This window comes from Carcharhinus amblyrhynchos, chromosome 23 (genome assembly GCF_965287045.1).
Source record: "Carcharhinus amblyrhynchos chromosome 23, sCarAmb.v2.hapA, whole genome shotgun sequence".
NCBI lineage: Eukaryota > Metazoa > Chordata > Chondrichthyes > Carcharhiniformes > Carcharhinidae > Carcharhinus > Carcharhinus amblyrhynchos.
In genome coordinates, this window is record NC_137346.1 from 44,625,561 (window position 1) to 44,757,292 (window position 131,732).

The 131,732-nt window shown below is 42.4% G+C and overlaps 2 protein-coding genes across 2 annotated transcripts in view; one reads left to right on the forward strand and one right to left on the reverse strand.

The window, feature by feature from the left end:
• LOC145357224 (aurora kinase C-like) overlaps positions 1 to 21,534 on the forward strand; it is a 24,937-nt gene extending 3,403 nt beyond the window's left edge. Inside the window, exons 3-8 of the mRNA XM_080210378.1 lie at positions 9,525 to 9,582; positions 10,516 to 10,704; positions 11,248 to 11,386; positions 18,404 to 18,552; positions 20,036 to 20,210; positions 20,451 to 21,534. Coding sequence (XP_080066504.1) covers positions 9,525 to 9,582; positions 10,516 to 10,704; positions 11,248 to 11,386; positions 18,404 to 18,552; positions 20,036 to 20,210; positions 20,451 to 20,642 — 902 coding nt within the window. The 3' untranslated portion in view covers positions 20,643 to 21,534. The remainder of the gene's footprint in view (positions 1 to 9,524; positions 9,583 to 10,515; positions 10,705 to 11,247; positions 11,387 to 18,403; positions 18,553 to 20,035; positions 20,211 to 20,450) is intronic.
• A 2,403-nt stretch (positions 21,535 to 23,937) lies between these two features.
• rabep1 (rabaptin, RAB GTPase binding effector protein 1) lies at positions 23,938 to 110,715 on the reverse strand. The gene is made up of 20 exons (XM_080211100.1): positions 110,618 to 110,715; positions 107,058 to 107,083; positions 95,804 to 95,965; positions 90,113 to 90,316; positions 86,677 to 86,837; positions 86,261 to 86,380; positions 83,961 to 84,096; positions 77,179 to 77,357; positions 74,128 to 74,268; positions 68,598 to 69,056; positions 66,369 to 66,473; positions 64,515 to 64,631; positions 52,718 to 52,816; positions 52,406 to 52,546; positions 49,751 to 49,940; positions 35,447 to 35,515; positions 32,048 to 32,103; positions 30,567 to 30,665; positions 29,165 to 29,281; positions 23,938 to 26,419 (listed from the first exon to the last, which is right to left on the reverse strand). Exons 1-20 carry the CDS (start codon positions 110,713 to 110,715, stop codon positions 26,318 to 26,320), a joined length of 2,781 nt encoding a protein of 926 aa, XP_080067226.1. The 3' UTR covers positions 23,938 to 26,317.
• Positions 110,716 to 131,732: the final 21,017 nt, after the last annotated feature.

Below are 131,732 nucleotides of genomic sequence, written 5' to 3' on the forward strand. Positions count from 1 at the left end.
TGGACTTCAGGTGGCATTTTCTGACCTTGGGGAGAGCGCATCCGGAAGATCCCACTCAATATCTCTTTGATAAAACCCCATGGTGCCATATATACAAACCATTGAAGGTTGATGTGCGTATGATCTGCATATTTTGGAGTTGTACACCTACACAGAAGTCTAGGCCATTACTATATATCGGGAAAAGCAGAGGTCCCAACACCAGCCTGTGCGGGGAATCCATTATAAATCTTCCTCCATTGATTCAAAACCAGTCTTTGTCATCAAACCAATTTACTATTATCTTTTTTATACCCTGAGCTCTAACTTTGCTCCCAAGTCTGTCGTGTGACATTTGATCAAATGCCTTTAGGAAGTCCATGTATTACACATCCACTCAGGTTGAGGAGGGTCAGTCATCTCAGCTCCAGGACACCTCTGCAGGAGTCCCTCAGTGTAGTGTCCTAGGCTCAAGAATCTTCAGCTGCTTCATCAATGACCTTCCCTCCATCATAAGGTCAGATGTGGGGATGTTCGCCCATGATTGTGCAATGTTCAGCACCATTCGCGAATTCTCAGATACTGAAGCAGTGCATGTTCAAATGCAACAAGATCTGAACAATATCCAGACAAGTGGCAAGTAACATTCGCGTCACACAAATGCCAGGCAATGATCATCACCACTAACCACTGCCCCTTGACATTCAATGGTGTTACCATCACTGAACCCCCTACTGTCAACATCCTTGGGGTCATCATTGACCAGTAACTCAACTGGACTTACCACATAACAACATAAGAAGTAGGAGCAGGAGTAGGCCATCTAGCCCCTCGAGCCTGCCACGCCATTCAATAAGATCGTGGCTGATGTGATAATGGTTCAGTTCCACTTACCCGCTGGCTCCCCATAACCCTTAATTCCCTTTATTGATCAGAAATCTATCTAACTGTGACTTAAATACATTTATCAAGGTAGCCTCCACTGCTTCAATGGGCAGAGAATTCCAAAGATTCACTACCCTCTGAGAGAAGAAGTTCCTCCTCAACTCTGTTCTAAACTGACTCCCCCTTATTTTGAGGCTGTGCCCTCAAGTTCTTGCTTCCCTTCTAAGTGGAAATAATCTCTCTGCCTCTACCCTGTCTAGCCCCTTCATTATCTTATATAATGAAGGGGCTATATTGCGTGGAGGGTGGCAAATTGCGTGGAGGGTGTGGAAAGTCTGCAGGGAGATCTGGATAGGCTGTGCGAGTGGGCAAGGACCTGGCAAATGGAGTATAAAGTTAGCAAGTGTGAGGTTATCCACTTTGGCAGAAATAATAGTAGGAGGGATTATTATTTAAAAGGCGAAAAGCTGCAGCATGCTACAGTGCAGAGGGACCTGGGGGTCCTTGTGCACGAGTCGCAAAAACCCAGCCTGCAGGTGCAGCAGGTTATCAAGAAGGCAAATGGAATGTTGGCCTTTATTACAAGAGGGATAGAATATAAAAGTAGGGAGGTCTTGCTGCAACTGTACAGGGTACTGGTGAGGCCGCAGCTGGAGTACTGTGTGCAGTTTTGGTCACCGCACTTGCAGAAGGATATTTTGGCCTTGGAGGGAGTGCAGAGGTGGTTCACTAGACTGATACTGGAGATGAGGGGGTTGGACTATGAAGAGAGACTAAATAGACTGGGTCTGTACTCGTTGGAGTTTAGAAGGAAGAGGGGGGATCTTATTGAGACGTATAAGATAATAAAGGGGATGGATAGGGTAGAGGTAGAGAGATTCTTCCCACTTAGAAAGGATAGCAGAACTAGAGGGCACAGCCTCAAGATAAGGTGGGCGGGTGCAGTTTAGATCGGAGTTGAGGAGGAACTTCTTCACTCAAAGGATGGTGGAATCTCTGGAATTCTCTGCCCGTTGAAGTGGTGGAGGCTACCTCTGAATATATTTAAGTCACAGGTAGATAGGTTTCTGATAGACAGGGGAATTGAGGGTTATGGGGAGAAAGCGGGAAAGTGGAACTGATCTACTTCAGATCACCCATGATCTTATTGAATGGCGGAGCAGGCTCGTAGAGCTAGATGGCCTACTCCTGCTCCTATTTCTTATGCTCTTATATGTCTCTAAGATCTCCCCTCAGCCTTCTAAACTCCAATGAGTACAGGCCCAATCTATTCAATCTCTCCTCATAAGCTAACCCGCTCATCTCTGGTATCAACCTGGTGAACTTTCTCTGCACTCCCTCCAAGGTCAATATATCCTTTCGCAAATAAGGGGACCAAAATTGCACACGGTACTCCAATCACGGCCTCACCAGTACCCTGTACAGTTGCAGCAAGACCTCCGTGCTTTTATACTCTATCCCCTTCGCGATAAAGGCCAACATTCCATTTGTCTTCTTGATCACCTGCTGCACCTGCAAACTGAGTTTTTGCGATTCATGCACAAGGACCCTCAGATCCCTCTGCACAATAGCATGTTGTAATTTTTCACCATTTAAATAATCCATTTTACTATTAATCCTTCCGAAGTGGATAACCTCACGTGCCAACATTATCCTCCATCTGCCAGATCCTCGCCCACTCACTTAGTCTATCCAAATCTCTCTGCAGACTTTCCGCGTCCTCCACGCAATTCGCTTTCCCACTCATCTTTGTGTCATCAGCAAACTTTGTTACCCTTCACTCGGTCCCCTCCTCCAGATCATCTGTGTATATGGTAAACAGTTGAGGCTCCAGCACTGATCCCTGCGGCACGCCACTAGTCACCAACTGCCAACCAGAAAAGCGCCCATTTATTCCAACTCTCTGCTTCCTGTTAGATAGCCAATCCTCAATCCACGCTAACACTTCACCCCCAACTCCGTGTACCCTAACCTTCTGCAGCAGCTTTTGTGAGGCGCCTTATCGAACGCCTTCTGGAAATCTAAAAACACCACGCCCACCGGTTCCCCTCTGTGAACCGCACTCTTTACATCTTCATAAAAATCCAGTAAATTCATCAAACACGACTTTCCCTTCATGAATCCATGCTGTGTCTGCTTGATCGAACCATTCTTTTCCAGGTGTCCTGCTATTTCTTCTTTAATGATGGATTCCAACATTTTCCCAACTACGGACGTTAAGCTAACTGGCCTGTAGTTTCCTGCCTTTTGTCTGCCTCCTTTTTTAAACAGTGGCATCACATTAGCTGTTTTCCAATCAGCTGGCACCTTCCCAGAGTCCAGCAAATTTTGATAAATTACAACTAATGCACCTGCTATTACTTCTGCCATTTCTTTTAGTACCCTGCGATGCATTCCATCCAGGCCCAGGGACTTGTCTACCATTAGTCCCATTAGCCTACCAAGCACTACCTCTTTAGTAATAGTAATCGTTTCAAAGATCTCATCCCCTACAGTCCCATGACCGTCAATTTTTGGTAAGCTATTTGTGTCCTCTACTGTGAAGACTGACACAAAAAACTTGTTTAAGGCCTTGGCCATTTTCTCATTTCCCATTATTAAATCCCCCTTCGCATCTTCTAAGGGTCCAACGTTTATTTTAGCCACTCTTTTCCTTTTCATATATTTGTAAAAACTTTTACTATGAGTTTTTATATTTTGTGCTAGTTTAGTTTCATAATCTATTTTTCCTTTCTTTATCACTTTCTTAGTAGTTCTTCATTTTTTTTAAAAGCTTTCCCAATCTTCATATTTCTTATGTTCTAATTCCCCACTAGTTTCGGTCACTCTGTACGCTTCGGTTTTTAATTTAATACTCTCCTTTATTTCCTTAGTTATCCACAGCTGGTTATCCCTTTTCTTACATTTCTTCTTTATCACTGGAATATATTTTTGCTGAGTACTGAGAAAAATCTCCTTAAAAATCCTCCACTGTTCCTCAGCTGTCCTACCAACTAGTCTGCGCTCCTAGTCTACATTAGCCAATTCCGCCCTCATCCTATCATACTCCCCTCTGCTCAAGCAGAGGACACTGGTTTGGGACCCTACTTTCTCACCCTCCATCTGTATTAGAAATTCAACCATGTTGTGATCACTCATTCCAAGAGGATCCCTCACAAGAAGATCTGTAATTTTACCTGTCTTGTTACACAGGACCAGATCCAAGATAATTTGCTCCCTCGTAGGTTCAGTAACATACTGTTCGACAAAACTATCGCAACAGCATTCTAAGAACTCTTCCTCAAGTCCACTGCATCCGACTTGAGTCAACCAATCAATATGCAGGTTAAAATCCCCCATGATTATTGCCGTTCCGTTTTTGCATGCATCCATAATTTGCTTGTTTATAGCCCGCCCCACCTCAAAGTTATTATTTGGGGGCCTATAGACCACACCCACCAGTGACTTTCTCCCCTTATCTCCGTCCACATCAATTCCCCATTTTGCTCCTTAGGTCCTATATCGTCTCTCACTACCGCCCTGATGTTATTCTTAATTAACAGGGCTACCCTGCCTGCTTTTCCTTCCCGTCTATCCTTCCGAAATGTCTGATACCCCTGGATATTCAGTTCCCAGTCCCGGTCACCCTGCAACCACATTTCTGTAATGGCCACTAGATCATACCCATTTGTACTGATTTGTGCCATCAACTCATTCACTTTGTTTCGAATGCTATGTGCATTCAGGGAAACTTATGCTAGCCTTTATCTGGAACTGATTTGTTAGTGCATTCTTTTGATTGCACGCTCTGTCCCTACCTGTCTCAAACTGGTTATCCTTCCCAGACCATCTCCCTGCACTGCGTTGACCACCTCCCTTCTCTTGCTTGTCACCTTTTTTACTCTGCCTGAGGTTAGATTCCTGCCACCTTCTACACTCTCTGTCCTATTACATGGTCTGGAAATGTTACTAACCTCTCCTGAGCCCTCGACGCTTTTAACTAGTTGAATGTCCTCGTCATTAATCTGCACTCATACCCTCTTCTTTACCTTTGATTTTGTAATTCCCCATACCCCTGAACCCTCCCCACTATTTAGTTTAAAACCCTATCTACAGACCTAGTTATACGATTCGCCAGGACCCACATAAACACAGTGGTTATAAGAGCAGGTCAGAGGCTAGGAATACTGTGGTGAGTAACTCACTTCCTGACTCCCCAGAGCCTATCCATTATTTACAAGGCACAAGTCAGGAGTGTGATGGAATACTCCTCGCTTGCCTGGATGGGTGCAACTCCAACAACACTCAAGAAATTTGATACCACCCAGGACAAAGCAGCCCGCTTAATTGGCACCACACATCCAAACATTCAATCCCTCCACCACCGAAGCTCAGTAATAGCAGTGTCTACTATCTACAAGATGCACTGCAGCAATTCACCAAAGGTCCTTAGCACCTTCCAAACCCATGACCACTTCCATCTAGAAGGACAAGGGCGGCAGATAAATGGGAACACCACACCTGCAAGTGCCCCTTCAAGCCACTCCACCACCTTGACTTGGAGATATATTGCCATTCGTTCAGTTGCTAGATCAAAATCCTGGAATTCACTCCCTAACAGTATTGTAAGTCAACCCACAGAATATGGACTGCAGCGATTCAAGAAGGCAGCTCACCACCATGTCAAGGGCATCTAGGGATGGACAATAAATGTGAGTCAGCCAACGACGCCCATGTCACACGAATGAATTTTAAAAAAAAATCCATCCTTTGTATTATCAACAAGTTCAAGCAAATTAGTTGTGCATGATTTTCCCTTAACAAATCTGTGCTGGCTTTGTTTAATTAACCTGCGTTTGTCCAAGTTATTTGATTTATTATTGTCACATATTTTGGGATACAGTGAAAAGCATTGTTTCTTACATGCTAAAAAGGCAGTTCATACTATTCATGAAATACATAAGGGAAAAGGAAAGGATGTAGAATAGAATGAAGTTACAGATATGATGAAGAGAAAGATCCGCTTAATATATGGTGCAGCCATTCAGAAGTCTGATGGCAGCAGGGAAGCTATTCTTGAGTCAGTTGGCATGTATTCTCAGACTTTTGTATCTTTTTCCCAACAGAAAAGGGTGGAAGAGCGTATGTCTAGAGTGCATGAGGTTCTTGATTCTGCTGACTGCTTAACCAAGGCGGTGGGAAGTGTAGGCTGATTTGCGGGATAAACTGGGCTGTGTTCTGTGGTTTCTTGCAGTCTTAGTCCTTAATCCTCAATTCTAATTTTTAAAAGCTTACTCATCACTGATTTTAAACTGACTGGCCAGTTTACGTTTTGCATTTTTTTTGTGTAATATTTGCAGTTCTCCAGTCTTATGGCACCACTCCATCTCTTTCCAAAACTTGTTATAATAGAGTGCCACATTTGCTGATATTTCTCAGCTCATCATTCAGGACGCCTGACATGCTCTTGTCAAATGCTCCCTTGATATCAAGGGCAGTTACTCTCACCTCACCTTTGGATTTGAACTGTTTTGTCCATATTTGAATCAAAGCTGTAATGAGGGCAGAATCTGAGTGACCCTGGCAGAATGCAAACTGAACATCAGTAAGCAGGTTATTGCTGAGTAAGTGCTGCTTGATATCACTGTCGATGACCTTTCTATCACTTTACTGGTGATCGATAGTAGACAGATGAGGCAGTAATTGGCCAGGTTGGATCTGTGCTGTAGTGGCAATTCTCTACATTGCCACGAAGATGAGTGGAAAAGCAAATTGTGTGGAGGGTGTGGAAAATCTGCAGAGGGATCTGGATAGGCTGAGCGAGTGGGCAAGGACCTGGCAAATTGAGTACAATGTTAGCAAGTGTGAGGTTATCCACTTCGGCAAAAATAATAGTAGGAGGGATTACTATTTAAAGGGCGAAAAGCTGCAGCATGCTACAGTGCAGAGGGACCTGGGGGTCCTTGTGCACGAATCGCAAAAACTCAGTCTGCAGGTGCAGCAGGTTATCAAGAAGGCGAATGGAATGCTGGCCTTTACAGCGAGGGGGATAGAATATAAAAGCAGGGAGGTCTTGCTGCAACTGTACAGGGCACTGGTGAGGCCGCAGCTGGAGTACTGTGTGCCGTTTTGGTCGCCGCACTTGCGCAAGGACATTTTGGCCTTGGAGGGAGTGCTGGGGAGGTTCACTAGGCTGATACCGGAGACGAGGGGGTTGGACTATGAAGAGAGACTAAATAGACTGGGTTTGTACTCATTGGAGTCTAGAAGGATGAGGGGGGATCTCATAGAGACGCATAAGATAATGAAAGGGATGGATAGGGTAGAGGTAGAGAGATTCTTCCCGCTCAGAAAGGATAGCAGGACTAGAGGGCACAGCCTCAAGATAAAGGGGGCGGGGGGGCGCAGTTTAGATCAGAGTTGAGGAGGAACTTGTTCACTCAAGGGGTGGTGAATCTCTGGAATTCTCTGCCCGTTGAAGTGGTGGAGGCTACCTCGCTAAATATATTTAAGTCACGGGTTGATAGGTTTTTGACAGACAAGGGAATTAAGGGTTATGGGGAGAAAGCGGGAAAGTTGAACTTCAGATCAGCCATGATCTTATTGAATGGCGGGACAGGTTTGAAGGGCTAGATGGCCTACTCCTGCTCCTATTTCTTATGTTCTTATGTCAATTTTGTAACTGTAGTGGAAGAGCTTGGCTAGGGGCATGGCAAGTCCTGGAGCACAGGTTTTTAGTACTATTGCCAGAATATTGTCAGGGCCCATTGCCTTTACAGTATCCAGTGTCTTCAGCCATTTGTTGATATCACGAGGAGTGATTCGATTTGGCTGAAAACTGGCATCTGTAAGACTAGGAACCTCCAGAGGAGGCCAAAATGGATCACCTGCTCAGCACTTTTAGCTGAAGATTGTTGTGAATGCTTCATCCTTATCTTTTGTACTGATGAATTGGGCTCCTCCATCATTGAGGATGGGGATATTTGTGAAACCTCTTCTTCCAGTGAGTTGTTTAATTGTCCAGCACCATTTATAACTTGATGCGGCAGGATCTTAGATCTGACCTGTTGCTTATGGGACCGTATAGCTCTGTCTGTTTGTTATTTATGCTGTTTAACGTACAAGTAGTCATATGTTGTAGTGTCACCAGGTTGACACCTCATTTTTTTGGTATTCCTGGGTCCGTTCCTGGTATGCCCTTCTGCATTTTTGTATTAACCTAGAGTTGATTCCCTGGCATGTCAATAATGGTGACGTGGGGGATATGCTAGGCCATTAACTTACAGACTGTGGTTGAGTATAATTCTGCTGCCTGGTCATGAGTTGCTAGCTCTGTTCGAAGTCTGTCCCATTTAGCATGGTGGTAGTGCCACACAACACGAACAAGGGTATCTTTGAGTGACAGTGGAACTTTGTACCCACAAGAACTATAAAGTGGTCACTCCTACTGACACTGTCATGCATAGATGAATCTGCGATAGGTACATGAAATTAGGTTTTTTCTTTCCCTCTTGAAGGATTCCTCACCACGTGCCACAGTTCCAGTCTAGAGCTATGGCCTTCAGGCCTCGGCCAGCTCGGTCAGTGGTCGTGCTGAGCCTCTCTTAGTGATGGACATTGAAATTTCCCTCCCAGCGTACATTCTGCACCTTCCTCCAAGTGGTGTTCAAAATGTGAAAGTATGGATTCGTCAGCTGAGGGGATGCAGTACATGATGATCAGCAGGAAGTTTTCTTGGCCGTGTTTGACCTAGTTCCATGAGATTGTTCCAACTGCGCAGTAATGCAACAAATCAGTCTCACTTTATCATGCAAATGTTCTCTCTCTAGGCAACCAGACAATGGAGTCACCTTGACACCAACTGATGCTATGAGCTGTATTTTGTGGATGTAGATTGGCACAAGCTGGCTAAGAGTTGTTGCCAGCTTGTCATTTTTACTGCATTTGAGACAACACATGAATCCTTGGCAAGAATTCATGTTGTTACTCTGATACCAGAGAAAAGGAACAATAGTTTTGTGGAGAGACTGGAAACTGGGTTTATTCTTGGAGGGAACAGGTCAAAGGAAGATTTAATTAATATGTTCAAAGTGAAGGTTGGTTTTGATAGATTCAGTAGCATAAAACTATTTCCAGAACAGATGGTAAACAATGTTGTGATCTGGATAGCACTGCTTTTGATAGATTCAGTAATACTTTCAAAAGGAAATGAGATATTTGAAGAGAAAAAAAACTTCCAGGGTTGTGGGAGATGAACAGGAACATGGGACTAATTGGATAACTCTTCCCAAGAGCAGGTAAAGGCATGACTGGCTTCCAGTGCTGCATCATTCCATGATAGTAAGACCCCTTTGGGCTTGGCAGGTAATACCAGCCATGCAATGTACAATGGAGTCTCATTCTGCTCAATTCCATACCATGTTGCATGGCACTTCCAGGTGGGCTGTGAACATTAGACATTTTGTTTACCCTGTTGCCAGTCATGTCAGACCCCTTATTTCCTGTTCTGTATTAGGGGATCTGCTCTGTCCACACCGTCAGGGATATTTTTACGGTTGGAGCCTTAACTTTTGAAAACTGAAATTATTGTGCCATTGGTTGTCCACATATAGATTGTCAATGTCCTTTTACACCAGAGTCCAATAGAAAATAAGATTGTGTGGTTTCAATCTTTCCTGTAGCTTTGGGATCTGGAGTTGAAAGAGCAGTGACAGAACCAGAAAGACAGCAGCTGGTTAAGTAAGTATCTTTTATTTCTTCACTGTGTAAATTCTGTTGTTTATTTGTGTGAGCTGTAATTAATCGCTTCCCGTTCGCTAGTTGCCTTTGCCTACCGAATAAGAGTCACTTCAGATCAAAAAGTAAAGAATTGGCTGTTACTCGTTTTGGGATACCCTAATCACACAAGCTGCAATCTGTTGCAGATAGCATGTACTTCCTATAATACATCATACGATGTAGTGTATTTCATACATTAACCAAAACTTTAGGAGTTGTACTATATTTATCCAGCAGAGGGTGTTTTGAATAGCAAATAGCTATTGAATAGCAGCCCAGTCCCAGTCCAGTCTTTCTCGGCCAAAACTGCAGAGACCAGTTAACACAAAATGTTGCTTAAGTTGGTCCTTCTACTTTGACTTGTCTGTACAAAGCTTTTAAAAATGGAACTGTGTAAAGTTCGTGTTTCTGGCCAGCTCCAAGATTGGGCATTGTGTGGCAGGTGGATCTAAATGAATGGGGCGCTGGTTAGTTTATCTTCCTCCTGAGCCAGTTACTAGCCATATGACCAGTTTGAAACCAGCTTACAATGTTGCGGGTGGTCAAAGCCCTTGTTCTGTGGCTTCAGTCAGAATGTGGTGACAGTTGAAAGATGCAGACATCCCTATAGATCAAGATTCATAGCATAAGAAATGCCACCATTATCTGTCTGTACAAATGCATGTTATGCACCAATAAATCTTGGTAGTTATCAAGTCAAAATATCTCATCTGTCTGCGCACGGGAAAAATCCTCAATACAGAAAAAATCCTCAATACAGAAAAATGTGCTGTGTCCCTAGTTTGAATCTTTGATTTGGTTTTTCTGTCCCTTCAACTCTTGCTCCTTAACTTTCTGAAACAGTTTTGAATATTACATTTGCACTCACTAAATGAATGTTGTTTTTGAAATCAGAAACTGGTCCATTGATAACTTTGACATTGGTCGCCCTCTTGGAAAAGGCAAATTTGGAAATGTGTACCTGGCTCGTGAACGGGATACAAAGTTTATCCTGGCACTAAAAGTGCTCTTCAAGTCCCACCTTGAGAGAGAGAATGTTGAGCATCAACTCCGAAGAGAGATTGAAATTCAGTCTCATCTCAAGTAAGTCAGTGTTTATTTTTAATTTGTCCCCGCACACCTCTAGGCCATTGGGGAAATTATTTTCACATCTTATTGTTCAAGTGCTGTAGCCTTTGAGGGATTCATTCTTGACTTCAAACTTGTGTCTTTTATCTCTGTATACTGGTTTCTGTTCCTGGCCATGCAAGAATTTGCAACTTACTTAACTGTCTATAATCTCATTTATCTGCAGTGGCATGAGTGGAAAAATCATAAGGCTGGGATAATGATTTGTTTCTTTTCTATAAAAGTGAGTGTTTCATTTCCAAGATGTAAACCCTCTCTCCCCTAAAGTCAGTTTGCAAAAATGCTTTCACTCAAATCCACTTGTGAACTTCACAAGTTAGGTTCACAAGTTAGACTTAGAAGTTAGAACTTCACAAGTTAGATTGTTTCACAATCTCAATGGAATTTGATCCACAGTTCTTGCTGAAAAATGATTTGAGGACAAATGATTCCACAACCGATGGTTTCTGGTTGGTCATTGCTAACAACATTCATGATGCGCTGCTGTTTAAATTTCAGGCATCCAAATATCTTGAGGCTTTACAACTACTTCTTTGATCGGACAAGAATTTATCTCATGTTAGAATATGCCCCTCGAGGAGAGCTGTACAAAGAGTTGCAGAAACGTGGATGCTTCACTGAGCAGCAGAGTGCCACTGTGAGTAAAGATCAATAAATGATGTACATTCATTGCCAACTGTAAAGTGATGCATAACTGTAATGGTTATTGTTAGTTCTATCCTGTCACCTTGTGCTTTGCACCTCTAACTTCCACTAATGACATCTTATTCAGTTCCTGGGAGGGAATAAGGTGACTGTCTTCTAACATTTCCTAGTGAAGTATCTAACTGCAGCAACAGGTTTGGGGTTGTAAACTTGGCATGCGAAGAACTGCTAATGGAAATTGCAAGTTGCTTGCCCGGGCCCAGTCTCGTACTGCAGCCATCGGCCAGAGATCAATATCTCATGTGTGCATGGGTGTTCCAAAGATGTGTGAGAGTGGCAATGCTGTATTTAGGGATTGAATATGGAACTAGGCCTGTTGAACTGCTGAATTGACTGAGATTTAGTTCATAAATTCATAAAATGGAAGAGCAGAAGTAGGCCATTCGACCCTCGAGTCCGCACTGCCATTCGATCATGGCTGATATGCTTCTCATCCCCACTTTCCTGCCTTCTCTCATAACCTTTCAACCCATTACCAATTAAAAATCTGTCTAACTTCTCAAATTTAATCACTGTACCAGCATTCACCGCGCTTTGGGGTAGCGAATTCCAGATTCACAACCCTTTGGGAGTAGTTTCTCTTCAACTCTTTTTCAAATTTGCTACCCTTTATGAGAACAAGGAGCAGGAGTAGGCTATCTGGCCCATTGAGTCTGCTCCGCTATTCAATAAGATCATGGTTGATCTTTTCATGGACTCAGCTCCACTTACCTGCCCGTTCACCGTAACGTCTAATTCCTTTACGTTCAAAAATTTATCTATCCTTGCCTTAAAATCATTCAATGAGCTAACCTCAACTGCTTCACCGGATAAGGAATTCCACAGATTCACAACCCTTTGGATGAAGATGTTCCTCCTCAACTCAGTCCTAAATCTGCTTCCCCTTATTTTGAGGTTATGCCCCCTAGTTCTAGTTTCACCTGCCACTTCTCTGCTTCTATCTTATCTATCCCCTTCATAATCTTATGTTTCTATACGATCACCCCTCATTGTTCTGAATTTCAATGAGTATAGTCCCAGTCTACTCAGTCTCTCCTCATAAGCCAACCCTCTCAACTCTGGAATCAACTTAATGAATCTCCTCTGCACCCCCTCCAGTGCCAGTGTATCCTTTCTCAAGTAAGGAGACCAAAACTACACAGTGCTCCAGGTGTGGCTTCACCAGCACCTTATATACCTGCAATATAACTTTGCTGTTTTTAAACTTCATTCCTCTAGCAATAAAGGACAAAATTGCATTTGCCTTCTTAATTACCTGCTGCACCTGCAAACCAATTTCTTGTGGCTTTTGCACAAAGATATCCAGGTACCTCTGCACAGCAGCATGCTGCAATTTTTTACCATTTAAATAATAGTCCATTTTTCTGTCATTCCTACCAAAATGGATGACCTCACATTTACCAACATTGTACTCCATGTGCCAGACCCTCGCCCATTCACTTAGACTATCAATATCCTTTGCAGACTTTCAGCATCCTCTACACGCTTTACTGTGCCGTTCATCTTAGTGTCATCTGAATTTTGACTACACTTGGTCCCCAAGTCTAAATCATCTATGTAAACAATTGCAGTCCCAAAACTGATCCCTGAGGCACACTACTAGTCACTTTTTGCTAACCAGAAAAACGCCCATTTACCCCCGCTCTTTGCTTTCTGTTAGTTAACCAATTCTCTATCCATGCTAATACATTACCCGTAACACCGTGCACCTTTATCTTATGTAGCAGTCTTTGGTGCGGCATCTTGTCAAATGCTTTCTGGAAATCCAGATACTCCACATCCACAGTTTCCCCATTGTCCAGTACACATGTAATGTTCTCAAAGAATTCTATCAAATTAGTCAAATGTGACCTTCCCTTCATGAACCCATTCGTCTAAGACTATGACCTCTCATCCTAGAATGCCCCACCAGTGGAAGCATCTGCTCCACGTCTACTTTATCCACACCTTTTATCATCTTGTATACCTCAATTTGATCTCCCCTCATTTCTTCTAAATTCCAGAGACTATAGGCCTAAACTGTTCAATCTCTTTTCTTATGACAAATCCCCCATCTCTGGAATCAATCTGGTGAACCTCCTCTGAACTGCCTCGAATGCCACTACACCTTTCCTCGGATACACAGACCAAAACGATGCACAATACTCCAGGTGCCACCTCACCAGCGCCTTGTATGGTTGCAACAATACTTCCTTATCATTATATTCTATTCCTTTAGCGATAAATGTCAACATTCCATTTGCTTTATTATCTGCTATACTTGTGTGATAGTTCTCTCTGACTTGTGAACAAGGACACCCAGATTCCTCTGCACCGGAGCATCCCAAAGTCTCTCCCCATTTAGATCAGTCATCTACCCATCTTTGTGACCAAAATGCATGGCTTCAAATTTACCCATGTTAAACTCCATCTTCCACATTTTGGAGCACCCTCTTATCTATATTCATTTGTAAGGTTCTTATTTCCTCATTGAAACTTACTGTCCCGCCTATTTGTATCATCTGCAAATTTGACTATAGAGCCAAATCAAGTCATTAATATAGATTATAAATAGCTGGGGCCCAAGGACCGAACCCTGTAGCACCCAACTAGTTAGTTACTTGCCATCAAAAAAAAAGTCCGTTTATCCCGACTGGATTGGTAGCATAAGCTATCAAATAAACCTGTTGGACTTTAACCTGGTGTTGTGAGACTTCTTACTGTGCTTACCCCAGTCCAGCCAATCTATATGGATTTCAGTAAGGCAATTGACAAAGTCCCGCATGGTAGGTTGGTAGAAAAGATGAAGGCTCATGGGATACAAGGCCAGGTATCTAGATGGGTTGAGAACTGGCTTGCAAAGAGGAGACAGAGAGTAGTAGCGGAGGGGTCCTTTTCTAGCTGGAGGTCTGTCACTAGTGGTGTGCCGCAGGGCTCAGTACTAGGACCTCTTCTCTTTGTAGTGTGTATAAATGACTTGGAAGAGGGAGTAAGTGGTGTGATCAGCAAATTTGCTGATGAACATAAGAACATAAGAAATAGGAGCAGGAGTAGGCCATCTAGCCCTTCGAGCCTGCCCCGCCATTCAATAAGATCATGGCTGATCTGTTGTGGCTCAGTTCCACTTTCCCGCCCTCTCCCCATAACCCTTAATCCCCTCTCTTATCAAGAACCCATCAACCCGCTTCTTAAAAATATTTAGCGAGGCAGCCTCCACCACTTCAACGGGCAGAGAATTCCAGAGATTCACCACCCTTTGAGTGAAGAAGTTCCTCCTCAACTCCGTTCTAAACCGCCTCCCCTTTATCTTGAGGCTGTGCCCCCTAGTCCTACTGTCTTTTTTGAGCGGGAAGAGTCTCTCCACCTCTATCCTATCCATCCCATTCATCATCTTATACGTCTCAATGAGATCTCCCCTCATTCTTCTAAACTCTAACGAGTACAAGCCTAGTTTATTCAGCCTCTCCTCATAGCTCAATCCCCTCAACTCCGGTATCAGCCTAGTAAACCTCCTCTGCACTCCCTCCAGGGCCAAAATATCCTTGCGCAGGTGCGGCGCCCAAAACTGCACACAGTACTCCAGCTGCGGCCTCACCAATGCCCTATACAGCTGCAGCAAGACCTCCCTACTTTTATATTCAATCCCCCTCGCTATGAAGGCCAGCATCCCATTCGCCTTCCTGACCACCTGCTGCACCTGCAAGCTGGGTTTTTGCGACTCATGCACAAGGACCCCGAGGTCCCTCTGCACCGTCGCCTGCTGCAGTTTGGATTGGCAGGCAGTGAGGAGCAGTGTCTGGCAATACAACGTGATATTGATAGGCTGGTATATTGGGCAGATATATGGCAAATGGAGTTTAATCCAGATAAATGTGAGGTGGTGCATTTTGGCCAGAAAAAGGTAGCGGGGAGTTATATGATAAAGGGTAAGCCCATAAGGAGTATAGAATCGCAGCGAGACCTAGGGGTGCAAGTGCACAAGTCTTTGAAGGTGGCAGTACAAGTGGAGAAGGTTGTGAAAAAAGCCTATGGTATGTTAGCCTTTATAGGAAGGGGTATAGAATATAAGAGCTGGAGTCTAATGTTGCAGTTGTATAGAACGTTGGTTAGGCCGCATTTAAGAGTACTGCGTCCAGTTCTGGTCGCCTTACTACCGGAAGGACGTGGAGACTCTGGAGAGAGTGCAGAGGAGATTTACCAGGATGTTGCCTGGTATGGAAGGACTGGGTTATGAGGAAAGATTGAACAAATTGGGGCTGTTTTCCCTTGAAAGACGGCGACTGAGCGGGGATCTAATAGAGGTATATAAGATTATGAAGGGTATAGATAGGAAATAGCTTACCACAGTTTACTCTATGTTAGAGACACACAGTACGAGGGGCCATGGGCTTAAGGTGAGGGGGGAGAGGTATAACACAGATATTAGAGGGAGGTTTTTCACACAGAGGGTAGTGGGGGTATAAGAACATAAGAAATAGGAGCAGGAGTAGGCCATCTGGCCCTTCGAGCCTGCCCCGCCATTCAATAAGATCATGGCTGATCTGTCGTGGCTCAGTTCCACTTTCCCGCCCTCTCCCCATAACCCTTAATCCCCTCTCTTATCAAAAACCCATCAACCCGCTTCTTAAAAATATTTAGCGAGGCAGCCTCCACCACTTCAACGGGCAGAGAATTCCAGAGATTCACCACCCTTTGAGTGAAGAAGTTCCTCCTCAACTCCGTTCTGAACTGCCCCCCCTTTATCTTGAGGCTGTGCCCCCTAGTCCTACTGTCTTTTTTGAGCGGGAAGAGTCTTTCCACCTCTATCCTATCCATCCCATTCATCATCTTATACGTCTCAATGAGATCTCCCCTCATTCTTCTAAACTCTAACGAGTACAAGCCTAGTTTATTCAGTATGGAATGCTCTGCCAAGTAAGGTGGTGGAGGCAAGCAGGCTGGAGTTGTTTAAGAGTAACTTAGACAAGCACGAGTGGGTTGGAGATGGGTGGATATAGGAGATTGTTTTAAATAAGGTTCATTAGCATTGGGGCATCCCTGGTAAGATAAATGGATATGGTATGATAATGTTTTTTCTCCTTTCATTCACAGGTTTTAAGTCGGTCCGCCTTGTTGCCCATCAAGGGGCATACACGCGATGGGTCGTACAAGGGCTGCTCTTGATTGTTCGAGATTGGCCTAGTGCTTCGTGTCGTTAGTGTACGCTTAAACCGGACCAGATGCTGGGCAAGACGACAGCTCAGTGACTATCACTGATTGCTGTGCAGACACATGGATTTGGGCTGGTGTCTGTGGGAGTTTGCGCATTCTCCCCGTGCTTGCGTGGGTTTTCTCCGGGTGCTCCGGTTTCCTCCCACACTCCAAAGATGTGCTATTAGGCTGATTGGAAGTAATAAATTGTCCCTAAATTAGTTTCCCTCAATGTGGATTGCCATAAAACAATACATAACGGTCATGGGTGGAGGGGGGGACTGGTAGTGTTGAGGTGGCAGCACAGGCTCGTTGGGCTGAAGGGCCTGTTTCCTGGGCTGTTTTTGTTCGTTGTTGTTGTTAACCCTGGCATCTCCACATCAAGGTGGCAGAAGACAATCACCAATCCAAGCTAATAAATTATCCCTAACCCCATGTGATCTAACCTTGTGAATTAACTGTTGGTGCAGCACCTTATCATACACCTCCAGGGTATAGTTTTTTTTATGCCTATTTAGAAATCTAAATAGTATGGAGAAAGGTTAACTTATAAATCTGCTTTGAAATGAATGGAGTGCTAATTGTGACTAAAATATAATGAAGTTTATCTGGCTTGTTAGATCAGTGAAGTTTAACTGTAAGATGACTTCTGATTGCCAGACCAGATTCCTCAGACTGCCATGCATTATCCATGGGTACGGGGGGGCGGCAAGGTGGTACAGTGGTTAGCACTGCTATCTCACAGCTCCAGGGGCCTGGGGTCAATTCCCAGCTTGGGTCAATGTCTGTGTGGAGTTTGCACGTTCTCCCCATGTTTGCGTGGGTTTTCTCTGGGTGCTCCAGTTTCCCCCCACAGTCCAAAAATATGTGGGTTAGGTGTATTGGCCATGCTAAGTTGACCCTTAGTGTCCCAGGATGTGTAGGTTAGAGGGATTTGGGTGGTACAGTAGCTCAGTGATTAACACTGCTGCTTCACAGCTCCAGGGGCCTGGGTTCGGTTCCCGACTCAGGTCCGTGTCTGTATGGAATCTGCACATTCTCCTTGTGTCTGAATGGGTTTCCTCTGGGTGCTCTGGTTTCCTCCCACCCACAGTCCAAAGATGTGTGCGTTAGGTTGATTGGCTATGCGTAGGTTAGAGGGATTAGCGGGTGAACATGTAGGGTTATGGGAGTAGGGCCTGGGTGGAATTGTGGTCGATGCAGACTCGATGGGTTAAATGGCCTCTTTCTGCACTGTAGGGTTTCGGTGATCCTATTAGCGGTGTTATGGGGATGGAACCTGGGATGCAGACTCGATGGGCCGAATGGCCACCTTCTGTACTGTAGGGTTTCTGTGATTGATTTCTATGACTGTATCTGCCTCAGGCTTCTCGTACACTACTTCTGACTGAAATCCATTAGTTTTTCTTTAATGCTGCACAGGAGATTCACTAGGTTTCCTCCCACAGTCCAAAGATGTGCAGGTTAGGTGGATTAGCCATGTTAACTTGCCCTTGGTGTCCCGCGGTGCATAGGTTAGAGGGATTAGCGGGACAAATAGGTGGGATTACGGGATAGAGCATGGGTGGAATTGTTATTGGTGCAGACACAAATGACCTCCTTCTGCACTGTAGGGTTTCTATGACACTCTATCCCACCTTGTATAAATGACTTTCCAAAAGATGGCTGTATTTGACACTGGTTCTGATGGTGTTCCTAACATGACCACTTAAAATGTATTTAATTTGGATTAAGAGTAGAAACTGATACTGAAGATGTTTTTGTGATTTGAATATTGCAGTACATGTTAGAGCTGGCAGACGCACTGCATTATTGTCATTTAAAGAAGGTGATTCACAGAGACATCAAACCAGAGAACTTGCTGCTGGGCCTGCGCGGGGAGCTGAAAATAGCTGACTTTGGATGGTCTGTTCATGCTCCGTCATCAAGGTTTGTAACAATCATCAATTGCAATGACCTATCTGCACAAGTACCAGAAAACCTGTCACTTTGGTGCCTGATCTAGAAGATTGTTTCCACTAAAGTGCACAGTGATCAGGAATATATTGTGGAAGGAGCAAACACCTTGCCCAAGCCATTTACTTTTGTGATGGTCACAATTTGACAATCGTAAAGGAACGACACAATGCAACATAGGCCAGGCACAGCAAATCAAAATGAGAGAGAACGCTGAATGAGATTCAAGCAAATGGGGTTGGAATTTATAATTTTTTTTGGAAAAATACCAATTGAAGAGTGTACAAAATTCAGATCTAATCCTACAATTGGGAATTAGCCAGTCTTTCGTATGTTGCTCATTGGAATTTGAAAGTAGCTTACAATGGACAATAGATCAGTGAGCCTAATTCAGTGCCAGACAGGGGGATCAACATGTTGTACTTTCTGCTCGATTAACGTTGGTCAGACTGGGATCATCACCTCTGGTTCACAGTAAAATCTCCATTGTGATGTGGATACAAATCTTTGGTGCCCTATTTCTGAGCGGAGTTCCTATCCTACGCCTGACTTGTCACCTAACATCACTGACATCCACTTCAAATATCTCCTCTAACTCCACCTTTCCCTAATCCTAATTCAAACTTTCATTCAGTGACTCAAGTATATGACTGCCTGCCTGCTCCACAAATTATTATTTACCAAATCACAGCAGCCCAGATTCTCCAGTACACCAATCTGCATTGCTACTTTTCCTGTAACACAAGTAACACTGGAAATATTCACCAGGTCTGGCAGCAAGTGCAGGGAAAAACAGAATTAACTTTTCAGGTCTTTGGCCTTTGATCCAAACTGGGAAACCTGAACATTAATTCTGTTCTTTTCTCTCTGCTGATGCTGCCACATCTTTTAACTATTTTGCTTTCCTGTTGTTTTTCTGCCTGTCAAGCTCTGCTAGTGTCCTGTATCCAAATGTTTCTTTAAACAATGTTCCTGGATCTGATGTGTGCGGTCTGAGGACACACATCTATCTGTTCTCTGCCCTACTGGCATTTGAACTGTTATATATTCACCATCTGGAACTCCCTCAACCTTTATGCCACATCATTTCCCTTCCCTGCTTTCCAAAGCCTCTTTTCTGCCTTTGATTTCACTCTTGCTTGTTTTCTGGAGTAAGCCAGGTGTGGATGGAGATTTCGAAACATACATACTTTGATCTGCTATTGTGAATACATCTGAGGCTTTCTTTGCTCAGCGTGAGGTATAACCTGAGAGTGATATGGCAGGTGTAAGAAAACCAGTTTTTTGCTTATAGTTCCCACCTGTGGTTTAGAACATGTACATTGCTGTACTTCAGTGAATCAGACATTGAGTTTTACTAGTAGCAATATTGGGGTGGGTGATTGGTGAGCTTCTTCCAGGCATTTTAAGTTTTATCTGTTTTATATAAGTTTTTTATATATCAAATCCTTTGCAGAAGAAAGACTTTGTGTGGCACTTTAGATTACCTGCCTCCAGAGATGGTGGAAGGGCGCTTACATGATGAAAAAGTAGACTTGTGGTGCCTGGGAATTCTGTGCTACGAGTTCTTGGTAGGACACCCTCCATTCGAATCATCGTCTCACCAGGAGACATATAGGAAGATCTGTAAGGTGAGCAGCTATATATAGGTGGAGTTGTGATTTAAAGTTTTTAATTTAACCCTGGCCTGTGTCCAGTAATACATTTGGTACTCACTCTTGAAAACACTGGTCTAAATTGTGGTGAAATCTGCTTGTCATCAGTAAGCCTAATTTAGAATTGTCTTTGAATCAACTTTTTACAAACTTGATATTATTGCATCTTTGACTATTTCTCAAACAGAATCAAAATCCAGATTATCAATTTTTCAGGTTGACATCCATTTTCCAGCTAGCATGTCTGAGGGTGCCAAGACTTTAATCCGCCAATTGCTGCGACATAATCCAGCACTGAGACTTCCTCTCAAGGGTGTGATGGAACATCCATGGGTGAAATCCAATGCCCGGAGGCTCCTTCCACCAGAATGTGCAGGCAGCAGTGAGAATGAAGGCCCACCTCGCTAAACTCTGGCGATTTGACGCATTGTATCCAAGCCCTGTAATTTGTAGTCACTATCTGTAAATACTTTGTATTTTATACTCCATTTTCTTATTCTTCCATCCCTGATCCTCCCTGCTGTGCTCTGTGTTACCGTAGTGTTGGAAGTCTCCCAGAATTTAGTACTGATAGTCAGATTTTTATAGAAAAGATTTAGTCATTTGGTAATCTAGGTCTTGAATAGTGCTGAAGCTTTTTATCTTGCACTCATCAGGACAGATGCAAGAATGCCAAATTTCAAAGAGCAATAATTCGTACGGCATGAGACTGCTGGTTGATTGGCATGTTGACTGTGGCTGACATGTTGCCACAGAGGCTAATCAGAGGCAATTTGCCAACAGTCATTTTCTCTACAGTATAAATTGCAATTGTTTAAAATTTGGCATTCTTGTGTTTGTCCTAAAGTGGAAGGTGGAAACCTTGAGCAACATTTCTATATTGTTGAAAAGACATTATTTGGTCATTTCAAATTCAGTGGATTTTAACATTTGTTTTGGCCATTGATTGTAATGAGTACTTTAATATTAATCATGTTCTCCCTATCAGTGTTTCAATCTTGATCTTTGAATAATTCTTATACCATTTACACTGTCAGTTTCTGAAGCCTCTAGTGGAGATAGAACATGTATTTAAACCCTCAGGACTGCCACTGCTGCTTCAAAGGAACTGACAGCTCAACTGTTTGCAAAATAATTTTTTTGCCACCAGTTATATAAATTTCACACGCTTATAAGAAAACATTGTGAAATTGAGTCAATGGTGCATGTGGCACTTCCTCCTGAAAAACAGACATGACCATTAAAATATGGTGTATTTTCTGCTGGTTTTATTTACAAATAAAAATACCCTGAAACTTAATGTCCTGAAATGACTGGCCTTCATAAATTAATCTTTCACAGAAAATACTTGTACATGAGCTGGGCTGCTTGGGTAATGTCTATACTGATATGTCACATCAGTTTACTGAATTTGTATTCTGCTACAGAGGGCATAAGTAACATCCCAGAAATAGCTATAAATCAGGAAGAAGGGAGGGAAGAACTCGGGAAAATTACAATCACTGGGGCAGTGGTATTGAGTAAATTGTTGGGTCTGTGGGCTGACAGCCCACAGGTGCAGATGGACTTCATCCTAGGGACATAATTGATGCATTGGTTTTAATTTTCAAAACTTATGTAGATTTGGGGAAGGTTCCATTAGAAGATAGCAAAATGTAACTTTATTCAAAAATGGAGACAGGAAGCAGAAAACTTACATTTAACTAACATCTGTCATGAGGTGGTGTGTTTGCTAGTGGGGGGAAACCTACGGATGGGGATGTGCTGCCCATAGGACCAGAGAATCCCACTGGTGTGAACAGTTGTGAATTCTAGCCATTCTAGCAGGACATTGGCTTGAATTTTTCCAAATCAGATAGCATGAATATGGTTTTCTGCAAGGTAAATCATCTTTAACCAATTTATTGGGAGTTCTTTGAAGGTGTCACATTCACTGGTTCATCTTTATCCAAAGTAGATTTCCAGAGGCTTTGATAAGTTGCCACATCAAAGGTTATTGTGGAAAATAAAAGCTCATGGTGTAGGCTGTAGGGGATAACATTAGCTTGGATTGAAGATTGGCTAGCTATCAGGAAAGAGTTGACACAAATAGTCTTTTTCTGCTGACAGAATGTGACTAGTGAGCCATAAGGATCAGTCCTGGGGCTTCAACTTTTTACAATTTATATAAATGACTTGGATGAAGGAACTGAAAATATGGTTGCTAAATTTGCTGACAAAGGTAAGAACGTAAAGCATATACAAAGGGACATGGGAACAAGGCAAAAACCTGGCAAATGGGGTATGATGTGGGAAAACATGAAATTATAACATTTTAAAAAATATCTAAATGGTGAGAGACTTCAAAGCTCAGATGCAGGGGGATCTGGGTTTCCCAGTGCATGAATCACAAAAGGTGAGTGTACAGGTACAAGTAATTTGGAACGTTAATGTTGTTTGTGAGGGGAATTGACTACAAAAATAGGAAGGTTATTGTATAGGGCATTGGTGAGATGAAATCTGGAGGATTATGTACAATATTGATTACCTTATTTAAGTAAATGCATTAGCAGTTCAGACAAGGTTTACTAGCCTAAAGCAGGAATGGATAGGAAGATGGGAGAGGTTCAGTTTGTTTCCACTAGAGGAGTTCTTGCTGAGGTATGATGCCAGAATGGAATGCAGTACTGGTCCCTTTGCATTTTAGCCCTTCTCAGGTAAAGACGGTTAATGTTTTAATTTTTGTGCACTAGGAATGTGAGGATATGGGGTTGGAAACAACTCCAAATTAATTAGGACCATGCGTTTGCAAACAACTTGGTGTGACTAGTGATGGTGGCCAGACAGAATTAGGTAGTTTGAGCTCTGAGTCATCCAGACTCATTAACTCTGTTCTCTCTCCAGATGCTGCAAGACCTGCTGAGATTTTCCAGCACAACCACAGCATAAAGACGACAAACAAAGCATAAATTCCACCTGTCCATCTGGATTAGTATTGCATATTCTAACATAACTGAATAAAGTTAAAGTTTTTAAGTGTCCAGATCACCAACTGGCCATCCCATGCCAACACTTTGGTTAAGAAAGCCTACCAATGCCTTTACTTTCACAGGAGACTAAGGAAATTTGGCATGTCAGCTACAACTCTCACCAACTTTTACAGATGCACTACAGAAAGCATTCTGGTTGTGTCACAGATTGCTGTGGCTCCTGCTTTGACCAAAACCTCAAGAAACTACGAAAGATTATGAATGTAGTCCAGTCTATCATGCAAACCCAGCCTCCCATCCACTGACTGTCTACACTGCCCACAACTTTGGCAAAGCAGCTAGCATAATTAAGGAACTCATGACCCCACATTCTTAGGTCAGGAAGAAGATGTAAAGTTTGAGGTCAGCTGACTCGAGAACAGCTTCTTCCTTGCTGCCATCAGACCTTTGAATAGACCTACTACACATTGAGTTGATCATTCTCAACACCCTAGCTATGACTGTAACACTAAATTCTGCTCTCAGTGGTGTTTTGTCTTTATAGTGTGCAAGAAACAATACTTTTCACTGTTATAGTAAAACATGTGACTAATAAATCAAATCAAATAAAGAGAAGAGAGTAGTAAACCCTAGCAAGCCCCACAAGAGTATAACAAGAGTAGAATATGGCACTTCACAAATTCAGGAAGAGCTGCAGACCAGGTGACTGATGGCCCCATATCAACTGCTTTTGTCAAGATCTCAGACAGAGGGATTTCAAGTCTGGATAAAGTGATTTATTATTCTATACGTTACTTGACAAACACAGCTGTTTACTCCAGCAGCTTTTATTTTAAACATTTTCTTCATAAGGACACCTTCAGTATCGTTAAATTGGTTACATTTTAAATCTATAAACAGCAGAATTGTACATCCACACTTGCACAGGACACTGATGGCTTGTGTCAAACATGACTCTTCTCTCAAACTGCCCAAGGAACTTACTGGGAGATGTAGGCAGTTAAAATGTGGTTCCACCACTGGACTAAATAAATACAGACATGCTATGATGAAGGGAAACTGCACATGTAAGTTCCTAACAATGGACTAGGGAACACATGAAACATTACCCCTTACCTCTGCTTTCTTGTACTGTATTTGTAGTTGCCATGATTTAGATGTTGCTAAATCAGCTATAGCTGGTGAAAGCTTTAAAGTCAATTCATGTAAGAGGAAGTAATATATATATATAAATATATACACATATTAAAAAACTGCAGAGAGCATCTTCTGAATTCACTAGCCAGTCATGTCACACATACATCATGTTTAAATCAGAGAGCTGTAATGGAAAGGACTGAAGTGCCATGCTTTTTAATACTGTACCATGTTTCTAGTTGAAGCAAGTGCTGAGGAAGTTATGGTAAGTTTAATTTTAAAAGGCTTAAAGGAAAAACTTTCATATCCAAGTGTTAAAATGTTGCATAATTATTTCCTTAAATAAACAGCCATTTTCTACAAATATTTTTGGGAGGATAAAATGCCTTGTTCAAAACACACCTGAAATTGCAAAATGTCTTTCACTCTGTCAACTGTTCCTTTCACCTCTCCACAGAGCTTCACATCATGATTCAATGAGATGATGTGAAAACTCATTACTCTGCATTTACTGCAGCTCAGGCACACTGCTGTGAAAATGCCATTGCTAAACCTTACCAATACATAGTTTAAGATGCCGTTCTGTGCTGTGGATCTTTTTAACAGTTTACAATTGCAGAACGCCTCAGCCCCTGACACAGCAAATTCAGCAAAATGCTTAAAGAATTGCTCCCTATTAGTGGTGTGAAGCCATCTGCTCTCGCATTACTGCAGTAGCTATCCTCACTGTGCTGCTGTTCAAATTGTATGTCTGGAACATGGATTTCATGGTCCAGACATACAGAATACATACGATCATACAGAATCGCTGGCCAAACTTTAATTGCCTGAACTTTTCCTTCTAAATGTGGCCTGGCCAGAAGTGTTAGAAACTTAAATGAGTGTCCTCGTGTATATAAAGAACAAAAAAGAAATTAGGTATAAAGTCTGCAGAGCAGTCTGAGCGTTCTGATTTGATTACTTCAAGACTCCAGTTTCACTCTTCAAAGTCAGGAAGGAAGGGCTAAATCAAGTGAGAGAGGTCACAACATCATCTCATCCTAAAACAGCTTAATACCTTTAGACACCGACTACATCCTCAACATAACCAATTGAACAGCAATAATTTCACGCTGGGTAAGGGTTCAACCGGTAATATTTAGCTCCAATATTCATCTGAGTGCACTTATTTGAAAATGTATTAAATCTTGAGGATTATAATTAAATTTAAAACTGGTTAACCAAATGTCCTCCTTCTTACATCATTAAAAAAGGTTTAATTGCTCTGCCTCACATCTACAACATGTCAGCAATTTTTAATCAATGGAAGTTAAGGAAGAGGACTTTTTTTAAATTTCCCTTTCATTGAACTTGCTGTTCAGTGAGATACAGGACATGTAATTCAAAACTGGCAGGGATAGCAAGTACAATAAATACACACTCTAGTGAAGCTTCGCCTGCTGTTGGGAGGACTTGGCAGGACTCTGGGAAGACAAGCTGATTCCTTTGGGGGGAAAAATAAACCGGTTAAAGCAAAATGTTCACACTTTTCTGAACACTAAATATTTAAACTTCACGAGTAAAAGCGTGAACTAAAGGTTTTGACCGCCTGATGCTGTTTCAATGAATGTACATGAAACAGATGAGAAAGGACTAAATCAACGCAGAGCACCCGATTGGATCTGTCTACTCCAGCAAGAGTGGGAATTCTTGTATCAATGATTTTTCAAAGTTTGCACTCGGTGATCTCTTCTCATCATATGTTAAATTTAAAATTTCAGTAGTGTTCCCCTGTTGCAATTTCATGAATTGGGAAGCTCTAACTGCAGTCAGGCGTCCTGTACAAAGTCAATCTAGAAACATTTACACCTCAATTACTGCATTCTATTAATCCATAGGCTCTGATCCTTCAGAGTTAAATAAGAATTAACATGTTTCTACAAAGAAGAGTGTCTGGTTGAGTAAAAACCATGTAGCTTCAATCTCCAGGGGTCAATGTCATGTTTCTGGGAGTTGGTTAATATCTGTAAGGTTTGTGTCATTTAGGATCACACGGACATTTTCCAATGATTCTGCCTGACGAATTCTCTCCAACTGCACCTATTGGGAGAAAGTGAAAAGAAAATGATGATTGGTAATGTCCACCCTGTCCTCAGTAAAAACTCTCTGCCAGACCTCTCAGTAACAATGAACACAAACACCACCGAACAGTCATTTCATTTCTACCAATTACACCTCCGAGCAATTGCTCAATAATTTAACAGCAGCCACGCATGTGTTTGTGGCTTCGAAGCTCCAGGTTTATAAGATGACCATTTGTACAAATGGAGGTGACATGAAGAGAGGAGCTGAAACTGGAAGCAGGTCCCTGCAATCAGTGATCAATAAGAAGGGTTCAGACTGATATTCATCCCCATTTCTGAAGGCACAGACCCATCCTGGACAGACCCAGCATAGACAATGGAGTTGTCCTGGTTTGTGCGTTTGCAGAAAGTGTGTTACTGAGGTATTTAAAAGTTGTGGAAAGTCAGAGAGAGATAAGACATCAAGTAGCACTGTACTGCTGATGTGGGTTTTGAAGAAGAGAGAGGTAAAGAATTCCATTCCTTGGAAACAAGAGAAAGAGTAGAAAACTACTGGAAATTTAGATTTCAACACTGAAGACTCAGAAGAAACAAAATATTAAGGCAGAAGGAACAAGAAACAAAAACTGAGGAGCAAAGGCTCTCATTCGGTTGTGAAAAAAAGTCAAGAAGAAAGGCTTTGGGGTAGAGAAGAAGATCATTGATTCAAAATCAGTCAAACATTATCTTGGCTTTCAGTATGAAAACCCCTCGAGGTTGTTTCACTGGGGACATTGAATAAAGCACTCCACTTTTAGGAGTTAAGTATTTACAGTTTAAAATTCCTAATGCAATTGCCCTGGGCAGTGGTAGTCTTAGTAAACTACAGTACTCAATGCTAGAGGTTTTACCTCCCGTACAGTTTAAGCTCTGTGGGGGACATTTCTAGTAAAAAGTCTGACAACACCAGGTTTCAGTCCAAATGACTTATTTGATAGTGTGCTCACTAGCTTTCGGGGTTTGTCCCTTCATCAGGTGAATGGAGAGTTCTGGCCTCAGACAGAGCATATAAAGCACAGACAGTTTACAGATTACTGATTAGAATGTGAATCTTTACACCTAACCTGCTGTTCAAGTCTTAAAGTGGCCGACAACGTGAGTGGAAGGAGCACTGATCACAGGTTAAAGACATGTGTATTGTCTCCAGACAGTCTTTGCGTCGTCAATGGAGACGGGAGAGGTTCCGGAAGATTGGAGAATTGCGGATATAGTCCCTATTTTCAAGAAAGGGAACAGAGATAGACCGGGAAATTACCGACCGGTGAGTCTGACCTCAGTGGTTGGTAAGCTGATGGAAAGGCTTCTGAGGGACAAGATTTACGACCATTTGGAGAGGTTTGACATGATCAGAAATAGTCAGCATGGATTTGTCAAGGGCAGGTCGTGCCTTACGAGCCTTGTTGAGTTCTTCATGTGACTGAACGCATTGACGAAGGAAGTGCCGTGGACGTGGTGTACACGGACTTCAGCAAGGCGTTTGATAAGGTCCCCCATGCAAGACTTCTTGAGAAGGTGAGAGGGCATGGGATCCAAGGGCCTTTGGCCTTGTGGATCAAGAACTGGCTTGCCTGCAGAAGGCAGAGAGTGGTTGTGGATGGGTCTTTTTCTGAATGGAGGTCAGTCACCAGTGGAGTGCCCCAGGGATCTGTTCTAGGACCCTTGCTGTTTGTCATTTTCATAAATGACCTGGATGAGGAAGTGGAAGGATGGGTAAGTAAGTTCGCTGATGACACGAAGGTCGGTGGTGTTGTGGATGGTCTGGAAGGATGGCAAAAGTTGCAGCAGGACACAAATAGGATGCAGGACTGGGCGGAGAAGTGGCAGATGGACTTCAACGCGGATAAATGCGTAGTCGTCCATTTTGGCAGAACCAACGGGATGAACGAGTACACTATCAAGGGCAGGAGTCTTGGTAGTGTTGAGGAGCAGAAGGATCTTGGGGTCCGGGTCCACAGGACTCTTAAATCGGCCTCGCAGGTGGAAGAGGTGGTCAAGAAGGCGTATGGTGTACTGGCCTTCATTAATCGAGGGATTGAGTTTAGGAGTCGGGAGGTAATGCTGCAACTTTATAAGACCCTTGTCAGGCCTCATTTGGAGTACTGTGCACAGTTCTGGTCGCCTCACTACAGGAAGGATGTGGAAGCTATTGAAAGGGTACAGAGGAGATTTACAAGGATGTTGCCTGGATTGGGAGGCATGCCTTATGAAGTTAGGTTGAGGGAACTGGGTATCTTTTCCCTGGAGAGACGTAGGTTGAGAGGCGACCTGATAGAGGTTTATAAGATGTTGAGAGGAATAGATAGGGTGGATTCTCAGAGGCTATTTCCCCGGGTTGAAATGGTCGCTACGAGAGGACACAGGTTTAAGGTGCGGGGAGGAAAGTACAGAAGTGATGTTAGGGGTAAGTTTTTCACTCAGAGGGTGGTGAGTGAATGGAATCGGCTGCCGTCAGTGGTGGTGGAGGCGAACTCGCTGGGGTCTTTTAAAAGACTTCTGGATGAGTATATGGGATTTAATGGGATTGGGGGTTATAGATAGGTGTTGATGTGATCGGCGCAACTCGTGGGCCGAAGGGCCTGTTTGTGCTGTAGTGTTCTATGTTCTATTACAGTAAGTGAGGTTTTGCAAACCCAGGCAAGTCACGGGGGTTACAGATAATGTGACATGAACCCAAGGACATTTCTACCCCACTCTGGAATTGGTAGAGAAAACAATTCCTTACCTGCAAAGTCTGGGAGAGTTTAACAAAGTCTCTCTGAACTTGCTCACTAACATCGAGTTCGGTCTGTAACCTCTGACCTTTATTCTTTTCCTCATACAGCAGCTGTTCCAAGCTGGTCTGAAAATGAGTGAGAAAACCATTGTTTGATTTCAACTCCAAATATTATTGTCCTGTACACCCCAGAATTGCTCTCATGGTTAGCTTTATCCAAGATATTTAATCCTGCTACCTGGGTAAAGTCATTGTGTATTCACAGAGTCCTCTTGTTGTTAAAATTACACTTCCCATCTCTGACTACAGAACAACAGTTCAAAACCAAGACATCACTGTCCTGTCTTTCACACTCACTGTGACACTGCCCTGTACCATCTTTGGTAATTACAGCTCACCACCATATTCTCCATGGCAACTGGGAACTGGCAACAAATGCTGGCTTTAACCAGCAACACCCACATCACCTGAAACAAATTCTGGAACTATCTGTATTTTCAGTTTGCTGCAGTGTGTTTGAACATAAAGGAATAGTGATTAAACCTGGCGAGTAAACCTGGACTTGCAACTATTTCCAATCATGAGTTGGATTTAACAACCCTGCTAAGTAAGGAATGACAGTCTATTCCAGAGCACATTACCGAACCGAGCAGCAGACTGACAGGAATCAACTCAGCACCATTCTTCAGACAGCCAGAGGCCGATCCAATTCCATAAGCAATAGAATGTCCCAGTGTAGTACACGGGAGAATTAAATAAAGGAAGACTAATGAATCTAGTTGGCCAGGCAAAGCTTCAAGACAGATTACCTCGTTCTACCTGCTAACTGCAGAGAGGGGCTGATTTCAGCAGGTCGGCTGACAGTATCATTGCCACCTCGATGTTGCGCTCAGCATGAAGACTGGAATTCATTTGGACACGGCACAGTGGAGAGCTCCCCTACCCATCTTCAAATAGTGGTGTAGGATCTTTCTGTTCAATTAATAGGAAAGGCAGAGACTTCTCATCCAGAAGATATCACTGACTCAGTATCGCACTAGAATGCCAGCCTGGAGTACATGCCAAGGGACATGGCCTGAACCACAGAAATGAAATACTAGCAATGTTGATGCTTATCCTTTCCTAATCTTAACCAGCCTGGAGAGTTGAAGGGGTTCCACGCAGGTTTTAATTAGCCCCATGTCTGCAGGATTATATACTTCAATTGACCCGATCCAGTCACATGGAATAAAAACAATGCAGACACAACGGTTTTGCCTCATATTTATGTTAGAAATGCACAGCGGATAATCTTAAATCCACCTTGAACAGGTTTCTGTATATAGCATATTAATAATGGCAATCCTGAAAGTAGTACACATTCAGGAAGGGATACAGGCCAATCCAAACTTTCACACTCTTTACGTCTCACCTTTGCATCACCCTCTCTCTTCAGTTGTTCTTGCAAGCTGTTATTCACTTCTTCAAGATTCTCGAGATGCTGTATCTTCTCTTGCACTGTGGCTTCCAGCTAAATACAAAGTTTAAAAAAAAACAAGCTCGGAATGTGTGTCAAAATTTCCTCCTCCAGAAAGAACTAGTGAACAAGTAGTATAAATAGGGGAATTGAAAATAAAGGTACCAACAGTAAGCACTAGCTATGGTTTACAATCTTTAAGGAAGTTTTCCCCATTCACACGTCTGCTCTCCGAGGTGAGGGTACAACACGCTCTGAAGAATGTGATGTCCCTGTGTCACTCTTTCAACTATGGGTTTCTGAATAGTTACAGGTCACATTGAAGACAATATCCACTGGGGCAAATGCTGCTTAACTGTGGTTTGTGGCTGGTGGCGCTGACAAAGCGAGCTAATCCCTGGGCCAAACAACCAGGCATTTCTTGGAAACCATGCAAATCGTCAAGGAATTGCCACTTACACTATTTGGAGACAGATCAGTCTGTATGTGGATCATGTTCTGTCTGAATGTTATGCATAAACACTCACAATATAAACTTCAGTCATTTGTCAAAGTCAAAACACACTCATGAGTTGAAAGATTCACAGTTTGAGGGGACAGCCCATCTGTGCATTTCTAATAAATATTAAATCCCTTATGGGGAGTGAATTCTGTCTCGTTTTTTGAAACTTGTTACGATTGCCTGTTCTACCATCTATGACTTGGACGGGTACATGGACGAGAGGGGTGTGGAGGGATATGGTCCAGGTGCAGGTCAGTGGGATGAGGCAGAAAAATGGTTTGGCACAGCCAAGAAGGGCCAAAAGGCCTGTAATGTTCTATGTCAGCAATGGGGTGGCACGGTGGCACAATGCCAGGGGTTCCCGGATTCAATTCCCGGCTTGGTTGACTGTTTGTGTGGAGTTTACATGTTCTCCCCGTGTCTGCGTGGGTTTCCTCCGGGTGCTCCCGTTTCTTCCCACAGTCTGAAAGACGTGCCGGTTAGGTGTACTGGCCGTGCAAAATTCTCCCTCAGTGTACCCGAACAGGTGCCGGGGTGTGGCGACTAGGGGATTTTCACAGTGACTTCATTGCAGTGTTAATGTAGGCCTGCTTGTGACTAATAAATAATACTTAAAACAACGCGTTCCACACGTCAATCATCCTTTTTGGTGACAAAAAAAGTTCCTCTTGCATTTCCAACTTTGTAATTTGTAAATTTAACTGATTTACATTTAAATTCTGTACATGCACAAAGGTTTAAGGCAGACAGCACAGAACAAGATGAGCTGCTTATTCCGTTAGGGCCCCATCAGCTAACATTCCCTGGAGAAGCGAATCAAGATAACAAAGGCAGCTTTTCTAATTCCAAGACCATTTCAGTGGGAAGCATTCCCGTGACAGCGACCAGTGTTAACTCGGCAGCAGAGAAACACGGAAAAGAAAGAATCCCACACCTGCTCTTTATCTGTTTTCACTCTCTCCAATTCAGTTTTTAAACTGGAATAAGATGCTGAAAGACAAAAGAATAAGAGGAGACTGTTTAATCCAACATCTTTGTAAATAGAGAAGAACGATACATTTTACTGTGAATGCTTTACAGCAGCAAACATGTTAAGCTAATCAGCGTCTGAACATGATGGATAAAGAGTGTAATAGTGCAATAAACCCATCAGTGGGTTAGTATTTTAATCTGCCCTCAGACTGAGGGCAAAACCTGGAAGACTTTATTCTCTTAGCTGCTCTTGATGAAGCTATTGTTAATCTCCAGTGCGTGCTTTTATTTTAGTTTACCATATCTGGAAATACTTACTTAATTCGTATCATTCCTTATTATTTTGATAAATGGTAACTAACAATAAGCACAGAAGGATTGAGGTTGTCCGGATTGAGACTTTGGGACAGGGGTGTATGTTGGGAAAAGGTCACCTTGCAGACAGTGTCCGAGCTGGCTTTGGCCAGAACAGGGCGGAGCTGGGGATCGCCAACTGACCCTGGTCTGAAGGTCAAGTCGGGAAAAGAAAGACTAGCACTGACAGAACAAAAATAAAAAGACAGAATTAGAACGTCAGGAATTGGAAAGACAACTTGAACTTGAAAGGTGAGATGTGCGAATGTGTAAAACTGCCATGGTGGCAGCAGTTGAATTTGAACTGGTTCATGAACAGGAATTGGTTTTCAACATCGATTTCAATCCGTGAGGAATAATTACCGAGGAAAGGAGAAATCCTCAGGAGGTGAAGGCAAGGGAGATCTCAAAGAACAAAGAACAAAAATGAAGATCGTAAAGATAGCTTACCTTAGGTTAAAAAGGAAACATGAGGATGGCAGAGAAATAAAAGAATAAAGAAAATTACAGCACAGGAACAGGCCCTTCGGCCCTCCAAGCCTGCACCGACCATGCTGTCCGACTGAACTAAAACCCCCTACCCTTCTGGGGACCATATCCCTCTATTCCCATCTCATTCACGTACTCAAATGTCACTACTGTAACCGCTTCCACTATCTCCCCTGGCAACAAGTTCCAGGCACCCACTACTCTCTGTGTAAAAAATCTGCCTCATACATCTCCTTTAAATCTCCTTGCACCTCACGCCTTAATCCTATGTCCCCTAATAATTGACTCTTCCACCCTGGAAGAATCTGGGGTGGAACTGGACCCTTCTAGGGAAAAAAGCTTCTGATTATCCACTCTGTCCACGCCTCTCATAATCCTGTAGACTTCTATCAGGTCTCCCCTCAATCTCCATCGCTCCAGTGAGAACAAACCAAGTTTCTTCAACCTCTCCTCATAGCTAATGCCCTCTATACCAGGCAACATCCTGGTAAATCTTTTCTGTACCTTCTCCAAACCTTTCACAGTTCTGGTGGTGTGGTGACCAGAATTGAACACTATATTCCAAGTGCAGCCTAACTAAGGTTCCATAAAGCTCCAACTTTTAAACTCAATACCCCAGCTGATGAAGGCAAGCATGCCTTCTTGACTATCTTCTCCATCTGCAATGTTTCAGTGACCTGTGTACCTGTACACCCAGGTCACTCTGCCTCCTAAGGGTTCTGCCATTTACTGTATATTTCCTATCTGTATTAGACCTTCCAAAATGCATTACCTCACATTTGTCCGGATTAAACTCCATCTGCCATCTCTCTGCCCAAGTCTCCAACTGATTTATATCCTGCTGTATCCTCTGATGGTCCTCATCGCTATCCACAAATCCACCAACATTTGTACCGTCTGCAAACTTACTAATCAAACCAGTTACATTTTCCTTCAAATCATTTATATAGATTACAAACAGCAAAGGTCCCAGCACTGATCCCTGAGGAACACCACTTGTCACAGCCCTCCATTCAGAAACACAGCCTTCCTCTGCTACCCTCTGTCTTCTTTGACTGAGCCAGTTTTGTATCCACCTTGCCAGCTCACCTCTGACATTTTCACTTTAATAAAGTTGGACGTACAAAATTGGTGGTTTAAGAAAAGCACTAGGAAGGCAGATAAGGTATGACAGAATAAGCCAGTGGGGTTTGTTAAAGTGGTAAAGGTTACCATAGTTGAAGCTGAAGAGGTGTAAAAGAATCTACAGCCTGATCAGGTTTTGTTTGGTAAGCGACTGCCAGATCTCTCTACTTTACTTGTGTGGGTAAGGTTTACTCATGTACCAGGAGTAAGTAAGTAAAGAAGTTAAGATTTTAAGAGTTACAGGATCATGGTGAGAGATGAAGAACTATGTACTTTGGAAGGGGTATTGCCAGAAAATAGTCATAGGATGCCTAAAGTGCAGGAGGCCATTTGGCCCATCGAGCCTGCACTGATAACAATCCCATCCAGGCCCTATCCGCGTAACCTTATAAATTTACCCTGCTGATCTCCCTGACACTAAGAAGCAACCAAGCTTGGCCAATCAACTCAACCCACACATCTCTGGAGTGTGGGATGAAACTGAAGCAGCCGGAAGAAACCCACGTAGACACAGGGAGAACTTACAAACTCCACAAAGACAGTCACCCAAGACAGGAATCAAATCCAATTTCCTGGCTCTGTGAGGCAGCAGTGCTAACCACTGTGCCACCATTGTGGAATTGTGTGAAATTACTGGTGAAAAGAGTAGTGTTTCATTATATAAAGTAAGATTGGAGTGTCCAGTGAAAAGTGGTGGTAACAGTAATAGAGAAATTGTCTTGCCCAGGAGTACAGATTATCCTGGGTGACGAAATAGCTGGATCACAAGTGAGAGTGATGCCTACTGCGGTTGAAAAGCCAGTGGAAAATCAAACAGCTGAGGTGTTGCAGGAAGCATATCCTGGGATAACTGTGAGATAACAAGGTCCAAAACCCATAGGTTGAGACAGGAGGAGAAATCAAAGAATAAACAGAAGAAGACTGAGGTTAATTTAGTAGGAACTATTTTTAATCAGATGGTTGAGAACAAACAAGAACAGTTGGAGGATGAAGCAGATATCTTTAGTTCCGGAAAGTTGGCAGTATTGCAACAGAAAGATATAAAGGTAAAGCAGTTATATCAGAAAACATACACTGAAGAAGAATCTGAGTGCATACCAGAATGTTATTACATTATTGATGACTTAATGAGGAAGTGGAGACCTTTATATAAATCAGGCAGATGAAAAATGGGCAAAGTCCATCAAATTATATTTTCAGTGAGTTATAGAAAGCAGGTGTTGTAGATAGCACATGAGGTACCAGAAGGAAGTCATTTAAGAGTAAGGAAAACTCAAGCAAAAGTACAAAAACATTTTTATTCGGCCTGGATTGCATGAGGATATAATAGAATTTTTCTATACATCTCACATGTCAGTTATTAGGAAAATCTCAAGCAATAATCAAATAGCACCTTTAATACCCATTCTGGCATTTGAAGAACCTTTGACGAGAGTCCTAATAGATTGTGTGGGGTCCCTCCCTAAAATGAAAAGTGGGAATTAGTATTTGTTGATTATAATGGATAATATCTGATAAATTTCAGGGGGCCATTCCAATATGCAATAGTGTAGCTCAAAGAATTGTACAGAAGTTACTTGATTTTTTTTTAATGAATCACTGCCCACAGAAATAAAAATTGACCCGTGATCTCACTGAATGTCCAAATTATTCAGGGAAGTTATGGATAGCTTAGGAGTAAAACAATTCAAATCAACTGTGTATCATCCAGAATTGCAGAGAACATTGGAACAGTAGCATTAAACTTTAAAGACCCCATTGAGTGCCTATAGTCAAGATTACCCAGAGGATTAGGATAAAGTAATTCCATTTATATTTTTTGCAATTTAGAATACACTTAATCAATCAACTAAATTCAGTTCATTCAAATTGATTTTTGGTCATGAGTTGAGAAGGACTACTTAAATTGTTCAAAGAGAAATTGGTGAAATTGAGAGTGTGCAAAGGGACAGGTTTTCTTTGACAAAGTCTGAGAGTGGCTCAACCTTCTGGAAAAAGATTGCTTGTTTTGACATTTTGGGACACTGAAAATAAAAAGAACTGTTGGGACTCAGCGAAGGACATTAAAACACAAATCAAAGTGGTTTGTGCCAGTTTTCATTCAACGTAAAGTTTTATCCTCCTGATCCTGCCCAGCTCTCCGAGGACATCACCAGAACTAATTTATAATCACGACACTGGAATCAAGCTCACAATTAGATCAAAAAGGAGGAAGTTTTGAAAAGGAAGAGGAAGCAGCTAAATAATGGCAAGAGAGAGAGAGAGGAAGTGATTGTTAATGTTTTATCATGACTGTAAAAGGATAAGGAAGTTTCAGTGTTGGAAGAGAAAAACTGAACTGGACTGTTTTATTTCGTGGAATATAGAAACCGTACAGTTCAAAGAGGGGCCACCTGGTCCACAAACCTACACGGACAACAATTCCATCCAGGCCCTATCCCCACAACCCCATGTATTTACTCTGTTAATCTCCCTGACACATTTGTCCTGTGTCTGCATGGGTTTCCTCCCACAATCTAAAGATGTGTGGGTTAGGTGGATTAGCCATGGTAAATGCACAGGGTTACACGAATAATGCAGGGTGGGCCCAGGTACGATGTTCTTTTGGAGAGACGATGCAGAGCTAATGGCCAAAGAGCCTCCTATTTAGGCCGAATACAGAAAGTTCATTCAGATGGAAAAGTAAAAATCACAATAAGAGCAGCAAAGAGGGTATGGAAAGAGACTGGAAGCTAACATAAAAAGGGAACTCAAAAGTCTTTTACAGTAAAAGTGTTGTAAAAGAAGCCGGAGTGGGGGTGGTGGGGCTGAACAGTGATCAAGAAGACTTACACATGGAGGCAGAGCACAGGGCTGAGATATTACATGAATACTTTGTCTTTCACAAGAAAGGCAAAGAAAGAAAGAAACAGAGTTGATGGCCATGATTCAGTGGCTGTGCTAACCTTGGGTGCAAACCCCGTAACGGCCGCTTAATATCACAAGGGGCCAAAAATGGGATTTGCACCAAGTCGCTATGACCATGACAGGGGCATACAGGTAAGTATACCCGCAGGGGGTGGTGAGGATTACATCTAAGTGTCAGATTCACAGTGTCAGAGGTGAGCTTTCTGGGAAGCCCCACGAAGCCCCACGAAGCCCTTGCAAGATTACAAGCGTCTCAAATTCAAATTTAAAAAGTTAAATGTTGTAAAAACACAGGGCCCAACTGAGCACAGAATGGCACTGGTTCAGGGAAAAACGTCAGAAATATTTTAGGCTGTTAGCTCCATGTGTTGTTCACTCTCACAGTAGTTACTGAATAGCTGGCTTTCACTCTGACTCCTGACTGTGCCGCATGACCACACTACTCGCTGTTAGGTGGCACGTAAACAAAACCAGGTACATTAAAATGACACCTGAAGTTCAGTGTTTGAATGGTTTCAATTACGTGATCCCTTTTGATTTCCAGTTCATTTAACTCCGCGCTTATACTCTGGCTTTAGAACATAGAACACTACAGCACAAACAGGCCCTTCGGCCCACAATTGAGCCACTCACATCTATACCTACCAGGCCATAGAACTACCTGTAACTCCCAATCCCATTAAATCCCATGTACTCATCCAGAAGTCTTTTAAAAGACCCCAGTGAGTTCGCCTCTACCACCACCGACAGCAGCCAATTCCACTCACTCACCACCCTCTGAGTGAAAAACTTACCCCTAACATTTCCTCTGTACCTGCTCCCCAGCACTTTAAACCTGTGTCCTCTCGTAGTGACCGTTTCAGCCCTGGGAAATAGCCTCCAAGAATCCACCCTATCTATTCCTCTCAACATTTTATAAACCTCTATCAGGTCGCCTCTCAACCTTCGTCTCTCCAGGGAGGAGACCGAGCTCCCTCAACCTATCCTCATAAGGCATGCCTCCCAATCCAGGCAACATCCTTGTAAATCTCCTCTGCACCCTCTCAATAGCTTCCACATCCTTCCTGTAGTGAGGCAACCAGAACTGCGCACAGTACTCCAAGTGGAGTCTGACAAGGGTCTTATAAAGCTGCAGCATTACCTCCCATTACTACCTTTGCACAAAGGATTTGAAATCAAAGGTGTTCTATAATCATCAGCTATTTCACACATTCGACATATTGAAGGGGTCAGACACGGGGCAAACGCGAGGCAGTTTGAGATGGGTTTGGTATCGCTGTCCATGGAGGCCCTCACAGTGCTGGTCAAAGAAATTAGCACAGCACTGCAGGGGACTGATTTAATTGAGGATCATAGTCAGTCTATATAGATAGAATTAAGTAACAAAAGATAGGCACAACAGTTATTTGAATAATGTGAGATCTTCAAAGACAAAGAAGCTTGGGTACAAGATAAAAATAATTTCCTTGGGTGGTTGAAAATAAAGTGGGGGCGGGGGGAGGGAGAGAGACAGGGATCTAGGTTGGGGGAAAAGGCTAGAGTTCAGTTCATTTGAGTTGATTTTTGGTCATGAGGTAAGGAGGACTACTTAAATTGTTCAAAGAGAAATTGGTGAAACTGAGAGCGTGCAAAGGGGCAGGTTCTCTTTGACAAATTCTGAGAGTGGCTCAACCTTCTGGAATAGCCAGAGATTATCGGATACCTAAGGAAATAGAGATTGAAAATTAACTCTATATTATGTGGCTCCTAACAGAAAGAAACCAGTCTAAACAAATAAAGTACACTGGAAATCTAAAACAAAGAATAGAAGAGGCAATGAGACAGAATGAGAAAGTTTAACTCCTGAAAGTTATTTTTTAATCAGGGTGAATAGTAAGCTGATTAGGGATCTTGTACAGGCAGGAAGAATGATTCAGGTACTTTTAAGGACTTTGCTCTGATCTTCATCAGAATAGAGGATGCTGCCAACTAGGCAGTAACAGAGGAAGCAGATGTGATATTAGCTATGATAAAATTAACTGAAAAAGACATACTAAAATTGTCAGCAGTTCTCAAAGTAGAAAAGTCACCAGGTCCAGATAGATGCATCCTGGGTAAAGATGGAAATAAATGTGGAAATTTGGAGATACTGGCCACATTTTCCCAACATTCCCATGTAATTGGGTGATGACAGAGGACTGGCTGTTTGCAAATATTACCCTAGTTTAAATAAAAAGGAAAGATATGAACCTAGCAGGCCTTGCCTGAGATCAGTGGGAAAACTTCTACAGATAATAACTAATTTTTATTAGTACTTCGAGAGATGTGTTTTATCACTTACTAACCAAATTAAGTGGCCTTTATACAACTATAGACTAATAAGTGAATCAAATAACCATGGGATGATATCAATTGAGAGAATGGAATTCATTCTAAGGTGTAGATTGGAGGGGTATCTATATAGCAGTAACTTAACCTCCAGTGTGCATATTAGAAGGCAAACATCTACCCGGACTAAATTCCTCAACTTCTTTAATTACATTAGTGGTGGAACTGCCTAATTTTTAAATCCTCCAGAATGCTTTCTCCAAAGTTCTACATGAAAGACTTCAAATTCAACCAAACAACACAGCAAAGAAATTCACCAGAGAATATGAAACAGAATAGCAGTGCTAGATATAATACTGGACTTGGGAGTTTTTGAAAGGAGACCCACAGGAGTCAACATTTTTTGCATTTCTGGCACCGTCAGTTACTTAAATTATTTGATAAAAGTGATAGAAATATTAGGCACAACTAAGAAAATGGATCAATTATGCGACAAATGAAAGTACTGGGTTTCAGTTGGAAAAATGTGCTGTACGATATTGGTTAAATACCAGGGAACTTACTGAGTAAACTGAGCAGTGTTTGGTGAAGAAATAGACATAAGGGTGCCACATTTCTCAAGTGTTTCATGAGTTTTACAGTGATGAAGTTCTGTGTTCTTCAGAGTAGCAATGAGCTGGCTATGAGTCAATCTATTGATTCTTATCAATATCCTTAATATCCACTGAACAATGGAATAGTTTTCTGTCTCATCCGAAGGACAGCACCTCCAATGGTGCAGCGCTCCCTCAGTACTGCACTGGATGTCAGCCTAGATTATAAATTTAAGTCTTAGAATGCAGGCTTATTCATAAGACACAGGAGCAGAATTAGGCCATTTGGCCCATCAGGTCTGCTCCGCCATTCAATCCTGACTGATATTTTTCTCAGCCCCATTCTCTTGCCTTTTCCCCATAACCCCTGATCCTCTTTTTAATCAAGAACCTATCTATCTCTGTCTTAAAGACACTTAATGGCCTGGCCTCCACAGCTTTCTAAGGTAGAGAGTTCCACAGATTCACCATTCCCTGGCTGAAGAAATTCCTCCTCAGCTTTGTTTTAAAGGATCGTCCCCTTAGCCTGAGGTTGTGCCCTCTGGTTCTAGTTTTTCCTACTAGTGGAAATGTCCTCTCCACATCCACTTTATCCAGGCCTCACAGTATCCTGTAAGTTTCAATAAGATCCCCCCCTCATCCTTCTAAACTTCAACCAGTACAGACCCAGAGTCCTCAACCGCTATTCAGAACGAATAGCGCTACCGTTAAGTAAAGTTGAACTGTTCATGCCAGGACTTGTAACCAGAACTGTGGAACAAATTCTACAGAGGTTACATTTTGGCTTCACAAAATATTAGCCAAACCTTATTTGAGTTCAAGACACTAGCTATGAAAAGATGTGCATCACACTGGGAAGAGGAAGAAAAGTGCAAAAAACACATGTTTTGAAGTACAAATAAAAATGGTTGAGTAAGGATAATCCCAGAAGTGGAATTAAAGTAGAACCAGAGGAGTTAACTTTAAACTAATGGGCAAAGTCCAGAGAAGCGAGCTTCTGAAGGAACAGCAGCCAACCATGAATCATAACCTGAGTCACATCGACCTTCTACCAACGATGTGACGGATCTTCAACTACAGCTTTAACTATTTCTAGCACATCCAGGAACCCTTGCTGAATACATGTGCGAGAGCGCGCACGAACGAGACTGAGGTTATATCATGGGCAGCATTAACCAGAGAGACTCCAGATGCAGACTGCAGCTGTAAGTAAGCAAAGCTGAGTCCAGAGGTTAAAACGTGGAAGATGTGTAAGCTAGGCCAGGAATGATTCAGTGTAACTAATGTTTGGGGACCACAGGGCAATGGCTGTTGTTAAAGATCAACATTTTAAGATGCCACATGCAGTCAATGTAGGATTGATTTCCTGAATTTTGACCGTGGTGTTTTATATTTTAGTAACAGGAATAGCACTTACGTACCAACACAAAACTCTCACTTCCCATTATGTTGGTGCCTTATGTGAAAGTGAAGTTGCTGGGGAGAGGGAGATTGTGAATGCTTCACATAACCCATCTCTGATGCTACCCTATCAACATTTCTGGTGATTGACTGTCTACAACTATTCATTACAAGTCTACTGATTCCAGAAGCTATCTAGATTAAAACTCTTCACACCCATTCCTGTAAGGACTCCATTCCACTCTCCCAGTTTCTCTGCCTCTGTTGCATCTGTTCTGATGCTCTGTCCAAAACCTCACTTATGACATTTTTCTTCTATCTGAGTCAAGGTTCCCCTTTTCCCGCCACTGGTGTTGACCATGTCCAACCTATCACCCACACCTCTGCTCTCATTTCTTTCCCTACCCTCCAGTACCATGATAGGGTCCCCTCTTATCTTCACTGTCCACCCCACTAGCCTCCACATCCTGGAAACCTTGGTCTCTTCCTCCATGACACTCAACTCCTTATCCCCTTTTGCCAGAACCTTGCCATGCAATCGCAGAAGGAGTAACCCCTACCCCTTTACCACAGTGGTAAACCCCTGCCCCAAAACCACCTTTCAGGTAAAACAGTGTTTCAACTGCATCTCCTTCAATTTAGCCTACTGTATTTGCTGTCAAAATGTGGTCTCCTGTATATTTTTAAAAATTCATTCATGAGATGTAGGTGTTGCTGGCTAGGCCAGCATTTATTGCCCATCCCTAGTTGCCCTTCAGAAGGTGGTGATAAATGCTGTTAGGGCGGGGGTTCTATGATTTTGACCCAGCAACAGTGAAGGAACGGTGATATATTTCCAAGTCAGGATGATGAGTGACTTGGAGGGGAATCTCCAGGTGGTGGTGTTCCCAGGTATCTGTTGCTTTTGTCCTTCTAGATGGCAGTGGTCTTGGGTTTGGAAGATGCTGCCCAAGGAACCTTAGTGAGTTCCTGCAGTGCATCTTGTAGATGGTACACACTGCTGCTACTGTGTCGGTGGTGGAGGGATTGATGTTTGTGGAAGGGGTGGCAATCATGCGGGCTACTTTGTCCTGGATGGTGTCGAGCTTCTTGAGTGTTGTTGGAGCTGCACCCAACCAAGTCAATGGAGAGTATTCCATTACACTCCTGACGTGTGCCTTGTAAATGATGAACTGGCTTCGGGGAGTCAGGCACTGAGTTACTTGCTGCAGGATTCCTAGCCTTTGACTTGCTTTGGTAGCCAGATTTTTTTTGGTTAATCCAGCTCATTTGCTGGTCAATGGTAACATCAGGATATTAATAGTGAGGGATTCAGTGATGATAATACCATTGAATTCATGGGATGATGGTTAGATCCTCTCTTGTTGGAGATGGTCATTGCCTGGCACTTATGTGGCATGAATGTTACTTGCCACTTTAGCCAGCCCAAGGTTAGATATTGCTGCATTTGGACATGAACTGCTTCAGTATCTGAATCCTCACGAATGATACCGAACATTGTGCAGTCATCAAGGAACATCCCACTTCTGACCTTATGATGGAAGGACAGTCATTGGTGAAGCACCTGAAAATGACTGGGCAAAAGACACTACCCTAAGGAACTCCTGCAGTCATGTCCTGGAGCTGAGATGATTGATCTCCAACCAGCACAACCATCTTCCTTTGTGGCAGGTATGACCCCAACTAGTGGAGGGGTTTTCCCCGATTCCCATTGACTCCAGTTTTGTTAGGGCTCCTTGATGCCATACTCAGTCAAACGAGGCCTTGATGTCAAGGACAATCACTTTCCTCTCACCTCTGGCATTCAGCTCTTTTATCCATGTTTGAACCAAGGTCGGCAGAACCCAAACTGCACATTGTGAGCAGGTTATTGTTGAGTAAGATAGCATTTTTGACAACCCTTTCAATCAAGAATAGATTAATGGGGCAGTTATTAGCTGGGTTAGATTTGTCCTATTTCTCGAGTGCAGGACATAACTGGGCAATTTTCTACATTGTTTTATAGATACCAGTGTTGTAGTTGCGCTGGAACAGATTGGCTAGGGGCACGCCAAGTTCTACAGCACAATTTTTTAGTAATATTGCTGGAATTTTGTCAGAACCCATAAACTCTGCAATATCTAGTGCCTTCATCCGTTTATTAATATCACACGGAGTGAACTGAATTGGCTGAAGTCTGACAACTGGGATGCTGGGGACCTCTGGAGGAGGCCGAGATGGATCATCCACGCAGCGCTTCCTGAAGATTGTGGCAAATGCTTCAGCCTTATCTTTTGCACTGATGTGGATTGAGCAGCTACGTCCTTTAGAACCCCAGCTGGCTTGGTCTGCGATAGCACTACTGAGCCGCTCTTGATGAAGGAAACTGAAGTCCCCAGCCAGAGTACGTTTTGTGCCCTTGCCACTTCCTCAAAGTGGTGTTCAACATGGAGGAGCACCGATTCAGCAGTTGAGGAGGGATGGTATGTGGTAATCTTGCCCATGTTTGATCTGGTGCTGTAAGTTTCCATGGCACCCAGAGTCAATATAAAGGATTGCCAGAGCAACTCCATCTAACCGCATGCATTTATCCCGCCAACCCACTCCAACCTACACATCTCTGGACACTAAGGGGCAATTTAGCACGGCCAATTCACCTAACCTGCAGATCATTGGACTGTGGGAGGAAACGGGAGTATCAGGATGAAACACACACAGACATGGGGAGAACATAAGAACTTCGTACAGACATTCAACCACATTGCTGTGGGTCTGGAGTCACCTGTAGACCCGACCAGGTAAAGACAGCAGTCCCTAAAGGACATTAGTGAACAATTGGCAACGGTTTTATGATCGTCGTAAAACTTTTAATTCCAGATATTTTATTGAACTTTTAAATTCCATCGTCTGCCAAGTTGGGATTCAAACCCAAATCCCCAGAGCATTATCCTGAGCTGCTGGATTACTAATTAAGCGAAAATACCATTGTGCCTCCTCTATCTTAAGACTAAATGCAAATTGAGTGAACTCTTTGTGGAACACCTTTACTTAGACCACAAGCATGATCTCTGCCGCCCTGTCGCTTGCCATTTTAACTCACCATCTTGATCCTGTATTTCTGTCCTTGGCTTTTTGCAATATTCTAGTGAAGCCCAATGCAAACTGGAGGAACAACACCTCATCCTCCGATTAGACAGTTTACATTCCTTTTGAACCCAATGTTGTGTTCAATAACTTCAGACAATAAACCCTCTCCTCCATTTTAAAGTTTCTACTCTTACCCCACCCCCACAGGGCCACCTGTAACTTATTTTGCTTTCAGAGATTGCTGACCATTGCTCTGCTATTAACAGATTTATTAACACACCATAACTTCATATCACTATTAGCATCTTCTTTAGTCTTTAACATGACCATTAATATTTCCTTTGTCTTGTGTCCATGACATCTTTGTCAACCTCTCTTTAGCTCCCACTTGTCCTTGACTTTTTTTATTCTGCTTTGCCTTCTCCAACAATATAATCCATCACTCTCCACCCATCCTCAGCTCAAAACAGTCACTTGGACTCGAAATGTTATCTGTTTCTCTGTCCATAGATCTGCTGAGTCTTTCCAGCATTTTCTGTGTTTATGTCTGAAACTTGTGCTTTACTTTAAGTCACTTGTATCACGATGCAGTCACACAGAGATTAACACCTCAAATTCAGGTGCTTCTGCAAACTTAGTTCCATGCCAAGCAGGATATACTGTTCCTGGCAAATAAATGGCACAACTCCCAGCATTATGTAAATCATAGCTGCCTGACCTTGAAATAAATTCAATGCCACCTCACTGGCAATCGACGAGCTTGTGTTATATTTTACTCCCTCTGCCATGCATCGCTTTGAGCCAAGAGAAAACACTGCTAATCTATTCCCCAGTGTCTATTAAACTTGTCATGAAGCCAGTTGCCAGGAACTGCCCACGACAGAGGTGTGATGGAAATATGGAAGGCACTGCCTTGAGAGGCAGGTATTCACGCAACATTTAAGAGGTATTTAGGTGAGTACTTAAATCACCAAACATTGTAGACTGTGGTCCGAGTGCTAGTAAATGGGATTAGTACAGACTGGTATCTGATGATCGGCAGAGACGTGGTGGACCATAGGGCCTGTTTCTGTGCTGTATGACTATGACTTGGGAGATGATTAACCTACAGATCGTGACATTTTAAAGGCAGCATGACCAGTATTGTAAGATGGATACTGTAGGCATACGTCACAAGCTGTATAAGCATTCATTAATCACTACTCAAAAGGCAGCAGAACTTTCATTGTTCGTTGGCTTTAGATTACTAACCTTTATACCATCTGCTTTATCACAAATACAAACACTCAACTTTCAATTACTTCAGTAAAGAAATGGAAGAACCTGAAATTAAACCACTGCTGAGGAAAAAGATCTACCAAGTAAGATAATGTGGAGATCAAGACAAGTAATAGTGTTGGGCAAGTCAATTCTGTAAGCTTACGATCTAACATTAGTCAGTAAAGCATTCCATTTTAAGCTCAATATTTGTTTAACAGCACAATATTGTGCACCATGCACAATGTTTTAACTTGGGAGGGAAAAAGGATGGCCAATGCTGAAAAGGAATAAAGAATAGAAAGTGATTAAATAATGAGAAAGCTCATGGTTCAAAACCATAAAGATTTCAGGAGGAAAAAACAACTGAGAATGCAGTCCCCTCTACAAGGAGAACTGAAGAGCAAGTTAGTATGAAAAATGGGAAGACATTGACTTTAACCCCATGAAGACTTAGAGAGAATAAATTCATCTGAAATTTAGAATGAATGTGAAATTCAGTGAAGCAATTAATATTAAAATCTTTCTTTTCCTTACTGACAATGTAAGAAAGGTTGAAGATTAGAGGCATTGGCTATTTGGCACATACTTAATGTCCAATGTCTTTTTTTTCCTGGTCTTTTGATGCACCCTTTGCTTTCTGTGCATTATGCTTTATGATGAAAATGACAACAGCACTGTGAGCTTTGCAGGTTTTGCACACTGTTTTCGTGACTTGTTAATTATTGTTAGTTAGCCAGCTAAGCAAGTCTATAGCAGGCAAAGTTAGCGGAGAAATAAAGTGAAAGGCAGCATTCACAGGCTTCATACCTTCCAAGATGTCTAGAAGTTGAGACAGTCAATAATAGGAACAGATACAGGAAAGATATTAGAGACATAAACACAAAACACAACATAACAGATCACGTTTCAAAATATCATATTTACTTCAAGGTTCTTGTTAATATTTAACCCAGTTCCTGTGGCGAGGATGTAGATCAGATTCTTACTCTTGCCTTTATTAGAAATTCTTTAATTGTAACATCTCTTTGGATTTTTAGTGGCAGAATCTGTGTATGTTTGACTAAGGTCAATGGAATCTAACACCTCTTCAGGCCACAGGACAGCATTTCCATTTTGTTCACCATTTCTCTTGGACTGGTCTCTTGTCACTGTGATGCATCAAGTACCCAGCTGGAGCTGTGCAAGGAGACCCCAGATATGAATGTCAAAACTGATGACAGGGTGGTAGCAGGCAGGGAGGCAAGAAAGGCAAGATAGAGGACAGGGAAAAACATTTTACTCTCCTTGGATTTGCTCCGACTCCCATCTTGTCTCTAAGAACGTGACCATGCAAGGATATTCCAGATTTGATGATCTAATGCTTTGCTGGAATCCATTAGCATTACCATCCCAATCCCTCCCCACCTCTCCTGAAAATATTATAACCAGGAATAGCAATTTCCCAGACCTGATAAAACCTAAACCATGTCTCAATAATAACCAATTCCCCAATAGTTAATAATGCTTCAAACTTTCCAAGTGTTTTTCATGATATCCTTGAGTACCATGACTTATCAATGGGATATTGGAGCGCAACTGCTATTATTCACCTGGCATGACTACCTTCAAAAGTTACCTTTTATCAGACATGCCAAGCTGTTGCAGTGCAAAAAAAAAACCCAAAGAAGCCTTTAACTTACTGAAGTACACACTCTCCACATCAAACTTAGTAAAATCTGAAAGTGGTACTGCTTTTTGTTTTAAAGAGGGGTCTGACCCAGTACAAGACGCTCGTGCATTCAATACACTGGGACCAAATGTGCAAACAAGATGGAGAAAAACTCAGGCTGGGCCATTCATTTGTTACTCCTGTTGACCGATGTTGCTGACTGCAGACAGACTTTTCACTTTACAGTACTGCATAAAACCAACCAATCCACCTTGGTTCTGATTCTACAGCAAAAATCACACATCTGAGGGCACAGGCTGAGTAAACATCATCTAATTTATCCCGTGGTGTTACACCACATTTTGAGAAAAACCCTCACAGCAATAGATTCAAACTAATCATCTGCAGAACAGGATTCTAAGCTCACATTAACTCAGAGAGCCAAATTAAAATTCTACAGACTCAAGTTACCTGCTCTTGGTAAACGAATATTAAATAAGTCTATTTCCTAACACCATCTGTCAAAGAAAATACAAATTCCACGTATGTTTAAATATTATAACAACAGTAACATATTCTTGGCCCAATTATCGAAAGCCCTTGACTAATAGGGTCAGAGTTTTATAACACAGAAAGAGGCCCTTTGGCCCATCGTCTGCACCAGCCACCAAGCACCTATCTATACTAATCCCATTTTCCAGCACTGAGTCAGTAATCTTGTATGCTATGGTGTTTCAAGTGCTCATCTAAATGCTTCTTAAATGTTGTGAGGGTTCCTGCCTCTACTACCCTTTCAGGCACATTGAATTCCAAATTTCTGGGTGAAAATGTTTTTTTTCTCAAATTCCCTCTAAATCTCCTAGCCCCTTGCCTTAAATCTATGCCCCTTGGTATTGACCTCTCAACCAAGGGGAAAGTTTCTTCCTATCTATCTTACTTATGTCTTTCATAATTTTGTTCACCTCAAAGCAGATGACACTAAGATTGGTGGCATGGTGGACAGTGAAGAAAGTTATCTGCAATTGCAACGGGATCTTAATCAATTGGGCCAGTGGGCTGATGAATGGCAGATGGAGTTTAATTTAGACAAATGCGAGGTGATGCATTTTGGTAGACTGAACCAGGGCAGGACTTACTCAGTTAATGGTAGGGCACTGGGGAGAGTTACAGAACAAAGAGATCTAGGGTTCACGTTCATAGCATTTCAAAGTGGAGTCACAGGTGGACAGAGTGGTGAAGGCAGCATTTGGCATGCTTGGTTTCATCAGTCAGAACACTGAATACAGGAGTTGGGACATCTTGTTGAAGTTATACAAAACATTGGTAAGGCCACACTTGGAATACTGTGTGCAATTCTGGTAGAAAGAATATTATTAAACTAGAAAGAGTGCAGAAAAGATCTACTAGGTTGCTATAGGGACTTGATGAATTGAGTTATAAGGAGAGGCTGAACAGACTGGGACTTTTCTCTCTGGAGCGTAGGAGGCTGAGGTCTATAAAATAACGAGGGGCATAAACAAGGAAGATAGTCAATATCTTTTCCCAAAGGTAGGGGAGTCTAAAAGTAGAGGGCATAGGTTTAATGTGAGAGGGGAGAAATACAAAAGTGTCCAGGGGGGCAATTCTTTCACACAGAGGGTGGTGAGTATCTGGAACAAGCTGCCAGAGGTAGTCGAAGAGGCGGGTACAATTTTACCTTTTAAAAAACTTTTAGATAGTTACATGGGTACGATGGGTATAGAGGGATATGGGCCAAATGCAGGCAATTGGGATTAGCTTTGGGGTTTTAAAAAAAATAAGGGTGACATGAACAAGTTGGGCCGAAGGGTCTGTTTCCATGCTGTAAACCTCTATGATTGAATTAAGTTTTCTCCCCCTCAGTTCTTCTCTGCTCTAAGGAAATCAGCCCTGGCCTATCCAGTCTCTCTTCATAGCTGAAACATAGCCTAGGCAACATCCTGGTGAATCCTCTCTGAACTCCTCCAGTGTAGTCACATCCTTCCTATAGTGTGGCAACCAGAACTGCACACTGTACTCTAGCTATGGCCTAACAAGTGTTTTATAGCTCCACCATCATAACATCATTATATAGACCTAGAGGTAGGAATTAAAATTTCTCCCCACAACTGCTGGGCAATTTAAATTCAGATCATCTCGAATTGAAATGTAGTATAAGTAATGGTGACCATGGTACTACCAGAGCGTCATTAAAAACTCATCACGTTCACTAATGTCCTCTGCTGTGCTTACCCAATCTCGCCTGTGAGAGACTTCAGGCTTAAAGAATATAGTTGACTTTTAAAACCCCTCTGAAATGGCCTGGCATTCAGTTCCCAACGGTGTTTAAAATTAATCACTTGATAAATTCCCCACTTCTGATAAAGTCATTGCTGCATTAGTTTACAATGGACATAAAAAAATCTGTCTGAAAAATACTGATCCATCCAAATAATAAATAGTGCAAATGTTGAGTATTATTAACGATGCACAGCACATTTTCTTTCTTCTCACTTACCAATCTCCTCTTTACAATTATCTATTTCCAGTTGTAGCGTTTCTTCAATGTTCTCCTTCAGACATTGCTCTGCCTGAATCTGCTCCTTCAGGAAAAGGATTTCTGCCTTTAGTTTCTCCTCAAGGTGATCAGCTGCCGTCCGAACACTGATTATATTTTCACGATACTTCTGCACTAATTCATGCAGTTCCTGAAATAAAGTGGCAGATATAATTTTAGCAGTGCAGCACTCACTAATAGATCCCATCAGCGTATGGCTGAGAAGGCAGACCTATTACCACTAGTCCAGCCCCATTCAGAGATGGCCAGCATTGTCATTCCGCAAGAATCTTGAAGACAACTTAAGCTCTTGTCACCTACTCTGGGCTCCACAGCTGCACATTCAAGACTGGAAACTTGGATGACTGAAGGAATTTAAACCTCTGCAGGATCCATATCCCTCAGGCTACATCTCTAACCTCAGAGAGGAAATGGCAAAGTGCTTTACAGGAAGATAATGGATGAAAAACCCAGAGGAGAGATGAGCACAATTTTTACAATAAGAAGTTTCACAACACCAGGTTAAAGTCCAACAGGTTTATTTGGTAGCAAACACCACTACCATTCAGAGCGCTGCTCCTTCGTCAGGTGAGTGGGGAGTTCTGATCACAAACCTGTGTTCAGAACTCCCCACTCACCCGACGAAGGAGCTGCAAGCGCTCCGAAAACTATTGGCTTTTGCTACTAAATAAACCTGTTGGACTTTAACCTAGTGTTGTGAGGCTTCTTACTGTGTTTACCCCAGTCCAACGCTGGCATCTCAACATCATAATTTTTATTAGCAGAAAGTTGGGATGCCTAAAAAGGCAGGTGGAAGCAAATTTAAAGAGAACTGGATACGTGCTTGGGTGGCACGATGGTACTGCTGCCTCACAGCATCAGGGACCAGGTTCAATTCCCAGTTTAGGTCACTGCCATGCGGAGTCTATACATTCTCCCTGTCTACGTGGGTTTCCTCTGGGTGCTCCAGTTTCCTCCCATAGTCCAAAAAACGTGCTGGTTACGTGCACTGGTCTTACTAAATTCTCTCTCTGTGTACGAGAACAGGTGCTGGAGTGTGGCGACTATGGGATTTTCATAGTAACTTCATTGCAGTGTTAATGCAAGCTTATATGTAACACTAATAAATAAAAAAACTTTTAACTGCAGGGCTACGGAGAAAGAGCAGGAGACTGCGGTTAATTGGAAAGCTCTATCACAGAGCTAGCACTGGAATGATGGGCCTCCATTTGAGCTATTTAATTCCCTTTAAAAGATCATTTAAAAAACACAAGAAAACAAGTCATCAAGATGTATTTTCATACATTTACTCACTGCTATTCACAGACTTTATGGAGCACCCTAAATGCCAGCTCAGTCAAAGAACAGGGGGGACAGAAACAGCAAACACTACATGTTAAACAGCAGGAGAAACACTGCACCCCAGTTTAAAGCTGTCAGTGTTGGGCAAAAGGGAAATGCCAGAATAAATGGGATGAGTAGCCACTGCAGAGTTATTAGCTGGGCCTTGGACCTGGCAGCTGACTAAATGGACAGTCATAAGCAATCACTCCTCCTCCATTTCAGTTCCACATAGAAACAGAACAATTTCCCGCACCAATTACCACAGCTTTTACAAGCCACCCGCGATAACTTAACCATCAAAGATCACATTAGATAAAATGAGGACTTCCTTCTAATTGGCAAAAAGTGAAATGTCAGGTGGTTGCACCGTAAGTATTGGGTAAGGTGATAAAGCTGTGCGAAACCATCATTAACCTGCCAGAAATCTCTCTACCAGTACCACATCCGGCAGGCCAGGGTCTCCCAACTCCGTACTCCACCCTGTCTTCCTCCCTCGATGATGTGGACGATTGAGAATGATGCATTTTCATTAGTTCCTGAAGGCTCACTTTGGATCTGCCAAGGTCTGGAGAACCTCAAACTGTCATGACGGTGACCACAAACTTCCTCCTGACTTGAGCACTTGATGCAAGAGCCTGGAGCTGACAATACATCAGTAGTGGGCACCCAACAGCCTGGGGGGCCACAAGTGGCCCATCTGGGTTCTGGGTGCGGCCCAGGAGACATTTTACTGACCGTTGCCCACATGCAGGGTTGCCACATTCCACTGATCACTATCCAAGTAATTTCTTTTCCTACTGATCTGACTGAAGTGATTTGCTGAAGGGCGAGTAAAGTGGGATTGCTCACAACATTGGACAAAGATTACACGGCTCTCACAGTCAGAGTGTCAATATTTCTTTTGTTTTTAACCATTTGAAGTTAATGACAGTTCTATTAATATAGAAATGATTAAGTATCTTCTCAAACTCATTATGGAACATTCAGCATGTATTAAATGTATTTATTTTGATTCATGGGTTCACTGCGAATGAACGAGCCTGATTTCAATCTTATTGAGATGAAGGAGGGGACGCTCACTAGCCTAGATTACCCAGCACTGCAGTAAATGGATTTAATAGCTGGAACAAATGTTCTTCAAATGAGGTCTTGCAACTTGACATTCCTGCTAAACCAATTTTGCCCAGAACCAAGCAGCTCAATTCAACGTCTAACTTTCACAAGTGTCACAAATCTGTCATTGGGATTCTCGTAATTTACAGGTTCATTTACCGCCACAGTATCTGGTGGGATGAAGCTCTCTTCCTGAAGAATAGACGAGTGGAGGCTATGCTTCCCCTGAAGACTCTCATTTTCCTTCTGCAGCCTCATAAGTTCCTCAGATACTTGTTCCCGTGAGCGTATCAGCACCGCCTTTAGGAAAGAGGCAAAATTAATAGTATCACACGTTGATCACCAGTTTTAAAGTGTTTAAACAGAACAAAACTGTTCCAGTTGTCTTAACTTCCTCACCCATCTCTCCCCTCAAATCACAGTATTTATCGCACGACAGACAAGTTTGTCTCTTGACTTGGTACAACATACCATTTGCTCCTGGGTGCTTCGCTTGGCTTGGGAAAATAACTGTTGCATGTTGCTGAGTAAGCTTTCAGCGTCTTGTGCACGCTGGGCCAGTTTAGTCACCTGGGTGAATAAAAATATATTGATGAGATGTGTAGAAGTCTGGAATAAACTAGACCATTATTACATCTAATCACAGATTCCACCAGCTCCAAATGCTCTTCTGCAATGAGAGGCCATGGAACCTTGTACATCTCCCCAAATGACTGAGGCATAGGGTCCTCATCTTAACTGAGGCACTTCCTGAGGCACTGAAGGTGCTGGCACGGAGTTCAGACGCTAGGAACGTGAATCAAATTCATAATCTTCTGCAAGAGTACTGCAATGTTAAAAATGCCATTGTTTGGATGAAAAATGTGCAATGTTTCAACACTGCAACAATGACTACACCTGAAGGAGTGTTTCATTAGCTGCAGGGTGATTTAGGGCATGCTAATATCGTAAAGCACACTTTCAGTACTAAGCCTTTATTTCTTTCAGTTCTGGTCAGGGATTATTGACCAGACTGGATCTTTTTTCTCTTGAGAAAAAGAAAGCTGAAGGACAACCAGATAAAGGGTCTCTAAAATGAAAGAAAATTGCTTATAAAGTGAATACAGAGAGAATGTCTCTTCATGTGGGAAGAAGCATAACTAGGGGTCATCAACTGAAGGGAGTCACCAAAAAATTCAAGAAACTTCAGAAGAACCCTCCTCACCCAAGTGTTGAGAATGTAGAAGTTGTTACCATAGAGAGTGGTTGAAGTGGACAGTATTGATGCATTTAAGGGAAAGCTGGACAAGTATTTGAGGGAGAAGGGAATAGAGGGTTACAATGATGGATTTAGATAAGGAAAGATGGAAGGGGGTTCATATGCAACATAAACACCAATCTAGGCAGGTTGGGCTGAATGACCTGTTTCTGCACTGCATAATCCTAAGAAATATTTAATTTGGGGAGCACTTAATTTAAAGTGCGTAAGAACATTTTCACATTTTAAAGAATCATAATGAGTTCATTACATTTAACTAACTATACAATTCATTTACAATATCATAGAAAATCAGAGTTTATTGCAAGAAAGAAATGTGTAAATTAATGCTGCCACAATCAGCAAAAAAATAGTTTACAGTTTGTTTATTAGTCACAAGTAAGACTCACGTTAACACTGCAATGAAGTTACTGCTGAAATTCCCCTAGTCGCCACAGTCTGGCACCTGTTCAGGTCAATGCATCTAACCAGCACGTCTTTCAGAATGTGGGAGGAAACCAGAGCACCCAGAGGAAACATATGCAGACACAGGGAAAACATGCAAACTCCACACAGACAATGACCCAAGGAATCGAACGTGAGTCCCTGGCATTTTGAAGCAGCAGTGCTAACCACTGTGCCACCGTACCACCCACGCACCTATGGTAGTGTTTCTCTTTGAGTAACTGATAGACTTTCAAAATTTAACACAGGAGTATCAGAGTAACATCTGAAAATCACTGAATAGCACAGCTGCCTCCCAGCACCAAGGACCCGGGTTCAATTCTGGCCTGTCTGACTGTCATTGTCTGTGTGGAGTTTGCATGTTCTCCCTGTGTCTGCGTGTGTTTCCTCCAGGTCCTCCGGTTTCCTCCCACACTCCAAAGATGTATAGGTTAGGTTGATTAGCGTCAGGGGGATTATAAGTTCATAAGATTTAGGAGCAGAATTAGGCATTCAGCCCATCGAGTCCACTCCACCATTTGACCATGGCTGATATGCACTTCATCCCCATTTTCCTCCCTTCTCTCCATAATCGTTCAACCCATTACCAATTCAACATCTGTCTAACACTTCCTTAAATTTACCCACTATCCACCACACTTTGTAGTATGCAAGATGAAAAATAGGGGGGGGGGGGGGGGGCAGAGTTGCACTTTTGATTAGGGAAAGCATCACGGCCATACTGAGAGGGGACATATCCGAGGCCACTGAGTCTATATGAGTAGAACTGAGAAATAAGAAGTGGGAAATCACTTTGATAGGGTTGTACTAAAGGCCCCCAAATAATCAGCGGGAAGCTGAAGGGCAAATATGTAAGGAGATCACAGATAGCTTCAAGAAAAATAGGGTGGTAATAGTCAGAGATTTTAATTTTCCCAACATTGACTGGGAGAGCAGTGGTATTAGAAGGTTGGATGGAGAGAAATTTGTTGAGTGTATTCAGGAGGAATTTCTCATTCAGTATGTGGATGGTCCGACTGGAAAGGGAGCAAAACTTGACCTCCTCTCGGAAAATAAGGAAGGACAGGTGACAGAAATGTTAGTGAGGGATCACTTTGGGACCACTGATCGTAATTCTATTGGTTTTAAGTTAGCTATGGAGAATGATAGGTCTGTCTCAAAAGTTAAAATTCTATATTGCAGCTAGGCCAATTTTGATGGCATCAGGTAGAAACTTTCAGAACTTAATTGGGGGAGTCTGTGGGAAGGCAAAGGGACATGTGGTAAGTGTCATGCTTTCAAAAGTGTGTTAACCAGGGTTCAGGATAAACACATTCCTCTTAGAGTGAAGGGCAAGACTGACAGAAATTGGGAACCCTGGATGACTCAGGATATTGAGGCCCTGCTCAAGAAGAAGAAAGAAGCACACGACATCCATTGACAACTGGGATCAAGTGAATCTCTTGAAGAGTATAGGGGGGCGTAGGAGTAGAGTTGAGAGAGAAATCTGGAGGGCAAAAAGGGGACACAAAATTGTTTTGGCAGATAAGGCAAAAGAAAATCCAAAGAGCTTCTACAAATACATAAAGGGCAAAAGAGTAACATGGGAGAGAGTGGGGCTTCTTAAGGATCAACAAGATCATTTATGTGCAGAGCCACAAGATATGGGTGAGATCATAAATGAATATTTCTCATCAGTATTTACTGTTGAGAAAAGCATGGATGTTAGGGAACTTGGGGAAATAAATAGTGGTGTCTTGAGGATTGTACATATTACAGAGGGGGTGGTGCTGGAAGTCTTAACACACATCAAGGTAGATAAAACCCTGGGACCTGATGAAGTGTATCCCAGGACATTGTGGGAGGCTAGGGAGGAAATTGCGAATCCCCTAGATGAGATATTTGAATCATCGATAGTCACGGGTGAGGTGCCTGAAGATTGGAGAGTGGCAAATATTGTGTCTTTGTTTAAAAAGGGCTGCAGGGAAAAGCCTGGGAACTACAGGCCAGTGAGACTCACATCTGTGGTGGGTAAATTGTTGGAAGATATTTTGAGAGACAGGATCTACAGGCAGTTAGAGATGCAAACACTGATTAGGGACAGTCAGCATGGCTGTGAGTGGAAAATCATGTCTTACAAATTGAATTGAGTTTTTTGAAGGGGTAATCAAGAAGGTAGATGAGGGCAGTGCAGTTGATGTTGTCTACATGGACTACAAGGCCTTTAACAAGGTACCGCATGGTAGGTTGTTGCATGAAGTTAAATCTCACGGGATCCAGGGTGAGGTATCTAAATGGATACAAAATTGGCTTCTTGACAGAAGCCAGAGGGTGGCTGTAGAGAGCTGTTTTTCAAACTGGAGACCTGTGGCCAGCGGTGTGCCTCAGGGATCAGTGCTGGGCCCACTGTTATTTGTCATTTATATTAATGATTTGGATGAGAATATAAGGGGCATGGTTAATAAGTTTGCAGATGACACCAAGATTGGTGGCATAGTGGACAGTGAAGAAAGTTATCTTGAATTGCAACGGGATCTTAATCAATTGGGCCAGTGGGCTGATGAATGGCAGGTGGAGGTTAATTTAGACAAATGTGGCATGGTAGCACAGCGGTTAGCACTGCTGCTTCACAGCTCCAGGGGTCTGAGTTCGATTCCCAGCTTGGATCCCTGTCTGTGCGGAGTTTACACATTCTCTGTGTGTCTGCGTGGGTTTCCTCCGGGTGCTCTGGTTTCCTCCCATAGTCCAAAGATGTGCAGGTTAGGTTGACTGGCCATGCTAAAATGCCCCTTAGTGTCCTGAGATGTGTAGGTTAGAGGGATTAGTGGGTAAAATATGTAGGAATGTGGGGGTAGGGCTTGGGTGGGACTGCAGTCAGTACAGACTTGATGGGCCAAATGGCCTCTTTCTGCACTGTAGGGTTTCTATGATTCTATGAAATGCGAGGTAATGCATTTTGGTAGACTGACCTGGGGCAGGATTTACTCAGTTAATGGTAGGGTGTTGTGGAGTTACAGAACAAAGGTCTATGGTTACATATTCATAGCTCCTTGAAAATGGAGTCACAGGTGGACAGAGTGGTGAAGGCGGCATTCGACATGCTTGGTTTCATTGGTCAGAACATTGAATACAGGAGTTGGAATGTCTTGTTGAAGTTGTACAAGACATTGGTAAGGCCATTCTTGGAATACTGTGTGCAATTCTGGTCACCCTACAGAAAGGATATTATTAAACTACAAAGATTGCAGAAAAGATTTACTAGGATGCTACCGGGACTTGATGGATTGAGTTATAAAGAGAGGCTGAATAGACTGGGACTTTTTTCTCTGGAGTGTTGGAGGCTGAGGGATGATCTTATAGAGGTCTATAAAATAATGAGGGACATAGACAAGGTAGATAGTCAGTATCTTTTCCCAAAGGTAGGAGATTCTTAAACTAGAGGGCATAAGTTTAAGGTGAGAGGGGAGAGATACAAAAGTGTCCAGAGGGGCAATTTTTTCACAGAGGGTGGTGAGTGTCTGGAACAAGCTGCCAGAGGTAGTAGTAGAGGCAGGTATAATTTTATCTTTTAAAAAGCGTTTAGACAGTTACATGGGTATGATGGGTATAGAGGGATATGGGCCAAATGTGGACAATTGGGATTATCTTAGGAGTTTTAAAAAAAAGGGTGGCATGGACAAGTTGGGCCAAAGGGCCTGCTTCCATGCTGTAAACCTCAATGACTCTACGATTAGCAGGGTAAATAGCTGGGGTTACAGGGATAGGGCCTGGGTGGGATTGTTGTCAGTGAAGGCTCAATAGGCGGAATAATCTCCTTCTGTACTGTAGGGATTCTGTGATTCTAGGATAAGAATGGAAGCAGTGCTGCATGTTATTGCTGAGGTACAGATTATACTAGTGGATTCTTTTTTAATAAATAGGTATTAATAAGGCTCCACTTATGGTTGAGGAAGTTTAATGTCTTGTCAAAAGAACAAATTTAAATAAAAGCAAAATACTGTGACGCTGGGGATCTGAAATCAAAATGGAATGTGCTGTTAAATCTCAGCATTGCTTGGCAACATCTGTGGAGAGAGAAATAGAACAGCTACATTTTTCCAGCACTTCTGCTTTTCTTGTGAAAAGAAATTATACAGTGCCTGTCACAACCACAGAACACCCCAAAAATACTTTACAGCCCATGAAGTTCTTTTGAAGTGCACTCACTGTTGCAGCTTAGGAAATGTGGCCATCAATATTTATATAGCAATGCCCCACAAGCAGCAATGAGATAAAATAACTGATTCAACTATTTTTGGCAATACAAGAGCAATATATTTCAGATGCTGCAAATGCTCAGTGGGTACTTGCTGAGGTTTTCCAGAATTTTCTGTTTTTATTTTTCTGGTTATGTTGGTTGAAACAATGTTGGCCAGGGCACGAACAGAGCTGCCCGCCCTTCTTTAAATAGCAGCGGGGGATCTCTTGCATCTATCTAAGAGGGCAGGTGGGCCTTCGATTTAAGGTCTCATACAAAAAAACACTATTTCTAACAGTGCAGCACTCTCTTGCTATTGCCTTAAAGTGACAGCCTCGCTTACAGCAAGAAGCTAGAGTGCGGCTTCAGTTAAGTAAATTAAGTTAATCTACGGGTTAGATTAACCTAATAGATTAAAATGCAAGATGACAGGTAAGCAATGGCAGCCACTTGAAGAGATATTTCATAACACTGCAACTGAGATCAGGGGAGGTGATGGCCTAGTGGTACCATCGCTAGACTATTAACGGAGAAACTTGGCAAATGTTCTAGGGACCCGGGTTCAAATCCCAGATGGTAGAATTTGAATTTAATTTTTAAAAATCTGGAATTAAGAATCTAATGATGACCATGAAACCATTTTCATCAATTGTTATAAAAACTCATCTAGTTCACCAACGTCCTTTAGGAAAGGATTTCTCCGTCATTACCTGGTCTGGCCTACATGTGATTCCAAAGCCATAGCAACGTGGTTGATACTCAACTGCCCTCTAAAATGGCTATTTGCAGTGGTCAGGGAAGAGGGTGGTTAGCAATGCCACAAGCTGCTGTTTAGAAGTTGCTGACCCCAATCTAGATTTCAGAACCTCTAATTTTGCGTGAGGTGGCCATGAGTTGGAAGTCTTCCTAAATGACACTTAGTGTGTGGAAATGGGAATGTGTCTTGGAAAGGGGGAAGAGTCTAAAAGATGAGTAAAAATTGCATTGTTCCCAGTACATTCATGAATAAATGCTATAGCCTGCGTTATATCTAGGCTGACTGAAGTGATGGTGCTGTGATTAGAAAAAGTGACCACTGAATAAAGTTTCTAGTTTGGTATTTCTGATAACTAGCAAGCTAAGTGAAGGAGCAGCATTGTAAAAGTGGAAAAGTCTTCAAATGTATTAAAATGGATCATCCACTGGATAATGTGCTTTCTGCATTTACAATATAAGAAATGTACACCAGTATGAGACCTAATGCCCATTGTTCAAAACTAGTCCCATAATTTTCATTCATTCTTTGAAGAATGTTTCAACCATCTATTTGGTTGCTTCAAAGCTTTCATAGATGCTTGAACTTTTGGCTGTCTTCAAAGGCTCAAATGGACTAAGCATTGAAGGGTTTGTTTGGATGGCCATCAAGAGGAATATCAGTTCAATGGCTTTCAAAATCACTAATACATTCTTCATTGGAGGGCTTATTGGCATATGTGTCCAAAGGATTGAGCGCCTATTTATTTTGACAGATTTGTGAGATTCTGAAGAAAACAATATTTTTAGTGCCTATGCAAGTAATATTCATTCATTTTGACAGATTTATGAGCTTTTCAAAGACTTCCAAATGGGATGGCAAGTTCTATTCATAATGAATACTGGGTGAGTGGGTTGGGAGGGTTGATAGGAAGTGGAGGTTCAGGGGGTGAGCAGGCAAGAGGGCCAAAATTAGAGAGAGTTTGAAATGGATTTGTAGAACTGGACGAATGACTCTGTGAATGGAGAAGGGTCTTTTAACAGCTGCCTCGACATCAACCCAAGGCAGGCCCAACACCAGGCAGTCCCCACCTTGCCGGATGAAAATCCTGCTGGTGGCACTACCAGGACGCAGGTGCAATTGCGATGTTGGGAAAATTTCCGACTCCATGGTGAGAATCCGGCTCAAAGAGTCTGTAAAAGGATATAGATAGGTTTAATGAGTGGGCAAAAATGTGGCAAATGGAATATAATATAGAAAATGTGAAGTTGCTCACTTTGGCATGGAGAATAGAACATGGTACGTTGTTGCATTAGGTTAACTCCCACAGCACCTGCAGTGAGGTAGCCAACTGGATACAAAATTGGCTTGATGACAGAAGATAGAGGGTGGTTGTCATAAAGAGTTGTTTTTCAAAATGGAGGCCTGTGACCAGCAAGGTGCCTCATAGATCTGTGCTGGGCCCACTGTTATTTGTCATTTATATTAATGATTTAGGTGGGAATTTAGGAGGCATGGATAGTAAGTTTGCACATGACACCAAGATTGGTGGCAAAATGGACAGTGAAGAAGGTTATCTAGAATTGCAACAGGATCTTGATCAATTGGGCCAGTGGGCTGGTGAATGGCAGATAGAGTTTAATTTAAATAAATGCAAGGTGACTCATTTGATAGATCGAATCAAGGCATCGAGAGACTTCTAGAACAAAGAGATCTCGGGGTACAGGCTCATAGCTCCCTAAAAGTGGAGTGACAGGTGGACATGGTGGTGAAGGCAGCATTCAGCATGCTTGGTTTCATTGGTCAGAACATTGAATACAGGAGTTGGGGACGCTTTGTTGAAGTTGTACAAGACATTGATAAGGCCACACTTGGAATATTGTATACAGTTCTGTTCACCCTATTATAGAAAGGATATTATTAAACTAGAAAGGGTGCAGAAAAGATTTACTAGAAATGCTATTGGGACTTGATGGTTTGAGTTGTAAGGAGAGGCTGGATATGCTGGGATGTTTTTTTCTCTGGAGTGTAGGAGACTTAGGAGTTATTTTGTTGACCTCTATGAGATCATGAGGGGCATAGATAAAGTAGATAATCAACATCTTTTCCCAATGGTAGGAGGGTCTAAGACTAGAGGTCTAAGGTGAGAGGGCAGGGTGCTAAAGGGTCCTGAGGGGCAATTTGTTTCACACAGAGGGTGGTGAGTGTCTGGAACGAGTTGCCAGAGGTAGTAGTAGAGATGGGTTCAATTTTGTCTTTTAAAAAGCCTCTACTACTACCACCTCTGGCAACTTGTTTCAGACACTCACCACCCTTTGTGTGAAACAAATTGCCCCTCTGGGCCTTTTTGCATCCCTCCCCTCTCACCTGGCGTGCGATAGTTGGTGCCACATTAAATGAAAGAATATCAAATGGCCAGAGTTTCTGCACCCAATCACTGCTGGAAACACAAGTGTGGTTGTTGCATGAGGAAACAAATAAGTTTGAAGGCCTCGCCTATCCTCCAGCCCCATGTTTAAATAGCCTGCCAACATTCTCTGCTCAAACTCCCAAACAAGACATCAGGGACTGCGAGTGGCCTGAAGCTGCAACTCTACAAGGAACCGTCAATTTCCAGAGAAGAAAAGAAGGAGTAAAAAGATGAATAAAGAACAAAGATGAGTAATTTTTGCTCCCAACACAAGCTCCTAACCTCAGCTATACTCAGTCACAGCCAATGACTGAGAATAATCAAACGTTACAGGGTATGCTTACTTCATGGACGCTTGTTAACCTTGTTAAAAAATTTCAATTGTGTAAGTCAGGGACCACCTTCTCTTAAAGCCATGCCTCTGATAATGACTATATTTACTGCCCTCAGAAATGTTTTCAATTATTTGCCCTACATTACGGTTAGGTTGACTGGTCTATAATTAATTGGTCTATTCCTTCCACCCTTTTTAAACAAGTACATTAGCAGACATGTAGCACCACACCTATAGCCAGACAGGACTGGAAATGATGTGCACAGGATTCACATTTTCCTATAAAACCAAAAAACCGCAGATGCTGGAAATCAAAAAAATAGAAAACGCTAGCCAAACTCAGCAGGTCCAGCATCTGTGAAGAGAGAAACAGAGTTAAAGTTGAGTCCATTTGACCCTTCTACAGAACTGAAAAGGGATAAATATAATGAATTATATAGTTGGAGAGGGGGGTAAGACAGAACTGAAAGTCAAGGATAGGTGCAATTTCACTTGCATCTCCTTCAATTGGTCCACTGTAGTCGCTGCTCCCAATATGGTCTCAGTCTCCTCCTCCAAGAGGCTAAATGCAGACCAGGTCACCATTTTGAGGAACACCTCTGCTCTGTTAGCAAGCATGATCCCAACCGTATGGTTGAGTGCCATTCTAATTCTGCTCTCACGCCTGGATGTCCCTCCTTGGCCTTCTGTGATGCTCCAGTAATGCCCAACACAAACAAGAAGAACACCTCATCTTCTAATTATGCACATTACAGCCTTCTGGACTCAACTAAATCATACCTTAGTTTAGTAAAATTGACCTTGCTTTTATTCTAATTTTAGCTTTTACTCTAGATCTACCTTTATTCTTTTCCGTAATTACATTAAACCTAATTCAAAAATGATCACTATCACCAAGATGGCTCTCCCCTTGATGTTAGTGAGGTACCGCAGGGTTCAGTGCTAGCTCCCCTGCTATTCACAATGCATACTGATGATTTACAATAATCGTAGAATCCCTACTGTGGAAAATGAGGCCGTTTGGCCCATTGAACCTGCACCGATAACGATCCCTCCCAGGCAGTTTCTCCGTAAATCCACGTATCTACCCTGCTAACCCTCCGACACTGAAGGGAAACTTAACATGGCCAATCTACCTACCTACACATTTTTGAACTCTGGGGGGAAACCAGAGGAAACCTACACAGACACAGGGAGAACATGCAAATTCCACACAGACAGCCACCCAAGACTGGAATCGAACCCGGATCCCTGGCAGTGAGGCAGCAGTGCTACCACTGTGCCATCGTGCCGCCCCATTAAGATGATGGAAGTAAATGTAATATCTCCAGATGTGCAAATGACAGAAATCTGAGTAGGTGGGTGAGCTTTGAAGAGGATACAGAAATGCTTCAGTGTGATTTGAGTGAATGGGCAAATGCATTGCAGATGAATATAATGCAGAAAAATATGAGATTATCCATTTTGGTAGCAAAAAGAAGGCGGCAGGTTATTGGAATGTCTATAAATTTAGAGAGGGGGCAACATGCAACAAGATCTGGGTGCCCTTGTACACTAGTCGCAGTTGGTAAGCACACAGTTGTAACAGGCAGCAAAGGAGGCAAATGTTGGCCTTCATAGTGAGAGGATTCAAATGCAGGAGCAGGGACCTCTTGCTGCAATTATACAGGGTCTTGATAAGGCCAAGGTGTGTAGTTTGATCTCCTTATCTGAGGAAGGATGTTCTTGCTCTAGAGGGAGTTCAGAGAAAGTTTACTAGTGTGATTCTTGGGATCGCACCACTGACGTATGAGTAATCAAGGATTATATTCACTGGAATTCAGAAGAATGAATCTCATAGAAACAGATTGGCGCATGCACAGTAGCCCACTCAGTACTACGCCTCAGGCCTCTCCAGCAGGGATAGGCCCCACCACAGCTTTTTAATGTGAATCATGCTAGTGCATTTGCAGTGCACAGAGTGTGGGTGATTCATTTTTAAACTCCCACTGAAAAAAACAGTGAGTGCCTACTCCAGTTTTCTTGCAAATTTGACACTTAGATTTTTTTTGGAGATTCTCCCACCCCACATTTCCAAGTGTCTATCCGTGCCCTCAGCTCATCTGTCTTATCCACTAGACTCTCTATCTTGAAATACATACGAAAAGGCTAGAAAATACATAGCAAAATATTTATTTTCTAGCCTTTTCGAGTGACTTTCCACACTTGCTTACTAATTTTCTGCCTTTCGTTTCCAGCTTTTCTTCCTTCTATGTTCAGATTCCCATTTCCTAAACTATTCAAACTTTGCCCAACGGCATTAACAAAGATTCCCACCACAATATTGGTCCCCGCCCCGTTGAGGCACAACCCATTCGGTTTGTATAGGTCCCATCTTCCATGAGAATTAGTCCCAATTCGCCAAGCATCTCAAACCCACCATTTCTCCACAATCTGCCTACTTCTGTACTCACTTCTATGTGGCACTGGGAGTTGTACAGAGGTTACTACTTTTCAGGTCCTGTCTTCCAATACTTAAAATCTTAACCTTATGGTTGGTTTTATGTTGTTATATTCATGTTGTTTTACTGGAGGGGAGGGGGAATGATGCTGTTACATACTGCAAACTGAATTAGTCTCTTTGTAGTTCATCTTCGGTTATAGCACAGCTCCAAAACAACAGGAGTGACAACCTGTAGTATCTTTTACTGCTGCTTGTTTGTTTTATTAAAATTGTTCAAAGTGCTGAGATCCAAGGACTAAATATCTAGAATGCGCTCAATGTTGCATAAACCTGATTTAAATGACACACCTACTACATAAGCAGAACTTTATCAGCACATCACAAGTTCTGGATCTAATTACAAGTATCAGAAATGTTTGGTACCCGGTACCTGGCTACTTGTGTCATCAGAGCTCTGTTTGACATAATCCTCCAGCTCCTGTTTCTCCTTCATTGTTCTCTCCAGCTGTTCATTGGCTTGACGCAGCATCATTTGTAGCTTCTTCACCTATAGAGTTAAGCAGACAGACACAACATCTGAAAGAATCCAATCCTTAGAATCACTCTGAAGCACAAGACAATATGATTTCAATTATTATTATACTCGATGTCTTCTGGAGAATAGGGGGAGGTCAATGATCTAAGTGGACAGAAGTATTTGATATTCTGTGTGGAGAGAGCACCCAAAAGGGAGAGCGTGCAGGAGAGAGAATTAGAGAGCTCTTATTTTACAGCACACTCATTAAAAATGTACTATTTACTTTTCAGTGTAGAACAAGCAGAGAAATACAGAATGGGAGTCATCATAGATTTAAAACACAATTTTGCATTGTGAACTATCTTATTTGTACAAATGAATGTTTACTTGCTTCCGGTTTTGTCGTTATTGGTAATAACGTATAAGCTTATGTTTGTTTGAAGCAAATCAGAAGCAGAATCATTTTAACTGCTACCAGGTAAAGATTTTATCAACTCAAACACTGCGATCATCAACTCAATCACGCCCCTTTTTTAACCAAAGAGTACTAACAGCACTCCAGCTGTTTCTCTTTTCAGATCTTGGGCTATCTTCTCAGCAACAACTTGTACTTAAGACAGTAAAATGCCCTAAGCATTTTCACAAGAATATTATCAAACAAAATTTGACATCCAGTTAAAGGAAGGAGATATTAGAATGGAGCTAAAGTTTCATGGAGCATCTTACAGGAGGCGAGACAGACAGATTTAGAGAGGGAATCCAGAACATAGCAATGGGATGAAGGAAGTGAAGATACATTAGAAGCCAGAGTTGGCTAAAAACTTTAAAGATCAAGATGTTGCCAGCGAACAGATGGCTGATCAGTAAATGGGATTTAGCGTGAGTTAGGGCAACACAGTTTTGGAAGTTTAGGTGTACGGAGTGTGAGACGGGATGGTGGTTAGGAGGAATTGTTTAGTCTGGAAATAACAAAAGCTTTGATGAGGGCTTGCTCATAAGATCACAATTGTGTCACATCTTCAAAACTGAATTGGGGTGGGATGGCGGGAGTGTCAGCTGGCTGGGTCTCAGTCGTGAAGTTTGGGTAAAAAGAGGTTTGGGTGGGTTTTACCTGAAGGATGTGGTAAATAATCCAACTCATGGTCCAGGAGATTCAGTGGAACAGATAGGGCCATTTGTGGAAAAGAGAAGGAAACGTAATTGGGGTGAAATTTGAGAATTTTTTTGTGTGAAGTGTTTTGAGTTTGTTATGGGATAGAAGCTAAACAGAGCACCATGTTAGTGCACCATGCAGCTACATGAAGGCACATATAATTCAGTGAAAGAGAAAACATGTCATCCAAGAGAAACAAAATTAAGGATGAAGATTTTATGTAATATGATTTGTATAAACAAAGTAAATATTAAATTATAAAAAGGATAAAAGGATTAACGGGTTAAAGATTTATATCAAGTGGAAAAAGAAAATTAACCAGCATCTCTGACCAAACAGATGAAAGGCTCACTGTTCCATAATGGATGCCATAGAATCATACAATGTAGGAAAGGTCCTTCAGCCCACTGACATGCGAGAAACACCTGGCCTGTCCTCCCACCTAATCCCATTAATTAGCACTTGGTACAAGAAATAGTATACAATGATTCAGGCAGAAAACAGTACCAAACGATAGTCAATGTTTCTCATTAGATTTGGAGCAGAGATATACCATATCATGCTCATACTGCAGAGGACTAATAAATTAAATCCCACACAACAGTCAGTCTCACTTGATCACGGGTCTCTGCCTCCTGTACTTGAATTCCTTGAAGCTGCTTTTCATAATTTGAACACATGTCACAGCGGCGACCCAGCTTGTTTCCAGCATTCTGTACCTGCAGGGATAAAGGGTCGATAGCAACCAACAGCACGCATAATTAGAAGTAGAAGTAAATAATTGTAAAAATACATTACTGATTCCCACTCAGGAAGAAAAGTTCACCTTGCTGCAGCAATGTACGTCCAATATATCCTTAGATCACCTTCCACATCTCAGCAAACAGGTTAATGAGGTGCTAGTCTTTCTACCAATGTGTTGACACAGCTAATGGATCACTCCAAAAGTGGGCCAGGTCAAAAACCCTTTGACTTTTCTCATCATTCCCCTCTATCTGGGGCAACACTTGGCTCCTATCTATCACCTTTCCACAACATAACAGAGATCAATAACTCACTGTATGATTTTTATGACACTATCCTTTACCTTACGGGAGCCCTACTTCCTGCACTTTTTCTGATGAATTCAGATAGTAAAGGTCTTAACCTTCGAATAGCTTTTCTTAATTTAAACAAAGGATATCTAACAGTATCGACATTGACGAAAAGTCCACTAGCTGGACTAGAATTGTAAAGCAGGACATTTAATTTACAAAAATTAACTCCTGTCCCAACAGTTTATGTCGGAGTAGATTGAGAAGAGGAGAAAAGGGGAGGAGAGATGCTCGAAATGATTCAGTGGAGATATAAATGAATATACAGAACCACATATATGAAAATCATTCTTACATTCCTACCAACTGACTGGGTACTCTTCAAGGAAACTGATTCTGAGGATGCTACAATACTGGAACAATAACGATTTTAGAAATGCTACTTAGTCCAGTACTATGCAGTAGTTCAAATTTCAGAATTGTACACAATTACTAATACTCAGTTGCTGGTTATGTGTTGGTTTCATATTATACCTACAATATAATTAAACCTACAATGTATTTAGTGCATTAATTCTTGATAAGTTTAAGCAATTTTTTTCATTTGAACTACATACACGTTTTTACATTTGACTGAATTCCTAATGACAATCTTTTTAATAAATGTTACTGTGGTCAAACACATCATTTGAAAATTGTTTTTTTAAAAAGAGCAATGTGATTTTAAAAAGTTGCTCAAAACCAATTTTGAAGAGATATTCTACTTTTGTGAACATAAAAACAAAACATGGAAGACTTAGGATATCCATATTTCCAACACAAACCATTTGTCCCAGATGGTGACGAGCAGTGATGTTGATGCATATAATTCAAATACCAACTGCATCATGTCTGTTAAATACTGGTGTAAATTAGTTCTTCAGGCAAAATACTTCAATGAAACTTGATTACTATATTTTAAAGAGAAAATCACCTGAAGCGGAAATCTGCCTTTGGAATCCCAGAAATTCAGAAAAAACTGATTTGATTAGAGGGTATGCTGGGCACAGCTTGCAATAATTTGCCACGCTCCTGCACCATTTTGGTTATAATGGGAAGGTGGTGAAGAATGTGTGCATTCCTGTCAACAGCAGCTCCCTACTTTGTTACGCTACTTGCAGCTGCAGTGATTCAACAGGGGATCATTGCTCACAATGTTTCAGCACAGATATGGTCAAAAGGATTCTGAATAGAATCCTTTTCTGGATAAGACCTTTTTTGGAACAAGGTGAATATTGTATTGAGAGTCACATGTTATGGGCTTACAACTTTTCTACAGCTATTACTTTTGAAAACATATGAGAGAGCAATCATGAGAGAACATGGTGGTCAGAGTCCAGTGTAGGATGATTAAAAGGGTAATGGTCAGTCCTGGGGCTGTCCTACCCCTGGTTGGACTTTAACCTGGTGTTGTGAGACTTCTTACTGCGTTTACCCCAGTCCAACGCTGGCACCTCTATATCATGACTACCCCAAGACAGACATAACGTTTCCTGGCTCAGTTTGCAGGAAATAGTATGTCACTTTTTTCCTTTGTCCACAAGGTTAAAGTGTTAGTAGAAAGGTGCAACAGTAATAGCCAAAACAATAGTCATCAACTACAGCATTTAAACAGAGATTTTGTTCTGAAATCAGCATTCTTTTTAATACTATTATGCTTAAGGAAACAGTGAAAGGCTTGAGGGCATCACAAGACTGTAAGCAAGATATAAAGTGAACATGAATGTTTGACAGATGTACAAGTTAAAAATTAGCATTTAAAATACTCACCTCTTGTTGTAGTAAATTCCATTCTTTCTCACTGACCATTCTGTACCCACTGGGAGCACTATCTACTACTTGTGTAAGACTCGACAAAAGTGAAGCCGTCTCCTCTTGCTCGGGTGTGAGTGCTTTAATTGCTTTTTCTTGATCTTTCGTCAGTATGAAGGAACCAGACATCTGGAAAGAGCCAACTGAGACTGTATCAAAGTTCTCAGAAACAGAGTCAGCTCCAACTAATGGCCCAAAGTCCGACTCGTCCAGATTTCCTGCCGATTTTGCTTTGTGTCCACAACCTAAGCTCTTTGACTGCAAGGAGCCTGATGTGCCAAGGCTGTCAGTGGATTGTACCCTTCGTAAGCCCTCTCGAAATGGCTCATCATCCTGCTTCAAAGCAGGACCTGCCATTGATGCTGACAAATCAGAGTCCAAGGACTGTACAGAACCATGTATGCTATTTCCGCAAATCTGGAAAAAACACAAAATTAATTGGAAAAAGTTTGAAATGACAAACTCAGTTGTTTCTAACCTACGTAAATCGCATTTCCACAGCACCTTAGCAGTTTTGCCATTCCTACAATGCCAATCTAGTGAACAATGTCTTTAGTCACTTCGGAGATAACATGTCAACCATATTTAACATAGGATGCCAGCCATTGCTCAGTGATAGCTCTCACCACAAAGGCAAAAGGTTGTGTTAAATTTCCAAAACTACGACTGCTACCATCTACAGGGAGAAGGATAGCAGACAACTGGGAACACCATCACCTGGAAGTTACCTTCCAAGCCACTCACCATCCTGGCTTGGAAGTGCATCCCTGCTCCTTTACTGTCACTGGGTTAAAATCCTGGAACTCCAATGCTGCAACTTTATAAGACCCTTGTCAGGCCCCACTTGGAGTACTGTGCGCAGTTCTGGTCGCCTCATTACAAGGAGGATGTGGAAGCTATTGAGAGGGTGCAGAGATTTATAAGGATGTTGCCTGGATTGGGAGGCATGCCTTATGAAGATAGGTTGAGGGAGCTGGGTCTCTTCTCCCTGGAGACGAAGATCGAGAGGTGACCTGATAGAGGTTTATAAGATGTTGAGAGGTATAGATAGGGTGGATTCTCGGAGGCTATTTCCCAGGGCTGAAACGGTCGCTACGAGAGGACACAGGTTTAAGGTGCTGGGGAGCAGGTACAGAGGAGATGTCGGGGTAAATTTTTCACTCAGAGGGTGGTGAGTGAGTGGAATCGGCTACCGTTGGTGGTGGTAGAGGTGAACTCGCTGGGGTCTTTTAAGAGCTGGATGAGTACATGGGATTTAATGGGATTGAGAGTTATAGATAGGCCTGGTAGGTAGGGATATGATCGGTGCAACTTGTGGGCCGAAGGGCCTGTTTGTGCTGTAGTGTTCTACGTTCTACGTTCTACGCTCTCCCTCCCAAACAAAACTGTGGGTGCATCCACACTGGGACTGCAACGGGTCAAGGCAGCAGCTCACCACCACCTCTTTGAAGACAATCAAGGATGGACAATAGATGCCAGCCTAGCCAGTGATACGCACAGCCCATAAGTGATTTAAAAAAAAATTCTCACACCACAGACTTGAGTGCGGAACTCTCAAAAGTGTCTCTCTCGATGAAACATTAAACTGAGGGTCTGAAGATAAGGAGATATTGGGCCATGAGTCATCAAACAAGTGAAGAGATCAAGTGAGAAAGGGGAATTTGGGGAGTGTCAAAAAAAGTCTAAATAATAACATTTTGGATTGGTATACAGCACAGCAATTTTCATTCATTGAAACTAGAATTTCTAAAAATTGCAGTACTAAAATGGTCCAAGCAAAAGTAGTCTGTAAATTGTTTTTCCACAGTGGGATTCATTGGTTAGGTTCATTATACTTTAAAAATAATGGACTTTATAAGTAGAGACAGTGCTAAGGTAAGCAAGTTACGGTAACCCTTTATAAAAATGTGTTTGGCCTCAATTGATACCAATTCAACAGTGTAAGAAAGGTGTGAAGGCCTTCTCGAGAGTGTAGAAAAGATTCATCAGAATAGTTTAAAGGGCTTCAGTAGCATGGATTAATTGATTTAGCTGGGGCTGTTCTTAAGGAAAAAGTTAAGAGGAAATTTGATAAAGATATTCAAAATCATGAGGGGTTTAGACAGAGTAAATAGTAACAAAACTGTTGTTATTGGCAGAAGAACCAGAGGACACGGAATTAGAGTTTGGCAAAAGAACCAAAGATAACAACGGGAAGAAAAGGAAAAACATTTTTATGCGGGAATGGTTACAACCTGGAACGCACTGCCTGACAGGCATGTGGGATTGTGACTTTCAAAATGGAACTGGCTCAACAGGAAAGCTAATAGTTGTGAGGGGATTGATTACAAAAGTAGGGAGGTTATGCTTCAAGTTATATGGGACACTGGTGTGACGCAGCACAGTACACAATGGTTAGCATTGCTGCCTCATAGCGCCAGGGACACGGTTTGGGTCACTGTCTGTGTGGAGTTTGCACATTCTCCCCGTGGGTTTCCTCGGGTGCTCTGGTTTCCACCCACAGTCCAAAGGTGTGCAGGTTAGGTGGACTGGCCATGCTGAATTGCCCCTCAGCATTAAGAGGACTAGCCAGGGCAAGTGTATGGGGGTTTGGGGATGGGACCTGGTTGGGATTAAGGTCAATGCAGACACAGCAGGCCAGATGGCCTCCTTCTGCACTGTAGGATTCTATGATTCTATGAGGCCACGTCTGGAGTATTGTGTACAGTATTGGTCTCCTGTTTTAAGAAAAAAACGTAAATGTGTTAGAAGCAGGGGAGGTTTGCTTGACAAATACCAGGAATTAATCGGTTTTCTGATGAGAAAAGGTTAAGCTTGTATTCATTGGAACTTAGAAGAGTAAGAGGTGACTTGACTGGACACTTTAAAATCCTGAGGGCTACTGACAAAGTAGATGTAGAGAGGGTGTTTCCTTTTGTAGGAGAATCAGAAACTAGGGGCCAATGTTTAAAAATAAGGGATCATTCATTTAAGACAGAGATGAACATTCTCTTTGAAGGTTAAGTGTCTGTGGAATACTTTTTTCCAAAAGTTGGTGGAAGCAGAATCTTTGATTATTTCTAAGGCATAATTAGATAGATTCTTGATTAACAAAGGGTTGAAAGGTTATTGGGTCAGTAGGAATGAGAGGTTGAAGTTACAATCAGATCTGTATGATCTCTTTGAATGGTGGAGCAAGTTCAAAGGGCCGAGTGGCCTAATTCATATGTTCGGACATACAATTATATTATATTTGTATGTAATTAAAGGGAAACCAATTACAGGGCAATGGGTTAAATGTGGGGAATTAGGTCTAGCTAAATTGCTCTTCAGAGGCGAGACAGCAAGGGATCAATGGAGGATGAAAGTGGCTCAAAAAGGCAGCTCACCACCACCTTCAAGGACAACTAGGGATGGGCAATAAATGCTGGACCAGCCAGCAACACTCACATCTTGTAATTTTTTTTAAATGTGCCTAATGGCCTCCTTCTGTGCTGTAACCATTCTATGAATCTGCAGATATTGGGAGCCCTCTGCTATCACAACCTAAATTCCACAAGTGCAAACTTAAATCTTTCAAGTCTTGGGAGGAATTATAATCAGTTCCTAATTCTACCCTTAGCAAACATCCACAAGTGCCTTGTCAATAGGTGTTAATGGGCAGCGATCAGGAATATTGCGTACTAATCATCGTAGTCAGACATACTTTCCACCCTAGTTGAATCTGGTGAACTGGTGTGACAACAGTTATCTCTCCCTCAATGTCAACAAAACAAAGGTGATGGTCATCGACTTCAGGAAACGTAATGGAGAACATGCCCCAGTCTACATCAGTGGGAATGAAGTAGAAATGGTCAAAAGCTTCAAGTTTTTAGGTGTCCAGATCACCAATGTGTCCTGGTCCCCCCCATGCCAACACTATAGTTAAGAAAACCCACCAATGCCTCTACTTTCTCAGAAGACCAAGGAAATTTGGCATGTCCACTATGACTCTCACAGCATTTACAGATGCACCATAGAAAGCATTCTTTCTGGTTGTATCACAGCCTGGTATGGCTCCTGCTCTGCCCACGATCACAAGAAACTACAAAGGGTCGTGAATGAAGCCCAATTCATCACACAAACCAGCCTCTCAACCACTGATTCTGTCTACACTTCCCGCTCCCTCAGAAAAGCAGCCAGCATAATCAAGGGTCCCATATGCCCCAGACATTCTCTCTTCCACCGTCTTCCATCAGGGAAAAAATACAAAAGTCCGAGGTCTTGTACCAACCGACTCAAGAACAGCTTCTTCTCTACTGCCATCAGAGTTTCGAATTGACCTATCTCACATTAAGTTGATCTTTCTCTACACCTTAGGTATGACTGCAACAGTACATTCTGCACTCTCTCATATAATAGAGACACGTAGGACAAGGGGCCATGGACTTAAGGTGAGGGGGGAGCGGTACAACACAGATATTAGAGGGAGGTTTTTCACACAAAGGGTGGTGGGGGTATGGAATGCTCTGCCAAGTAAGGTGGTGGAGGCAAACACGCTAGAGTCCTTTAAGAGTAACTTAAGGCACATGACTGAGTTGGAGATGGGTGGATATAGGAGAACCTTTTAAATAAGGGTCATTAGCATTGGGGCGTCCCTGGTAACGTAAATGGGTATAAGTATGATAATAATGTCTTTTTTTTCTCTTTCATTCACAGGTTTTAAGTCGGTCCACCTCGTGTCCAACGAGGGGCATACAGGCGATGGGTCGTACTGGGGCTGCTCTTGGTTGTTCGAGATTGGCCTAGTGCTTCATGTCGTTAGTGTGTGCCTAAACTGGACCAGATACTGGGCAAGATGACAGCTCAGTGACTATCGCTGATTGCTGTGCAGACACATGGATTTGGGTCGGTGTCTGTGGGAGTTTGCGCATTCTCCCCGTGCTTGCGTGGGTTTTCTCCGGGTGCTCCGGTTTCCTCCCACACCCCAAAGATGTGCTGTTAGGCTGACTGGCAGGAATAAATTGTCCCTAAATCAGTTTCCCTCAATCTGGATGGCCATAAAACATTAGATAGGGGTCATGGGTAGAGAGGTGGACTGGTGGTGTTGAGATGGCGGCGCAGGCTCGTTGGGCCGAAGGGCCTGTTTCCTGGGCTGATTTTGATTTTTGTTCTTTGTTCATTTCCTTCTCTATGAACGGTATGCCTTGTCTGTATAGCGCACAAGAAACAATACTTTTCCCTGCTTACCAACACATCCGACAATAATAAATCAAATCAAAACCTACCCTGAAGAAGTCAATTCTGAGTTTAGAACTCTCGCTGTGCCCCAGTATTAACTCAGTACACAGCAAGGGACTGACCAGCAACCTTCCTTGTCTGTGTGAATCCCACCTTACCGTGTGGAGTACTCATAGAGGCATTTCAGGAGCTCCCATTCACCTATAATAGCTACCAGAACTTGTACAATCACCTAGAAACGCCCTAAAATACTATATAACCACCACTGTAGAAGAGTTCCAGAACTGACCCCCTCTTCAACATCTAAGACACCGAGAGATTTGGCAGGGGATTCCACACGTGACTGGGAGCTCATTGCCGATCCTTCTTCCTCAGTCTCCAGCTGCTTTCTCTCTTTGACCTTTTTGAGACTCTGCCGTTCATCTTCCGCCTGAAACAGGAATGCTTACATCAGAATATGTCTATTCATGAGGTAACATACTCATCCTCACAATGCAGCCAGTAAACAGTAACAGTGCAAAACTCCTGTGTTCAGGGGTGAAACTCAGAACAAAGCATAAACCTGTATAGACTTTAAGCAAGACTCCTAACCTAGTAACTGAAATAGGGCATGGTGTTAAACCATTGCAATCAAGTTCACATTAATTAGACTGAGACACACAATAGCTATGGGCAAAATGGCACCATTAATAACTTCAAGGAAATAGAAATGATCAGTAGTTTTTTTCAAAGCTTTCCACATAACTTCATTTTAAAATGTGCTAGAAATGTAGGACATACATTGGATCAGAGGACTACAGTCTAAGCTATTTTAAAGTTGACTGATACGAATGCTAAAAGCATCCTTTATCAGTTGACCATTAACAATAACTGTTCCTTCCTCAATTCAATGAATGCCAGAATGCTCACCACACATCCCATTGAACCTGGGAGACTGGGAGTTAGAATTGCAGAATTGTTAACGTAGCTTCAGTTTATTTCACTGATCAACTAACAAATCCAATTAAAGCAGGCAACGTTTCACTCGCTTGTTACTCTTCTCTTCCACTTCTGCCTGATCTACTTGGACTTGATGGATTTCCTGGGCAGTAATCTTTGTCCTTGCCCCTGAAGAAATTCATTTCTTTCTTATCTCTGGTTCCATGGACACTGGGTATATGCTGGCACCTCATTCGTGTGGCCATCATGCTCTGGGTGCTCCGGTTTCCTTCTACAGTTCAAAGAGGTGCAGATTTGGTGGATTGGCCACTCTAAATTGCCCCTTAGTGTCTCAAGATGTGCAGGTAATTGGGATCAGCAGGATAAACGTGTGTGGTTAAAGGAATGGGGTGGGGGGATGGTGGTGAGTAAGATGCTGTCGAAATTGATTGCATACTCGATGGGCTAAATGGTCTTCTCTGCATTCTAGGGATTCTATGACCATTTAAAAAAACTTTGATAGCGAGTATTCAACTGCGTGGGCTTCACATGTAGCAAAGACTACTGAATAACCACTGTGATCGTGAACATTGGATAACTCACCATCCAACTCACTGCATCGTTTTATCATATCCCTTGTTGGTGTCTGCAAATAGCACTGGCAAAGGATGAAGTTTAGGATGTTCATAATCTATGGTCCTCAATCCACTCATTGAGGTTTTTCTTTGTAACCTTCTTAAAAAGCGTTCCACTTTGGGCCTCAGTTAGAATCAGTTTTTTTCTTCCCACATGCTGGTTGACACAGAGGCTTTCAAAAGGGTGCAGGGGATCACCAGATTAATCCCCAGTTTAAAACACCTTCATTAGCCAGACAGATTCAAAGAGCCAGATCGCGAAAATTTAGAAAAGCACAGGCTTACAACTCAGAACTGTGCTGGCTACCAGGAGGTGATTCTTATCCCAGAGAACAGTGGATCCATGGAACAGGCTTTCAGCTCATGCTGAAGGGGAACCTCCTGTCCAACACGCACAAAGGGGCTCCCTCCGCCCTTCCCCACCAACGGAACTCCCCAGAGGGGCCCCTTTGCACTGCCACCAGGTTGGGGCAGTGCCTGGGGCCAGTGCCAGGGCATGTCCTTCTCTCCGCTAGTGCGGATTCCCTTTCCCGAGTTCACGTTTTGCAAAAGCAATCGAAAATTTCTCCAACAAGACGGGAAAACCTTTAATTATATTCTAATTTACTGAAATGGAAGTTCTTGACCTTCCTGGATGGAAGCCTCGCTACATTGCCAGTAGGGAGAATCGGTAAACAAGACCTTGTCAGCAATTTTCTCATTTTCCAATCATTTGATTTTGCACCCATGTCGGTGTTTGTGCTCATGGTAAACACAGGTACAAAATTGTGGCAAAAGTATATTCCAACAAGGTAAACAATTCATGAGATGGAAATTCCTGCTTTCCGCCTTCACCAACACAACCAATTGAAACAAAAACAACAGCGGGTCATTCAGACTCGGAACACTGGCTCTAGTCTCTCTCCACAGATGCTGTCAGACCTGCTCAGGTTCTCCAGCATTTTCTGTTTTTGTTTCATGTTCCAGCATTCACTGTATTTTGCCTTTGGCTTAGCACTTCCACAGTCTGAAAGACATGCTGTTTAGGTGGACTGGCCATGTTAATTGCCCCTTAATGTCAGGGGGACTAGCTAGGGTAAATGCATGGCGTGTGGGGATAGGGCCTGGGTGGGGTCGTGGTTGGTGCAGACTTGATGAGCCGAATAGCCCACTTCTGAACTGTAGGATTCTATGATTCACTTAACTGAAAGCAATGAACACCGTCATCAGGCTAATTCTCTACTAGAAACTCAAGTGACTACACCAGGGCACTTGGTTTTAATCAAGGGCAGCAACTTGCTTAAAGGATATTCCCAGACCCAACATGGAGACCGTTGAAATATTGTTGCATTTTTTGCAAACTCTTAGGAGAATTTCTACTCCTTGCTTTAAAAGATTGAGAAAGCAGGAAAAGAGCAGGATAGTCAAAACGTTTTGGGAAGCTGAATTTCCTAAGATACACTTAGGCTCTTGTTTCTCTCATTCCTTCTCAAGTTTATTTATTAGTCATAAGTAGACTTGCATTCACTAAGCAATGAAACTAATGTGAAAGTTGCCCAGTTGCTATACTCCAGTGCCTGTTTGGGTACACTGAGGGAGAATTTCGCAGAGCCAATTCACCAAACCTGCATATTTTTGGGCTGTGGGAGAAAACCCACACAGGCACGGGGATAACGTGCGAACTCCCGACAGATGGTAACCCAAGCCAGGAATTGAACCCGGGTCCTTAGCACCGTGAGGCAGCAGTGCTAACCATTGTGCCACCATACCGCCGAACATTAAAATCACAAATTTGAAGTCTTTCGTACTTGCTCCTTCTTTTTCAGCTCTTCAACCTGTCGAAGCTGCTCTGAAGTGAGAACGTTCTCCATGCGCTGCATATCCCTCATGAGGAGCCGCTGGGATTCGAGGAACTGGTCATTGGCCCGCTGCCACGTGTATTTCAGCTGGTTGTGTTGCTGTCTCTCTTGCTCCAAAAGATGACACACTGAAGGACACATCGAAACAAACCAAACAGTGAACTACGGCTTTCAAAACCAAATCAAAAGCTACAGGATAGAAAATAGGGCGGCAGAGTTTCAGATGGTCTCAAATTTATGGAGAGCGGAAGGTGGAAAACCAGCCAGAGAGCAAAGTTCCCTTCTAAGGGAGCTCAGAAGTCCTCGTGCAGGCCAGATATGAGTTGATCCCATTAAATTACTGCATTTGCACAGCAGCACAAAAGAAAATTTGAGGGAATGTCATCAGAGAATAGTGAATTACTCTGGAGGGAACAAAGGCAAGGTGGGGCAGTCGGAGCAATGTTACAGAAGTGGAATTGGGCAGTCTTTGTGATGGAACAGATATGAGTCATCTTGGGGCTAAATAGACACCAAGTTAGTGGACAGTCCTGATCAATCTCAGAAACTTTCCAGGGAAAGGATGGAGTCCGTGGCTCGAGAATGGACATTGTGGTGAGAACTGAAGATGATGGCTTTGATCTTATCAATATTTCATTGGAGGAAATTTCTGCCCATCTAGAAATTAACATCGTACAATGTATCAGCTTAAAGCAGTGCAAAGGTAGAAAGTGGTGGGTATTGCAAGCTTACACATCGAACCTGACATGCTTTGGGTAATGTCGATAAGGGCCAGCATTTAGGCGAGAAATATTCAGAGTCCCTACAATGCAGAAGGAAGCCATCCCACCCATCAAGCCTGCACCAACAACAACCCTACCCAGGCCCTATCCCCATAACCCATATATTTCCCCTGCTAATCCCTGACATCAAGGGGCAATTTAGCATGGCCAATCAACCTAACCCGCACATTTTTGGAGTGTGGGAGGAAACCAGAGCACCTAGAGGAAACCCGCGCAGACAAGGGGAGAGTGTGCCCACTCCACACCAGTAAGCCAAGGCCAGAATTGAACCTGAATCCCTGATGCTATGAGGAAACAGTGCTAACCACCGTTTTACTGAACAACAGCCTGTACATCTACTTTTCTGCCCATTCCCCGCAACCCTCAAATCCCTCACTGATCAAAATCTAAAACTCTGCCCCCACAGTTCTCCAACACGGAGTTCCAAAGACTCAATCCTCAGAAGAGAAATTCCGCCTCATCTCAGCCTTAAATCAGCACGCCTTTATTCTGAGGCAATGTCTTGGTCCTAGACTGTCCCATGAGGGGGAACATCCTCTCAGCATTAAGAATCCTATATATTTCAATGAGATCACGTCTCAGTCTTCTAAATTCCAATGAGTAAAGTCCCAACCTGTTTAACCTTTCCTGAGTCTGCATGTTCTCCCTATGTCTGCGTGGGTTTTCTCCAGATGGTCCAGTTTCCTTCCACAGTCTGAAAGATGTGCTGGTTAGGTCATGCTAAATTCTCCCTCAGTGTACCTGAACTGGCGCCAGGGTGTGGCGACTAGTGGAGTTTCACAGTAACTTCAATGCAGTGTTAATGTAAGCCTACTTGTAACAATACTAAATAAACTTTAAATTTAAACTTTAAGACAATTCCTTCATACTGGGGATCATCCTAATGTTCCTTCTCCGAACTGCCTCCAATGAAATAATATCTTTCCTTAAAGAAAAGGACCAAAACTGCCCACAGTACTCCAGATGTGGTCTCACCAGTATCTTGTGCGGTTGTAGCAAGGCTTCCCTACTCATGCTTGAAATAAGAGCCGATATTCCATAAGTCTTCCTGATTACCTGCTGAACCTGTGTGCTAGCTTTCCGTATATCATGTCGAGACTTTGTGTTGCAGCTTCCTGCAGTTTTTCTCTATTTAAATAATACTCTGCTCTTTTGTTCTAGCTTCTAAAATGAACTTCACAGTTTCCCACATTATACTTCATTTTCTAACTTTTGCACACATACTTAACCTAGCAATACCTCTCTGTGAACTGTTTGTCTCCCTCTTGCAACTTGCCTTTCCAACTATTTTTGTGTCATCTGTAAACGTGACTACAGTACATTTGCTTCCTTCCTCCAAGTCATTAATACATGTTGTAAACAGTCACAGTGCCAACACTAATCCCTGTGAAACTCCAGTAGATAACAGATCGTAAACCTGAAAATGAACCTCTTATCACCATTTCCAGTTTCCTGCCCATTAGCCAAATCTCTACCCGTACCAATATATTACATCCAACACCATGGGCCCTTGACATATGACTTAACCTTTTGTGAGAATGTTGTTGGACGCCTTCTGGAAGTCCAAATATCACACATTAACTGCTTCCCCTCCATTCACACGGGTTGACACTTCCTTGAAAATCTCTAATAAATCAGGCAGACACCATTTCCCTTCCATGATTACTTGCTTGATTAGATTATGATTTTCCAAACATGCTGCTATCACTTGACTATCAACTACAGGCCGGTGAGTCTCACATCTGTGGTGGGTAAGTTTTGGAAGGTATTTTGAGAGACAGAATCTACAGCATTTAGAGACTGATTAGGGACAGTCAGCATGGCTTTGAGAGTGGAAAATCATGTCTCACAAATTTGATTGAGATTTTGAAGGGGTAACCATGAAGGTAGATGAGGGCAGCGCAGTTGATGTTGCCTACATGGACAAGCAAGGCCTTTGACAAGGTACCACACAGTAGTTTGTTGCATAAGGTTAAATCTCACAGGACCCAGGGTGCAGTAGCTAAATGGATACAAAATTGGCTTGATGGCAGAAGCCAAAAGATGGTCAGAGAGGGTTGTTTTTCAAACTGAAGACCTGTGACCAGTGGTGTGTCTCAGGGATCAGTTGTTATTTGTCATTTATATTAATGATTTGGATAGGAACTTAGAAAGCATGGTTAGTAAGTTTGCAGATGACACCAAGATTGGTGGCATAATGGACGGTGAAGAAAGTTATTTCAGATTGCAATAGGATCTTGATCAATTTGTCAGCCAGCGGGCTGACGAATGGCAGAAGGAGTTTAAATTGAGATAAATGTGATGTGATGCATTTTGGTAGATTGAACCAGGGCAGGACTTACTCAATTAATGATAGGGCACTGGGGAGAGTTACAGAACAAAGAGATCTAGGGGTACGTGTTCATATCTCCTTTAAAGTAGAGTCACAGATGGACAGAGTGGTGAAGGCGGCATTCAACATGCTTTGTTTCATCGGTCAGAACATTAAATACAGGAGTTAGGACACATTGTTGAAGTTGTACAAGACATTGGTAAGGCCACACTTGGAATGTCGTGTACAGTTCTGGTCACCCTATTATAGAAAGGATATTATTAAAGTAGAAAGAGTGCAGAAAAGATTTACTAGGATGCTACTGGGACTTGATGGATTGAGCTATAAGAAGAGGCTGGATAGATTGGGACTTTTCCCCTGGAGCGTAGAAGGCTGAGGGGTGATTTTATTGAGGTCTGTAAAATAATGAGAGGCATAGATCAGCTAGATAGTCAATATCTTTTCCCAAAGGTAGCGGAGTCTAAAACAGGAGGACATAGGTTTAAGATGAGAGGGAAGAGATATAAAAGGGTCCAGAGGGGCAATTTTTTCCACACAGAGGGTGGTGTGTGTCTAGAACAAGCTGCCAGAGGTAGTAGTAGAGGCAGGTACAATTTTGTCTTTTAAAAAGCGTTTAGACAGTTACATGGGTAAGATGGGTATAGAGGGATAGAACATAGAACATTACAGCGCAGTACAGGCCCTTCGGCCCTCGATGTTGTGCCGACCAGTGGAACCAATCTAATGACCCTCTAACCTAAACTATTCCAATGTTATCCATATGCCTATCCACAAACCATTTGAGCACCCTTAAAGTTGGCGAGTCCCCAACTGCTGCAGGCAGGGCATTCCAAGACCTTACTACCCTCTGAGTAAAGAACCTACCTCTGACATCTATCCTATAATTATCACCCCTTAATTTAAAGCTATGTCCCCTTGTGTTAGCCATCACCATCTGAGGTAAAAGGCTCTCACTGTCCACCCTATCCAATCCTTTGATCATCTTGTATGCCTCAATCAGGTCACCTCGTAACCTTCTTCTCTCCAATGAAAATAACCTCAAGTCCCTCAGCCTTTCCTCATAAGACCTTCCCACCATAAGAACATAAGAAATAGGTGCAGGAGTAGGCCATCTAGCCCTTCGAGCCTGCCCCGCCATTCAATAAGATCATGGCTGATCTGTCGTGGCTCAGTTCCACATTCTCGCCCTCTCCCCATAACCCTTAATCCCCTCTCTTATCAAAAACCCATCAACCCGCGTCTTAAAAATATTTAGCGAGGTAGCCTCCACCACTTCAACGGGCAGAGAATTCCAGAGATTCACCACCCTTTAAGTGAAGAAGTTCCACCTCAACTCCGTTCTAAACCGCCCCCCCTTTATCTTGAGGCTGTGCCCCCTAGTCCTACTATCCTTTCTGAGTGGGAAGAGTCTCTCCACCTCTATCCTATCCATCCCATTCATCATCTTATACGTCTCAATGAGATCTCCCCTCATTCTTCTAAACTCTAACGAGTACAAGCCTAGTTTATTCAGCCTCTCCTCATAGCTCAACCCCCTCAACTCCGGCATCAGCCTAGTAAACCTCCTCTGCACTCCCTCCAAGGCCAAAATATCCTTGCGTAAGTACGGCGACCAAAACTGCACACAGTACTCCAGCTGCGGCCTCACCAATGCCCTATATAGCCACAGCAAGACCTCCCTACTTTTATATTCAATCCCCCTCGCTATGAAGGCCAGCATCCCATTCGCCTTCCTGACCACCTGCTGCGCCTGCAAGCTGGGTTTCTGTGACTCATGCACAAGGACCCCGAGGTCCCTCTGCACCGTCGCCTGCTGCAGTTTTTCGCCACGTAAGTAATAATCCTTCCTACCATTATTCCTACCAAAGTGGACCACCTCACACTTGCCAACATTAAATTCCATACCAGGCAACATCCTGGTAAACCTCCTCTGCACCCTTTCCAATGCCTCCACATCTTTCTTATAATGCGGCGACCAGAACTGTACACAATACTCCAAGTGCGGCCGCACCAGGGTTTTGTACAATTGTAACACAACCTCACGGCTCCAAAATTCAATCCCTCTACCAATAAAAGCTAACACACCATACGCCTTCTTAACAACCTTATCAACCTGGGTGCCAACTTTCAGGGATCTATGCACATGTACCCCAAGATCTCTCTGCTCGTCAACACTACTAAGAGTCCTTCCATTAGCCCTATATTCTGTACTCCAAAGTGAATCACCTCACACTTTTCTGTATTAAACTCCATCTGCCACCTCTCAGCCCAGCTCTGCAGCTTATCTATGTCCCTCATATGTCCCTGATATGGGGCAAATGCAGGCTTGGAGGTTTAAAAAAATGGGCAGCACGGACAAGTTGGGCCAAAGGGCCTGTTTCCATGCTGTAAACCTCTGACTCTATGACTTCCTTAATAATTGATTCCATTTCCAACAAAAGACGTTAGGCTAATCAGAAATCCATTTTTGAATAGGAGTGTTACATTGGCAGTTTTCCAATCCTCCGGTACTTCCGCAAATCCAAGGATTTTTGGAAAATTACACTAATCCACTATTTCTATAGCTATTTCTTTTAGGATCCTAGGATTCAAGCCATCAAGGCTGGAGGACTTATCTGCCTTTAGCCCCATTAGTTTGTCTAATACTACTTCTCTAGTGATGGTACTTAATTCCTTGCCTGTATCCTTGAATATTAATGGGGTGTCTGAAGCACCATAAAGACTGAATTAATAAATGAATAGGAGCGGGGTGAGATAGAGACGAAGTAGGGGAGAAAGAAAGAATGGTCCTAACTTCCTCAAAGTGTCAATCAGCAGCAGGTTGCCGCTCTGCAGAGACGTACTGGTGCTTAAGATGAAAAGCGTCTGCCTTGCCCAACCTTGCTAACCCATGCCAGATAAGATGAAGGAAGCAAAGTGCATCGATGGCTTCAGTGGCCACTCCTGCAAAAGGAGTGCAGCAAGTGAGGACAGATCCTCCCTTTTTCCAGCATTAGCTGCTGTAAAGCAGGAGTGTTTAAAGGTTCCATTAGAAGTGTGAAGGTACTCACACTCGGACACTGGGTGGGTGTGTCGGGGGCGGGTGGCATGCTTGTTTGGGGACTTCACCTGGGAGGGGGTCGGGCTCCGGGCTCCGGCTCCATTTGAGTCTGTAAAATAATTTCTCCAAAGGTATAAGTGCTTCTTTTACCTTCCAACTCTTTCAGGTTAACTATGAGTGTAAAACTGGTAGCACCATCCTAGGTTAGTAATTCGAATCAAATAGTTTCCAAGCCAGCGCAATTGTCCAGGGTAAATAAGCCTTTCTGGATAATTGCCAGGTAAACTGTCACGTGGAATCCACCAAGAGGGATTCCCCAGTACATCTTTGGGGTGCCTCCCAAATCCAGTGCTGGGAGCCAGGAATTCAGGGCCATTTTCTAAATAATACAGAAGCTGAAAAATAAAACAGCAGCTATGTGCAAGTGAATTCTTTAGGATCGAGGAAGTGCTTTTTCATATTTCTCTTCTTTCTGAAGGCTGCAGTGATTCTACTTAACTGCACTCTAATCCCAAGGATACATTTTCGGTCGAACAATAACAGCTTTTTAAATTATTAGCTCCCATCTTTTGATTACCTTCATGCAGTTCTTTGCGCAGTTTCTCTGCATCTTCCTGCAGCACACTTTTCTGAGTGTTGAGAACGGCAACATACATTTCCAAGTCAGTCCTGCATGATTTCTCAGTCTCAAGGTAATGGTTCAGCTCTTTAACCTGCTGGGCACATTAACCATATCAGAGTCTTTCTATAGACTGAAAATATCCATTTGGATACTCCTTTGTTGTTTTTCTATTATTGTGATACTTTCCAGTTTAGTTGGTGAAATAAATTTGACTATTATAGATGCCCAGGCTGTAGCACTCTTGTGCTTTCCATCCATTCAAAATGTGATTGTCTATTTGGGAAAGGTTCCCAATTTGGGGAAGCGAGTTCCAAGTTATTAAAGCCTTCTTTTCCGGTAACATTTAAGTCAGGTGACCTAACAAATGACATGAGCACTCATAGAACACAAGAATTAGGAACAGGAGTAGATTTCATGTCCCATCGAGCCTGCTCCATCATTCAATGTGGTCATGGTTGATCTTGGATTTCAACTCTACTCTCCTGCATGCTCCCCAAATCCCTTGAGACCAAAAATCCATCAATCACAGTTTTAAATATATTCAATAATGGAGCATCCACACTCCTCTGGTGCTCAGAATTCCAAAGATTCACAACCACTGAGTGAAGGAATTTCTCTTCACCTCAGTCCTAAATGATTGACCCCTTATCCCGAGACTGTGCCCCCAGTGTTTTAGATTCTCTAAACAATAGAAACAATCTCTCAGCATTCACCCTATCACAGCCCCTTCATAACTCTGTAGGTTTCAGTGAAAGCACCTCTAAACTCTGGAGAATATAAACCCAATTTACTCAGCCTATCATAGGATAACCTGCTCATCCCAGGGGCCAATTTAGTAAATGTTTGCTGTACCATCTCCAAGGCTTTCTTAATTGCGGAGGCCTAAATTGCACACAACCCAGATGCAGTCTCACCAAAACCCTGTACAAGTGTAGCAAAACTTCTTTATTGTTGTACTCCAATCCTCTTGCAATAAAGGGGATTGGAGTACAAGAATAAAGCAGTTTGCCTTCCCAATTGTTTGCTGCATCTGCATGCTAATGTGCTGCAATCCTTGTATCAGCACACCCAAGACTTCTTGATCAGCAACATTTATAAGTTTCTCACCTTTCCAAAAATAGTCTGCTTTTTTTACTCACAACCAAAGACCCATTTACAAAGATCTTTGAGAGTGTGAGGAGAAAGATGGATAAACGAAATGAGGAATAATGAATGTTGTGTGCAACAAAAACCCCACATCATAGAATAATACTACAGTACAGGAGGCCATTCAGTCCATTGTACCTCTACTAGCTCTGTGAAAGAGGTATCCAATTTCTGCCACTCCTCTGCTCTTTCCCAACAGCCCAAACTCTCTCTAAGTATTTATCCCATTTGAAAGTTGAATTTAATTCCGTTACCCTTTCAGGCAGAACTTTACAGATTGTAATGACTCATTGCATAAAAAAAGTATTCTGTGATTCTGTACATATTTCCACTTCCTACTGGGTCTTCTGCCAGTTGTATGTGTGTCCTCTAATTACTGACCTTCTTGTCTACAGATATTCACTTCCTCCACCATCAATGAACAGCAGCAGCAGTGTGCATCATCTACAAAAGACACTGCAGAAACTCACCAAGGCTCCTTAGACAGCACCTTCCAAACTATGACCACTACCATCTAGAAGGACAGCAGATACCTGGGAACACCACCACCTGGAGGTTCCCCTCCAAGCCATTCATTATCCTGATGTGGAAATATAATCACCATTTCATCACTGTCACTAGGTCAAGATCACGGAATTCCAGCTCTAATAGCACTGTGGATGTACCTACACTTCAGGGACTGCAGTGGCTCAAGAAAGCAGTTCATTGCCACCTTCTCAAGGGCAACCACAGATGGGCAATAAAAGCTGGCCTAACTAGGGACACCCACATCCCATAAATTAATAAAGAAAGAAGAAACTGTTTCTGTTTATACTCTACCAAAATGCCTCAATTCTTTGTTGACTATTAAATCTTGCCTTAATCTTCCCTATTCTAAAGAGAACAGCTCCAGTTTCTTCACATAACTGAAGTCATTCATCCCTGGTCTCAATCTAGGAAATCTTCTCTGCATCCTCTCCAATGAATAATTCTTACTCCAAATTTCACTATATACAGTGGCATTGACATCCACAGCACATCACAAAGGGCTAAAAATGAATAATTTTGAAGAATAGTTCCTCTTACATGGGCAAATCAAAATGTTTTGATTGCAGTCTTTTAGAACTCACCTTTGAGGCTTCCAGTTCTTTGACCTTTCCCTCAGCTGTTAACAGCTTCTCTTTGAGAGCTGCTATCTCCTGTTCCATGGGCACTACCACTGACCGCAACTTCTCAGCATCTTCCTGAGCCTGTTGGGTGAAATAAGTGTACACAATCACAAATGCTTCTACTTTGATATCTCATAAGGAAATGTTCAGGACTCCAAAATGCATATCATATCACCTCCAATAAAAACTCCCACCCCACTGCCCAAATGATCTGGAAGTAGGATTAATTGAAATTAAGTTCCTAAGGCATCATATATTTTCCTGTATGACCAAGAGTGAACTCCACTTATTATTTTCCACTCAACATTTATCATGAATATCACCGACAACCAAAACACTTTTCAATCGTTTCACGATTCACAGCTGAGTATACTCACTTTCTTCATGTCATTTTCCAAGGTATCCTCCTCTTGCCTTTCAGACAGCTGCCTCCTTAGGTCAGCCAACTCGCGTTCCACTGCTTCTTTGTACTGCCCCCATTGTGTGCGTTCCTGCTCCAGCCGCTGATGGAACTGAATCTCATACTCTCTCACCGTCTCTGCAGCAGAATTTAAAAAACAGCTCAAAAAGCATCTCTTACAAAATTAATTAGCTTTTTTTTTGAACAAGCAATACCAAGAAAAAGAATTAAATGGTTTCAGGGATATAAGCCAAAGGTGGAAAATTTAAATATTTAATCCAATGGGACAATTACACAGCCCACAATCATTGACACTGGAGGAAAAACACTCAAACTTTATATATAAGTTATCAGCAGAAAGAGAGAGACACGGGTTCATGGAATCCCTTCAGTGCAGGAGGCGGCCATTTGGCACCTCGAGTCTGCATTAACCACAATCCCTCCCAGGCTCTATCCCGTAACCCCACATATTTACCGTTAATCCCCCTGACAATAAAGGGCAATTTAGCATGACCAATCCACCTAATTTGCACATCTTTGGACTGAGAGGGGAAACCAGAGCACCTGGAGGAAACCTATGCAGAAATGGGGAGAATGTGCAAACTCCACACAGTCAGCCAAGGCCAGAATTGAACCTGGATCCTTAAAGCTGAGAGGCAGCAGTGCTAATCACTCACCAAGGTTCCTTAGACAGCACTTCCAAACTACGATCATTACCATCTAGAAGGACAAGAATAGCAGATACCTGGGAACGCCACCAACTCCTTCCAAGCCACTCGTTGTCCTGATATATGAAATATAATCACAATTTCATCACTGTCACTGGGTCAAGATCAAGGAATTCCAGCTCTAATAGCACTGTGGATGTACCTACACCTCAGGGACTGCAATGGCTCAAGAAGGCAGTTCATCACCACCTTCTCAAGAGCAACTACAGATGGGCTAATCACATACACCCTGATGTATGCAACGGTGACCAAGAGTAGGGCAGGATGACCAGAGGGGAGCATAAGACATATAGATTTTAGCCTCTTTGGTTTAGAAAAGTTTCCAGGTTAAATATAGTGTCGCTATAAAATTAAACTCTAGACCAAAAGTGTTATCAACATCATGGAAGCCTTCTGGGAATGTCAATCAAGTTCATTAGCAGTGAGGCCAGACAAAAGGATTTAACAAAATCACGTTTCTCTTGTTGTTTGAGATAATGGAGATATCTCACTGTCTCCAAGACATGGGTGGCACGGTAGCACAGGGGTCAGCACTGCTGCTTCACAGTGCCTGGGACCCAGGTTCAATTCCCGGCTTGGGTCACTGTGTGTGTGGAATTTGCACGTTCTTCTTGTGTCTCCATGGGTTTCCTCTGGGTTCTCCTGTTTCCTCCTACATTTTGAAAGACGTGCTGGTTAGGTACAGTGATCCGGACAGGTGCCGGACTGTGGCGACTAGGGGAATTTCACTGTAGTGTTAACTAGTTGTGATTAATTAATAAACTTTAAAAAAAGATAATTAGGTCAATAATATTTCATTCATTGAGCACTGCGTGAGCCTTAGCTGGTCAGACAACATGGCTGCCAAGACAGAGGGGTAGAAGTTAAGCTTTCATTGGCTTTTAAACTCAGAGGCATTGAGATTTACAGCACAGAAACAGGCTCTTCGGCCCAACTTGTCCATGAAAAACAATGAAAAAGTCTGTCATAAATTTGAGCACTGTCATATCAGCAGTAGTGACTTGTAAAGTGGAGAGCCTATAACAAAGCACAGCTTGCATAATTTATACAAGGAGATTTTGAAGTCGTCAACCCTTCCCACGATAACAGGAGTCTGCTCGATCATGTACATTAAATTGATAGTGTTTTCTAATTGGTCCTTTGTCACAAGAGCATTTCTCACACTCTGACCGCTGAGATCCTTTCAGCTTGTTCAGAGGGATGTTAAAAATCCTGCTCCATAATTGACTCAAATTAGCTGGACGGCCAGTGTGGTTTGGACTTATGCCAGCATGATCTCTGTTCGATCCCTATTCCAGCAGGGGTAGATTCTGGGTCTATCTCCTTGCCTTAGCTGTGGTGGGGATTGTGACACTGTTGGTCACAGAGAACGAAGACAGGGGAGGCGATGGCCTGGTGGAATCATCACTGGACTATTAATCCAGAAACTGAGCTAATGTTCTGGGACCCGGGTTCGAATCCCACCATGGCAGATGGTGCAAGCTGAACTCAATAAAAAAAAATCTGGAATGAAGAATCTACTGATGACCGTGAAACCATTGTTGATTGTCAGAAAAACCCATCTGGTTCACTAATGTCCTTCAGGGAAGGAAATCTGCTGTCCTTACACGGTCTGGCCTACATGTGACTCCACAGCCGACTCTCAACTGGTCTCCAGAGGCAATTAGGGATGGCCAATAAACGCTGGCCAGTCAGTCACATTTATGTCCCACAAATTAATAAACAAAAGGAGGAAGAAAGAAACTACTTTGGCAGGTCCAATGGGATGAAGGAGTATAATATCAAGGACAGGATTCTTAGCAATGTAGAGGATCAGAAGGACCTTGGGGTCTGGGTCCATAGGACTATTGAATCAGCCTCGCAGGTAGAGGATGTGGTTAAGAAGGTGTATGGTGCACTGGCCTTCATCAATCGAGGGACTGAGTTTACGAGTCGGGAGATAATGCTGCAACTTTATAAGACTCTTGTCAGGCCCCACTTGGAGTACTGTGTGTAGTTCTGGTCACCTCACTACAAGAAGGATGTGGAAGCTATTGAAAGGGTGCAGAGGAGATTTACAAGGATGTTACCTGGATTGGGAGGCATGCCTTATGAGGATAGGTTGAGGGAGCTAGGTCTCTTCTCCCTGGAGAGATGAAGGATGAGAGGCAGCCTGATAGAGGTGTATAAAATGTTGAGAGGTATAGATAGGGTGGATTCTCGGAGGCTATTTCCCAGGGCTGAAACAGTTGCTACGAGAGGACACAGGTTTAAGGCGCTGGGGAGTAGGTACAGACGAGATGTCAGGGGTAAGTTTTTCACTCAGAGGGTGGTGAATAAGTGGAATCGGCTGCCGTCGGTGGTGGAGGAGGCAAATTCGTTGGGGTCTTTTGAGAGACTTCTGGATGAGTACATGGGATTTAATGGGATTGAGGGTTATAGACAGGCCTGGTAGGTAGGAATATGATCGGCGCAACTTGTGGGCCGAAGGGCCTGTTTGTGCTGTAGTGTTCTATGTACACTTCAATCCTGATCCATGGGCTGTGAAACAGTCAGAACTTCGAGGACAGGGAAGCAACTAAATAAATACAGGGCTTTCCTTTCCTACTAATATTCAGAGTCAAAACTGACACAAATGTGAGAGGTGACTACATAGAATCTTGCCTCATTAAGCAGGTTCAGAGGGAAAACAAGCATGTTCATTACCTTTCATTATAGCCTGCATTGAAGCAACTTCTTCTTGCCACTGCTTCTTCACATCATCAACTGCCTCTTGTTTGGTGGTCTCAGAAACCGTAGCCACTGCTTTTATATTCTCCATGTTAGCATTTGCCTCCATGAGCTGGACTTGCAGCCGAGTAACGTCACCTTCTGCTGACTGTAACGCAACATTTTGCCGCTTCAGTTCCTCTAAAAACAAAGATCAATTTTCATTCTTGATTTTCATGGGTTAAAAAGCCACAATTGACTCAGTTGCCATCTGCAAGATGCTGGACACATCTGCAATTATACACAAAAAAACTCAACCCAATTTGTGGCCCATCACGATTCTGCTATTGCACAAGCAGCTGTCAGGTTTATTAGTAACTATGGTGATGTAATCATGGGAAGCATTGATCCAATAGGGTTACCTGGAAACCTGGAAACTAAAACATTACTGGTGTAGTAGAGAAGTGCATATCAGATCCAAGCACACAATTCCAAAGTACTAACCATTTTTCTGTGATCAAAGTTTAACATTAAGATAGCTAGACAAGTTCACCAAAAAACATTCTAGCAAAATAAATCTCAAACAGTGATGAAAACAAAGTACAGAGAGAGGTTTTCATTGGTGTGGCTTTAAAGAGCCTCACGGTGATGATTTCTTTTCATTCATGGGGGGTAAGTATCCACTGGCTTAGCCATCCTTTACTGCCCATCCCTAATTGTTTTCGAAAAGGTAATGGCGAGCCTCTTTCTTGAACCACAGCAGTCCATGAGATGTAGGTACACTCACAGTGCTAGTAGGGAGGGTGCTCCAGGATTTTACCCAGGGATAATGAAGTAATAGTCGATATAATTGAATCAGATGATCTCTGTTGTCTGCGGGTTATCCATCTAGGTGATAGAGGTCATGGATTTGGAAAGTACTGTCAAAGGAGCCTTGGAAAAATTGTTGCACTGCATCTTGTAGATGGCACACACTGCTGCCAGTATAGGTCATTGCTGGAGGAAGTGAATGTTGAAGATAGTGAACAGGTTGTCAATCAAGCGCTGCATTGTCTCAGGTGGTGTCAAGCTTCAACCTGTCGAAGCTACACTCAGCTAGTCAAATGGAGACTATTCCATCACATTCCTGTCTTCTGCCTTATAGATGGTGGACTGACTTTGGCAAGTTAGGGGGTGAATTACTTGCTACAGAATTCCAACCTTTAACCTGTTCTTATTGCCGAAGTATTTATGAGACTGGCCCAGTTTAGTTTCTGGTCAGCAGTAACCCTCAATGTTGATACTGGGGGATTCTGTGATATTAATCCATTGAACTTCAAGGAGAGACGGTTGGATTCTCTCTTGTTGAAGATGTTTATTTACTGTCACTTGTGTTAGTGAATGTTACTACTAATCAGCATCAGCCTGAATGCTTTACAGATCTTGTTCAGATACTGAACATTGTGCAATCAACTGTGCAGTTCCCTACATCAAACTTTACGATGGAAGGAAGGTTGTCTGTGAAGCAGCTGAAGGTCATTGAGCCTGAGGAATTTCAGCAGCTATGTTACTGGATCAAGATGATTGGCTTCCAACAGCCACAACCTTCCTGTTTTCTAAGATGCCAATAAATGGAGCATTTCACCCTCCAATTCTAACTGGCTTCAGCTTTGCTAAAGTCACATTCTGCTTTGATATCGAGGTCAGCCACTCTGCCCTCACCTCTGGAGTCTAGCTCTTCAGTCCATGCTCTGGCCAAGGCTGCAATGAGGTCAGCAGCCAAGTGCTTTGGTAGAACACAAACCAGGCATCGGTGAGGAGGTTAACGTTAGGTAAAGTGTCACCTGACAGCACTATCAATGACTCTTTCCAGCACTTTATGATTGAATTAGACTGATGGAGTGAATTGACTGGGTTGGATTTTCTCCGCTTTTTGCGGACAGGTGGGCAATATTCCACATTGCCAGTTAGATGCAAGGCCGGTTCTGGAGCACAATCCTTCAGTACTATCACTGGAACATTATCAAAGTCAATAGCCTGTGCAGTATTCAATGCCTTCAGCTGTTTCTTGACATCACAGAGTGAACCGAATTGGCTGAAGACTGTGATGCTAAGGGCCTCAGGAGGAGGCCAAAACGGATCATCAATTAAAGTTTACTTATTAGTCACAAGTAGGTTTACATTAACACTGCAACAAAGTTACTGTGAAAATCCCCTAATCGCCATACTCCAGTGCCCATTTGGGTATACTGAGGGAGAATTTAGCAAGGCCAATTGAAGATCAATATGTAGAATCAGTTTGGGTGAAGCTAAGGAACAGCAAGAGGCAGCAAACACTGATAGGAATTATTTATAAGACGTCAAACAGTAGAGTTCATATAGTGCACTGATAAATCAGGCAATCAGAGGCGCATGTAACAAGGGTACTACAGCAGTCTTGGGGGACTTCAACATAGATTGGGGACAACAAATTAGCACTATTTCTGTGGCTGAATCCATGCAATGTATACAAGATATTCCAGAACAGAAAATAAAGAAAAGAGGAGGAGAGTACTAGCAAGAAACATTGAAACTTCTATAGGTGTGTAAAAAGGGAAAGACTAGCAAAGTCAAATGTGGGCCAGTCACAGGCACAGACAGGAGAATTTCTAAAGAGGAACAGGGAAATGGCAAAGTAACTAAACAAATACTTTGTGTGTGTCTTCACAAAAAAAACTAAAAACCTCTCAAGAAAATTAGAGATGTAAAGGACTAGCAGGAATGAGAAACTGAAAGCAATTAGTAAAAATAGGGCTAGAAGTTGATAAATCTCCTTGATCTGATTACCTACATCCCAGAGTATTGAAGAGGCAGATGTAGGGATAGTGGGTGCATTGGTGATCAAAAATTTTACAGACTCTGGAATGCTTCCTGCAGATTGGAGGATGCAGTGTAAAAGATTAATGTTAAATATGTAGGTAAACAGGTCACATTATGATTGATGTAAGATTACATGACAGAATATGCAGATACGAAGTCCTATATGAAGCCTCATATTCAGCCTTGTACTGAACATAAGAAGTAAAATTTGCCAACACCCTTGCTTCGAGCAGTCTCTATCAATCCTAACCAACAACAACCTCATCAAAGATCCACATCCAACGGTAACAGAGAGCACAGAAAATGTAACGCCACTGTGTAAAAGAGGAGGGGAAGGGAGAGAACGAACAATGGAAAACTTCAGCCCGATATCAGTAACAGGGAAAATGCTAGAATCTATAATAAAGAATGTGATAACTGAACACTTAGAAAATAACCTAATTGGGTAGAGTCAACATGGATTTATGAAAGGGAAAAGTTAGGGTTTTCTGAGGATGTAACTTGTAGAATAGATAAGGGAAGCCAATCAATGTGGTGCACTTGGATTTTCAGAAGACTTCCAAAAAGGTTAGTAAATGAAACTAGAGCATATGGTATTGGCAGCATGGACTGAGAATTGGTTAACGGATATAAACAGAATGGGAGTAAATGGATCATCCATAGGTTGGCACTTCAAGCATCAATGCTTTGGGCCCAGCTGTTCATAACCCATATCAAAGGTTGAGGAGTCTCATGATGAAACTATACTTGGAGTAACCCATAGAATCCCTACTGTGCAGGAGGAGGTCATTCGGCCCATTGAATCGACACCAACTCTCCGACAAAGCATTTACCCAGGCCCAATCTCGCTAATCCCCCTAACCTACACATCTCGGGACATTAAAGGGGCAAGTTAGCATGGTCAATCCACCTAACCAGCACATCTTTGTATTGTGGGAGGAAACCAGAGCACCCAAAGGAAACCCACGCAGACACGGGAAGAACATGCAAACTCCACACAGTCATCCAACATCAGAATTGAAGCCAGGTCCCTGGCGCTGAGGCAGCAGTGCTAACCACTGCCTCAAAACCCAACTTTTTACTTGCCCCAGTAGTAATACCTTTACCTTTTACTGTCATTCTTGTTCTCCTTCTCATTATTTTGAAACTGTGCCTCCCTAGTTCTAGAAAATAGGAATGTAGGAAATAGGAGCAGGACATTTGGCCTCTCGCATCTGCATCACCATTCAATACAATCATGGCAATCTGCCTCAAAGTCATTGTCTCCATATCCTTAGATATCTTTACTGTCTAGAAAACTATCAATCTCTGTTGTGCATCTACTCAATGACTGAGTCTCCACAGCCCACTAGGCTAGAGAATTTAAAGATTTACCATCCTCTTCGGTAAAGAAATTCCACCTTGCCTCAATCCTAAATGGCCTTCCTTGTTCTCAGACTGTAACCCCCTGATTCTGGATCCCACTGCCAAGGGGGAACATCATTCTTTGTATCTAGATCGGTGAGCCCTGTAAGAATTCTGTATGTTTCAATAAGATCACTTCTCATTCTTCTAAACTAATACAGGCCCACTCTGTTTAATCTCTCCACATAAGATAATCCCACAAGCCCAGGAATCAGATTGATGAACTTTTGTTATACTCACTCTAGGGCAAATGTTTGCTTCTTTAGGGTAAGGCCAAAACTGTATGTACAGCACTATGGCTGCACCTATACCAAATGGGAGCACCACCATCAAGCCACTCACCATCCTGACTTGGAAATATGGCGTCTTTCCTTCACTGTCACTGGGTCAAAATCCTGGATCTCCTTCCCTAACAGCACTATGGCTGCACCAATACCAAATGGACTGCAGTGGTTCAAGACGGAAGCTTACCATTACTGTCCAAAGGGCAATTAGGGATGCAATAAAATGCTGGCCTAGGCAATGATACCTACACCTACACTTCATGAATTAAAAAAAATGCCTCACTCCCTCAACCCCCAGGTGAGGTGGAAGCAGGGTTCTATATAAGTTTAACATAACATGCCTGCTTTTATACTCTATGCCCCTATTAATAATGCCTATTTGCCTTATTAACTGCACTCTCAGCCTGTCCTGATTCATGCATGTGCACACCCAGGCCCCTCTGCTCTTGTACCCCTTTTAGCCATTATTTTATTTGTCTTGCCAATTCTTCCTAACAAAATGACACTTTTCTGTATTAAATGTCATCTGCCACTCATTCCACCAACCTGCCTTTGTCCTTTTACCCTAATCACAGTTCCTAGTTTTGTATTATCTGCAATTTTGAGAATACTTCCACATACTGAGCTGATTTCATTTTATATTCAAACAGGATGATGTTTATTTGTTTATAAAAGCGAAAAGGGCTACGATGAAATGATTGAGCTCACCATCAACAGGGGCCTAGTCACATCTAGAGAAACTGAACTTAATCATATTACAGCCAAATTAACAGGAAAAAAAAGGAGAGCCAAAAGAAACTGAAGGACACTTAAAAAATAAAAATGGAGCGACCTAAATCAAATCAGTACTAAACGGTGAAGGAAAAAGTCAAATAACACCAAATGGTTTTTAATCTGTAACGTATCAATTAATTAAAAGATTAATATGCAAACCAGGAAACATTTTTTAAAAATTTAAACACCCTTTAGGTTGACAAGATATTTTGCTAAATTTTCATAGTTGTCAAAAGCATGTTTACAAGTGTCAAATAGTACTGCCCGTATGCCTTACTGACACCAATTCACTGTCATTCGAATTTTCTGCTCGAGGTATTCATGATCCCCAGTTAATTCACCAGGGCGAACATGCAAATTACTTGCTAAAATAAAAGCAACTTCTAACCTTCTTTTGCGAGGTACAGCTCCTTGAATTTTGCCCTCTTCTGATTAAACTCGAATTCCAACTGCTGCTTGGCGCGCACAAAATCATCCTTGGCCTTTTCCAACTCGGCAAGGCGCTGCTGGACCTCAGCCGCTGGAAGTGAAACAGGACAGCATGAACCACCTGCTAAAGAAGACAGAATATATACTTCATTCACTCACAAAACCGGTTCTGTTGGAACATATGGAATGCAGCACATTTCAAAACCATTGGAAAGAAACCGGAATGAGTTTACTTTAATTGCAGATATTTTTACCTGTACTAAATACAATGATGGGGGAGCTGGATTTAAACAGGTGGGCCCATGCTTTGAAAAACTAAATGAAGCCAGTTCAAATAACCATTTCACAACATTAATAAAACCTAGCCAGTAAAATTTATCCTTTCAAACCAGGTACACAGATATTTCTTTTGCATTGAATTTATGAAAAGTTGAAACAATACAACAATGCACAACCATTCATGGCAAAACTCCCTACGTTTCTTCTGACTTTAAAAGGAGCAACGACATCCCTTAATTTTTGTTTTTGAGTTCTTGCAGCTAGATTGAAGTAAGAACTTGTCCTGCAGAATGCAAATAATGACAAAATGACACTAAACACGAGGCTGAAATAAGTAGGGACAGAGTCGTCAAAGTGCGGTTAAAGGCTTTGTGAGACTTCATTAGGTAGTGATCCAAGTGAATAGCCTCAGGTGGTAAGCAGCTCAATGTTAAAAGGTTAGAGGGTTCACAGGAAACACTAAGGTCAGTGCGAGGTGTGAAGGTGAGCGTAAGGAAATCGAAGGTTAAGTCTCTGGGGTGCAGGGGTCACAATAAGGGCTGGTGTGATGGGTGTACATGTCACAATACAAGGTGAGAGCAATAACACAACCTGCCAGACAGCTTGTAGCTTACCCAAGTGAAGCTGGAAGTAGGAGCAAGAAGAGCTTTACAGAAACTAAGCTAACACAAGACAACACCATGGATTATTATTGTGATGGCAGTGGGGGAGGGGGTGAAGCAGGGTGGAACTGGACTATGTTTTGGAGGAGCGAATGATGGGAAGGTGTGGGAGGAAAATGAGCTCAAGGTAAGGTAGGAGGGTCTGTATCCTCTGGGCTCAGCCGATGCTCAATTTCATCAAACTACCAGCTTGTCATTTCCACCTAAACTCAGACACCTAAGGGGCGATCTACATTCTCATCCAGCTGGTCGATGACAGGCAAACCGATAACATCGCGCACGAGGCGAAAGATCAGGCTCACACCCGATTTCCCACCTACTGAGATCTTACTGAGCCAGAATCTCCAGCGAGAGCAGCCTGATCTCAATATTTAAATCCATGTTAATGTGGGTTTAAATATTATTAGTGAGCCTGGGAGAGAATAGTCCGGGCTCACTTGCCTTAGCGATGGTCCTTGCCGGCGAGAATAACTTATGATGTCTATCAGCGGGGACCTGCTGTGATGACCTCGCCAGTAGGGACTGGAGCCCACTGAGGCCCCCCCAACCCCCCAAGAGTGGGTTGGGATTAGATGTGGGGAATGCCCTTTGGGCAGTGCCAGCCTGGCACCCTGGCACTAGGAGAGGCAGGAGAGGGGTGGGGGGAGCTGCGCACTTGCATTTTCTAACTCGCCCAAAACCGCACCCGAAACTCTCCCATTTTCACGCTTGTTTCCCCCTCCCCCCACCCTCCCAGACAATTTTAGACCCGTTATCATTAAACGTGAGGAGGTTTTGTCTCATTCAGCAGTATTTGGGTAGAAAATTAGGACAAAGATGGTTAGGTGAAAATTACTCTACACCAACAAGCTAATAGACAAAAATAAAAACAGATAGCATTGGGAAAGTGCAGCAGACTTGGCTGCATGTGTGGCAAGAGAAACAAGAGTTAATGTTTCGAGTGCAATTTGATTCTTTGGAGCTGAAGAAACAATCACAGGTTTCATGCTGTTGGAAAGGTTGTGAAGATATGGGGTGGGGGAGAAAATTTGTGTCAGGTGGAACAAAAGGGAAGATCAAGGATAGGTTGGGGAATGGGGGAGATTAAATACTGAGTGCTTCACTGAACAGAAATGTAGCAGTAATGAAAAAAGGCAGTGGCCCAATGTAGGTATTAATAGTTGAATAAAAGTTCCAAAGTAGCATCATTCCATTTTAACACCCATTCTGACGAATGCGTTGTTTCTTTATTATTTGCTATTTTCTTTACTATTTACTACCTCGAGAGAAGACAGTTTGTGACATTTCAAAGGCTGATATCTAAGCAATGTTGTAATGCTAAACCTCCATAAATCATTGATTAGCCTGCAAAAGGAAAATTGTGTCCAGCTTTGGGCATCTTACTCAAGGAGGAACATCAAGCTAAGCAAAAGGGTTTCACTAATGCAATAGGAGAAATGAGAGGCTTTAGTTACAAGGGCAAGATAATAAAACTGAGACTCCTTTCTTTAGAGTAGAGAAGGATAAGAGGAGATTTGATAGAAGTTGTCAGCATGGACTGCATGGTGGCACAATGGTTAGCACTGATGCCAGGGGACCCGGGTTCAATTCTTGCCTCCTCACATCCTGTGGAGTCTGCATATTTACCCCATGACTATGTTACAGGTTGCTCCCACAGTATAAATGTATGCAAATTAGGTGAACTGACCATGCTAAGTTGCCCCTTAGTCTCAGTGGGATTAGCAGGGTAAATATGTGTGGGTTGAGAGGATAGGGCATCAGTGGGATTGTTGTTGGTGCAGGCTCGAAGGGGCAAATGGCCTCCTTCCGCACTTTATGATTCTATGATTGCCATGATCAGAAGTGATATGATCATCTGATGAAACACTTTTGTTCCACCTGATGCACTCCAAAAGCTTGTGATTCCAAATAAACCTATTGGACTTTAGCCGATTGTTGTGAGACTTTTTACTGTGCACACCCAGTCCAATGCCAGCATCTTCATCTCATGATTATCAGAAGCTTTGAGAAAGTAAATTGCAAAAAAAATTGAATTCCAAACTATGGTTAATAATTCAAGGATACAAGGAAACTATTAGAATATAGACAAGTTGATTTGATTTATTGTCACATGTATTGGTATACAGTAAAAAGTATCGTTTCTTGCGCATTATAAGGCAAAGCATACCGTACATAGAGAAGGAAAGGAGAGAGGGCAGAATGCAGTGTTACAGTTAGGGCGTAGACAAAGAACAACTTAATGCGAGTTAGGTCCAGTCAAAAATCTGATAGCAGAGGGAAGAAGCTGTACTGAGTCAGTTGGTACATGTCCTCAGACTTTTGTATCTTCTTCCCAATGGACAAAGGTGGAAGAGAGTATGTCCTGGGTGCCTGGGGTCTTTGAGTATGCTGGCTGTTTTCCCAAGGCAACAGGAAGTGCAGACAGAGTCAATGGATGGGAGGCTGATTTGAGCATGGACTGGGCTATGTTCACAATCCTTTGTAGTTTCTTGAAGTCTTGGTCGGAGCAGGAGCCATACCAAGCTATGATACAACCAAAAAGAATGCTTTCTATGGTGTATCTGTAAAGGCTGGTGTGAATTGTAGACATGCCAAATTTCCTTAATCTTCTGAGAAAGTAGAGGTATTGGTGGGTTATCTTAACTATAGCGCTGGCATGTTAAGCCCAGGGCAGTTGGTGATCTGGGCACCTAAAAACTTGGAAATTCGTGGCCATTTTTACTTCATCCCCATTGATGCAAACAGGGGCATGCCCTCTGCCATGCTTCCTGAAGTCGATGACTATCGTTGTTTTGTTGACATTGTGGAAGAGATTGTCATCACGTCAGTTCACCAGATTCTCTTATCGCTTTCCTATACTCCATCTTGTCATTGTTTGCGATCTGATCCATTAGTGGTATCATTAGCATACCTGAAAATTGAGGAGGAGGGGAATTTGGCCACAAAGTCATAGGTGTATAAGGAGTATAAGTGGGTGTGTACCAATGAGGAGCAAATCAGCCGTTAAACCACAATATTTGCTTTTCATTAGTAAATACCCACAAATGCTGTAGGACCGAGGACACAGCCCTGTGGGTGATGAGGATGTTTGCGGTGGAAGTGCTGTTGCCTATCCTTATTGATTGCAGAAATCTAGATCCAGTCGCAGAGATAGGAGCCGAGCCCCAGGCCACGAAGTTTAAAGATGAGTTTCTGAAGAATAATAATGCTGAAGGCTGAGCTGTAGTCAATAAATAGGAATCTGACATAGATGTCTTTTTTATCTAGGTGTTCCAGGGTTGTGTGTAAGGCCAGAGAGATGGCATCTGCTGTGGACCTGTTGCGACAACAGGCAAAGTGTAGTGGATCTAGGCAGTCTGGGAGGCCAAAATTGATTTGTGCCATGACTAACCTTTAGAAGCTCTCGATAACGATGGATGTCGGAGCCACCAGACGATGGTTATTAAGGCATACTGCCTCGCTTTTCTTTGATATGGGGATGACAATCGTCTTCTTTGAAGCTGATGCGCATATGACCTGAGTGCTCGTCGAGGTACCCCAAATGTTCCAACAGGATTAAAAAGGGAAGTGGATACTTATTTGAAATAAGTTTTTTTTGCTAAATAAGTATGGCAAATGGAATTGCTTGATGCTTTCAAAAAACTGGCACAGATGTGTGGGCTTTCTCCCAGTACCGTAATATATTCATCTATGACAGACTGGTGCACACTTGATGGTGAAACCAGAAGGATAGAGTTAAACATCACCAGAATAAATGTGGAAGCTGACTTAATGCTTCTTAGAAGATAGAGCAAGCATGTGACTGAGGGGTAGGATAATGGTGTCCCTGGGGCACATAAGTAACTGTGGGTGTGTACCGATGATGTGCAAATCAGCAGTTAAATCACAATATTTGCTTTTCAGAGCTGACAGCCCTGTATCTGACCAATCCAATCGCAAAAGTGGATTTATACTAATATTGGCTGCTATTTTCTGTTTTCTCTCTGTGTGAGCCCAGTTCTAAAACTCAGAAGAGATACCAGCAAGAAATTACAAAGATCCAAAGTAGTCATAAGAACATAAGAACATAAGAAATAGCAGCAGGAGTAGGCCATCTAGCCCTTCGAGCCTGCCCCGCTATTCAATAAGATCATGGCTGATCTGTCGTGGCTCAGTTCCACTTTCCCGCCCTCTCCCCATAACCCTTAATCCCCTCTCTTATCAAGAACCCATCAACCCGCTTCTTAAAAATATTTAGCGAGGCAGCCTCCACCACTTCAATGGGCAGAGAATTCCAGAGATTCACCACCCTTTGAGTGAAGAAGTTCCTCTTCAACTCCGTTCTAAACTGCCTCCCCTTTATCTTGAGGCTGTGCCCCCTAGTCCTACTGTCTTTTTTGAGCGGGAAGAGTCTCTCCACCTCTATCCTATCCATCCCATTCATCATCTTATACGTCTCAATGAGATCTCCCCTCATTCTTCTAAACTCTAACGAGTACAAGTAGTCAGGCTTTGTTACTGCAAAAACGACCGCAAAAAAAGGTCTTCAGTTCTCCAATCAGCTTAGTTACGTTTCGGACCATGAGCGACATCACAGGAACAGACTATCTATAGCTTACTAGGGATTTCTACGTTGGAAATTAGAACAGTTATTTGCACATGAAGCAAGTTTTCTATAGTGTTAAACAAATATTAGAAGTCATCAGTATTTTTCAGTATTCAGAAGCTAAGTAATATCTTCTCATGGAGACAGTGATACATTGGTCATAGAATCCCTACAGTGCAGAAGGCCATTCAGCCCATCGACTCTGCAGAGGCAATAACCTCGCCCAAGCCCTAACCCTGTAACCCTACATGTTTACCCCATTAATTTCCCTGACCCTGAGGGAGAATTTAGCATGGCCAATCCACACACCTTTGGGCTGTAGAAGGAATGATGTGGGAATGCCGGCGTTGGACTGGTGTAAACACAGTAAAAAGTCTGACAACACCAAGTTTTAGTCCAACCGATTTATTTGATAATACTCACAAGCTTTCGAGGGGACTGCCTCTTTGTCAGGTGAATGGAGAGTTCTCCATTCACCTGACGAAGAGGCAGTCCCCTTGAAAGCTTGTGAGTATTATCAAATAAATCGGTTGGACTAAAACCTGGTGTTGTCAGACTTTTTACTCTGTAGAAGGAAACCAGAGCACCTGGAAGAAACCCACACAGATATGGGGAGACCATTTAAACTTCAGTCACCCAAGGCTGGAATTGAACCCGGGTCCTAGGCACTGTGAAGCAACAGTGCGAACCACTGTGCTGCCATGCCACCCACAGGTGCAACATTTAGCTGGCAAATATTAGAATTAATTCTGTAGACTAAATTTGAGCAAAACCTCATATGATCAACAAGAATTGGCACTATAGTTCAATATAATCCAAGCATCAACCGCTTAGAAAAGAACCTTACTAGGTTTGAAATCTTTCCAGTGCTGCGAACATCAGAATACAGAGGAAAAAAAACTATTCTCCTTGCTGCCTTTTTTAAACAGTTGTCGACTTAAGCACATTTGATACGCTGCATTGCAATCAAGATGAGCCTATTTTAATACCTTGGGAGTTCATGTACTCTTGTTGACGTCATTAGTTATAAAACAATACTCTGAATTCTGAAGATGCCCCTGGGTCACAGCCATGTGTGGTTGGGAACTATGACTCCAACTCTCCCTCGAGTGCAACAGCCATGCTATTGGACAAAACTGTTCAGAATAGCTTGTCTTTAATAATCACATGATCATCCACAGTTCTCGATGATTCACTAAACAGACAGGGAGATGATCATGCCAAAGCAGCATCCAAAAGCTTCAGATGAAAAGTTACTTTTCATCCTGAGGCACTCAGCTGTTAGATTTATTCCACCCTGGTCTCGTTTAGGAAAACTCATGAATATTTAACTACCCACTAACTTCTTGCACTTCACAGGTACCTCACCTCAGACTGCAATGAAATCAACTACAATTCTACTTTTCACATGATATCAAATAATCAGAACCGAATATTTAATACTTTTGTAATAATTATTTTAATCGCGGTCCATTTTCTTAAGCCCATCAGATCTAATAACTGCTGCAAGCTAGTGCCTCCATTTGCCACCTTGAAATCGTGCACTTTACAATAATTAATATTAATACTGAGAATTCAGTAGAAAAATATATGAAAGTAAATTGTTCATAACGTACCCACTTGTTTGTGAAACAGTCTCAGCTGAACAATTTCAGATTATCTTTGTTTTTCTCACACATAACAGGTTACTATTGCTGGTAGAAGAGATGGGAGTCGTTGCAGTAACGCAAAAGAAGTATACTGGCTTAAATGCACTTTCACCAATGATGTACTAAACAAGGCTGCAACACTGGAACTGTTCATACATATGTTGCCAAACTGAAGATAGAGCTCCTCTATCCACACCCCTCCTAGAAATCAAAGCGTTGAGGCGACACGGTGGCCAGCCCTGTTGCATCATGGCGCCAGGGACGCAAGTTCGATTCCCAGCTTGGGTCACTGTCTGTGTGGAGTTTGCACGTTCTCCCCGTATCTGCGTGAGTTTCCTCCAGAGGTTCTGGTTTCCTCCCACAGTCCGAAAGACGTGCTGGTTAGGTGCATTGGCCACGCCAAATTCTCCCTCAGCGTAACCCGAACAGGCACCGGAGTATGGTGACTTCATTGCAGTGCTAATGTAAGCCTACTTGCGACTAATAAATAAAACTTTAACTTCAGTCGTAACTTTCAAAGGGGAATTTGAAATGGAAAACTGACAGGGTTATGGGGAAAGAGTAGGGGCAGTGGGACTGATTGCATAGTTCTTTCAAAGAGCTGAAACATGCACAGAGGGCCAAATGGCCCCTGCATGATTTCAAGGTGGCAAATGGAGGCATTGGCTTGTAGCAGTTATTAGATCTGATGGGCTTAAGAAAATGGACCGCAATTAAAAAAAACGCGTACTCGAGCGCTCACAGGCTAATGAACATCTCTTACCTACAGATCAGTCACTTCTAGTCAGTCCTTCTAGTGTTGTTAGCATTCACGTTCAACCAAAACATCCTCCCTTCACTCAAACAAACCAATGCTGATTTATGTTTTAGCACAACTACACTCACAGGATTTCTGAAGTTGCTACAGAATGAATATAGCTTCTCGAACTGACATTAGTAAACCTAATAGCTACCTCATCCAGCACTTCAACTGAAACAATCATGTGCCTTAAAATAAACCTGCTGAAATAAAACCATGTCATTCAACAGGCAGGGAAAGTAATTGCCCTTATTTGATATTGGGCATGTAAATGAATGCTAAACACATCCAAGTAGTAATGACAAGAAACAATTGTTTTTTGCATTTGATGATATTTTACACTTTAGATTAAATGCCTCCAGGTTACCTAGTCTGGATACAAGCTCAGCGTCAGCTTGGGTCAGTTCATGACACTCCTGTCAGAAAGTTACAGATTTAAAACCTGACTCAGCATTGATAACAATTAATTAATTCTGTGGTACAGTGTGGATAAGAGTACAAGCTTTAAGCTGTGACAGGCATTCTTATGCATTTTGTTAAGACACAGAAAGGGCTGAAAATGAGCCTGATTATCAACAAGTAGGTTTCTTTAGATCTTGGGTTTAGCATCGTCAGCTTTGACTCAGTGGTAGTGCTGTTGTCTCTGAACCAACGTCAAGGTCTATTCCAGAAGCCTAAGCACATAACTTGGAGCTGACATTACTGCAATGCTGAGACAGCGCGATACTGCTGCAAGTGCCGTCTTGCAAATGGAGCATTAAACTGAGGTCCTGCCTGTCCTTTCAGATAAACATAAAGTCTCTCAGCACTATTCAAAGAAAAGCAAGGGAACTGTGCCTGGTGTCCTGGCCAATATTTATCTTCTGACTATTGCTAAATAAATTAATTATCTGACCATGAATCTCATTACTGCCTGTGGTACCATGCTATGAACAAATTGGCTCATGCTTCTCTGTATCACAACGCAAACAACATGACCACAGTACATCACTGCATGAGAAGCACTTTAGGACCTGCTGGGAATAATGAAAGACGTGACATAAATGCAAGTTCTTCCTCCTTTACTTGAATCAGCAGTTCAGCCATGATATGGCTTCATCACAGCAGTGATGAAGTTGTTCAAGAAAAACCTGTACCAAGGCCAAACAAGAGGGAGGTTTTACAAGAGGAACTGTGGTGATATCTGTGGGATAAACAGCTTTGTTACTAATTCTAATTTGTAATTGCAAAATAACTCGAGGCAAATTCAGTTAGCAGTACTGTGAAGGTGCTAATGCAACTGAGTTCAATTACCAGGCTGGATTGACAGGGAACAGATTGTGAGATTACAGAATCCCTACAGTGCAGAACAGGATATATGGCCTAGAGTCTGCCTCAACTTGCTGACAGATTATCATACCTCAGCCCTCTTGTCCCATCCTCCCAAACGCACACAGCTACCATTGCCAATTCAAGCAACCTATATATCTTGGGACACTAAAGTAAAGTTAACATTTATTTATGAGTCACAAATAAGGCTTACATTAACACTGCAAAGAAGTTATCAGGCAGTACAGTGGTTAGCACTGCTGCTTACAGTGCCAGAGATCCGGTTTCGATTCCCAGCTTGGATCACTTTCTGTGTGGAGTTTGCACATTCTCCCCATGTCTGTGTGGGTTTCCTCCCACATTCTGAAGGATGTGCTGATTAGGTGCATTGACCCAAACAGGCGCCAGACTGTGGCGACTCGAGGAATTTCACAGTAACTAAAGAGCAATTTAGCATGGCCAATCTTCACCTGAACATCTTTGGACTGTGGGAGGAAACCAGAATACCTGGAAGAAAAACATGTAGACAGGAGAGATGTGGAGAAACTCCACACACACAGACAGTCACCCAAGGCCGGAATTGAACCCAGATCCCTGGAACTGTAAGGCAACAGTGCTAACCACTGTGTCACCATGCCACAAAAACCAGTAACTCAGCCCCTAAAAATACAAACACAAAAATGGCAGCTTGAAAACCCCCTCACTGACATATGCATTATTTTCAGTCGATATTAATACACTTTATCTGTGATCCATCTACATGTGTCAGAAAAGGTTAACAGTATTTATACGCAAGAACCGGTTTCCTTTATCAGGCAAGGCTTCTTAGCATGCATGTGGAAAATATATCCAAATACAGAAAGAAAATCCCTCCCTGCTTTAACTGAATATGAACACTGTAATTTGACGCTCAGCTACGATTGAATTACAAAACATTACCTAAAAGGCCACAGTTCCAAGTCTTGCTTTGTTACTCCTCCTCTGAGCCAACAGAACTAAATTTATTACTTCCACATTTTAGATAATTCTGCTTCTCAGTAATGAGGATAGTTGTTAAAAATGCCCTTGTATAGCCTAGCTTTACTTCATTATCCTTTATTCCCGACTATCCACTGATCGTTGATTCACACCATGCTTAATATTACAACTTTTACTCTTAAAAATAAGCATAATGCTTGTGCAATGCTTTCAACCATTTTACTGATATACACCCCCTTCACCAATACAGCTGAGGAACTGTGTGGACAAAAGCAGTAGTAAATCTTGTACAAAGTAAGGTCCAATTGACATCAGATGTGAAGAATAATTAGATGGTGGCAGTTCCAACACAAAAGGAAATATGTGCCAATAGGAGGAATACAATAAGGAGGCCCATAAGTATGCAACGATTGCAACTGAAGGACACATGGGAGAAAATGCTGTGATTTTGTTCTAATCCCACTAATGTTATATATTGGACAAGTCAGATCCCAGGGTGAAACCTGGCTGGATAGATTCTAACTTCAAGGAAAGTTACTGTGAAAATTCACAGGAGGCAGTTGAACTTTTAACACAAATAATAAATATACTTACTAAAACAAGAAAAATGAACAAAGGTTGAAAACATGTCAATACAATCACAAGATGATGATTCAAATTTCCGCTATTCCTTCACCCTGCAATATCTTTACAGACACACAAACCAGTGAAGAGTTACCAATAGCTTGACACAAACGCGTCTTGCTTGGGACTGGCACATGACAGCCTTCTTCCAGTGAATTCTTCAAGCATTCATTTGGTGCTTCTCACTCCCCAGGATATCCAAACTGACTACACTTGAAACTCATTGTTTCAGTAGCAAAACCACCAAACCGATCACGTTACTCATCTCTTCTCAGAGAGCTGAAAAATTTCTGTCTTCACACTCTTGACACACATTGAACTCTTCCCACCTTTCTCGGTCGCTGTCACTTGACTCCTGTCACCAAGCAGCAGCCCAATTTTTATTTCGTTTTTTTTCTCTCTCAAAATCACTAAACATTATATTGAACTTTAAGATTATACATGGTTTCTGATAAATAACTCAATTCAAGATATAAAAACATATGGAATGCAAACAATATAGCACTGGGTCAAAATCCTGGAATTCCTTGGAGGTATATCTATGCCAAATGGACTGCAACAGTTCAAGGCAATTCAGTGCCAGCTTCGAGAATATTGGGATGAGAAACAAAAGTGCTGGCCTAGTATGTCCCATGAAATAAATTTTAGTTTTTAAAAAGTATTTGTTAAAATTTAGATCCTCTAGCGATTACAACCACCATTTAGGTTAAGGTATTAAGTGAACAAAATTAGTAGTAGTAGGTATTCAATGGGCACAGTGGTTAGCACTGCTGCCTCATAGCGCCTGGGGCCCAGGATCAATTCCGGCCTGTGTGGGGAGTTTGCACGTTCTGCCCTTGTCTGCATGGGTTTCCTCCCACACTCTAAAGATGTGCAGGTTAGGTTGATTGATCCATGCTAAATTACCTCAGTATTGGGGGATTAACAGGGTAAATACATGGGGTTATGGGGATAGCTGAGTGGGACTGTTGTCAGTGTAGGTTTGATGGGCTCCTTCTGCACTATAGGGATTCTATGGCTCTATTCTATGAATACTGTGCCAATGTTCCATGAATTCAAACCCATTCCTCCCACACCAATCTTTGAGCCACGCATTTACCTCCTTAATCTTATTGACCCTGTGCCATTAGCTTGTGGCTCAGGCAGTAATCCAGAGATTATTACTTTTTTGGTTCTGCTTTTTAATTTTGCTCCTAGCTGTTCATACTCCTTTAGCAGAACCTTTGTTCCTTTTCTACCTGTCATTGGTACCTACATGGACCATAGCAACTGGATCTTTACTCTCCCACACCAAGTTGCGCTGCAGGCCAGATGAGATATCCGAAACCCGAGCACCAGGCAGGCAACACAACCTTTGGGATTCTCGATCTTGGTCAGAGAATAGTATCAATGCCCCTAACTATACTATCCCCAATTACGACTACATTTCTTTTTTCTCCCCCGACTTGAACAGCTCCCTGTACCACAGTGCCATGCTCAGTTTGCTCATCCTCCCTGCAGTACCCATTCCCATCCACACAGGGAGCAAGAATCTCAAACCTGTTGGACAAGTTCAGGGATTGAGGCTCCTGCAACCCTAGCTCCTGGATCCCTCCACCTGCCTCACTCGCAGGCTGAATTCAAGGTATTTAACCTAAGGGGTGTGACTGCCTCCTGGAACACAGTGTCCGGGTATCTCTCCCCCTCCCTGATGTGTCGCTGCATTCAAAGCTCAGAATCCAGCTCATCCACTCTGAACCAGAGTTCCTCAAGCAACCAACACTTAATACAGACATGCTACTGGAAACCACAATGAGGTCCACCAGCTCCCACATCATGCATGAACAACACATCACCTGACCATCTCTATTTTATTTAATTAGTTTTTAATTTGGATTTTAAACTTTAATTTTTAAAAAATATCTCCTTATTACCTCAATCTCAAAGCAATGTTTAACCAGTAATTTAAATGGGTTTTCAAATTTAGTTGAGCTCCCTGTTAGTCAATCTAATCACAGCCCTTCTGTAGTGTCACTTTTAAGTTTTTTTAAGTCCGAACTCACTGCCAGTTTCAGAGAATTAAGGGTAACATTGACTTACCAATCAGCACTCTCCCTTGTAGCCTTTGCTGCCTGTTTCACCTAATTCTGTTTTCACCCAACTCCAAAAGCACGCCTCACATTCAGGTAGCACTCACTGTGCAATCAGGGCAGGATGTAGAAAAAGATCAACTTAATGCAAGGTAGGTCCATTCAAAAGTCTGATGGCAGCAGGGAAGAAGCTGTTCTTGAATCAGGTGGGATGTGACCTCGGACTTTTGTATGTTTTTCCCAACAGAAGAAGGTGGAAGAGCGTATGCCTGGGGTGCGTGGGGTCCTTGACTATGCTGATTGCTTTTCCAAGGCAGCAAGGGATGTAAACAGTGTCAAGGGATGGGAGGTAAGAAAGTAGAGGACACAACCTTATGGGATACTGGCGTTGAGAACGATCATGGAGGAGGTATTGTCACCTATCCTTACTGATTGTGGCCTGTGGGTTATGAAGTCTCACAGAGAGAGGAGCTGAACTTCAGGCCATGGAGTTTGGGGATGAGTTTTGTAGGAATAATGATGTTGAAGGTTGAGATGTAGTCAATAAATAGGAGTCTGATATAAGTATCTTTGTTATTTAGGTGTTCCAGGGTTGAGTGCAGGATTTGGCATCTACTGTAGACCTATTGCAGTGATAGGTGAACTGCGGTGGATTCAGCCAATCTGGGAGGCCGGAACTGATTTGTGCCATGACTAACCTTTCGAAGCACTTCACGCTGATGGATGTCAGAACCACCGGATAACAGTCATTAAGGCACGCTGCCTGGGTTTTCTTTGGTACTGGCATGATGGTTGTCTTCTTGAAGCAGATAGGGATCTCAGATTGGTGTAAAGTGAGGTTAAAAATGTCTGCAAATAACCCTGCCAGCTGGTTCACACAGAATCTGAGTGCTCATCCAGATAACCCATTGTGGCCATCACTTTCCATGGGTTGATCTTTGAGACGGCTGCTCTGACATCTGCGACATCTATGATCTCAGAGACAGGTTTGTCCAAGACTTCCAGAGTACAGGACATGCTCTCGCTGACCTCTTGCTCAAAGAGGTCATAGAATATGTTGGGCTCATTGGGGAGGGGTGCATTGATGCCAACGATTTTACATGTCTTCATCTTGTAGCCTGTTATTGAGGCATACAAGATGATCAGAGGATTAGATAGGGTAGACAGTGAGAGCCTTTTCCCTTGGATGGTGATGGCTAACACGAGGGGGCAAAGCTTTAAATTGAGGGGTGATAAACATAGGACAGATGTCAGCGGCAGGTTCTTTACTCAGAGGGTAGTAAGGGCGTGGAATGCCCTGCCTGCAGCAGTAGTGGACTTGCCAAATTTAAGGGCATTCAAATGGTCACTGGATAGACATATGGATAATATTGGAATAGTTTAGGTTAGAGGGTCATTAGATTGGTTCCACTGGTCGGCACAACATTGAGGGCCGAAGGGCCTGTACTGTGCTGTAATGTTCTATGTCTTGCAGACCTTGCCACAGTCCGTGGGAGGCCGTGTGGCTAGCCTGGGATTCTTGCTTGGTCTGGTACTGTCTTTTGGCATCTTTGATGGGCTCTATAGATCGTATCTGGATTTTTTAGTATTGGTCAGGGTCGCCTCAGACCTGGATTTCAGCAAGCAGCCGATATCCTTGTTCATCCATGGTTTCCAGATGGCAAATATGTGGATTTGATTTTTTTGGAACGCAGTCTTCTACACACTTACTAATGGTCAGTTAATGCATACTTGTTTAGGTTGGTCACTGAATTACTATTGTGTTCAAATCTCTCCATGGTCTCCCCTCTCCCTGCCTCAGTAAACTTCTTCAATCTCACAAATCTCTTAAGATATCGACGTTCTCTAATTCCGGTCTCTTGGCCACCAGGATTTTAATCACTTCACTGGCAGCTGTGACATCAGATACCAAAGCCATTTGCTCTGGACTTCATTCCCTCAATCTCTCTGTCTCGCTATCTTACATTCAATCTTTCAACCTCCTTCAAACCTACCTTTTTCATCTAAGCTGTTGATCAGCTGCCTGATGTGATTGTGTTAAAATTTTGATTGATAATTTTTAAAAAGCCTTTATTAGATGTTTTACTAATAAAGTTGCTTTATACATACATAAATGCGAGTAGTTCTTGAGGTAATATAAGGTGAGACAAAGAAGGCAGAAAGCTCAGAAGGATCCACAGCGTACTACTTTTCCTATACAAACAAGGATCAAACAAGTGATGGGATAGATTAGCACAGCCTAACTGACATTAGACTTTCCTAACAGCACTGTGGGTGTACCTACATCACAGCTGTTCAAGAAGGCAGCTCACCACAATCTTCAAAGGCAATTATAGATGGGCAATAAATGCTGGCTTAGCCAATTATGTCCAATAAATAATTTTAAAAGCCTGATATATCATCCAGAATATTTAATTTGGAATGAGAACCTCATAAGTTGACAACTAACATTTTTTTTCCAAAACAATTTGGCACACTTTTGCACACAAAATGTCATCATTCTAAACATGCCTTCTGAAGACTGGCAAGATCACAGTTAATGTGTTTTCTTCACATATGTACAAAGCCGGAAGATTTTAACTAGGCAGTTGCTACCCTTTTCATTGCATCTCAGATCTCAATCTCAGATTTAAAGTCAACTGATCCAGCATTGATATTGATCTCGCAGAAGAATTCCAAAATTCCGCCACTCTTTGTGCACAGAAATGCAATTCTAATTTTTAGGTTATGTTCTCTAGTCCTTAATGCATCGATCATTTATCTCTTACATTTTCTTCATTACAACACTGGATGATACTTCCAAAGTATTTCACTGACTGTAAAACATTTGGGAAATCCTAAGAAAGCACTATAAAATTCAAGTCATTCACCCCTATTTTGGGATCACAATCTATGCAAAATGCCTACTTATTTATCTCTAATGAAGTCACTGCACCTCAAGTAATTCTATGTGAAACGAGAGAGGTGATAACATACAAATGCAAAGATCAAGGATAGTATCAACATGCTGTGCTTCTTGCTGAAGTCATTAGGTTACATTTCAGCTTCATTTGAAGCAATTTTTAAAAGTGGCATCTCGGCCTTTTGGCTAAGATGCAAATGAGATCAAGCCTTGGAGGAGGAGCTATGCCTACTCCAATCAGCTTGGATCATGTAGATCAAGCCCAAGACCGGAGATGACAGCCCTGTTTTGTCACCATGGATTGGGAATGTCTCAACTTGCTGAGACTCTGAATTGGACTTGATTTGATTGAATTGGAATAAAAACAAAGAAAAACAATGAACACAGTGGTCATTACAATAGTATCCACTACAATTTTTTTCACATACAGTAGCACTATCTCCAGAATTTATGAAACTTAAGCTCAAGACTACACATTCATTTGCAAGAAATTCATTAGCTCAGTGACTTCCAAAATTTCCTGGCTGCTAGTCAGCTGGCTTTACATTTGCTCAGTAAGAAGTCTCACAACACCAGGTTAAAATCCACAGGTTTATTTGGTAGCACAAGCTTTCAGAGCACTGCCCCTTCATCAGGTGAGAACATAAGAACATAAGAACATAAGAAATAGGAGCAGGAGTAGGCCATCTAGCCCTTCGAGCCTGCCCCGCCATTCAATAAGATCATGGCTGATCTGTTGTGGCTCAGTTCCACATTCCCGCCCTCTCCCCATAACCCTTAATCCCCTCTCTTATCAAAAACCCATCAACCCGCTTCTTAAAAATATTTAGCGAGGCAGCCTCCACCACTTCAACGGGCAGAGAATTCCAGAGATTCACCACCCTTTGAGTGAAGAAGTTCCTCCTCAACTCCGTTCTAAACCGCCTCCCCTTTATCTTGAGGCTGTGCCCCCTAGTCCTACTGTCTTTTTTGAGCGGGAAGAGTCTCTCCACCTCTATCCTATCCATCCCATTCATCATCTTATACGTCTCAATGAGATCAATGAGTGGGAGTTGTGGTCACAAACAGGGCATATATAGACACAAACTCAATTTACAAGATAGTGGTTGGAATGCGAGTCTTTACAGGTGATCAACTCTTAAAAGTGCAGACGATGTGGGGCAATGTCATTTGTTAACCGCTTTAAGCTTTTGTGCTCTTTCACAGCCTCCTCTTTCCCACCATAGCGTCTCCTCAACTTGCAGCCTCCCTGTCCTCTTCATAGCTCATCAGCCATGATCTCCACTGACCCCAGGGCCACCACCATAATGGTCCACTGGACTGGTTTCTGGGAAAAAGGGATTGTCCTACAAGGTCAGATTCAGTAGATTAGGCCTCTACTGCTTTAGAAAAACGAGGTAAACTAATTAAAACAAAGTCAAGCAGCCACAGAAGGTGGTTACCTAGCATAGCGAGTCTAGACTAGCTGCCCGTAGACCAATCTGGTCCTCTTAGGATCCTATAAATTTCTTAAAGTGGTTAGCTGTGTAGATGCTGAGAAAATGGTTCGTGTGGCTGGAGGGACAAGGGGACACAGTTTCAGAATAAGAGGTCAGTCATTATGGACTGAGATAAGAAGATATTTCTTCATTAACATGACTGTAGAAAAAGAGGTAATCAGCCATAGATATCTAAGGAAATAAAGGAGGGAATCAAATTGAAAGAAAATGCAAAGTGGCAAAGATTAGTGGGAAACTAGAGGATTGGGGACTCTTTAAAGGTCAACAGAAAGCCACGGAAAAAGCTATGAAGAAAAGTAAGATGGATTATGAGAGTAAACTAGCTTAGGATAAGTTTCTACAAATACATAAAATGAAAAAGAGTGGCTAAAGTAAACATTGTTCCTTCACAGGATGAGGAAGCTGTAATAACTGGAAATAAGGAAATGGCTGAGACATTGCACAGATATTATGTCTCAGTCTTCACAGTGGAAGGCACAAATAACATGCCAAAAACTGATGATGGCTATGGCAGGTGAGGACCTAGAAACTATTATTAGAAAGTGTTGGGCAAGTTAATGGGGCTAAAGGTAGACAAGTCTCCTGGCCTTGATAGAATGTATCCCAGGGTACTAAAAGAGATGGCAGTAGAAATAGCAAATGGACTAGTGGTAATTTACCAAAATTCACTGGACTCTGGGTGGTTCCCGCAGATTTGGAAACAATAAATGTGACGCCACTGTTTAAAAAGGTAGACAAAAGGAGGGTAACTGTAAGTCAATTAGCTTAACTTCTGTAGTAGGGAAAATGCTTGAATCTATCATCAAGGAAGAAATAGTGAGACATCTGGATATAAATTGTCCCATTGGGAAGACATGGCACGGGTTCACAAACGGCAGGTCATGTTTGACTAATTTTGTGGAATGCTTTAAAAATATAACGTTCGCAGTGGTCAATGGGGAACCTGTGGCTGTGGTGTTTCTGGATTTCCAGAAGGCATTTGACAAGGTGCTACACCAAAAGCATAAGATAAAAGTGCACAGCATTATGTATTAGCATGGGTAGAAGATTGGTTAACTAACAAAAAGCAGAGAGTGGGGGTAAATGGATGTTTTTCTGGTTGGCAATCAGTGACTAGTAGCGTGCCTCAGTTTGAGATTGCAATTGTTTACGATTTACATAGATGATTTGTTGGAGTTGGGGACCAAGTGTAGTTTGTCAAAATTTGCAGATGACACTAAGATGAGTGGCAAAGTGTGCAGAGGACGCTGAAAGAATGCAAAGGGATATTGATAGTCTAAGTGAGTGGGCAAGGATCTTGCAAATGGAGTACAATGTTGGTAAACGTGAGGTCATCCATGTTGGTAGGAATAACAGCAAAATGGACTATTGTTTGAATGGTAAAAAATTACAGCATGCTGCTATGCAGAGGAACCTGAGGGTCCTTGTGCATGAATCACAAAAAGTTGGTTTGCAGATACAGCAGATAATTAAGAAGGCAAATGAAATTTTGTCCTTCATTGCTAGAGGGATGGAGTTTAAAAACAGGGGGGTTATGTTGCAGGTATATAAGGTGCTGGTGAGGCCGCACCAGGAATACTGTGTAGTTTTAGTCTCCTTACTTGAGAAAGGATATACTAGAAGGGTACAGAAGAGATTCTTTAGGTTGATTCCAAGGGTTGGCTTATGAGGACAGACTGAGTAGACTGGGGCTATATTCATTGGAATTCAGAAGAATGAGGGGAGATCTTATAGAAACCTATAAAATTATGAAGGGAATAGGTAAAATAGAAGCAGAGAAGTTGTTTCCACTGGCAAATGAAACTAGAAGTAGGGGCATGGCCTCAAAATAAGGGGAAGCAGATTTAGGAATGAATTGAGGAGGAACTTCTTCACACAAAGGGTTATGAATCTCTGGACTTCCCTACCCAGTGAAGCAGTTAAGGCTACTTCATTGAGTATTTTTGAGACAAGGATACATAAATTTTTGAACGGTAAAGGAATTAAGGGTAATGGTGTGGGCAAGCTGAGTCCACAAGAAGATCAGCCATCTTCTTGAATGGCAGAGCAGGCTCGAGGAGCCAGATGGCCTACTCCTGTTCTTCTGTTGTGAATGTTTGGAGATCTCTACTCCAAAGTGGATGTTCAGTTGTTGAGTACGTTCAAAATGAAGGTTGATAAGACTTTTAGGATACAGAGATAGTGTGGAAAGGTTGAGGTCAGAGATCAGCCATGACCTTGTATGGCAGGTAGACTGACAGAGGAAATTGTCCTTCTTTAGCTTCCCATGTACTTAGTAGAATTTGACTATGTTCTGAGCCTGTTTGTGACACTTAAGTGATCTGTGTACCTGGAATCTACCCTCAAGCCTCTTTGGACATCATTGTTTCTTCCATTTAGGTCAAAGTACTTGCACTTGCCTACAATTTTACCGATTTATTTAATGGATTAATAGTCTCTTTTGAATGTTATGATTCCATCTAGACCACCTACACTGCTATCTACACTACTTACACTGCCACCTAACTCAGTAAATTTGAATGTGTGGCTACGCTATCATTGGGTTGTCAATAAACATGGTGAATAGTTGAAACTTCAACATTGATGCTTCTGAGACACCACAAGTCATATCTTGCCAAATAGATTACCTGCTCATTATTCCCCTGTCTCCTGCTGCCCAGTAAATTTCCTAATCAGACCCTTAACTTGCCTCCAAATGCGTGAGTTTCAACTTTAGCTCATAGTCCCTTAAGAAGAACTTTAGAAGTGACTTCTGGAAGTTTATATAAATAATATTAATGGACATTTCCACTATTTTAATCACCTCTTCAAAACATTTTCTCAGGAACAATTTACCAGTGTTTAAATACACAGGGGCAGGGGCAACATTATCCATGAAAGCACACAAGATGCTCAGGAGCATTCGATCACAGGGAAATCAATTGGATAAAAGTCAGCTCCCGAAGCGGAATCTGTAAGGCGCAGGTTCTACAATCGCAGGCTGTCTACCAGCGAACCAGCACCGGGCACCCAGCCTGGGGCTGGTGAGCCATTCCAGCACTAATTCTGGGGCAAATATGTCCTTCCTCACGTAATGAAACCAAAACTACACACATTACACCTGGTGTTGCCTCGGTAATGCCCTGTATAATTGTAACAAGACTTCTTTATTCATACTCTGATGCCTTTTTAACAGAAGCTAACCTTGCTGATTAGGTACATTGGCCAAGTTAAATTCTCCCTCAGTGTACCCAAAAAGGCACTGAAGTGCAGCAACTGGGTGATTTTCACAGTAACTTCATTGTAGTTAATGCAAGCCGACTTGTGACGTTAATAAATAAACTTTAAAACTTGATTTTCCTTTTTATTGCTTGTTGTACTTGTATGTTAATTTTATGATTTATGTACAAGTCCCTCCAAATGCACACATTTTTTTCTGACCATTCAAAAAGTACTGCATTTTACCTTTTTTCCATCAAAGTGGCTACCTCTGCACTTTGATACATTGCCTCCCATCTACTTATGAGCACCCACCCAATCTGCCCATGTCCCTCTGCTACTTTTGTGTGCCTTCTCACCGCTTACTTTCCCAATCAAAGTCAGACATCTTGGGTATGTTACACTCAGATTAAGTCAGTATAAGTCATAAATAGCTGAGGCATTAGTACTGATTCCTGAAATAACTAGCTAGTAACAGACAACCAACCCCAAAATACCCTGCTAATTCCTATTTTCCACCCAGACTTTATATCAATAAAACTATAATACAAGGGGACAGAGGTTCTCTACAGCTATATAAAAATCTGGTTACACCACACTTGTGCGTTGAGAGCATTCTGGGCACACTATTTAGGACGGGTACACTAGCCTCAATTTGCCAGAATGATTCTAGGCTTCCAAGGGTTACATTGTGAGTTTATACAAACAATGCTGAAATCCTTGGAATTTAATAAGTTTAAGGAGTGATTTAGAACAAATGGCAGACAGAAAATATTTACACTATTTGGAAAGTCTAGGATTAAAGTGCACGGTCTAAAAATAAAAGACAAATCTTTCAAGAATAAAATAAGGAAACATATCTTTACACAAAGGGTGCTGGAGGTTTGGAGCTCTCTTCAACAAAAATTGATTGTAAGATCATAATAAGAGTGGTCAGCCATTTGACCCCTTGAGCCTGATCTAATTAGATCAGAGCCAATCTGATTGTTACATTGACTCCACTTTCCTGTTTCCTCTCACTAACTACCCTATCAAGCCAACTCAGAATTTTAGATGTGTCAACCAGATCACCACTCATCATTCTAAACTCCAACCAACTCAACCTTTCCTCACAAGACAATGTCTTTGTCCCAGGATTCAGCCAGATGCATCCCCTCTGATGCTCAATTAATTGTAAATTTCAAATTTGAGACTCATAGATTTTTTACTACTAAAGGTATTAATGACAATGGTGTAAAAGTCCCATTGTTATTATGGAGTTAGTTGGGTCACAGATTAATCAAGCTCTCACTGAATTGTGGAAAAAAAATGTCAAGGAGCTATAAAGAGAAGTAAGATTTAAACTAAAAGAACAGGTAGAGCCAGCAAGGGATGAAATGCCAAACTCTGGGGAGATGATTACAACACAGTGAGAAGTCTGACAACACCAGGTTTAAGTCCAATCGGTTGGACTTAAACCTGGTGTTGTCAGGCTTCTTAATGTGTTTACCCGAGTCCAACACCGGCATCTCCACGAGATGATTACAAAACAATATTGCTGGCTGAAATTTAGTCCATTGGTTTCTTGTTTTCTGAAATCTTGTTGTCTGTGCTTACTTGGGGAAACAGTACTTGAAGAACTTAAAGCGTAATGAAAAATTCTATACTTTATGAGAGAGTGAATAACTATAACCGAAAGTGAGGAAAACAAACAGTGCTTAAATATCCACAAACCAAATCTGCTGAGCGTGAATACTGAATTTTACATAAAACACTACAGCACAAACAGGCCCTTCGGCCCACAAGTTGCACTGATCATATCCATACCTACCAGGCCATAGAACTATCTATAACTCCCAATCCCATTAAATCCCACGTACTCATCCAGAAGTCTTTTAAAAGACGCCAGCGAGTTCGCCTCTACCACCACCAACGGCAGCCGATTCCACTCACTCACCACCCTCAGTGAAAAACTTACCCCTAACATCTCCTCTGTACCTGCTCCCCAGCACCTTAAACCTGTGTCCTCTCGTAGCGATCTTTTGTGTTACACTTTCGTGGGATGTGGTAATGCCAGCATTTGTTGCCCATCTCTAATTTCCCTTGAGCCGAGTAGCTTGCTTGGCCACTTCAGTGGGCAGTTAAGAGTCAACCACATTACTGTGGCTCTGGAGTCACATGTAGGCCAGGCCAGATAAGGATGGCAGATTCCCTTCCCTGAAGGATATCACTGAACCAGGTGGGTTTTTACAATGATCTCTGATTGTTGCAAAACCAATTACCATTATTGAGTCTTGCTTTCAATTCCAGATTTATTAACTGAATTTAAATTCCACCTGCTGCTGCGGTGAGATTTGAATCCGTGTCACCAGAGCATTAGGCTAGGTCTCAAGATTACGAGTGTTGTGACCACACCACCAGGCAAGATGGCCGTTTTCATTTTCAGAGAATAATGTGGACTATTGGAACGATTTATGGGCTGATTAATAGTCTAACAGGCCATAATCTGAACATTCCTTCCATGGCTATAACTATCTTTATTCCAGTTGATAACGAGTCCTATAAAGCAAGAGGTTTTATGGGCTTCTGTAAGTCACTGGATAAACAGAAATGGCCCACCCACACCTACTGCACATTAGTATCCTGCTGGATGTCTGCAGTCCCACGTATCATAAGGTCAGGACAAGCTGCAGCAGGATTCATGCCTGAGACATCCGACTCCCAAAACAGGAATGCTGCCAGCAGCTCATTCCATAATATTGTGGTACAATACATGACAACCGAGAGACACACATTTAGACTGGCCTAGCTTACTGCATACAGTGAAGTTGTTCACAACTTGGCAAAAAACAAGTCTGTCATTTACAGAAAACAATTTGTTGCAATTGTTAAATTGCCATGATGCATGAAACCTGACTGCAAGTTTATGCAGTGGCAGAGTGTGAATAATGAGAGCAGTTAAATACATTATTAAACATGCCAGGTCATCTGGGGGTTATGGTTTACCTCAGTAATGCTTCTCTGTCTAGAAAGAGGTCCCACCCTGTCTGCCAGTGTAGAATGCAACCGCAAGATGGAAGGAACAATTATTACTGCCCAGCATTCCACTATTTCCAAAATAGGTCATGATATTGTTACTATTGTTGGAATTCAGCAGTTTTACATTAAAAGGAAAGGATATCTCCGGTGAAAATAACGGCTGGATGAAAGGTGGAATTGGACTTGTATTAAAAAAGGAGGGGGCTAGGGAGAAAAGGACAAGATCAGGCAAGATTCCAGCTGATGTGATGAATATTAAACCCTTCTACAGTATAAAGAAACTCACGCATCATATTTGAGTTTTGTTCCACCTTTCCAACCTTCTCTATTGATTGTTAGGTCTTTTCTAGCGATTCACCAACAAAAGAGGAAAAGGCAGTTTGTTTCTGTCTTGGTGCAATCTTTTAGCTCAACTTAATATTTTAATTTGGCAACTCTGTACTAATGGAAAAGATCAGTGTATACTCAACTAACATGTAATCCAGATAATAAATATTGCCTAGCAAACTGAAACTAGGGAATTTAGAGAGCAAGTAGTAAAAGAATCAACTTAGGTTTGGCTATAACTATAAATCCACCACGTTTTGTTACACCAGTCACCAACAGTATTGCATGTAGGGGAGTCAAGTGCGCTCTCCAAGTGAAACTATTAGGGAGGATGAGAATAATTGCACCAGCAGGTCCAGATGTAATTCAATCCCCATTTTAAATCTTGATTTTTGTATTGCACGTTTATACTGGGTACTTGTCTACAATGGGCTTTTGTCTATACGAATTTAAGATGCTGTTATTACAGCCTAATTCTCAGCTGCGGCATTGCAGCACCTTCACTAGGACAGTGAGTGCGGTCACTCTGATAAGTTTACATAGGCAATTCCCATTGCAAATACAGACGGAGGAATTCATTTTCATAGAATCATAGAACCCTACAGTGCAGAAACAGACCCTTCGGCCCATCGAGTCTGCACCGACCACAATCCCACCCAGGACCTACCCTCACACCCTCCACATTTACCCTCTAATCCCTCTAACCTACGCATCCCAGGACACTAAGGAGCAATTTTAGCATGGCCAATCAACCTAACCTGCACATCTTTGGACTGTGGGAGGAAACCAGAGCACCCGGAGGAAACCCACGCAGACATGAGGAGAATGTGCAAACTCCACACAGACAGTGACCCGAGCCGGGATTCGAACGCAGGTCCCTGGAGCTGTGAAGCAGCAGTGCTAACCACTGTGCTACCATGCCGCCCATTTTGGAAAACATTGATAAGTAATACCTTCATAATGCAGGATTTTTCATGTTTTTAACAGATGCTTGATATTTGAGTCCATTTAAGAATCACAGAAGCGCACATCAGGAGACGTTGCATGTCTGTGCCAGCCCTTTAAAGAGTTATCCAATTAACCCAACCCCCCTGCTTTTTCTCCTTCACTATTTATCCATTTTCGTTTTGAACACTGTCTGTTGAATCTGCTTCCACCTACCCTTTCAGGCATTGCACTCCAGATCATAACTCACGCGCGTAAAAAGAATTCTCAGGTCTCCCCCTCCCTCCATTTCAAAACCAATATTCATCAAGTTGAATTGAAAATTGGAGAGCACTTTTTCTATATCATGCATGTTCATTTCAAGACTGTACTTACCAATTTCAAACAAAACTACAGAAAACCAGCATTTCAAAACCATACACACTGCAGTGGTGTCTTCCATTCTAACACAGGAACAGGATATTCAGTCTGTCCCATCATTCAGCTGGATAACTGATCTGTATCTTAATTTCATCTGTATCCCCTCCATACTTTTGCCTTACAACAATCTATCTCAGTTGACCCTTCTTTTCCCCAGCTTTTTGAGGGAGAATATTCCCTCCACTTCAAGAAACTCCTTAAAATCTCTCTCTTTGACCACAATTTTGGTGATCAGCCTAAATGTCTCCTTAATTGTATGTTAATATTCCTGTGAAGCACCTCAGAACATTTTGATGGTGTTATATATAAATGCATGTTCTGCTATTTGTGGCTCCTCAATATGAGATACTAGCTGCCACATTTCCGACAAATGTTTACATTCCAAAAGGATTCATTGGAATGTTCTGATGTTGTAAATCGTGACATATAAACACAGGCTTTATCTTTCTTACTTTTTTTTAAAACCATCTCTAAGTGAGTCAGAACTAGGTCACCACCCTTCAATCTCAAGTGGCAGTGACATGCCTCAATATGCTTGTAGACAAATGTGTTATGGACGCTCTGCGTTGGGACAAAGTTCCAGCACTCAAAATCAAATTGTCCTGGGATGACAGCATGAGTCAGTGTGCATTCTGGATGATGTGATCCAACCTTGGCCATGCTCTCACCTTCCTGTACAGGTGCTGGCCCACTGAAAGACTACAGACATTATGCATTAATGTTCTTGCATTAAGATGGTAGGCCAAGGAAGTCATGAGGGAAGGCAGCTGCAGGAACAGCAAGGCCTGGGGTGGTTAATGTGTTAGACAGGGTGGAGAGGAAGTGTGCCTTGCCACCTTCACAGCCATTCTGAACTGCTCCTCAGCAATAATTTCCAAACCTCCCAGGGGGATGAACCTTCAGACAGAGTGAGCTGGAAAAGGATAGGCAAAGAGGTGGACGGACACGCACAAACACTTCCTCCTCCCATTCTGTCTCTCCAAAAATCTATCTGCGCACTGGTCCAGGAAAGGAGGAAAACCCAGCCTGAGAGACAACATACTTCAAACCCGTTTTCATATGAATTCTGCCAAGGCCAGCTCAAAGTGTGCATCGCCAGTGGCAATCGCACGATCATGTTAATTAAACCCAGCTCCTTAGCTCAGGCCCAGTCCGTTCCCCCTTCGCTAGTGGCCAGTGCTTAGGCCCTAGTCTGTCTCTGACTGGATCTGCGTCTTAAACCAAAAGGTTTTATTAATTATAGAATCAAATAGTCGTATAGTGCAGAAAAGCTCCCTCGGATTATTGAATCTGCACCAATAATACCTACTACTAAAGTTGCGCTAATCCCATTTTCCAGCACTTGTCCCATATCCTTGAATGTTACGATATTAAATGCTCATCCAAATACTTTTTAAAGGGTTTAAGGTTCTGGCCTCCACTACCTTCCCAGGCAGTACATTCCCGTTTCTCACAAACCTCGAGTGAAAGCTTATTTTCCCCCTCAAATTCCTTCTGATCTCCTGCCCCTCACCCTAAAACTATGCCCCTTAACCCCTGAACCAAGGGGAACAAATGCTAAGTATTCACCCTGCCCATACCCTTCATAATCTAATGCAACTCAATAACATCCCCCCTCAGCCTTCTCTGCTCTAAAGGAAACAATCCAAGCCTGTCTTATAGAGTCGCCTTAGAGCTCAAATGCTCCATTCTGGTGAATTTCCTCTGTACCCTCTCTAGTGCAATCACATCCTTCCTTTAGTGAGCTGACCAGAATTGCACACAGTACTCCAGCAGTTGCCTGATGAACATTCTGTACAGTTTTAACATTATCTCCTTGTCCTTTTACTCTATGCCATGATTTATGCCTTAACTACCCTATTCACTTGCTCTGCCACCTTCAGAAATCTGTGAATAAATACACCAAGATCCATCTGTTCCTCTGAGTTTCACAGTGTCCTGCCATTCATTAAATACTCCCTTGTCTTCCAAAGTGCATCACCTTGCACTTATCAAGGTTAAATACTATCTGCTACTGTTCTGCCCATCTGACCAACCCATCAATATTTTCCTGTGGCCTACAACCTTCTTCTTCACTGTTACCAATCCTGCCAATCTTGGTGTCGTCTGAAAACTTGCTTATCATTCCCTATACATTATCTTCTTTATAATTTATGTATATAAAATCATAGAATCCCTACAGTGCAGAAGGAGGCCATTTGGCCCATCGAGTCTGCATCGACCAGAATCCCACCCAGGCCCTATCCCTTGAACCCCATGTATTTACCCTGCTAGTCCCAACACTTTGAGCCATTTTACAATGGCCAACCTACTTAACCCGCACATTCATAGACTGTGGGAGGAAACTGGAGCGCCTGGAAGAAGCCCATTCAGACAAGGGGAGAATGTGTAAACTCCACACAGACAGTAACCCGAGGCTGGAATTGAACCTGGGTCCCTAATGCTGTGTGGTTGCAATGCGAACTGCTGTGCCACAATGATACCCAGACTTTCAAAAAACTTATAGTTAGTCCTGATGCTTGACACTTTCTAATGGTAATTTTTATTCATTACTCATTTTTTAAAAATTCAATTTATTACAATGACATTGAGTTTTCTCAGCAAGTTGTTTGTTTTCTACATACCCTAATGCATTTCTGGAAATTTGAGGTTCAGTGTTATGCCACCAGATCTCAGGCAGCTGCTTCGGAGATTCTTGCTGAAACAGAATGATTTGCCCACAAGAAGCCTGACTGATGTTTGGAGGGATGGTAAAAGGGGTTATTATATTTGCTCCAATAGAAATGGGAAGTGTTGGAAATAATCAGCATGTCTGGCAGTAACTGCGCAGAGAGGATACCAAGGTCAGTGATCCTTTGTCAGAAAGTGAATCTGAAGAACTGACTATCTCTCTTTATAGACACTGCCCGGACTCTGAATATTCCCACCATTTTCTGTTTATATTTCAGATTTCCAATATCTGCAGTACTTTGCTCTCCTATTTATATCCTCCATGCTGTGCATTTGCAAGTGTGGTCAGTTTCAATTCAAAATGAGAAATATCACTCAATGCAGAGTGGAATTTTCTTGTTAATAAAGCCCGCATGTGTGGTAAGAATCAGAATGCTACAATACAAAAAGAGACCATTTGGCCCATCAAGTCCGCACTGACCACAATCTCACCTAAGCCCTATCCAAATAACCCCATACATTTACCCTAGCTAGTCCCTCTAACACTAACCCTATATCTTTGGACCGAGAGGGGATACTGGAGCACCTGGAGGAAACCCATGCACATCAAACAGCACATTCTTACAGGTGAAAGGGTTTATGCTAATTTACTGGAAGGTTTTATCATTTTATTTAACTTGGAAATGAAACCAGAAGTTGTGCGCCAATAGGATAAGTCAGTTAATTTAGGATATTCTCATTTGTACATCGAGTTGTTGTTTGCAGTGCTTGTGAGAGTCATGTCTTTTGGATTTGAAAAAATATTCTTTAACAGGAGTTGGACGTCACTGGCATGGCCAGCCCATCTCTAACTGCCCTAGAGAAGGATGTTGTTGTCCAGATATTGCTTAGAGCCAGGTTCAAGGAAGCCGAGCTGGTTGTATAATCTGAATAACTGAACACCCAAGTTGGGGGCAACCGTCTGACAAAGCGATGGCTGTAAAGCGCATTCTATTGAAACCCGAGCTTTAGTTAAGTTTTAAGTTGAAATTTATTTATCAGTATCACAAGTAGGCTTGTATTAACACTTCAAATTAAGTCACTGTGAAAATTCCCTAGTTGCCACACTCTGGCACCTATTCGGGTACACTGAGGGAGAATTTAGCATGGCCAATGCACCTAACCAGCATGACTTTCGGACTGTGGGAGGAAACCCGTAGACATGGGGAGAACGTGCAAACTCCACACAGACAGTGAACCAAGCCAGGAATCAAACCCGAGTCCCTGACACTGAGAGGCAGCAGTACTAATCACTGTGCCACCATATCACCCTATAAATGCAGGCATAGAGTACAACAGCCAAGAGGTTTAGCTGAGCCTGTATAAACCCTTTCAACCCCACATGACAACAGTTTCCAATTCTGGGCACTAAGAGGGTTTGTAGAGGGTTCAGAAGAGATTAACAAAAATGGTTCCGAGGATGAAGAATTACAGAAGAAATTGGGCTGCTCTCCTTAGAGCCAACAATCCCAAGGGAATGTGATGGAGGTGTATAAAATTAAGAAAGGTTTAGACAGATTAGTAGAAACAGTTTCCAGTAGCTGAAAAATTAATCATCAAATGGCCCAGGTTTAAGTTGATTTGGCAACATGAGGAAAAATCTTTTACAAGAATGATTATGATTTGGAACTCACTTCCTGATATTATGGTGGATACATATTCAAATTGGTGTTCTAAAGGAAATTGGATAAATACTTGGAGAAAATAATTGAAGGGAACAAGCAGGTGAGGGGCGGTACAGTGGCTAGCACTGCTGCCTCACAGTGCCAGAGACTGAGTTTGATTTCTAGCTTCGGTCTGTCTGTCCAGAATTGGCACATTCTCCCAATGTCACATGTCCCCACCGGGTACTCTGGCTTCCTCCCACAGTCTGAAAGACTTGCTGGTTAGGTGTATCGGCTGTGCTAAGTTCTCCCTCAATGTACCTGGAGTACGACGACTTGGGGATTTTCACAATAACTTCATTGCAGTGCTAACGTAAGCCTACTTGTGGCTGGTAAATTAACTTTACTTTTGAGAGATGTGTGTGGCAAGACTAACCGGATTTCTCTCTGAAAAACTGCCCCAGACTGATGGACTTATTGGCCCCCATCTGTGCTATACTCTTGTATTTTAACACGCTCAACGGCGTTCAATGGAGCTGTTGAAAGCAAAAGTATAATCTCTTCAGCAGCACCGCTCTATAAACAGAAAGAGGGAGCACTGAAAATTAGCCTACAGCATGCAATTTGTTAATGACAGAATTCATTCTAATCAAAAAAGATATGGAAATTAAACACCATTCAGTGAGGAAATTAAGGAATTAAGTGAGGAAAATGTGCAGATAATCTGTGAAACTATGAATGTAATATAAAAGCAGGTTAAAAAAAATCAAAATCCTTTCGAAATTTATAGAATCCTTGCAATGCAGAAGAGGCCATTCAGCCCATTGTGTCTGCACCAACTCTCTGACAAGAGTATCTCACCCAGGCCCTCTCTCCCATTCTATCCCCATGATCCTACACAATTCCCATGGGTACTCCATCAATTTAGCATAACCAATCCACCTAACCTATACATCTTTGGACTGTGGGAGAAAACCAATACAGACATGGGGACAGTGTGCAATACATTAATATACTGAAATTTCCACAGGGTGCAATTTGTGATTCAAGCGGCTGTTATTCAGCTTCAGGTCTACATTTGCTGAAAGCTGCTTACAGTTAGTGTGCTATTGCTACCTAATGATGAAGAACAAATGATAAAGACATATTATCGAGTGGCAATCATTTGTTAACTACTGCAGAAAGAACCCAAAAGGGAGCGGTAACTAGACATTTTCTGCTAGTGGAAGTTATAATTGGTTAAAAAAAATTGATTTTATTAATTACCTTTGAATTGGTTCCACATTTTGAATTGTTCATTTAGCTTATGAAACAAATTGCATCACAGGAAGAATTGAGATTCTAGATTTAAACTAAAACAGAAAGGCACCTTTTATACTCAGGCTCTGATATTCAATATACACGTGTGAGCATTGGTGTCAGAGTATACAGCAGCCTCTGGTATTCTCCACAACTTATCAGTGATAATCACTAAATTGCTAGCATCGCTTTTGACTGTTTACTGCTTTTATTTACTTAAAGTTCAAGCTTTGGGAATAAATAATTCCTCTTGTTACAGAAATAAACAATGCAGAAAAAACTCAATAGGTCAGGCAACATCTGTGGAGAAGGTGAAAGTTGGCAAACTGGATACTCCTGAAATGTTACCTATTCTGAGGAAGAATCTATATCTAAAAAGTTGACAGAGACAGAAACATCCAGGGACGGAGCCGTCACTGTTTTCCCCCCATAAGCATTCACTGTCACACAGTTCCGGGTTTCCAAAGAGAACTTGGGCAATATTAAAAATATCTGTCAAATGTTGGTGGCTCTAGTGTTAATTAAATATTTGTTAAAAAGTATAGCACAGTGGCAAAGTGGTTAGCACTGCTGCCTCACAGCGCCAGGGATTCAGGTTGGGTGCCAGCCTTGGGTCACTGTCTGTGTGGAGTTTACACATTCTCCCTGCGTGGGTTTCCTCCGGGTGCTCTAGTTTCTTCCCACAGTCCAAAGATATGCAGGTTAGGTGGATTGGCCATGATCAGTTGCTTCTTAGTGTCCCAAGATATGTCGGTTAGGGGGGATTAGCAGGGTAAATGAGTGAGATTACAGAGATTGGATAGAGAATGGGCTTGGGTAAAATATCCTGCGAGAGAGTTGGTGCAGACATGATAGGCCAAATGTCCTCCTTCTGCACTATGGGGATTCAGTAATCCTATGATTTCTGCACAGATGCCATCTGGCATTCTGACAGTTGACTAATTGGGTTAACAATGCAAAGTATCGAGAAAGAACTGTTGAGAAATAAATATGAACTTTGATGACATCATTGTTTTGTTTGTTGTCATGAAAGCTGGAAGAGGCATTTTCTTTCAGAGACTCATTTCAATGCTTAATTTTTGATCCTGATGTCATTCATTCACAAATATTGAAAGCTAAATTTTGTTTAAAATAAAACTTCCTACTTTCAGTTTGTCTCTTTATATTCTATGAATTTTTTAGTTTCTTAGATACACTTGTTAAAAAAGACTCTAACAATCGCCTGTCATAAAAACTGAGCCATGCTATCACTTCTGTAATGGATGAATGAAAATTGCAAAAATACATGGAGACTATGACTGAGCATGAACAGCTTAAATTATAGAAAACTTAGACTATGGACCAAGTGCTGGTAAATGGAGTTAGATGGGAAGTCAGGTGTTTCTCAAATGACAGTGCAGACTCAATGGGCTGAAGGGCCTCTTTTGCACAAAATGATTCTATGATTGGTGAATTGACAAGGAGAAAAGATAGTGTGCATGATGGAGGGGGATGATTAAAGGCCGACAACTACCAGTTTCCAGATGCAATTTTACAACTCATCCACTTCATCCTAAACCACAATGTCTTCACCTTCAACAACCAGTTCTTCATTCAGATACACTGAACAGCCATGGAGACCAAATTCGCATCTCAATATGCCAACATCTTCATGCACAAGTTCGAACAAGACTTCTTCACCACACAGGACCTTTAACTGATGCTATACACTAGATACATCTGTGAAGTTGTATGAATGAAATAATGGCATGATGGGAAAATTGGTCAAATATTTGGTACAAAATAAGGAAAACTGACTCCGCATAACTTAAGACATGAATAAGACCAGAGAAGGTTAAACTGTGCTGAACCTCTGTAAGACCTGATAAGGCTGACTCCACATGACCTAAAGCTGTATGAGTATGACAAGACAAGGTCAGGGATGAAGGAGTCATCTATCTTCCTCTGTTCTATCAAAGGACAAGATAAAGGTATGACGGATGAGACAAAAAATTCTAGGAGGTCTGCAGGTTGTACCATGATTTATGACATTGCTTATGATGCTATTACTGATCAAATTACTGAATAAGCAAACTGATAATGATTACATATAAATACTGAATTGATTCCTTATGCAAGGACGGACTTGAGGAAGAATTAGCAAGTCATAACGACGGCTCTCCGAACTCAAGTTTTTGCCAATACTGCATGCAGTCTTTTGGAAATAAAGACAAGTTATTTTGTTGGAACGAACTTTGTTGAGCCTTTCTACCACAGTCAAGAAGCAGGAAAATTCCCACTTCAACACATCAATGACATTTTCTTCCTTTGGACTCATGGTGAGCAATCACTGGAACAACTATATGATGACATCAACAAGTTCCATCCCACCATCAGACTCACCATGGACTACTCTCTGGAATTGGTTGCATCCTTGGACATGCATCTCCATCAAGGACGGTCACCTCAGCACCTCACTGTACCGCAAGCCCACGGATAACCTCATAATGCTCCACTTCTCCAGCTTCCACCCGAAACACGTTAAAGGAGCCATCCCCTACGAACAAGCTACCCATTAAAACAGGATCTGCTCAGATGAGGAGGATCGCAATAGACACCTTCAGATGCTGAAAGATGCCCTCCCAAGAACAGGATATGGCGCTCGACTCATCGTTCGACAGTTCTGACACGCCACAGCGAAAAACCACACCGACCTCCTCAAAAGACAAACACAGGACATGGTGGACAAAGTATTCTTCAGCGTCCAGTACTTCCCCGGCGTGGAGAAGCTACAACATCTCCTCCGGCACCTTCAACACGTCATTGATGAAGATGAACATCTAGCCAAGGCCATCCCCACACCCCGACTTCTTGCCTTCAAACAACCGCACAACCTCAAACAGACCATTGTCCGCAGCAAACCACTCAGCCTTCAGTGACCACACCACCACACAACCCTGTCACAGCAACCTCTGCAAGACGTGCCGGATCATTGACATGGATGCCATCATTTCACGTGAGAACACCATCTACCAGGTACATGGTACATACTTGTGCAATTCGGCCAACATTGTCTACCTGATGCGCTGCAGGAAAGGATGTCCCGAGGCATGGTACATTGGGGAGACCATGCAGACGCTATGACAATGGATGAATGAACACTGCTCGATAATCACCAGGCAAGACTGTTCTCTTCCAGTTGGTGAACACTTCAGCGGTCACAGGCATTCGGCCTCTGATCTTTGGCTAAGTGTTCTCCAAGGCAACCTTCACAACACACGGCAATGCAGAGTCGCTGAGCAGAGACCAACAGCCAAGTTCTGCACACATGAGGACAGCCTCAACAGGGATCTTGGGTTCATGTCACGCTATCTGTAACCCCCATGACTTGCAAAATCTCACTACCTGTCCTGGCTGGAGACAATACACATCTCTTTCATCTGTGCTTAATGCTCTCTCTACTCACATTGCCTGTACCTTTAAGACTTGATTAGCTGTAAAGACTCTCATTCCAATCATTGTTCTGTAAATTGAGTTTGTGTCTTTATATGCGCTGTTTGTGAAAAGAACTCCCACTCGCCTGACAAAGGAGCAGCACTCCGAAAGCTAGTGGGGTTTGCTACCAAATTAACATGTTGGACTTTAACCTGGTGTTGTAAGGCTTCTTAAGATGATTAAAGGGGTACAGGAATAATGAGCCCAGAAATAGAAGCACCAGAGACCAGGATTTCTCTCCCTGGCCCTGCATGAGGTCATTGCTATCAATGGTGTGACTGTGTCTTGACACAAACAGCTTAAGGTTGTTTCATGCCAGCTACATTTTTTTTCCCTTTCTCTGCTGGGTTCCAAGATAATCCTGTCAAGATTTTCCCAAACAAAACAGAAGTCAACAGATATTATGAGTATTTAAGTTGTCACCTCCTATGTTAGAGAGAGAAAAACAAGGTGGAAAACTTTCAAATTGACAAAAACCATTGGGACTGTCAAACATTTCTTCTTATTGCCTGAGATGGTACAATCACAATGACCATTGCATACTGTTGGTGAGACAAATTACAAACAACACAGAACAAGTCAGTCTTTTGGGTGGGCCGAACCAAGCAAACAAACTTAAATTACATTCGGACAAAGAAAAAGGGGGCAGCTCCCCAAAAGGAGGGGGAGCGGCCCGAACAGAAACAAAAAGTACAAAGGAAACTTAAAACAAGTCAAATCAAAATGTGATTGTCAAGGTCTATAACGCACCTCTGCCCCTGCGGTGCCCAATGGGCACGGAAGGCCTCGACTGTGCCCGCGGACACCGCGTGCTCCCTCTCCAGGAACAAGTCGCTCGGTCCAACCATTGTTATCAGCTTATCCAACAACAACTTATATTTATATAGCTCCTCCTTAAGGGACCATCCAAAGGCACTTCACAAGATAATTATAAAACAAAGTATGGTACCAAGCTATATGAGGAGATACTTGGTCAGAACATCAAAAGCTTGACCAGAAATAGGTTTAAAGGTGTCTTAAAGAAGGAAAGCGAGGTAGAGGGGCAAAGAGGTTTGGAGAGGGAATTCCAGAACTTGGGGCCTAATCTGAATATAGGAGTGATTAAAATCATTAATGCTCAAGAGGCCAGAATTAGATGAGCTCAGATCTCAGAGGTTGTAGAGCTGGAGAAGATTACAAAAATAGAGAGTGGTGAGATCATGGGGGGAATTTAAAAATCAAGATCAGAATTTTCAAACTCGTATGTTGTGCAATGCAAACCAGTTATAAATCAGCAGTCACAACTTGGTGCAAGTTAGGTCCTGGGCAGCAGAGATTTGGATGATCTCTAGTTTACAGAGAGTAGAATGTGGGATGCCAGCTAGGAGTGGTTTGGGATAGTCAGTGTATTTCAGATGAGCGGAGGAAGGAACAAACTCGGGCGGTATTATGGGGGTTGGAAATTGGCAACTGTCTGAGACTAAACTGGTGTAAGTATGAGCCAGGAATCAGGAATATTTGAGCCAGGATGAGCTCTGACCACACAGTTCAACACAGTAAA

What these genes read in the sequence shown, in the direction of transcription:
- rabep1 (XM_080211100.1), bottom strand. Translation starts at nt 110,715, where the DNA reads ATGGCTTTGGTATCTGATGTCACAGCTGCCAGTGAAGTGATTAAAATC. An exon ending in GTCGATATCTTAAGAGATTT is followed by an intron (nt 107,084 to 110,617) that starts GTGAGATTGAAG and finishes GCTTGGTGACAG; the next exon opens with GAGTCAAGTGACAGCGACCG. An exon ending in AAGAACTGGAAGCCTCAAAG is followed by an intron (nt 84,097 to 86,260) that starts GTGAGTTCTAAA and finishes TGTGCCCAGCAG; the next exon opens with GTTAAAGAGCTGAACCATTA.